Source organism: Mytilus trossulus, chromosome 1 (assembly GCF_036588685.1).
Source record: "Mytilus trossulus isolate FHL-02 chromosome 1, PNRI_Mtr1.1.1.hap1, whole genome shotgun sequence".
NCBI lineage: Eukaryota > Metazoa > Mollusca > Bivalvia > Mytilida > Mytilidae > Mytilus > Mytilus trossulus.
Genome location: NC_086373.1, coordinates 98,350,694 through 98,463,904, shown reverse-complemented (window position 1 = coordinate 98,463,904; position 113,211 = coordinate 98,350,694). Strand labels below are relative to the sequence as shown.

Sequence of the window (113,211 nt, the reverse complement as noted above, 5' to 3'; positions counted from 1 at the left end):
ATCAATCAATAAACTCATGTTGAAAGTCTGCAACATGAAGGTTTTAAGTATTACATAGACTTCAAATTATCAATGTTCTATGAAAAAGTAGATGGACCATGCTCGACAGACATGTACACCTAACAGTTATTCCATACACCGAAAAAATCTTGATAAACTGACAAAATTTTGAAAACTTATCAATGACTAATGAATTTTGAAATTGAGGTCCAGGTCATATGAACCCTACAAAACTAACATGTACACCTAATAATTGTTTCATACACTAAATACAATTGACCAACTGCTTGGAAATAGACCAAACCACAAAAACAAATATTGTCATATGAACCATGAAAAAGAGGTCAATGTCAGATGAATGATGTAAGACAGCATCAAGGCAGTGGTGGATCTGTAACTTTTCATAAAGGGGGTCCACTCAAGTCATTCTTCAGAGATTTCCTATTTAATCAACCAAATTTTTCCAATGAAAAGGGGGGGAGAGGGAGATACTGGATCTGCCTATGCAAGGTCTTATACTTTTTGAAATATTAAGCTTTATATAAATAGTGTTTGCTGTAGCTGCTGCACTGTTATCCCCTTGTCTCATATTCTGCAACTTTGGACACAAGGAGGACAAACAGCATGTTTAACATAAAATCTGGAGCTTTTCTTGCTGTTGTTCAACAATAAAAAATTAGTTCAAGGACAATGAACATATGCCTAACAAAAATTTCTGAACCAAATGTGTATCTTTTGAAATATGAAGTGAGTATTTAAAAACCTAATGCCATGGTTACTGCCACATAAATATTCTATGTCTAGCATTCTGATACATTTGTCAAAGGCAAGAATAAATTGTTAAAAACTTCTATCAACTTACAAACTAAACAAGAATGTGTCCATAGTACATGGATGCCCCACTCGCACTATCATTTTACATGTTCACTGGACCGTGAAATTGGGGTCAATACTTTAATTTGACATTAAAATTAGAAAGATCATATCATAGTTAACATGTGTACTAAGTTTCAAGTTGATTGGACTTCAACTTCATCAAAAACTACCTTGACCAAAAACTTTAACCTGAGCTTCACACTATCTTTTTCTTTGTTCAGTGGATCATGAAATTGGGGTCAATACTTTAATTTGACATTAAAGTTAGAAAGATCATATCATAGGGAACATGTGTACTAAGTTTCAAATTGATTGGACTTCAGCTACCTCAACCAAAAACTTTAACCTGAAGCGGGACAAACGAACGGACGAACGGAGGCACAGACCAGAAAACATAATGCCCCTCTACTATCGTAGGTGGGGCATAAAAAGAAATGTGAAGTAGTGCACAATTGAAAAATTGTCTCAAAAATAAAACTGATAAAATATGGGAATATAAACACACAGCATGGATACAATCTTAGAGTAATTGGAGTTGTCAACTTTTTATGCCCCACCTACGATAGTAGAGGTGCATTATGTTTTCTGGTCTGTGCCTCCGTTCGTCCGTCTGTCCCGCTTCAGGTTAAAGTTTTTGGTCAAGGTAGTTTTTGTTCATGTTCCCTATGATATGATCTTTTTAATTTTAATGCCAAATTAGAGGGTTTACCCCAATTTCACGGTCCAGTTAACATAGAAAATTATAGTGCGAGTGGGGCATTCGTGTACTGGGGACACATTCTTGTTTTAAAATTAATTGTCTGTTGTATCAATATGGAGGACATGAAATTCAAACAAAACACAATTGAATAATGGAAGAACTTTTATTATGAAAAGTGTACATGTATTGCATATTCTAGATTAGAATGTTATTGCATAGTAGTATTCAAGAAATATTGTAACAATTTGTTTGATTAAATCATGATTACTTGACATTGACATAACTTTACAGGTAAAAGTTTAAATTAAAAAATGCTTTATCTGGTATATTCATTTAAAAGGTTTCTTGTTTGCAAAAAATAACTATAAAACATTAAGCTAAAACTTTTTCACTCTCCATGTCTATAAAAAACTGTATGATGTTTGTGTGAGTGTTTTAGATAAGGAAACACTATTGAATTATTTCAATGTGAAATATCAATTGGAAAGAAATGTAGGGGACAATAATCAACTTTTTTTTATCAGTAATACTGTGATATACCTTATCTTATATACTACCATGTACATTTTTAGGTCATGAATGGTTATATCCATGCAAATATGATGCCTTTGTGATCTTCTTATTATTGCGAAAAATGCAACAAGGTTATAATTGCAATAATTTAAACTTACATTTTTTTTTTTTTTTTTATATATAAATTAAACAGGATTTTTCTCAATATTGCAAAAGTTAAAATTGCATTCAAGTCTAAAATGAAAAAATCGAAATAATAAATGCACACAGTAATTTCTGAATTTTCAGTAGTATTGATAAGGTTGTGACAAAAGACTACACTGAAATGTGTTATCTACAATACTTGTTTGAATTCCTTCATAGATTTCTCATTTCATTTAAAAGATAAGTTAATAGATCAACAATTTTGGGAACTTCAAATCTTATTTAACATATATGCCAGTGTCTCATAAGTCTTTTTATGCTGGGTGTTGATCTCTTTTTTATGTGATTGTACTTGTGTAATTATTTTACTTTTGTGCAAGATCAATATGTGTCACTTTAATAAAATAAATTTATCTTATCTTATCTAATGCTTTTTTTAAGTTAATCTTTTCTGTGGTCATTTTTTTTTTTACGATTTGAAAAATATGATGTTAATTAGTATCAATACATGTTACTTTACACTCTTAAAAGGAAGATAATTAATATTAAAATTCACCTAGACAAGTTAGCTAGACAATATTTAACTGATGTGATGTTGGCAATGTGGTTATGCGTTAAATTAACTACTGTGCTTGTAAAAACAAGTGGGTCTCTTTCATGTTAAAACTAAAGATTTACAATAAAGATAGATTAATAACACTAAAATTAAAATGATAATTAAAAATCTTTTTGTAAAAAAAAGTCCAAATTCAGTTATGATTACAATATATTATACAATTCAAACATTTCAAAGAAATCCAAAATTGACAGAGAATTACATTTTTTTCTGCCATATGTATTTTTTCGGTAAATGATATCAATTTAATCTGAAATGTTTTATAAAGTAATAAAGTCTATTTACAGGGAAAGGTTTGTTTGTAAAATTGTGGAAATCATGCCTTTATTTTGTTTTGTACCATAATGATTTTTACTGTTAATTACAAAAAGTAGTCAACAATAAATGAAGCAAAATTAATTTAGTAAATTTTGTATGTGACCTATAATTTTGATCATATGCAAGATAATAAAATTGTGGACGGAAAGGTGAATATCACATTGCTGCTTATAATACAATTAAGTTATCTATAACTTTTCAATATAAATATATATTAGTATAAATAATATAAAAATAAAATGTGGGCCAGCCACTAAAATATTCAATAACAAGAAAAATAACATGTCATTTAAGCCTCTGAATCTGGTCCAGGATGTTTCTTCTTCTTTTTTCTGTTTTTCTTCTTTCCTTTTTCTGGTGTCCCTTGGTTCATGTCAAGGACTTCTCCAGCAGATTTTACAATATCTAGTTGACTCCCTTTCTCATCTTAAAAGTACAAAATATAAATAGTAAAACATTAACATAACTTCATTGCAACCAGAGTCACATGACTACTGTAGTTTTGTTTATTGTTTTTGAAATTTACAAACAAAAAAACATCTTTAGAAAGGTAAAGAACAGTTGACACACTGAAAAGTTGTGAAACTTATGATCATTACAAAATTATAATTCAATAGACGATTAGATCATGAATATTACTATATTGGTCAAACAGCCAATTGCACTCATAACCATGGAAAATGCACAGAAAATGGTTAGTTTATAAAATACATGTAAAATCTCAGATTATATAATTTGCACAAAGAAAACTTTGGGATTTTATTTCTTGTGGACATATTTTGATATGAACTTTCCAAGGAGTTTTGGGTTTTTCTAAAGTAATATATTAAAAGAAATAATGACATACCATTCTCTTCATCAACAACTGTAAATGTTGGATTATCTTTCCCTGGCTTATCATCATTTTGGTCAATAGATCCAGGAAGTGAAACTTTTTCGTCTTCAAAACCAGCATTATTAGCACCTCTGCCAGATGTACCTGATCCTGGTCTCAACTGTGATGAACTTGGACGGGAAACAGGCTGCTGTAGGGAACCAGCTGATCCTGGCCTTGAATAAGGTGGCACAGGAGTCACTTGCCTTTGACTTGCAGCAGATGATGGCCTGACAGATGTTGCGGAATGCTGTCGGCTGGAAGAAGACGGTGGTCTAACTGAAGAAGAAGACTGACTTCTAGGTGTACCTGCACTCTTTTGTCTTGCCTTCTCTGTTACAATTCTGCAATATATAATATTTACAAATTTTTAAATGCATTTAATATTCTTTACAAAGCACAAAAATATAGGCATTCTCTCAAAAACTAACCAAACCTTCAAACAGACTTATTCAGAAGATACTGTTGTCAGGTCATTAAGAATGGCATCTTTTGTGGATTGTTGCCAACGACAGAATGTTGGATATAAGGCTTTATTTCGTAATTAGATTATATGTCTTTAAGACACAGGTACTAAACCTTACAATAAGTATCTTAGAAGCTATATTTAGGAACTAGATGCAATCTTAAGCTGTCAAAACAGTTTATGATATTTTTCAAGAACTTTTAGTTGGGTGCACTTTTACTACATTGAAGAATTGTAATGATCAAGTATCTTAAGTATATCCCTCTGAAAACATAAAATACAAACCAAAAATTATGAAATATAAGGTTTTTTTAATTTGTTGGTTTACTGATTTTCCCTATGAAAAATTCAGTTCTGTCGGTCAGTGAAAAAAATAAAAAAAATATCTTTCAAGACAGAAAAATATGCAAAATAAATATATATTTCACCTTTCTAACAATATGTTTGTTATGCTATTTTGTCTAATTTCTTAGATTTTAGTTCGTTGAAATTTTATTGCTCAGCTGTCATAAACATTGCATGACATTTTAATTATTTCCCGTAAAAAAGGGAGGGTGCACAGACAACGACGAAATTAAATTGTCATTTCACAAACAAGAAAAAAAGATTCCCATACCTCTTAATCAATTCCAGAAAACTTGGCGAATTATGATCTTCAAGCACGAAAACTGATTTTTAGAAAAAAAATGTAAAAACATAGTAAGAAAATAAGTTTCAACACACGAGTCAAAAATGTAATAGACTCGTCTACTGGAAAAACGAGAATAACGGGTTAATCTGGTGTCATGCATTCCTGTTTTTTATCCAAATGGACAGTATTTTTTTATTATCTATGAAACAAGAAAATTCCAAATGATTATTTTTTTTTCAGTTCTTTAACTTGATGTCTTCCACCTGTCCACATTTGAATAAGTCTATTTCTATTTGATGATGCATCGTACGGACTGATGACAAATACCGGAAACAAACTTATTGTGTAATTGGTTTTAAACACAGGTTTCGTTTCAAAAATTATTTGCGCAAATGACATTTCAAGGTCAGTTATAGTTGTTTTGTCTATTTTTTCACTACAGAAAGTGTTAATTTTGTTAGTGATTAATGCATTTCATTTCATAAAAAAAAGGAATATTTAAATTATTCTTCAGGGATAATGCATTTGTTAGGGGTGGCGGGAATAAAAAAGCATGAAAGGTCAATTTTATTTTTATCTGGAAATCAGCAAAATGGGGTCGGCATATCTGTAAACCAACAAATTAAAAAATCCTGGCCTAACCATGTTGAAAATTAAAGTCATGGGTTGTGAGCTACCTGTTTTAAGTGTAGTATCATCCAAATTTTTATAGACAAAAACTTGATAAAGTACAAATTTTAGTGAAAAAAAACCCCAGTAAAATAAACCTTTTATTGTACACTATCCTTTCAGTAGATGTATGTTCAAGATATATAGAGTTTAACCACATACCTTGCATTGTTCAGATTAATCTCCTCAATTTCATGCATCTGACCAAGCATATCCATGAAATCATCTTCTTCCTGAAAATAAGTTTTGTTATTTTAATATATTCTATACATTTCATTTTAAAGGGAAACAAGTGAAATGTGAGTAATTACTCACTAATAAAACCCACTTAAAATATATCCATTCAACAGGAAGTTGAAAAGCAATGGATGTCAAAACCAATCACATGGTATACCATGCTTACATGTTGATACTAAATTGCAAGGTATTCTGGTTTGTAGAGGCTGTGTAAAATGTGAGAAAAATATATATCATGGTTATTATATGCAAGAATATATCAGTATAGCAAAAATATGAAGTTGTTGAGCATTAAATGTGAATTGCAACACATATATTAGAACATTCACATGAAGCCTGATAAAAAATTTCAAGAAGCTTTTACTTGTAGTTACTAAATAACCTCTAGTTCTAAGACATGTACCTGGCACCAGTCTGATGTTAGAAACCTGATGTTCATTGGTTGTCCTTGTGTATCTCATTTCTCATTTTTCACCTAGATTAGACCATTGGTTTTCCTTTTTGAATGGTTTTACACTAGTCATTTTTGGGGCCTTTTATAATTGCTGTATGGTGTGAGCTATGGCTCCATGTTGAAGGCCTTACTTCAGCCTATAATGGATTACTTTTACAAATTGTGACTTGAATGGAGAGTTGTCTCATTGGCTTTCATACCACATCTTTTTATATTTAAGTCAACCTTATCTAAGTTTGAAATGCCTACAGATCTTCATAATAACTAAATTACCTCAAATTCTGAGACTGACAAGTTAACACTATCAGAATCAGACATATCCACAGGATCAGGATATAGATCTTCATAATAACCATCTTCTTCTGTAATAAATATACATTTCAATATTTATACAAACTTAAAGGTAATGTGTTTAAATGTAGTTTTAATGTTAAAAAAAAGTAATAGTCTGGAGAACATGCTCTATTGATCAGTTGTAATTGTCTAGCTTACAGTAACTGTGAGTTCTCTTTGTTCTGTGCTTGATGTTTATTGTTTTTATGTTAGTTGTGTTTGTGTCTCAAACCCATCACGGGAGTTGATCAAGTTGCTATTCATTTTAATCATTCACATTGTACTGGTGCACCACTGTCCCAAGGTTAAGGGATGGTTGAGCGCTCACTAACATGATTAACCCTGTCATAATCTTTATGTGCTTGTCCCAAGTCTGAAATCTATTTCTCAGGGAATGCTGTTGGTTCATGTTTGTTATTTGTTTTTATCTAAAATAAACTGTTATCACAGAGATATGTCTCGCCTTTTTGTAATTTTGGCAATGAATTGTGCCAATTAATGCTAATACAATTGCAAACCAAATATCAATGACCTATAAATCCCCATAAATTGACCTAATCACAAACTAATACATGTAATGTAAGCAAACCAATCAAAGTCAATAGACCATGACTGAGGCGGCGGAGCCAAATAATCTCCATGGCAATGAGATGTGACAATGCTAATACATCTGCATACCAATTACCATTGATGTACCACAAGTGGATCTCCATAAACTGACCTAATCACAAAGTAATACATGTAAAGTAAGCAAACCATTCAAAGACAATAGACCATGACTGAGGGGGCGGAGCCAAAAAATCTCCATGGCAATGAGCTGTGGCAATGGTAATACATCTGCATACCAATTATCATTGACGTACCACAAGTAGATCTTCATAAACTGACCTAATCACAAAACCATTCAAAGTCAATAGACCATGACTGAGGGGGCGGAGCCAAATAATCTCCATGGCAATGAGATGTGGCAATGGTAATACATCTGCATACCAATTATCATTGACATACCACTTGTGGATCCCCATAAAACTGAGCTAACCACAAACTAATACATTGTTGATGCTGTCGCCGACGCCGGAAACAGCATACCTATGTCTCGCTTTTTGACTTCGTCAAGACGAGACAAAAATTGTTTTTTATAAATTAGGCTGTTTGTTTTCTCATTTAAATTATTTCACATTTTTATGTCAAGGCCTTTTATAGCCGATTATACAGTATAGGCTTTTCTCATTTTTTAAAGGAGGGGCTTCTATGGACAAAGGTCTAAGTAGTCAAACTACTGTAGCATAAGCCTGTCAACACTGAGGTTGGGCGTTCAAACATGGCATGAGGCAGATGCTATGAATTCAATCTTAACTGACTAAGATTGTGAATTTTCCAACTGAAGGTCAGTGGTTATCTTCAGGCACTACTGCATTCTTCATCAATATTAAACAATAATAACACAGACATATGACTTTTTTGTTATTTTGATAGTATAGTACTTGGTATAATCAGATGTAGCCTTGTACCATGTATAGGGCAGATATATCTTGTCATTGGTGAAAAAAATACATCAGAAATGTGTTCATAGAGATGTGGACAAACAGATAGACAAACGGAGAAATTAGTGTTAGCCCTCCTTCAACCTTAATGATGAATATTTTTTATAAGTCATACCTTGAAATTCTAACATAGATGGTTCATTCCAGATCCTCTGTAACTCTGGTTTGGTAAGTACTTTCTGTTTAGCAACTCTTTCACTTCTACCATTCAGGAATATCCCTACAAATTGTCATTTGGGAACAATGTGGAACATTCAAGTTAAATATTGAAGTTGTTTGTTATAATAATATTCCTAGAGAAAATCATTTATGTGAATGTTGTAAAATGTGTGTTATTGAAGATGAATACCATTTTGTTCTTGTTTGTCCATCTTATAGATCTGTATGAATACAATTTTTACCAAAGTACTATTATTATTGGCCTAATAATCTCAAACTATTAAATTTACTACAAGCTTCTAGTAAGTCTCTTACGATCAAATTATGTAATTATGTAAAAGCTGCATGGAATATTTGATCTTATATAGTCTCATAACTTAATTTATATGTCATTGTATTATACTATTGTTCTCTGCTGTCTATATATATATATATATATACATAAGTACAGATCAGCTAAATTATCTATAGTAAAGGATCCTACAAATTAATGTATGCCTTATATATCATGTACTGTAGTACGCCGCTAGATTAAAACTGACGTGGAAAGGTAACATATGGCCACCGAAAGCTCTTTTTTTGAGAGCCCAGGTGGTCGTGTGGTCTAGCGGGACGGCTGCAGTGCAGGCGATTTGGTGTCACGATATCACAGTAGCATGGGTTCGAATCCCGGCGAGGGAAGAACCAAAAATTTGCGAAAGCAAATTTACAGATCTAACATTGTTGGGTTGATGTTTAGACGAGTTGTATATATATATATATATATTCATGTTTTATAATAATTATGTTGATCATTTAAATTTTGCCATCTAGCATGTCTATGCTTTTGCAAATAAAGATTCATTCATTCATTCATTCAATACACTTATCTTTTTAATGCATAAAAAATAAGAACATGTAAAGGAAAAAATATTATACAATGGATTAAATGATTAAAAAAAAAAATTCTAAATCAACTAATACATGTTATACTAGTACATTTAAACTGGGCCAAAAAAATATCCTTCCTTCTTCTGTTCAATATTATCATTTCAATCACCTTTCTTGGGCATGAAGATTAATAGACAAAAGATAATTATCAAATATCAATCAACAGAAAAAAAAATTACCTTGTAAAACAACTCCAAATAACCGTAATTTCTGTGTTCTTCAAAAGGATTTTTGAAGGACAAAAATATTAACAATTTAACATATCAACTTTGAACAACCTTACCCATGCAATACATTTTCAATAGCATTCTTCTTTTCATTGGATTTATCAAGATAAAATCATAATCTCTCTGTGCTAATCTCTTAGCAAATGCTGGCATCACTGTCAGGAATTGTTTGGCTGTATGTCGAATGGAATCTTTAACACTTTCTGAAAAGAAAAAGATCATTTTCTGTATGAAAAAATATTCTTCATTGAATTTCCTTTAGTGAAGTAGTCTTTAATGGTAACACATAGGAAGTTGAAAAAAATATACTTTTGATTGAGAATTGTAATTTTCAGAATCATTTTTCACTGAGGAATGTCTATCATTTGGATGGGTTTTATCTGTTATCAAAAAAATGTACACAATTTCTTGCAGTATTCTTTAACATGTTTAAAGAAAATGTGAAATGTTTAAAAACATCAATATTTTTTCTATGAATGAGTGAATGAAAAGATGAACCTCCATGAAGAAATCTTGATTCAGATATAGAATTATGAGAATATTTCAAAGAGATATGGATACATATTTTACTTTGCACTACACTAAATGTGCTAAGTGAAATTATTGGAATTCCTTTCTCACAAAGTTGCAGTTCACAATGAGACAAGTTTCCCAAAGTTCTGACTCCAAACTAAACAATTTATGTAAGAAGCAAGTCTGATTTAAAACCATGATGGCTCTTTCAAAGTTCAGATCAACATCAGTTAAGGATATGTCAAGATTTCATATAATGTCAGATGAACCTCCATTAAGAAAATGTCTCTGGTTAATAATACATGTACCTACCTGCAAACAAAGATTTCTGACACATGTTGGAATGGACTTCAATGATCTCATCTAGTAGATCTAACATGGTTCCATGTAGAGCATCGCCTAAGTATTCTGCCTCTCTGACATAAGCATTCAATATCTGTATCTGTTTAGAGAGAGTGTGGACGGGAGCAAACATTACAGGATAATCATACATCTTCTCTGGAGATAAAACAATTCATTCTTCAGTAATAAAACAACAATTCATTCTTCAGTAATAAAACAACAATTCATTCTTCAGTAATTAATATGACATATAATTGTAGACATGGGGTAAATGTCAAGAAGACATGTACTGTAACCCAAAGAAAAAAATAATACAAGGAAAAAATGCAGTCTGCAAAAACAAGTTCCTATGCAATGTGTCAATCTCTAAATTGCCCCATGCCTTTTTATTTTTAATTTTGAAAATATTCTTGAACAATTCACTATATTATTTGTTTACCATAAATCTACTTTCTTTGTTGATAAATAACGTTGTCAGTTCACATATATGTATGTAAATCAAGTTTATAAAAAAAAAATATTTTGAAGATGGAAGGAAGGTGCTCATTTGTTTGACACAGGTGCAAACTACTATAAAACTGTGACATTAATAATCCAGCAGCTTGTATTGGATTATAGTGGTATCTTTCACTATAATTTCTAATGAGTTAAAATTTTACAAATTGAAAAAAATGCTAATTTCAATACTTGAAAGTAAGGTAGGATGATACATTGTATTATGAGATTTGTGTACATGTATATTAACATGAAAATTTATCAAAGCTTTTGGAACGTCATTCCGACCAATTATTTAAAACACAAGAATATGTGTCCAAATAGGATACTATGCCCAGCTTGCCCTATCATAGTAATGTTATAAGTGAACTGTGAAAATTTTCTCGAAACTCTACTAAGGTATATTTAAAATGAGTTATTCTAATGTTGTGTTTCCTATACTGTTGTTTCTTTGGGTGTTTTTTTATTTTGCCATATACATGTATTGTAGCATTGTGAGAAAGTTTTCGACTTATGAGTTCAAGTGTCCCTACGACAGTTTGGTATCTCACCCCACTTTATTCAACATTGTAATGAACAGTGTTCTACATTTCAGGTCGATATGACCCCAATCTCATGGTACATGTATGTGTACACATACACTTACAAGTGTACATTAAACAAAACTTTTAACCAAATTTTAAATAGACAGATGGAAGACTAGAAATGTAATGCAATACTTCTTTCAAATATTTGCATTAAAAAGATTACCGGTAATACCAACAGAGTTCAGTTGAGATGTTTTTTAACACATAAGATGTGTACTTACTCAGTAGTATTTTTGCATGTAAGAACATTTTCAGAAACTTCCTTGATTCATGGCTCAGTTGTCCATCAGTGGATGTTGAAAATGTTGGCCATATTGGTATATGTTTACAGTGACAGCGGTATAGACACTGGTTAACAATCAGGTACATAGTAACACACAGCCAAGTAAGAAGCCATACCAGGATAGTAACCATTATCAACCATCGGCTGTACTGGGGAAGAAGCCATGGATTGTCCAAAGTATAGGCATTATACGATGTTTCTAATGTTCCAATAATTCCTGCTGCTCCAAGACTTAAGAAAGTCATTATCAACAATATATTAAAACATATTAACCTGAATGGGCGTACAATAACAAATAACAGGGCATATAAAAACAACAGGATCGTGACAGCTGTTGCTTGCCCCTTTACGTTGTGAAATCCAGCTATAAACACTAAAACCAGTGACAACTTAACAAGCTGAATTATTGCTCTGTAGTAAATACCCCAGTAACGAAATGAAGAGAAAAAGTAAATATCACTGTGCAGCCAAACTTTGTTCAAACCAATCTTATATTCTGTCTCCTTTAAAAGTAAGTATGCCTCGTGGTGTTTAGAACATGATCCCATTGCTTCAGTTCTTGATCTGTATATTATGTAAATTGGAACAACCAAAAATAAAACAATGTAAAAAAATATACCAAACACAAGGTAACCCCAGTGACTTCCTTGGAAACAACCAATGTCATTCATAACATCCACATTCTTATCTTCATTACAATGGAATATATGTCCAACGCTGACACCAATAGGTAAAGTAAGAAGCTGGACAAATATCAAGTATATCCTTCTCATCCAGGCTGTCTTGCTTAGAAACTGACGATCTTTCCTAACCCATAATACAAGGTAGACAGCAACAAATATACCAATCAAGAAAAGTATACAACCCCCTCCAGCCAGGGCAAATGTAGAAAAACTCATTGGTACAGTGGCACTAGGAGTGTAGTAACTCTGTGTACTGACATAAGCATCTTTGTAGACCTTGATGAACTCCCACACATCAAGGTTGAATATGAAGAAGAAGTATGACTTTGCTATCCAGCTCCCCGACCAAGTCCACCTTAATGCCATGCTTTGTAGTAAGGCAAAAATCTGCAGAAAATCAAATGTCAGTAAAAGAAGATCCTGCCAAAGTAAGGAAACCTGTCTTCTCTTTCTCTCTTCTATTTCCAAAATTTCCTCTTCAAAATCATCCATAATGTCATCTTCATCTGGGAAATGGATCGACCTAGATGCATTTTTATCTTCTGGATGAAAGGTTAAATTTGTCTTGAACAACAAAGGTTCAAACTCTTTCTTCCTAACAATCTTTTTAGAAGTCATTTTCTTTTCTGTATCTTTCTAAAAATATAAATAAACGATATCAGACTAGAGGGCATAAAGTGATAGCAAGTATTTTAACTATAAATAACCAATATATATACCAGATTGGAGAGTAGCAATGCCCTTTACCTTTAAGCATAAAACGGTTATTTTCGGCTTCGGTTAAATGTCAAATAGCTTAAAATTTTACTGAAACTCATAAAAATCCTTGTTTTTGTCAGAGGTCTCAAATAATTATCGTTAAACCTGATTTTTTTTATGAAAAAAATAACCTGATACGTAAAAATCAGTTGATTTTTGTATACCGGTAGTTTAACAGAAAGTGTACATTTTTATTGTCATGCACTACAATTAACCTCATTTGTCAAGATTTTTTAGTTGTTTGTCATTAAGGTAACCTACTGTAGAAAGGGGATAAGACCTTTATCGGGTCAGGTGTTTCTAAGCTCAGAATTTCGGGATTTACCTTTTTCAGGAATAAATGATTGGAAAACAATTGACATCCCTGAAAAATATGTATCTCCAGTGGGAAAAATTATTCTTCAGGCAGAAGACATGAAGGTATGTACAGGTGTTGATGTAAATGGTATAGAAGCAGAATTTCAGTTTAATGGGTTACAAAGATATAAATCTCCTCCAGATTATTGGAAAAACCTTGGAAATTCCAAATCAACATCAACAGACCAAAAAAATGTTGGAAAACACATAATAATGGAAAAACTAAGTCATCTTCCAGCAAATTCATGTATAGCATTTACTGATGGGTCCTGTCTTGTTAGTCCTGGCCCTGTAGGAGCAGGTGCTGTCATATTTCCATCAAATAAACAACCACAAATTGAAATTAGTAAAGCTGTATCCAAGAAAGGATCAATACTACTCGGAGATCTGATCGCCATTAAACTTGTTGTTGCAGGGTTCTCGCTAAGGATTTTTGAAGGCGAGTCCAGGGACTTGTCATTTTTGGCCATGGTGAGTCCAACAGCAAGAAGAATATATTTTGTTGCAATATAATGTAATATCTTAGTTTCCATGGCCTAACAGAGCAATGAAATGACATTAAATTTAGATTACTTTTTAAACTTTTGCTATAAAATGATGATATTTGTGTTTAACTGTGTTCAGTTTATACAAAATATTTCAATATTGATGTATCTGTGGACTCACCAGTTTTGAAAATGGTGAGTCCAGACAGATTTTTATAAGTCCAGGACTCATGGACTCGCCTTAGCGAGAACCCTGTTGTTGACCACTTTTTAATATCAGAAAACAGACAAAACACAGACTCAATTACACTTTTTTCAGATAGTCAGACCTCAATTGGAATTTTAACTTTAAACTAGAACTCAGAAAATTACATCAAAGTCATAAGAGAAATTAAGAAAAACATGAAAGTATTAAAGATGAATGGAATTCCATTAAATTTTCATGTCCATGTTTATAAGACAATATGGTATCAAAGAACAGCTGCATGAGTAATACACTATTTTACTTTTTCCGTTAGTATGTACGATTTTATTTCTCGTGCTTCGTTTTTTCCGATTTTTATTTTCCGTGCAACCTTTTTGCATTTTTATTTCACGTGTTTCCGTGTTCAGGGCCCCCCTTTACCACCCTCATCTAAACTGCAAGCAAATGAAGTAATCAAATCATGGTTGGCGTTATAAAAAGTAAAAACACAAAAAATACTGAACTCCAAGGAAAATTGAAAAGGGAAAGTCCGAAATCACAGAAGCAATGTAAATGTAATGGTGAATTGTGAATGTAAAGTTGAATCAGCCTGTATGCTAATTATATTTTATACTCAGACAAAAATATTATTTGTTTGGATGTCTTTACAAAACATTTAGGATACAGTTGCAAGTTATCCTTGCCCAACCAATTATACATTTAATTGAAATCTATATAAACATACCTATGTCATTAAGTAATCAGATACGTTTAAACTAAAGTACTTTTATTTCTCGTATTTCTCGTTACATTTTTGTTTTTTGTTTACCAAGCACCTGCATCCACCATTTTGGCGTCATAGAGTCGTTAATTTCCGTATACGTTCGGAAAGGAAATAATTTATTTACGGAAGCACACGAGTGAACAGCGCAAATTCATCCATGGGACTTCAAACCAAAATGGCGTGGCAGCCAGAGGATAATGGTCTCCAACAGATATTGCAGCTGCTGAAAGAATCTCAGTCACCAGATAATGCCACTCAGAGAAACGTTCAACAAGTATCCTTTAGAATTTATTGAAAACATATTCCCAGAAGTTGTAAAAATTGGAAACAATGTCTATATGGAAGCACGTGTATCGCGTTTACATTTATTTGCCAACCTTTTATCAACTAATTATCTCCATATTTCAATACTTAAATTCATCTTCGATTTAAAAATGTAAAGATCATAAACAACATGATTTATTTTGTCCCTTTCTGGATAATTAAAAAAATAAAATGTGTGTCATACTGACTACTGTACAAATTATGTCTCTTTGCCTTTGGGGCAGAACATTTAACATTTAAACAGAATTAAAACAAAAAGATATAATGTAGAATGTAAATCAAAAAGTTACAAAGAAAACAAATTGTCAACAGGACAAGCATTTGCCTGACAATTGGACCCACGAGTAGTAAAATTCCTTTGTCACTTTCCAGCTCTACTTTTGAAAATAAAAGAGTTCTTTATGTTCTATGAGAGTTTGAAATATAAAGATTTAACATCAAGTGAAATGAAACAAGTGACGTGAAAAATAATGTTTATGCAAATTAATTATACATATCCTAAACTTAGTCTTTTGTGTAAGATTTTATAATTTTTTATGCATCCATATCATATAATTTAAAAAAAAAATCTCTTGCTCTGTTTAATATGAAGTGTTTATATTGCAACTAATTAATTGTCATGTTTTGAAGCCATATTTTACCAATAGACAACTTTCAAGTTCAATGCATTTCCATCAAAAACTCTGGTATTAGTGAACATCATTCATGCGTTTAGGGGCATTGTCACTTCCGTTCCAATGTTTAGCGTGTGACCGGGAAGACTATAATGTTATATTGCACAAATTAGTCTGCAAATTAAATTCTAATAATTGAAAATCAGCATTGCTGTCATTAGGGAATTGTAGTTAAGTACTTACAAAAACAACATAATTTCTAGTTTATCCTGCACAATGACGATACTAAGATGCTTGATGAACGTTAATAGTGCAGGGAAACAGGCTATCCACGCAGGCTACTGACCTTACTACCAAACATCAGTGGAAAATGTTTTGTACCCATGGCCATATGTTTATAACAAGGGGTCTGAGCAAGACCACAATTTGGCATAAAGCAAGAATGCCTCCGAATTGAAAAATTTGAATGATGACAGTATAACATACATGAAGAGATTATTCCAAAGATGGCAGTACATGCATTAATATGGCACCGCAATGATACTGTTGTATAAGTTTATGGTTTAGTGGTTAAGACTGATCACTACAGTGCTGAAGGTCCTGAGTCGAATCTCACTCTGGGTGCTAAAATATCAGTACATCAGAAGGGTGATTTTCATCCTTTCACGCACATCTCTGGTACCCAGACTTCAGCTTCCTCTACCATAATAACAGTAGATTCTGCCCAGCGTCATAACACTCCCTGGTGTTGGGATGGGGATTAATTTTGTAATTATTTAACATTGTAAAGAAGTTAATGACACATGAAGAGCTGAAGTAGAAAATTTGTCAATCATTTCAACTCTTTCCATGTATGAAAGCCATGGGCTTTCTAATGGAAACAAATTAATTAAACGAAGAAGTTCTTAATTAAACTATATCTTTTTCAATTTTTATACATTCTCACTTGTACAGATGCAACATCATCATTATTGACATTAATGTCTTGAAAACACCAATTGTTCCATGACCTCAGTAAATTATCAGTTTTGGAGAAGGACAGCTTCAAGTCGTCAACCCCTATGTGGTTGACCAGAGTGACATCCCCTCATGTAATTCATTTTGTTTGTATAGTGTGGAAAACCCCCCTACAAATCTTACTGAGATTGAAGAGAAAAAGATGCACAAATGAATAGATTGACTTTAAACTTTTTTTTACACATTTCCCTTCTCAGGCTACTGTTTCTCGCAAAATTATCGTATCTTGAACTCTCCTTTTACACTATTTACGTTTCTTTTACAATCCGGGAAAATCAGTATGACCAGATACTCTAAATATATCCAACCTACTTTATATCTTATAGTGACGTCATTGTTGGAATGTCACATTACACAGAAGCAGGGATATCCTTCACTGTTTCTTTAAATCATTCTCAGAGTTCGTGTACTAATTTAAAATTGGTATTTGTTAAATTTAAACAAAATTATGTTTGCTGTATCAAAAGATACCCCACCACCACCACCAAAAAAAAAATAGAATCAAGGGCCGTCTTTCCCCTCAGAGCTATTCAGCTCTTTGATTTATTTCACTGGTTCACTGGTACATCTTAGTAGTTAATACAACCATTGAAAGTCAAACTTTAAAATCTAGCAATACATTATCTAGCTAAAGATAAATAATATCTAGAAAATCAGATCCTTAACAGCAACCAAGAAATTAGAAGAGCTGAATAAGTATCCTGATTTTAACAATTACCTTATTTTTGTGTTAACAAAGTTAAAAACTGAAGGTATGTATTAGTTGACTTGTCACAAGCAATATACTTGTATTTGTAGTGGAAAATTCATATTACAAAATAAAATTTTCACTTGAAACGTTGCCTCAAATAGTCTAAATTTAATTTTCTCAAGGGGACATTATCAAACATGCTAAAAATAGTATTGATTGAATATATGGTACGTACAAAAGAAATTATCCAAAAGGCAGAGTTTGTCTTATTATTGTAGCAAAGACCTCCCTAGTTGTACTTATGAGCATGAATACACTTGACTATCAATTATTAAAAATTGAAGAGGCTCACACATTATATAGTTTTTTTGACTTCTGTAAATTTTAACAAAAGAATTCTTAAAAATCATATTTGCAAGTAAGCATTTTTTTTCTTTTTCTTTTCTTGATGATCATGTATGATATCTATGAACTCTTGACTAAGAATATCATAAGTTTGGGCCATTAATAAAAAAAAAGTTAAACATTTCAAAAAGTTGTTCTTGAATTCCAATGACGTAAAAGGATGTGTGGCTTATTTATAAATTAAATAAACAGCTTTTTTACAGAAGGTTTTTAAAGACAGATATTTATGCCTGACAGTGACATGCTTAGTTGTAGCATCTTGTTTAATTATATGAGAACTTCTTTTATAGATGATCCCACCAGGTCTCTCAGTGGATTAATTCTAAAGAATAATGTCCGAGCTCATTTTGAAAAGTTTCCCTCAGAAGTCACAACATTTATAAAACAAGAATGTTTAAACAATATTGGGGATCCCTCTCCTCTCATCAGAGCTACCATTGGTATCTTGGTAACTACGATTGTAGCAAAGGGAGAGCTGAGGAACTGGCAGGAACTTCTACCGTCCTTATGTAACAGTCTAGACTCCGATGATTACAATGTTTGTGAGGTGAGTACAAACATTACTATTATTTTTTGTCCAGTAAAATAACCCAAAGGAAAGGGTTCAGCGAAGGCTTGTATTTTGGTATGTGGCCAGTTTGTTTATTTTAGGGGAGAAAAAGGGGGATGGGTGGGTCACTAAAGTCTTGATTCTTCACGCAATGCTTGCTAGAAATTTATAAGGGGTCCACATTTATCAGAACTTGTTCTGTAAATAATTTAGATAGCACCTTTAACAAATAATAAAATGTCTTGATTCATTAAGCTTTTGGTCCCTTATCTGAGCTGTAGTATAATCCCTGGTAATATAGTTCTAAACAACCATAAGAATGCAGAAATATTTTTTTTAGAATCTGTTGTGTTTTCTGTTTATCATTATGTAACAAGTTTTGCTTCCACATAACTGTTTATATAAGTTAAGTATAGACTAGGCATACGAAAAATGACATACATTTGTACAGGTGTAAGATTCACTTATTACTTGTTCCTATCATTTACAAATGTTATATTTTCACCAACAGTTTTGAATAGGAGTTGTGTGTGTAAAGTTATTTATTGTTGATATATTTGTTTTGGTAAAGAACATAATGTAATTGATAGATTTCCAATACAAGGCACAAAGATAAATTAGATTTCCAATTAGATGTGTGAGATAGAAATTGATTTGTACAACTGAAAACGTTTTCAGTTATTGTATGTAGATGCTATTAAGCAAAATGTTTAAACTATTTATCGAAATAGTTTGAATAATAGGTATTTTATTGAACTGGTTTAATACAAACATGCTTCAATGATGATTTAACAGCAGTTTTGTCTGCGTCAGACCATATTATTATGTCTTACAAATAACTGAGTCTTTGTGTCATCTGGCTTAAAGCTTCATTGATTACAGATTTGATCCCCCTATTATAATCCTACATTGATGACTTTTGATCCCCCTATTATAATCCTACATTGATGACTTGCAGAAATTTGATGCCCATTGGAATATTCAGATTATTGTATTTCCATATCAACTTTAGTTGTATCATGTATTGAAACAGATTGATTATTTATGTCCCTGTCAAATATCTTATAGATATTCTGTGTCAAAAAACATGTCTTTGTGGGAACATCCTTTTGTCTAGTTTGTATAGTGTGACTGTGTTGTCCCAAGTTTTCGCTACTTCACATCAGCATACAGTTGTGAGAAATGCAGATCTTAATTCTTTTAGCTAATGTTAATTACCTTGTGCTCTAGTAAGACTAGCACAAAATGTACTCATGTCAATCATGAGCTCTAGTAAGACTTGCACCAAATGTTCCAATGTCATTCTGTATACAACACATTTAGTACTTCCATGTTTGCTGTTGTGGAGTTGCTCATTGTTGAAGGCCACATACTGACCTATAGGTGTCAATTCCTGAGTCATTTGATGTCTTTAGGAGAGTTGTCTCATTGGGAATCATACCACATCTTCTTATTTTTATACATGTATTGAAACATTAACAATTAATTACTCAATCATGAAGAATGATTTTTGATTTAACAAGAAATAAGTTGTTTCTTTTATGGTTTATCATGCATGTACATTCATAACTAAAATATGTTCATGATTGTGTGATGCTTAATTGACTGATGCAGGAATGTTTGCAATAATAGAAAATGTAATTATACAATTGTTTCAAGAGTTTCAGTATGTGGATAATAAAGAATGACTTATGACAATGCAATTAAAACCAGTTTATATCTCTCAATGCCTTGTAATTATGTTAGCTGGTATGTGTTACACATGCTAGACTTCTTCTTTTCGGAATATAAGGGGTAACATTGGAAATACAAAATGTAAAAATTTTGTTGTGCTGTCCATTATAACCTTGGCTATTTGTATATTTTTAATGCATATCTCATCTTAAACTGATGTCCTGTAAATGGGGTTAAATGTTGTAAGATATCCTAGTTTAAAAGTTGATGAAAAGTCCTTAATATTTGAAAAAGCTTGCATGCCATAATTTTAATAATTGTTTAAATGCAAGGAGAGGACTGGTAACTTTCATGTCATGGTGTAGGGAAAATCATGGAAACAATTGTGGTTGTTAAAGGTTGATTAATCAATCAACAGTTGCCTAAGCATGTGACAGGAATGACTTCCAATTTTGCAGTATACATGTTCAAACAAGGAAGACAGTCCTGGACATTCTTCTGTTGAAATATACATATTGCATGATTGGAGCAACGAGTGCAGAGATATAATTTGGTTAATTAATTGAATATATAGTTGGCAGTACATGTTGTTATACTTGATGATATCTGTAAGTTGTTGATGATCTTAAAACATGCTAATAAAAACAGCATGTCATAAATCTATCTTCAGTACCAAATAGCTTACATTTTGAAGATCAGTGAAATTTGATTATTCAGAGGAGTCATCAAACAACATGTACACAAACAATTTGACATTCCTATTTAGTTCCTGATGGTCATGATAAAACTGAAGAAAAGTAAATTATAACCTTATTTTCATACATTCAAACCACATCTCCTTGTATCATGTATATCTAGATATTATATTATTTAAACACTGCTTAAAAAGAAGATTAAAAGAAGTCTTGTTTAAATTAACTATAGATATTTACAAAGTAGTTATTTACTAGCTACAGTTATTCCATTGATGAAGCTGAGGTTTTAAAGAGTTTGTACAAGTTAATAGATATATCATATGATTGATTTTAAACCCAAGTGTCGGAATTACATTGACATTTTTCCATAGGGTGATGTATTATACAAATAGATTTATGTATATGCAGAATTTAGCCTTTATATTTGGTTAGGTTAGGAATCAATACAGTTTCTAGAGGGAATATTGATCTAAACTAAAAGCTGGAGGCTTGATTGATTTTGTGGTTTGTTCATGAAACTTCTTAATTGTATAAACTTGCCAGAAAAGTAGATATTTATGTAACACTTGGTTTCTTCATAAAAATGTCTATTTGTTAATTATTTACATGTCCTTGAAAGGGTTAGGAGAAAGGTGCAAGATTATAAATCAATGACTTTCTAAATACAACAGACAAGCTCAGTTCGGTAATGATAAAAAAATTATTATTAAAACTGGTACATACCAAGATAGAAATTACTATTATGAAAATAAGACAACAAATGATGCTGCTGTTTCTTAGCCCTCTAAATTACAAATGGTATAAGTATATGTCATTTAAACAGCAACCTAACAATGTGAAATAAACTAAAAACTATTATATAGAAAGTGTCAGAAAGTTGTCTGATTTTTATTTACTCAGCAAAATAAATAAGCTCATGAAATTTGATGCTGCAACTTCAGTTAGTTTTTGTTTTCAAATTAAATTCAGCTCTATACATTGCTAGTGGAGACGACTTCAAATTCCAATTTTGATTATTTTTTTTTATCACAAGAATTAATATCTGAATGACATTTAAAACTATATATGCTTTCAAAACAGGGTTGTCAAAGTATTACCCGGGTGGGAAAACCAGGGTTTTCCCGGGCTGGGCAATACTTCCAGAAATAGGTATTTGTGGGCAATACTGGGCATTATGATTTTCTATGCTTATTTTAACACTAAATAGTAAAGACTGGCCATGGGTACAGTTTCAGCTAAATATATACTTTTTATACAGATAACCATTGGCAGTCATTTCTAGAAGATTGAAATATCAAATTCATTCTCTTCTCTATTAATTCTATATGTAGGCAGAACAGAAGATTTGTACATTTAAGATACCTTTTTAATTACCAAACATTATTTTAATAATCTAAACTTTGAAACATGCATTTTATTGCAGTGTTTAAGTGACTTGTTAATTTTATTTGTTACATTCATATTGCTAAATAAACACCCTAAGGGGTCATGACAATAAAACTTATAGAATTATAAGGGCTGATTATTGTTACATAAACAAATCTGTGTTCTAATCTGAATAATTACTAATTAATTAGTGACATTATTTAAATGTAATTTTTCTTACAATTAAGTAATTGTTAATTCTTAAATTAGGAGTTATATTTATTTGAAAGAAAAAAATGTTATGCTTTATATTTACGGTTTGCCAATCTAGACAAATGCTAGACAAACAAAATAGGGTATACATATCTTATTTAATGTATTATTTTCGTGTTTATCACTGAATCCTCTTTAAAATTCAGACAAGTATTTTATATTACCCAGTATTACCCACTAAAACCCAGTAAAACCCGGGTTTTCCCAGTATTTCCCACTGAGCTGGGCAATACTCATAAAACCCGGGTTTTTGCCAACCCTTTTTCAAAAGAATTTCACCTATACTTTCAAAAGAATTTTTGTATTAGGGCTTAGTGTGTTCTTCCTAATCTTTAAATTAATTCTTTGGTTGATTTTATAATCTTAGGCATTTTCAATTTCTTTCTAGGACATGCATGTATAAATGAAAGGAACTTAAGTTGGGGAATTTTTTTTTGGAATCTGACACCCTGTCAGTTTGTCTTGTCATCATTCTGTTAAGTTCAACTTATCCTAAACCATCAGATGCATTTTAATGAATCTTCACTGAAGTCATTTCTGGGTCAACATCCTGATGGAGGAGATATATGCAGATTTATGAATTAATCAAATTTTGATGACTTAAGTCAACACAACTTCATAAATATCAGTGGCAGATCCAGAACTTTTCTTAAGGGTGGGGAGATCCCGTCATACTTCAGTGATTCCCTATTTAGTTAACCAAATTTTTCCCATGAAAGTGCCCCCCCCCAAAAAAAAAAAATGGCAGATTTATTTGATTCAGATATTTTCACCTTTTAAGCTTAACCTCTCTAAACCACTTGTTTGTTCCACTTGAATTCTAAGGAAAACATTATCATAAAAATAAAATTGAGAATGGAAATGGGGAATGTGTCAAAGAGACAACAACCCGACCATAGAAAAAACAACAGCAGAAGGTCACCAACAGGTATTAAATGTAGCAAGAAATTCCCGCACCCGGAGGTGTCCTTCAGCTGGCCCCATGTTTGTTTTCAGAAGACCTAATTAATAGTGGCAGAGTTGACCAGATTTTGAAGTAATACTAAGTTTGGTGAAAGTTCAAATGGAAAACTTGCAATACTGTGGATTTATATATTGTTGTGGGTACCAATTTTCATGGATTCAAAAATACTCACACAGGGTGGATATTAATTTATGTGGTTTTGTTGAAGTCTGCACACTAGCCTGTAGAAAATTTATAATTTGTTTAACGTTTGATTTCGTGGTTCATCTGTACCCACGAAATCAACGAATGATAATGAATCCACAATATTACATTTCTTTATTTATTTTCAGGGAGCATTTGGTGCACTTCAGAAGATTTGTGAAGACAATGCAGAAGATTTGGATAATGATAGTACTAGACCATTGAATATACTCATTCCTAAGTTTCTACAGTTCTTTAAGCATAATAGTCCTAAGATCAGGTAATTGGTGAACATTTCAAATTGGTCATTTATTATACCCCCGCTTTAAAAAAGGGGGGGGGTATACTGTTTTACCTCTGTAGTCCGTCAGTCCGTCCCATGAAACTTTCGTCACATTTTTCTCAGGAACTAAAAATCCACCGTTTCTGTAATTTGGTATCAACATTTATATTTTTCAGCCATACCGTGTGATGCGTTTTCAGATTCATCACTTGACAACTTCCTGTTTACCGAACACTTGTATGATTTTACACATGATAGCCAAGTTGAAAATTTTCGTCACATTTTTCTCAGGAACTACAATACAAGGATTTCTGAAATTTGGTTTCAGGATTTTTTATAAGTCAGCTATACCGTGTGATGCGTTTTCAGATTCATCACTTGACAACTTCCTGTTAACCGAACACTTGTATGATTTTACACATGATAGCCAAGTTGAAAATTTTCGTCACATTTTTCTCAGGAACTACAATACAAGGATTTCTGAAATTTGGTTTCAGGATTTATATAAGTCAGCTATACCGTGTGATGCGTTTTTCAGATTCATCACTTGACAACTTCCTGTTTACCGAACACTTGCATATTTTTACACTATTAATATTATCCACTTGCGGCGGGGGTATCATCAGTGAGCAGTAGCTCGCAGTTTCACTTGTTATTAAAACATTTCATTTACATTTTATGATTTTTGCAAAGATATAATATGTATTCTATGATTTCTTATTCTACACCATCTGAATACCATGTAAACAGTTATAAACTTATAATACTGTTGTAATATTGTCGGTATATGGTTAAACCAAAATCCATTGCAAATGTAAATTTCTAATTTCAGGTCCCATGCAATTGCCTGTGTAAATCAGTTCATTATCAGTAGAACCCAGGCCCTAATGGTTCATATAGACAGCTTTATAGAGGTAAGTCTCTTCATACTTAATACGGGTACCTTTATGTTGCTTCTGTATTTGTTACAAAATTTAATGACATCCTTCAATTTTACAGACACACCACTATTCTTTTAAGTTTTACACATTTTCTAGGAGCAGATGAAGCCTCTGTCAAGCATTCATGTTATTTTCACGTTTTTGAAGTTACTTTTGTAGAATTTTCTTACAAATTAAAACTATTACTTATTACTGTTAGTCTTGTTACTGTTTTAGTGTATATTTTTCAGAACCTGTTTTTCCTGGCAGCAGATGAAGACACAGATGTGAGGAAGAATGTGTGTAGAGCATTAGTCATGTTAGTGGAAGTCCGTATGGATCGACTCATACCACAAATCAACAATATTGTCGAGGTACTTATGGCTCTAATAGATATATCTATGGTTTTGGGGTTAAACTGACATAGAAAGTATTAACTGTTACTAGTTATCTGCCCAGATGAAGCTTATAAATTCATTCCATGCATAGGTTAAATACAGAATGTCCTTGTCATGTGGAAGACAAAATTTGAAATTATTATTAAGTTTGATTATACAATTTCAATAGTTCAAAATATAAATTTTACGAAAGACACAAAATAAATATTTATTCCAAATAATCAATTCCTAAGCTCAATGAACATGTATGTTTGTATTTTGAATGAACACTCTACAGAAGCCTTTGTAAAAAACACACTCACAAACACATCCTTATGTTTTTCTAGAAACATATACATGTATGAAAGTTTGTATTTACAATTACAAACAAGGAGAGATAATCCTTAGTTTAATCAATACTGTTATGGAATGCTGGTATATTTCAGGCTTAATTTTCTATTTCAGTATATGATGTGTAGAACCCAAGATGATGACGATAGTGTAGCCTTAGAAGCCTGTGAATTCTGGTTGTCTTTGGCAGAACAACCTATATGTAAAGAAGTGTTAGGAACACATATAGATAGACTTATACCTGTCCTCGTTAAAGGAATGAAATACTCAGAAATAGATATTATACTCCTAAAGGTAAATTGTCACAGCCAAATATGTATTAGTTGAAGGCTATTCCATTAGAATGAAATATTTGGAGAGAAGGTTATCATACATCTTCCCTGTTCAGGATTTTTGTGCAAAAATGAAATAAGTTTCCTTGTACCTATACGTACTTGGCAGGGTTTATTTCATTCTTGACCTATTGAATTAATGTAAAGAAACCTTTGGAAATAATGAGATTTAAGTGGATGAATTACTTCATTTGTGTTGAAGTGTTTTGTAAAATAAAATTGATTCAAATCTAATGATATCAAATTTAATACTTATTCTAGTTACTTTTTACCAGTAAATCCTGTATTTTTTTGTTAGGCTAACATTGTTCTTCTTTACAGGGTGATGTAGAAGAAGATGACATGGTTCCAGACAAAGAATCTGATATCAAACCAAGATTTCACAAGTCAAAATCACACACACAGAAACACACAGATGGGGATGCTGTATGTATTATCCTAGAAAAATCTACACAAACTTTTGTTATAAACAGATTTAAAAATTCTTTCAAATCGGTACAGTTCATTGACACAAAATGTATAAAAGAGCAGACTTTTAATAAAGCTGTATGCATTACTTAAAGGTAGTGAGATATATGGCAATGAATTATCTTTACCTTTCTTCCATCAGTCATACTGAACAGCTTATTATCACTTTGAATTTGGTACTATTGAGGCTGGCAATATATAATGATTTGATGTTTTTTAGGTTATTTGTCCTTCCGTCCAGCTTATGGATCTATTACTACAACTGAACAATTTTATAGAACTTTGCAAACTTTCTCAGAATCTGACTCGCATGAACTTTTATATGAATGAGATTTGAGATTAACTTGCATGAGATATGGTCTTTTTCATCTCATTTATACATGGTAATGAATTTTTTAATGCCCCCCGCCCCTCCCCTACCACGAAATTAGTATATTGATGCTTTGTTTTGTGTATTTTAAGATTTAACATCTTTTGATCAGTTAAGGTTCCACTAAAGTCAAAATATAGGACACTTCATAAACATCTAAACTTTGCCTGTATTTTTCAACCTATAATGAATAAAGTTATAAACTATGAAAACATATGTTCATTAAAACATACTTTACATATACACACTGTGTAAATTGTAAATAAACTTGAAATTGTTATGTTGTGGCCAAACCGGTTCTTGGGGTGAACACTAAATTTTCCAAAAAATCTGCAGGCCTGCAAGACGACTTAATTTGCTTAAAATTGGTATGGACGTATACTATTACATGTAATGCAGGGCAAGCCATTGTTGATTTTTTATAAAATGTATTAATTTTCGAGTTTCAGTCAATTTCATGTATCTAAGTCAACGAATATCGGAGGTACAATACAGAAATTGGACAAATATGCCATTAAAACATATGTATGTGACAAATCAGCATAAGCTTGCCCTGCATTACATGTTACAGTATTCATCCATACCAATTTTAAGCAAATTAAGTCGTCTTGCAAGCCTGCAGATTTTTTGGAAAATTTAGTGTTCACCCCAAGAACCGGTTTGGCCACAACATAACAATTTCAAGTTTATTTACAATTTACACAGTGTGTATATATAAAGTATGTTTTAATGAACATATGTTTTCATAGTTTATGACTTTATTCATTATAGGTTGAAAAATACAGGCAAAGTTTAGATGTTTATGAAGTGTCCTATATTTTGACTTTAGTGGAACCTTAATCTCAAGATAATATTTAATCTTGATGTTTCCTCTAATTTCATATTTAAAATCTAACAAATTAAATGCAAACTCCTTCACATTGGATCCCAAGTTTAGGATCAAGCTTACAGTTGAGTTAATCCATGTCCTGAATAATTGTATTGTGGTTTAATAATATATTATTTTTTTATATGATAGGATGGTGAATTATCAGATGATGGATATGATGATGATGACAGTTTATCTGACTGGAACCTAAGTAAGTACCAATATTTACACCTAGGGTAGCATAATACAAACATTTTTACCCCCAAAATCAGTCAAGTTTAAATTGACGAAATTACTTTTAAATAGCAACACTGTTCCACCTCGAAATGGTGCCTCAAATTTCCCCCTAGTGTATTTCAGTCTCATAAACCTTCAATTCAGTTTTCATCTTTAATTCTGACATAAGAAATCACTGAACTTAAATGGGTTTAAAATTTGTTCTTTTGATGTTATTGGAAATTGAGTTACTCCTTTAAAAAGATAACTGCTCAGAGAACAACATTTGCTTACATAAGATGCTAATAAGTGTTACTGATATGGTCAAACTCAACCCACCTGGATAACATCAACTATTAATGATCTCAGAAGTGTAATTGAATTTGCTTTTTAAATTTTAATTTCATCAATTCAGTACATACATAAAGCAATGTAATTTTTTTTACGTTTTCCCCATATTAAAGGTAAGTTGTGCATGTGTACATTAAATGACAAGTTGGTCAGTCTAGAGTATTCATATTGGAGATTTATTGTCTGGAATCAATGAAAATATGGCATTTTACACAACTTGTGGTTTTTATTCTTGTTTTTTCTATAATTAAGTTTTTACAATTATATTTGTTTAATACTTATACATTTATATTTTAATTCCATCTAAATGGTTTTCTTGGATTTTTTCTGCTGTCAGCTCTTATGTATTTTTTTTTTTTAATTCATTATCTTCATTTTTCTGTGAACCCCTAATCCAAACTTTTTTCATAACTTATTTTTAAAAATAGCTGGACAATGGTCATAAAGCGATCAAAAGATTCTATTGATTAACCACATAGTACTGTCCACATGTTCTTATCTTGTATCAGTCATACTTGTGCATTTTGTATACAAAACTTATTATTATCAAAACTCATTTGCGATGCAAGATATGGAAATTTTTTCCTGTGGTTTTGGAATATTTAGATTTGACAAAAAAAAACTGAATATTTTTTTATCAATTTTGTAGTTTTTGTATTGTGCTTCCTATAATAAATTGTTAATTACTGTAAATTCAGATATTATTCCGATGTTTTTATTAATGCGAATAATGTCTCCAATAATAAAATATAACTCATTCATAGATTCAGTAGTGACTTTCCTACACATTTTTTTTTCAAACTGGCTTTTTTACCGGTAATCAGTGATTCGCAATAATAAATTCTCACATTAATTTCTGAATTTACAGCATCTGACTGGAACTTAAGTAAGTAGTTATATTTTTACTTAGACATAAAGTTAATTAAAAGAAGACATTATTGGCAATTGGGAGATGAGGTTAAAAATATTTCTGTGAAAAGAAAACCTACTTTTAAAGTATAAGAAAAAATTAAATGTAAAATTCAATGAATAATTAGATCTATATGTGAAAAGTTGAATTCTGTTGATGACCTAATTTTGGTCTACAGACCAATCTAGGTTAAATGATAATTTTCCCAGAAATGTTTTGCTCTACAAGATTATTATTATCCCACTTTGAAGGGGTATGTATACTGTTTAACCCCTGTATGTCCATCAGTCCAATAAAATATTTGCCATATTTTTGCCAAGAACTACAAATCTGAGCTTCCTGAACTTTTGGGTCAGGCTTTATGTGAGCATGTTGAATGGTGTGATGTATATTTAGATTCACCCTTCCTTGACTTGCTGTTAACTCAATATTTATATTTCCTAACACGAAATGGCTATGTATGATATTTTTTTCATCAAATTCTTCAAGAGAATATCAATATATAAACGCCAGTGTTCTAGCTAGCATGAAATGGAGGGGCGCCCGTCCCTGAAATTTTGCGCCCCTCTGTGCCCTTTTGAAAAAAAAGTTAAAAAAAACAATCTTATTTCCTCATATCATCGCCATTTTGTCAAGTTCTTTATACACACACTTCATAAAGACAACAGATTAAAATAATCTATGTACGCCATCAAATTTTTCATAAGGCTTTATACAATTATGCTGTAAACCTGTGTGGTATGTTTTCATAATCTTAGTTCACCATCATCCTGTTAATTTAATCCTTATTTGTTCTGACACATAACGGCCATGTATAAAATTTGTGTCATTTTTTCATGGATGAACTTCCTGAAATCTTTATGAAGCTTTATGTGAACATGCAAAAGCGTTTTTATATTCATAGCTCTTAAACTCTCTGTTTGCCAAATTCTGGAAGCTGGTGTGTCATAAGGGATTATAAATAGCCCATAGTTTCTTGTATACAATTAATTTAGGAAAGTTTTTATTTTTTACTTATTTAGCCAAATAGATGTATTTATGTATCCATCATTACACCTTGAAGACAGGTTTATAGTGAAACAACTATATATCATATTGCCCCTAATATTTTAGGGTTGCATGTAGAGACTGCTTTTTTGCGCTCTTGTTTATATATACTTGGTTTTCAGGAAAAGGATGGATCATTGTTATCTTTGAAATAGAAATGAAACAATTAGAAAAGTAAAATTAGATAGTTTAGATGTGTGTTTATGGTAGCAAATAATCTGTTTACAGGGAAGTGTTCTGCTGCTGCTCTGGACGTGCTAGCTAATGTCTTCCGTGATGACATTTTACCAGTGTTATTACCTATATTGAAAGAGACATTATTTCACAATTCATGGGAGATCAAGGAATCAGGAATATTAGTATTGGGAGCTATTGCAGAAGGTTGTATGACAGGAATGATTCCACACCTACCAGAGTTAATACCATACCTGATCAGCTGTCTAGGTGATAAGAAAGCTCTAGTTAGATCAATAACCTGTTGGACGTTAAGTAGATACGCTCACTGGGTTGTAGGACAACCACATGAACAGTATCTCAAACCATTAATGGAAGAGGTAGGTTTTATTCTAGAATTTAGTATACTCGTCTGGATGAAAAATCCTTGATTATCTTTTAATGATTTTAAAAAAGGCAACTAGAGCAGGGGAATGTATCCTTCTGGAAAAGAACTTAAAATATTTCTGTTTGAGTACAGTATTGAAATCATGTGAATGAAATAGAACTAAAGACAATATAGATTGAAGAAATAAATAAACAAATTAAATAAAGTGGTAGTAAACTGGTTTTCCTGTCTGTGTTTCATGAAATTTTTATCTCATTTATACTCACTAAAATTAGAAATCAATTTTCATGTGATTGTATAATGTGATGTGTTCTAAGATATTTGACTCATTTACTTTCTGTTTGCTGAATAGTTATAGCAGGTGTGTCATAAGTGAGTTAACTTTACTGCAAGTAAATGATAATGCACATATTAACCGAAAGGAACCTTGCTTAACTTGCAAATTTATCGTGAAAGGCTAGGTGTATCTATTCAATCTTGTTTAAACATTCAAAATAAATCATACATAAAAATATTTGTTTCCAGTTATTGAAGAGAGTTTTGGATGCTAACAAGAGAGTACAGGAAGCAGCTTGTTCAGCATTTGCTACCCTAGAGGAAGAGGCATGTACAGAACTGGTTCCCTATTTAGGCTTTATACTGGAAACTTTGGTGTTTGCATTCAACAAATATCAGGTAAATATCTTAGTTAAATATATGATTAATTTGACTGTTTCATGCTTAATGCCTGAAAGATGTAACTGTTTTCTTTTTAGTAATAATACGACCCTTGCTTAACATACAAATCTGGAGTTTTACATTGATAAGACATGATCTATTCTTAGATTGAGATTTCTTTAGCCTTAGGTATATTTATGAGTTTTGAATAATGAACTTTTGAGTGAGTACAAAAACAATCTAAACCATACTGGAGCTTGCACACTTATTGAATGCCATTGCTGTTGCTTAGTGTTATAATACAAACCGATAAAAGTTCTATAAAGTACAAATACAAACTTAAGTATGTTATTGATAAGATATTGAAATTACCTGCTTAACTGAAATATTTAAGAGAGAATATAAACATAAAATGATCTTGACTATTTTTTATGATGATAATGTCAAAGTGACAAAAATGACTGATGGATGAATCATTTTCGTATTCGTACTGTCTGAAAAAACTGTCAAGATCTTTACATTTAAAACCTTTCTTATATTTTCTTGTGTTTTCCTATATTAAAGCAACATAAAATTTTAAAAAGTTGACAGATGATTATTCATTTTCAGTAAGAAAAAAAATCAAAACTATCAAAAGAGGTTTTAAAAAATGTTAGCTTTGAAATGCTAAACACTTCTTTATTAACTGTGACACTTACATTGATTTCCCTTTGTTTTACAGCACAAGAACTTACTGATATTATATGATGCTATCGGAACTCTGGCAGACTCTGTAGGGCATCACCTTAACAAACAGGTAATTATTATACATTCAATAGGCTTAGTTTAAGGCAGTTGTTATTTTAAGTACAATATGATGTACAATGATGTAGCTCATGTTTCAAACCTTTTCATGCAATGCAGAGTTGTTCCTATCATCTGGCTTGCATTTGTTTTCACCAAAACTAACCATTTGAGTAATGAATAAATACTGTGCACATTGGAATTGGAGTTCATATTATTGAAATGTTAAGAGAATAAAATCAAATTTAATTTCATTGATGAACTTTTTTATGCATCACAAATATTAAACTTCATGAAGTACAAAACCAGTAATACATGGGATAAAACATGCATATAGCATAATGCACAATTTATGATGCTTTGCAATCTAGTTTCTTAATTTAAAAGATGAGTCTTCATAAAGAAAGTATAAAGCCATTAAGATATCAATAATACCAGAATGCATATTTACAAGTTATATTCTTATAACTTTCAGGAGTATGTCAATATGTTAATGCCACCACTCATAGAGAAATGGAATGTTCTCAAGGATGAAGACAAAGATTTGTTTCCTTTGTTAGAGGTATGTAATTTTACAAATGACTTTTATTAGTAATTGATATATTAAAAGCACCTAAATGTGAATATAAAACGAATTTTCACAGCTCAACAAATTCATAAGATGGCTTGAATTTTTTTTTAATTGAGTAATTTGGGTTACATGTGCTTATTAGCCCTTTAGGGCAAATTGAAAGAAGATAGGTCTGCCCATGGACCATTTAGTAGTCTGTTAGCTTACCTTACCCTATTTTTTCCTTTATGCTTCTAAATTAGAAAATTTGAGATGTGAAAACAAAAGATCTTGGCTAATTTTTATGATGATAATGTCAATGTGACGTACATGGACTGGTGGATGAATCATGTTAGTATTCGTACTGTCTGAAAAAGCTGGCAAGATCTTTTATATTTAAGGTATACCTTAGGCCAAATAAAAATATAAGTGTCGTTCCAGTTACCTGACTGTCCCTAGTTAAAACCTCCCAACCCCTGGAACTGAAAAATAAATTTTCAAACAAACAAATTTTGAGGACTGAATTTAAATAATTATATTCCAAAAAATTGACTAAAAAAAGGAACACGACTTTATTTTACAACCAAACTCATGTAAAATGTTGAACTTCCAGTTTGGGTGTATATGATTCTAGAATCAATTTTGGTTAAAAACACAATTTTTTTCAAGATTTTGTCAATCCCAAATAATTTTTTTTTTATTTTTTATTATTTTTTAAAAATTGCTGACCTACTGACCTTAATATTTAAAAGCAGCACACATATATTTTTATTTGGCCGTACATTTTCTTCATATTATTCCTCTGACACATCATAAAGTTGTACAAAATCATTCAAAATATTAGATACCTATTTGCAGGAAAGGTTTTCTTTGTACTCGTATTACATTTATTCCAATGAACAAATATTATTATATAATATCATTTCTGTTTTAGTGTTTGTCTAGTGTAGCTACAGCTCTTCAGTCTGGTTTCCTGCCTTACTGTGAACCAGTCTACAGAAGATGTGTGTCACTTGTAGAACAGACATTGAACCAAAATTTTGTAAGACATCCATTTTTACTCCTTCTTTATTTTTATACGAGTATACAGATAATAGTTTGAATATAGATCAAAACAAATTACACTATGCTTGCACAATTATTGAATGCCATTGCTGTCACTCAGTTTAATAGTAAAAATAATAACTAAGTTCTATATAGTAAGTAGTTTGAGAAACTTGATTCCTTTGATGTTGAGTTGCATTATTAGTTAGATATTGAAATAACCTGCACAATGCATACAGAAATTTTGTAATTGGAAAAAAAATTATCTTGGCTAATTTTTATGATGATAATGTCAATGTGACGTACATGGACTGGTGGATGAATCATGTTAGTATTCGTACTGTCTGAAGAAGCTGTCAAGATCTTTTACATTTAATGCTTTACCTTAAATTATAATCTTCATATTATTTCTCACATATTTTAAAAGTTTTTAAAAAATCTCACTATTTTTTTCTGATATTAAAGAGAAGGACAAAATAAAATTGTTCAAACCAATTATAAGCAGTAAAATTCTGTTGATAGTTAATGTGTATATAGATTGGAGGATTTTGTTTGTAGCGACACAGTTATGGTGTCTTGCAGGCTAACCAAACCCAACCAGACTCTGTAGATCCTCCAGATAAAGATTTCATGATAGTGGCGTTGGACCTGTTAAGTGGACTGGCTGAGGGACTAGAACACCATATAGATTCCTTAGTAGCTAATAGTAACATCTTGAAGTTACTGTACCAATGCATGCAAGTGAGTGAAATAAGATTGTTGACAAGATTTAAAAAAATGTTTAATAGTCAATAGCTACTTTGAAATTTCCAAAAAGATTGAATTTTAAAAGTAACAAATCTGACTTGGGCATGGATTCCTAAATTTCTTGCTTGGTCTATAGATATAACTTTATTTCCTCTATTATAGAGATTTGGTGTACACAAAAATTTGTAATTTGTCTTGATTAGAACGTGTTTAACCATACATATACATTTAAGTAAAAACATAGCAACTTAGATATGAAATCACTAAATCTTTTCTGTAGACTGAAATAAGACTAGTTGTCTTTCCTAGAAACAATATACTTTGTGTTTTGTAGAACATATTTCCATTTGGGAACGTGAAATGTTTGGTAATTACTGATGGATGTTCATATGCCAATCTTTTAATTTCTACTTTGGCTTTTGATGATGACGTTTCATACCTTATGATTGTAATAAATGATTGTATTGGTATTCGTACTGTCTGAAAAAAGTTACTTAAAATTATAAAAGAGATTCCATTAGAAATAAACTTTCGTCCTTAGAAAAGAAAATTCTTAATTTACAGGATCCTATGCCAGAAGTGCGACAGAGCTCATTTGCCTTGCTTGGAGATTTGACAAAGGCTTGCTTTCAACATGTTAAACCTTGTATTGGTGAGTCAACATAGATCATTACGATTATCTTTTAAAATAACATATAAATGATTCCTGGAGTCATCTCCAGAATTATTTTTTTTAATGTTCCAAAGGAAAATTAACACCCAAAGAATGATGCATACAATTAATGCAAAACATTTCTGTAAATTAAGCTTCTCATATTCAATTTTCATGTTTGTATATATTAGTCAAATAAACAGTCTATTTGTAATAAGTACGAAGGATTTTTTTATTAAATGCTTGTTATTTTATTTCAGGGGAATTCATGCCAATCCTGGCACAAAATTTAAATCCTGAGTTTATATCTGTGTGTAACAATGCTACATGGTCGATTGGAGAGATATCAGTTAAAATGGGTATGTTAGTCAAACATATATCTTATTGTACGATATATATTATTAAAAAAATTCAAGTTTGAGGTTATGATGAAATAAGGCTGAGGGTTTGTATACTTTCTAACATCTGATAGAGTGCTGAATTATGCAACAGTATCCATTTTAAAACGGAGAAATCATCAAAAAATGTTAACAGTCACATGACAAAACTATGTCTGAGAGCTGATAAACAAAACAACGTCAGCAAATCAGAAGATGTGTTGCATACAAAATTAAATTATAAAGAAATACCAATTCAAAACACGAAGTTTTTGCTAAAAAAGCAGTTTGTAATGGTAGGATTTTTTTTTACAGGTCTATCAACAAATAATAATAATAATAATAATTTAATTACTGGAACAGGAAACGAGATGCAGCCATACATTACCTTGGTGATAGGTCCACTTGTAGATATTATAAACAGACCAAACACGCCAAAGACTTTGTTGGAAAACACAGGTACGTATCATGAAAATGGTCACTTTTTACACAAGGTTTGAAATAAAATAAAAATAGTCTTATGTAAATTTTTACCAGACAAATATTTTTGGGATTTACATTGCTGAAAGATAAAAATATTAAAGATTGGTAAAATTTCTTCACTTAAGGTCCTCATGCATGCATTCTCATAATCATTTTTGTAATTTTTTCCTGTGTTCATAATTTTTATTAAAATAAAACTGCTTAAAACACAGTGCACAGTTAATGTGAATCATAAAAGATGGGAATTTTTCCCCATATATATTGTCTAATTTTATTTACGTAATAAATTATTTTGTTTGAGCTTTTGTAGTTGTTGTTGAAGGAACCTGTATTCAATTGGGCAAGACAATTTTTTTTGGAAGACGTATTTAATACATTGTATTGTTTCAAATTTAAGAAAAGGTTCCTTTCAATTTATAACTGCATGGTTCACAGATACATTTCAGAAATTAATTTTCAATTTAAAAAGAGTTTAGAAATGGAATCAAATAAGTTTTCTTTCTTTTTATGCACCTAGAAATGTTACATTTGTTGTTTATTAACATTATTTCTGGAATGTGTCTGAATGTTCAATGATGTTGAATTAACTTTTGGCTTTATAGCTGTTGGTAAATGGTATATGATATTTAGACATCAACAAAATTCTTCAGAAGTTGTCTCCCCTTTGATCAATGTATTATTATTATAGCATATATAAATATAACTAAAAGTGTAATTTTGAAGATAACTTTTTTTTCTATTTCTCAAAATATTCGTCTATATTTGTTTTTATTTGAAAAGTCCTACTGGATTGGTTTTCCCTAATTTTCTTGTAAGATTTTATTCCCTTACTGAAACATCTGAAGGGTTTTTATATGTACATTATTTGTGTCATTTTAATTAGAAGTACAGTATTCAAAAATTTATATGTACACTTTTTCTATGTATTGTTATTTATTTTTGTAGAATATTTACACCATTTCTGACTTAGAGATGACATTATAAATACATACACAGCTAGACATAACCCTTTATAATAACTGCACTTAGTATGAAATTAATATTTGTAGAAATTATACAGATGACAGACTGCCAAATTTTGTTGATATTTTAAAGTTATTAAATCCAAATTAAAATTTACATATTCAAAGGCTGTTTCTAATGTTAGTTTTGAATAGATAATTTTCAATTTCTGTCCCTAATTTATGAATGTATGACATGATGTTTATACAGCTGAATTAACTATGCAAGTTCTGAATTTTTGAATATCAATTTTTTTTAATGACTAGTTTTCTGGACCATCATGAATTCTGCACTCAAAATGAAACAAATATCTTCAACAAGTACAGAAAAAACTAAATCATCATACAGTTGACATTGTATCACAAAGATGACCTAGGTGACAGAAAATATGACCTTGACATATTTTATAATATATTTTATTTGCTTGTATCGTTTTGTTGATTTGTTGTCTTCTCTGTTTTTCTTCCCTATTCATTGCCCTCGTATTGTTATGACGACGACAACTCTTAGCGATAACAATTGGTCGCCTTGGTTTAGTCTGCCCACCAGAGGTTGCTCCTATGTTACAGCAGTTTATTCGGCAGTGGTGTGTAACTTTTTATTTATTTCTCTTTTGCAATCAGTTTCAGTCCTGTCTGTTTTCTGCACAAATTTGGGGAAATAATATTTTGAAATTTGGATTTTAATAAATATATATATATCTTCATATAGGATTTGATCTAGCAGAAAATGGACAGAAAACATGAAGTTGATTTCAAAGCATTCTATTCTTATTATGTTAAGTCATATTTGCAATATTTATTTACAATATTCATACTTTTAGATAAATGTTATATTCTCCAAAGTAGATTGAATTTATGTGTTTTAAAGTTTTACCCCTGTTTCGGCATGTGATGTAAAATCTGCTTGAGCTTAATTTACAGAAGTTTTATTATTAGATTTTATTGCTATTTTATTAATTAATATACACTACAGTTATAAACATTTACTCTCTTTCACTGTAAACTTCAAATGGATAAAATGGGAATGTCAAGTGTAGAATATGGGGGGCAGGGGAGGGGCAAAGATTTCATGAGGGAGGGGATATTATAAAAAAAAATAATAATAATTTTACCGCAAAATTTGAAGTTCTTTTTCATTGTCCCATTTGCTTCTGCTTAGCTCACAATATGTATGTACAGTCAACAGAAATTAATTGTCATATGGACAAATTCACTTTACTAAAACTGATTAAGCCTTATAAATGTGGTATGTAATTTGTGATTGTCTAGTATTTTATGTATTTGGTGAGGAAGCATGGAAGTGTTATGGCATATCACTTGTACATTTCTGCACTACTGTAGTGTTGTCAAATTAACCATTTATTTATCAAAACATGTTTAATTTTATTTATTAGATTTCTCATATTCATTATTATTATTACTTAATTATCTTTCAATTTAATATTTTAACTCTTGCACACAGAACACACTTCATTTATTTTTTGACTGGATTTTAGGTGTAGTTCTTTAAGAAACATTCGTGATAATGAGGAGAAGGATTCAGCTTTCCGAGGAGTATGTCAGATGATCAATGTGAATCCAGGTGGAGTTATTCAAGACTTTATATTTTTCTGTGATGCAGTTGCTTCTTGGTCACAACCAAAAGCTGATTTGAAAGAAATGTTTTATAAGGTATGGTTACAACTAAAAGTGTAAACTTTATTTTATTATGAAATTAATAACATCTTATACAATATAAATTCACATAGTGGAAAATGTAACTTAGAAACCAGGAACCAGTTCTTATATGAATGTTAGTTACAATTATTCATTTAATTTACACATTTTGAAACAAAAATTTAGTTGCATAAGAAAGTGCACATTTCTAAATGATAAATCAGGAAAAAGGGTATATTTCAATCAGAAAGCAACTTTTTTATGATACATATACAGGTCCATAGGATTCAGAAATGATTATTAAATCATGTATTAGATGATCATTATTTGACCTGATCAAAACTATACCATGATCTGAATCCAACTACACATATTGTTTTACTATGTTATACTAGACAAGTGTATGTGCAACTTTAAATTGCCCTGATATGACAAGCGTATGTCAGTGTTTCTTCATAGAAATGATCAAAAGAAATTCACAGTAGGTTTCCTTTTATGCTCTGTGTTCCTTTTAGTCCTTAAAATGTGTACAGTTTACTATTGATAACACAACTTCGAATATTAAACACACCAGAAATAAAAATTGATGAAAATATTTGTACGAAAAAGGTAATAGGATTTTTTTGTTGGTAGATTTTACATGGTTTTAAGAATCAAGTTGGAGAAGAAAACTGGACAAAGTTTTCTGATCAGTTTCCCCAGCCTCTCCGTGAGAGGCTAGCCGTTCAATATGGAGTGTGACTCAAGACTTCCAAAAGTAAGTAGGATCAAAACTGATTAAATGAACCAGTACACTTATACAAAAATGGATAGGTTCGTTCACTTTAAAAAGAAATTCAAATGCATTAAAACTATTTGTTGTTATTGTGAACCTAATTAAAGTTTTCCACAGTGCCATCTCTATCTTGACCAGGTATTTAAACTTTTGCAAGTTCACCTGTCCTATTGAATAAATACAATAGCTATTGTACTCTGTTATAGTGTTTTCACTGGGACTTTTCATTTGGTTTGCAATGATTGGATTTAGAAATGATTATTAAATCATGTATTAGATGATCGTTATTTGACGTGATCAGAACTATACCATGATCTGAATCCAGTTATAGATTTTTCTCAGCTTTGGCATTTTACATTTTGAAATGTTTGATTTAACTATGGAACTATAAAGGAGTGCAATGTGTGATATTCTTGTGCATACATAGGACCACCATTGTTATTTTTTGGTTTTCCCCTTCATGATTATATCAGATGTCATATGATAACCCCAGTAAAAATAGTGCTCTGTAATAGAGGAGGAAGCTGTAGGTAGTTAACACTTAACTAAAAGTGTTAGGAGCATATTAGTAAGTCAACTCCTGTAAGTTTTAAGCTATAATTGTTTTATGCTGAAGGGTTGATAGTGTCTTGATATTGATAAATGTGAACTATTCACACAAAATGTTGGGTAGTTGAACTAGGTCATGGTTATCTTCTATAGATTTCTAGTTTTCTGTAATAAAACATCTACAAAGTATGCATATTGTGACGATTTTGATTTTGTGAATTATTCACCAATTCAACTATTAGGCTACATGTAGAAACCCAAATAATAAAGGAATAATAAAACATGATAACTGTATTGGGATTTAGAAATGATTATTAAATCATGTATTAGATGATCGTTATTTGACGTGATCAGAACTATACCATGATCTGAATCCAATTATAGACTTCCTCAACTTTTAACATTTTACATTCTAAAATGTCTGATTTATTTATGTAACAAATAAAAAAAAAAGATCAAATTGTGTGGTATACTTGTGCATACATAGTATGTCCATTGTTATTTTTTGGTTTTCCCCTTCATGATTATATCGGATGTCATTAGGTATCCCAAGTAAAAATAGTACAAAGTCTGTAATAGAGGAGGAAGCAGTTGGCAGTGTACACTTAACTAAAAGCTTTAGAATTTTATTGGAATAGGATTCAGAAATGATTATTAATTCTGTAATAGATGATCTTTATTTGACGTGATCAGAACTATACCATGAACTGAATCCAATTATAGATTTTCAGTAACTTTGCTCTTCAACTTAGAACTTGTTTGGCTTTATAAATATTTGGATCTGAGTGTCACTGATGAGTCTTATTTAGACGAAACACGTGTCTGGCTAATTAAATTATAACACTGGTACCTATTGTGCATTTGCACATTCTAAACTTCTTGATTGATCTATTTGACTCGGACTGAAAAAGGAGCTAAATGTGTTTTATATTCAAGCCAATGCATGGTTATTTTATTGGTTTTTTCCCCTCTGAAATAATGTAAGAAGTTATTTTAATGTCATTGAAATAAATAGTAGGGGGAGGATGTATCCAGTTAACACTAAAATGTCTGCTTTAGGACTAGACTAATTTCTTTGCTGATCCCCTTCAGTTTTTAAACTAGGTTGATATTTTTGCAGAATGCAAGTCAGTGCACAACTTGAAGGGGTGGACATCAGGATTTTTATTGAAGTAAATTATTCACAAAATCAGTCAGATAATTAAGCAGTGTATTATCATGAATCAGATTCATAAATTATTTGATAATGTAAGCAGCATATGAATGCTTTATTTACACTAGAAAAGGTAAAACTAAAACATTTAAATTGTATTGGTTTATAGGATTTAGAAATGATTATTAAATCATGTATTAGATGATCGTTGATGTGATCAGAACTATACCATGATCTGAATCCAATAAAGAAATATCCATTTGTATCTTTATTTTTACCTACAACAAAAACTGGATGATTCTTTTCTTTTTGACTGATTCTTCAGCACCACCAATTCTAACTGTTATAATTTTTAGCTCACCTGGCCTAAAAGGCCATGTGAGCTTTTCTCATCACTTGGCGTCCGTCGTCGATGTCGTCGTCGTTAACAATTTTTCAAACATCTTCTCCTCTGAAACTACTGAATGGATTTGAATGAAAATTAGCATGATTGTTCCTTAGTATATCCTGCACAAAGTATGCGCTTCGATTTTTGATCCGTCAAAAAACTTGGCCGCCGTTACTTAAAATAGAACATAGGGGTCAAATGCAGTTTTTGGCTTATATCTCAAAAACGAAAGCATTTAGAGCAAATCTGACATGGGGTAAAAATGTTCATTAGATCAAGATCTATCAGCCCTGAAATTTTCAGATGAATCCAACAAACCATTGTTGGGTTGCTGCCACTTAATTGGTAATTTTAAGGAAATTTTGCAGTTTTTGGTCATTATCTTGAATATTATTATAGATAAAGATAAACTGTAAACAGCAAAAATGATCAGCAAAGTAAGATCTACAAATAAGTTAACATGACCAAAATTGTCAATTGACCCCTTAAGGAGTTATTGTCCTTAAATGACAATTTTTCACAATTTGTTCATCATATTTGCTAACTTCAAAAAATCTTCTCCTCTGAAACTACTGAATGGATTTGGATGAAACTTAGCATGATTGTTCCTTAGATTATCCTGCACAAAGTGTGTGCTTCGATTTTTGATCCGTCAAAAAACATGGCCGCCGTTACTTAAAATAGAACATAGTGGTGAAATGCAGTTTTTGGCTTATATCTCAAAAACGAAAGCATTTAGAGCGAATCTGACATGGGGTAAAAATGTTCACTAGGTCATTATCTATCACCCCTAGAATTTTCAGATGAATCAAACAACCCATTGTTGGGTTGCTGCCACTTAATTGGTAATTTAAAGGAAATTTTGCAGTTTTTGGTCATTATCTTGAATATTATTATAGAAAACTGATACAATTAAACTGTTAATAGCAAAAATGTTAAGCAAAGTAAGATCTACAAATAAGTCAATATGACCAAAATTGTCAATTAACCTCTTAAGGAGTTATTGCCCTTTAAAGACTTTTTTCACAATTTGTTCATCATGTTGACTTACTTTAAAAAATCTTCCCCTTTGAAACTGCTGTATCAATTTCAGCCAAACTTAGGCTTTAAATGAGTTTCAGAGTTTCAGAGTATCTAGTATAAATTTTATATTTCATTTCCTTGTATGTCAAGAAACATAGCTCCTATGGCTAAAATAGAACATAGGAGAAAATGATTTTGTTTTTGCTTTTGAAGAAAATAGGACGATTCAAAGAACATTTAAATAAATTGAAAAGCCAAAATAATCATTGATGAGAGATTAAACCAAAAAAATTCAGGTGAGCGATTCAGGCTCTTGAGAGCCTCTTGTTAATAGACCTTCTTCAAAATAACCTTGTTATGTATGATTGATATTTGAGATGTAGCTCCATTAGCAAATATTTAGCATTCATCACAATATTTTTGGGTAAATAATTATTATTTAATAATAATGTTATTATTCTGATGTGATTAAAAACATAATACTAGATCATCTTTTGAAGATGAAATGATTTAGTAGCATCAGTAAGTCTTTGTGATTTGATTTTGTCTTGTGGATGAACATCAACAAAACCTTCAGTATTTCCTAAGTATCCCTTCATTTCAGTTGCAAGTTGAATAGTGTGGATTCATTTATTTTTGTGGACACAAGTTTTAGTGGATTCTGGAAAACTTCCTATTTAATTTCATGTTTTTTTTTGTAAAAAAATCATGATTATTCTGATATGATTAAAAACATAATACTAGATCATCTATTGAAGATGAAATGATTTAGTTGTATTCGTATAATGATCAGAATTCAAAACTCAAGTTATTTTATAACACCCATGAAAATTATTACACCTCCTAGACCAATGTACTAAAAAATAATTCAAATTTTCAAATACAAAAAATAACAAATAGCTGTAAAAATGTTGGTAGCTTTGTACAAACACTTTCATGAAAAAAAAGACCCAAAAATATATCAATTATGATGCATTGTTATTTCTTAGAATAACATCACTAATTTTATGTTTTCTTTTCATTTCAGGTCATGGGGTTAAGGGTAAGTGCTGCCAGGGAATATCCCACAGCACCATGGGTCAACACACATGGGGTTGGCATCGCGAAGGGGAGGGCCAACGCGTAGGGGGGCCTCTGCAATACACAGCATTGTAACACGTAGGAAATTTCCTTCTAATAATGCTGTGGCTGCAGCTCCAAATTTTACACATCTCGCGTAATGGGTGGGTCGCGTCACTGGGAGGGCTCGCGTTACATATATATCATTAATACCACGGACATCCTACAGGATTGTTAAGATAAATTGCATGCTTTCTCAGACTTTGTATTGTATAACATCACTTTGCAGTGTATGTATGTCAAACTTCTGTTTTGTTAGCAACACCTGTTTATAGTTGTTACTCAATTTGAATACTATTCAGTGTTTTCACACATTCATAAGTGTTTTCCAGAAATGTTGGGCGACGTATCAGCCAAAAGTAAAATGATAACATTGAGATAAGAAGAAACCTTTTTAAATGGAAACACATTTGAAAATGGATGGTTTGTTAATGGATAACACATTATACAAACATAGCGTTGAGAAATAAATCTTTAAGTTTGATTTATGAAATAACACTTGTGCAATGTTCCTGGACACATGATGGTTCAAGACATTTATTGTATTTTGTAATTTACTTAGGAATGTTAGCTTCTTAGTGTAGCAGGGTTTAACTCCGGTTTAATAAGAGTAGTATATATTATAAAACATCAATATTAGTAGTAATTCACATTATAAAAATTATTCAATATCATTACTTTTCTAGAATTTTTGACATTCTTATTTGATTTTATGACTACACTTTAAAGTAGATATAGGAAGTATATAGGATTTTGGAATAAAATACTTGATTATATGGATAATACTTGTTTCTTTTATGACCATAGTTGGACGTTTCATATGGTAGCATAATGTTAATAAAATACTTGATATATTTATCTTTTGGTAGCTCTTCATTGAATAAAATGTTGGTTTGTACTGAGTTTAGATATATCTGATGAGTCTTTTGTAGACAAAAAGTACATCTGGCGTTTATATAAAATTTAGTCCTGGTATCTATGATGAGTTTATTATCATACAACAATCCAGCCTTAATTATTGTGACATATTTTTTTTGAAAAATCTTTGAGCCTGAAAGTTTATTGATTACAGGTTATTAAATTCAGATTATGAAGAAAAGGTTCGACAGATTAGAAACACTATCAATTATTTTATGTTAATTTTTCAGTATTTTTTTCAAACAAATATTTAGCTTAGAAAGTTAACCCTGATATAGCACTAAGAAGCTATTCATATTACATAGAGGTCAGATAGTTTCTTGATTAAATAATTTTTGGGAGAGCATTACCAGTGAATCAACACGACTTGAGCTGTGACAAATTACTGTGATGTTTGTCACATTGACCTACTTATAGGTGAAAGGTCAAGATCATGACCTAATAAGGGTTTGTAGGAGAAGACTAGCACTTGAGCATTTCATCTAATAATTGCATATAAGTATGACTGCTTATTTTTTTTTCAATACTTCAGTGTCATCCTAGAAGAAAGTTAAACGGAAGCAATTATTTTGTGGAATGTTTGGGTACTCAGTCCTTGTTTTATTTTTTTTTATTTGTCTGTGATCTATACATATATTTGTTATTTAATTTTTTGCAGTGAGTTTTATTTTTTTAAATATTTTTTTCCCCGTTGTTTTTAATTTTTACTATTGTATATTTTGTACGTTGTGTTAAGTGACGTGTTATTGATGGTATTTCTGCACAGGAAGTGTTCATAATTCTGGGATTTTTTTTAACTGGTTAATTGTAAGGTGTCAAATTTTAACACTGGGTCTCAACACAATACGGTCTGTAGATCATTAGTGCTGTTGTAAATACATCTTTTATTGTGCATGCTTTAAAATAAAATTATGTAAATGTACTTATTTGTTATTGATTCTAGTGCCATCTTTGTTCTTACGTAATAGGGTAGTTCACCCTGAATAGTTAGATTGAAAAACTTTTTTCATTAATTAAAGATTAAAAATCTAGTCTTGAAACATTTACAACAAAATGATGTCCAAAAGGCGGCTTGCCAATGATCATAAAACTGCTGAATAAACAGTTTTTGTTATATTTAAGTGTTGAAAGAACATTACAAGGTATTGGAGATATCTCACCAACACTAAAACGGGAAATTGCAGGAAATTGTGGCTTTAATATTGGGAAAAGGACACCTTTAAAATTCTGTTGTCTGCACAATACACCTTATGACTATATAAGACATCACAAAGGTTCCTGTAAAATTTTAACGTCACAGCAGACAGCAATAGAAAAGTGATAGTTGTATGATATCAATACTTCAACTGGTACAGATTCTTGAGTCAAGGGGCACTGATTTCCAGATAATGATAAGGTCCTTTGCTTGAACTTCATTGTTCTGCTGGTTTAGCATCTAAGAGAAGAATGTATATATAAAAAACAACAACAAAAAAACACCCATAAATTTTGTGATTGTCTGACTTTGTAACATTGTATACTTGATGATATATTAAAATAAAGATAACAGCACAGTCAAACCATATTTAATGGAAAAGGAGTACGATGATTTAACTTGTGACACAAAATCCTTACATGAACTTTGAGAAATAATACACAAAGAACACGGGTTTCAACACTGAAGTAAGCCCACACTTCACTGTAAGATCAAGACCACCTCATCATTGGTTTGAGGGAGAATTCTGTGATAGATTAAAATCACTTTAAATGTGTACATTATAGGACACTGATGCTGGATAATATCAATAGATTACAGAAACAAAATGTGTGGGCCAGAGCTACCACCTATGCTACACCTCATTTCTCTTCCCAAAGTCTATCTCAACAGGGTTTTCTTCCCCTGCAGATTTTGCCAAGCCTGCTCCCTTGGCTGAGGTTTATATATATATACAAAATGTACTGACGTAAATTTCTAACTATCTCCTGAAATTAATACAAAAACAATCAAAATCATAGACAGCCATTTGGTAGCTGTCGATACTGATATTTAATCTTTCATAACAATCTTGTGGAAAAAATACAGAATCAACATTATATAGAAAACCATTTGGTAAAATTAGATTTTACTTGATAAATTGGCAGAAAATGTATTAACTTTGTGGCCCTTTATAGCTTGTTGTTTGGTGTGAGCCAAGGCTCCGTGTTGAAGGCCGTACTTTAACCTATAATGGTTTACTTTTATAGATTGTTATTTGGATGGAGAGTTGTCTCATTGGCACTCACACCACATCTTCCTATATCTAATAGGGGTAAAAGTTTGAGTAGACTTCATAATACCTACAGTAAACAGACTGAAAGAGTATAATGAAGAAGTGTACATAAAACAAGTTTTCACTAGAACAGACCTGTCACAACCAGAAATAAAGAAAGCAATGTAAGAAAACTTTTACTCTAACATTCATCTTAGTCTCATTTAAGTCTTCCCACACCATACAAGCACACACCTCAAAAAAAAATGTTTTGGGTCACTGTTTGAGAGATTTTTTTTGCTAGATATTCACCACCTTCATCTTTGCTTTGAAGAACATACAAGCTGGAGTAAAAATCAACCAACAACAAACAGACTAAAGAAACTTAACAAATGTGAAGTTGCCTCACAACTTATTCTTAAAAAGTATTTAGATACTCTGGATTTTTTTTTTGATTTTTTTATTGTTAAAAAATTGCAACCATAGAAGTTTTGTAAGAAAGTGAGTTTTGACATTATTCAGTGAGATGCACCACTTGCTTATTAAAATCATCTGGCAGTTTTGTCCATTGGGCATCATAGGCACAACATTAGCTGTACAAAAGTTGGTGGATTTACAGTAAGCTGCAACCTTTTATTTGGTGAGGAAAGGTATCACATGACTACCGAAAGGTAAATTAAAAAAAAAATGTTGCTGGTTAGAGTTTGTGGTGCTGTTGAGTCGGTGAGTTATGAACATAAATTTGTTGAGCTAAATAGAGGAACAAGACAGCCCTTCTATCCAACGAAAAACAGTATTTTCCAGTTAACATCTTATTAATATGGCTTGTAAAATATTGTTACCCCAAGAATATGCACATTCAAATTGTAATTACACCAAAACAGATTTTGTGCCAAAAACTAATACTTTGAAATAGAGAATAAAAGTGTTAATGCATACAAATATCTTTTAATGTGTGAAAATAGCAAACATTTTTTTTTACAATGGTTGAATTCAAGTTAGTAAAAATGGTATAAATATATTCAAGACAAATTTGACCCATTTAGCTCATCTGCCTAAAAGGCCATGTGAGTCACCCCTTGGCACAACTGGGTAAAACATCATCTCTAAAACCCCGGAGCCAAATATTGATAAGTCCTTTTATATGTACCAACATTATAGATTACGTATTTGGATTTGATTCATTATCATACATGGTCACTGTTGGTTTTTTTGTCGAGCCTTCGACTTAAGTCGAAAAAGCGAGACTAAGCGATCCTACATTCCGTCGTCGTCGGCGGCGTCAACAAATATTCACTCTGCTTTAAGTTTTTGAAATTTTAATAACTTTCATAAACTATACTGGATTTCTACCAAATTTGGACAGAAGCTTGTTTATGATCATAAGATAGTATCCAGAAGTAAATTTTGTAAAAATAAAATTCCATTATTTCCATATTTTACTATAAATGGACTTAGTTTTTTTCTGCGGGGAAACAAAACATTCACTCTGTGGTTAAAGTTTTTAGAATTTTAATAACTTTCTCCAACTATCCGGGGTTTGTACCAAACTTGGACAGAAGCTTGTTTATGATCATAAGATAGTAGCCAGAAGTAAATTTTGTAAAAATAAAATTCCATTTTGTCCGTATTTTACTATAAATGGACTTAGTTTTTTTCTGCGGGGAAACAAAACATTCACTCTGTGGTTAAAGTTTTTAAAATTTTAATAACTTTCTCCAACTATCCTGGGTTTGTACCAAACTTGGACAGAAGCTTGTTTATGATCATAAGATAGTAGCCAGAAGTAAATTTTGTAAAAATGAAATTCCATTTTGTCCGTATTTTACTATAAATGGACTTAGTTTTTTCTGCGGGGAAACATTACATTCACTCTGTGGTTAAAGTTTTTAGAATTTTAATACTTGAACTTTCGTAAACTATCCTGGGTTTGTACCAAACTTGGACAGAAGCTTGTTTATGGTCATACGATAGTATCCAGAAGTAAATTTTGTAAATAAATAAATCCATTTTTTCCATATTTTACTTTTAAATGGAATTAGTTTTTCTGCGGGGAACCATTACATTCACTCTAGTTCAAGTTTTAAAAATTTTAATAACTTTCTTAAACTTTCCTGGGTTTGTACCAAACTTGGACAGAAGCTTATTTATGATCATAAGATTGTATCCAGAAGTAAAGTTTGTAAAAAGATTACTCCGTTTTTTCTGTAATTTACTTTTAAATGGACTTAGATTTTCTTACAATCATAAAATAGTAACAAGAGGAATATTTTTATTGGTTTTTTTTCCTCATTATTGTTGAGCCTGCGATTTAAAGCAAAAATAGGCGAGACACTGGGTTCCGCGGAACCCTTACAAATTTTTTAAATAGAAAATGGGATAAAATGCTGTTTTTTTAGGGCATATAACTTAAAAAATAAACAGTTATAAAACACCTGGCAGATTAAAGCGATTAGCAGGTCAAGGTATATATAATCATTCAATACACCACATATATGTGTAAGACACGGACATAATTGTGTAACTTAAATTAAATCTTGATCACCAATCCATGAAATGAGGTAGAGGTCCGATTCAATCTATCTGACGGACAGGTACCTTATTAAGACCGTTACAAGTAAATGCAGCCAGTTATCCAATCACTCATTATCACCGTGTATCATCAGTACACCGGATATAGGTACTAACCAAGCGGGCATGATCGATTGTGACCTTACATGGTAACAAAAATCTTTGTTGTGCTTTATCAATATTCAATGTACATTCCTCAATATTTGAAATACCTGCTCCCAAATAATTTTCGCATCGATGTTTTCCTATTCATAAAACAACTTTGATATTCTTATTAGAACAATTAACGTGTACATGCGCAAATAGTTGTGAATGTCAACACCAACTTTCAATTTCGATACAGTTGTTGAGACATTTACATGTTTTATCCGAAAGAAACCTAATACAGGGTAAAAGTAATAGTTACCAATCATAAACCTAGCTACCTGTGATTACTCATTCCTTGAAATGTTTTGGGTAACAAACGAGTATTAAAATACAGTGTTTGTGTACGGTGTACAACAACTTAACTATGCACCGTACATGTATAAGGTTTATGTGGTCAGCTAAACACCGTACACAACGCTTCTTTAGGGATAAAATATCGAAGAATAATATATGTATGAAAAATTTCAATAAAATTGAATGGAAATGGGGAATGTGTCGAAGAGACAACAACCCGACCATAGAAAAACCAACAGCAGAAGGTCAACAACAGGTCTTCAATGAAGCGAGAAATTCCCGCACCCGGAGGCGTCCTTCAGCTGGCCCTTAAACAAATATGTGCTCACCGTGTATCATCGTACAGCGGATATAGGTACTAACCAAGCGGGCGTGAGCGATTTTGATCTTAAATGGTAACGAAAATCTTTGTTTTGTTCACAAAATACCAATGCGTACATCAATCTAAACATAATTGTTGTTACAAGAAATGGTTTTGTTTTGGTTGGTGATTAGAGATGTATCATTATTTCCCCAAAATAATAACGATTACTAAAAACATGTGCAAATACTTGTCAAAGAAGTTGACGCTATTCTCATCCGATATAATGGCTATATTCATTGCAACTCTTTTTCTGATAGAAGTCCAATGTGTGTGTGTTATAAGTATAGCTGTTTTCAGGGACGTATATAAGTCCTTGCTGTATTAAATAATTTGCATTGAAATCTCTCCAACATATGTTATTTTTCGATATTTTATCCCGAAAAGAAATGTTGTGTACGGTGCTTAGCTGACCAAATAAATCATTATGTACGGTGCATAGTTAAGCTGCTGTACACTGTACACAAAAACATTATTTTCATGCTCGTTTATTACCCCAAAAATGTCAAGGAACGAGTTATCACAGATAGGTTTGTGATTGGTAACTACTACTTTTGCCCTGTAATAGCTTTCTTTCTGATAAAACATGTAAATGTTTCGACAACTGCATCGATAGTTGGTGTTGACATTCACAACTATGATTTACACATGTACAAGTTAATTGTTCTTATTAAAATATCAAAGTTGTTTTATAAATAGGAAAAAATCGATGCAAAATTATTTGGGAGCAGGAATTAGAAATGTTGAGAAATGTTGAGAAATGTACATTGATTATTGATAAAGCAAAACAAAGATTTTCGTTACCGTGTAAGGTCAAAATTGACCATGCCCGCTTGGTTAGTAACTATATCTGGTGTACTGATGATACACGGTGATACTAGTCCAGTGATAATTTCCAAATTGTTCTCAAGAAACTGAAATTAAAATAATACAAGACTAACAAAGGCCAGAGGCTCTTGACTTGGGACAGGCGCAAAAATGCGGCGGGGTTAAACATGTGACAATTATTGCAACAGCTATACTTATTACACACACACACATCGACCTTCTAGCAGACAAAGAGTTGCAATGAATATAGAATTATATCGGAAGAGACGAGGGCCAACTTCTTTTACAAGTATTTGCACATGATTTTAGTAATCCCTTTTGTTTTGGAAAATATTGAGACATCTCTAGTGATCAACCTACGACAAAATCATTTCTTTAAACAGCAATTATGTTTAGATTGAAGTACAGACACATTGATATTATGTGAACAAATGAAAGATTTTTCGTTACCGTGTAAGATCAAAATCGCTCCATTTTTTTAGCAGTCGTTGAACGATGAATATTAAGTCGGGGACATTTGACATAGGACAGACGGAAACGTGAGAACATAAGGTATCTACATACAATGTAACAAACATCCAGGTCTTCTATCTTCTGAAATATAAAACTCTCTCTCTACAAATAGTTTACAACTATCATTATGCCTATGAGGATATAGATGGGGATTTACTGAATAGAGGACAATGAGGAAAAATATAAAGAATAGAGAAAATGGACCCCCAAAAAATAAAGAATAGTGAATAACGAGGTGCTTAAACATATAGAGAAGAGAATACTGAGAAACAAGTATAAAGTATAAGAATAGAAAACAAATTGAAGTCCAAAAACTATATATAAAGATTTAAAGAATACAGAAATAACATCAAAGTATAATGCTAATGAAAGAAATAATTATGAATAAGTTTGAAATTTACTGTTCATAATAAGATGTATTTGGAAAAAAATAAATGTTATTTTTATAGATATGTTTTTTAAAGACAAATATATAGGATAACCTCGAGGATAACGAATGTGACATCTTTAGAAATATTTTCAGGAACTGTTTCGAAAATATATATTCATTAAAACTATGAACCTTTTATGTGTCATTAATAATTGTTATTTTCGCAAAGGAAATATGTTTTCTTGCCAGAAATCGGAATTAATGATCATTAATGTTCAAATTATGCGCCATATAAAAAGGGGGCGTGGTCCGAGGGCGGTCTTTCGTTTCAGCTTGGAGGAATTTCCATATTCACCGTTGCATACAGTGACATACATGTAGATCTCACAAGACGACATGTAGACTTAACTATAAACAAATGAAATGTCATCAGTAATTCACGATAAACAAAGTCCAGTTTCTGAACTGAGACAATGGGGCACCCGGAAGATGAAGATGAAGATCGTAATCATTTTACAAAAGCGTCAATAAGAAAAAAGACGTGTCTAAAGTTTGTTAGTGATGGGATCATAGGTGGTTTGGAAAATGCATTTTACAAGTAAGCCTAATTTAAAGTTTTATTTAAAGAAGATATAAGTTAAACAGTTACACAACAATATAACCACATAAACATAATAATTGATAACGTAATAAAAATATATTATGTCATGTACAAAACAACATAATTTCAAAGATAACTTGTCACAAGAACAGATGTCTTGAGTATAAAGATAGTGAATAAAAATCAAAACAGGTTAATGCTGTAAAAATATCTCAAGTGCATTACTGACTACTTTCATCAAAACTGAAATCCAAACATTTGATTCATGATTGATTAAACTTTGGTGTTTTTAAACACCAATTTCAGCCTTATTGGTAATGCTATTTTATGTTTATGCTTTAAAGCGTTACTGCATCATAATTATTTGGACTGCACTTTTGGCTATATTGAGACTGCAATAAAGTTTAAAGCACCTGGCTGGTGCAGGGTTTTAACTCTCAACCACTTAGCTGACTGGCTGGTGCAGGGTTTTAACTCTCAACCACTTAGCTGACTGGACCCCCAAAACATTTAAAACCCAGCAGGTTTCATTGGGGTCTAAGTGTGACGCTTGATTGCCAATATTTTTGTAAGTTAGACACGTGAAAGTCAAATTATTGAGCTGTGAAAACAGGAAATGAAGTCTACCAAAAAATTAGGATTGCTCACGTACATAGTGTAAGCGGGATGTGGGAATTTGACAAAACAGTAAGCGGTATATCTGGGATCAGAACCCAAATGATACCCCTATGAATGCTTAGAAACATTCAAATGTTAAATAAAAGAATTTGAAAGATACTGTAGTGCCTTTTATTTTGGAAGTCTAAGTACAATAGCTAATCAATACATTAGCTTCCTTTTCACATGTTGTTACAAACCTCTGTTAAAAGAAAACACCAAATTTTGATATTTTTTTTCTCACCAACTTCAATAGGCTCTTGCTAGAGGTATATCACATAAAGCAGAGGTTAAGATACCAGAGGGATATTCAAACTCATAACATGAATATAAACTGACAATGCCATTGGCGAAAAAGCAAAAAAAGACCAACATACAATAGTTCATAAAACACAACATAGAATACTAATAAGACTGAGCAACATTAAAGCTATTTTTCTGATGCATGTATTTAAAAGGTTTGGTTGGCTTGCTTGCTTTGTTTGCATAAATATTTGTTCAAGCATTGTAATTAAGACTGACATCTGCAATCAATACATAGGCGGGGCTTCTGCCTGTATACTGTTATTGGATGCTTGGGCTGACATTTAAATAAACATAGCATGCAAGCCAACAAAACCTTTAAATTATGTGTATTAGAAAAATACAAAATGTAGCTCTAACCCTTCCAAAAACTGAATGAGTGAAGAGCTACATGCATGCTGTTGTCCCAGATTTTTTTTTTTACTACTAACATTGGCATATTTGATATATATATCATTTCTATAGGTGGTCAATTTTGAAAACTCATATCGACAAGGAATGTGCTGCTCAGTCTTTAGTTTTCTAAGTTGTGTTATAATTTAATTTTGGATGTAACATGTCTTCTGATTGCCTGACAGTGTTTTGTCTATCAGCTCAAAGACATTATTTGATCATGTGACCTTGACGTCATCGTATATTTTCATGATTACTCAAGTTTAAAATTAAATTGTAAGGAATGACTGTAATATTTTGTCTGTCTATATGAAATAATATAAAAAAAAATGTGGTGCACACGTTAAAGTAACCGGCATATTCAGTTTGCAACAGATTTAGATTTTATTTCTTCATAGACAGAAAAAGTATTAGTCATTCCTTAAATAATAATTATAATAAATACTTTATTTGAAGAAGGTAAAATCAATTATTTGTATTTTTGTTCAAGTTGTTTTTATACGATAGCAAAAATAAAAATAAATTGGTTGTACATTGGTATCACGTTATTGTCCAAGATGGATGAATTCCAGATAAAAACCTTAGTACATTGTGTAGTATAAGTAACTGGAAATCAATAAACTTTTAACATTTGGTCCCATCAGTTTAGGAATTAGGGGGCAAAAGGGTCCAAAATTAAATGTTTAATTTCATAAAAAAATGAATTATTGGGGTTCTTTGATATGTCGAAACTAACTGTGTATTTAGATTTTTAATTTTTGGTCCTGTTTTTAAAATGGTCTTCATTTAGGTCCAAAGGATCCAATTAAACTTAGTTTGATTTTAACAACAATTGAAGTCTTGGGTTTCTTTGATATGCTAAATCTGAACATGTACTTAGATTTTTGATTATGGGCCCAGTTTTCAAGTTAGTTCAAATCGGGGTCCAAAATTAAACTTTATTTGATTCATAAAAAAATGAATATAATGGGGTTCTTTTATATATATGCTGAATCTAACCATGTATTTAGATTTTGGATATTGGACCATAAAAGGTAAATGTCCAATTTAAAATTTCTAATTTCTTAGACCACATTCGTTCTGTGTCAGAAACCTATGCTGTGTCAACTATTTAATCACAATTCAAATTCAGAGCTGTTTCAAGCTTGAATGCAGTGCCCATTCTTGCCCCAAATTTTCAGGGTTCAACCTCTGCGGTCGTAAATGTATCAAGCTGCACCCTGGAGCATTTTATTAATTTTTTTTCCATGGTGTTGTCAGTCTGTCATTGATTCATGAGTTTGAATATACCATGGTTTTCTTCTGCATCTTTTAAAAAAAATTAGGGGTTAAATAAATGTATTCAGTTTCAAGCAAAGTCAGCTAATTTTTTAAATAAATAATGATGATTAATCTAGTGCATTGATAAGCCAATTAATGGTTGATTTTTCCTTTAGATTTTGACACAATGTCAAGTTTGATCTGCACAATCAAAATGTTCAAAGAAAAACATACCATTACTTTCTTTCAGAGATATTTCGGTTTGGCATTTTTCATGAAAAAGCACAAAATGTAATTTTTCACACTTTTGCAAAAAATTAACACAATTAGTTTTTGGCAAAGTCTTCTTTTATAATTTATTACGTTGCCTTTCAGATCATTTTACTTATCCAATAAACTTTATAAGTTATAATTTATCTGCTAAAATCACTAAACTTACTAAATTTGAAGATCTATCAAATGAATGCATATTTATGCATGTTATATTAGAAATATAATCAAGGAACGACTTCATATCAAGAATAAATCAGCAAATATGCATTTAATTCCAGAGTTTACTTATTGCCTAAAATTATGTTCAGCAATAGGAGGAATAATCATCGTCAGATTTTAAGAAATAAGCTTAATGCCTGAAAATTTCAGGCTTAATGCCTGAAAATTTCAGGCAATAACTTAATGCCTAGGCGTTAGCTTAATGCCTAGGATTTAAGCGGTTTTTACTCCTGGTTTGCCCACTTTTAATTCTACCAATTATCTATTAGTAAAGAAAACAAAAAAGACAAAAGGTTTAATGAGCATAAAATTGTATAGTCTGTTCCAACTTAGGTAGATAGATTGTAAGTGTTTTCTATATATTCAGGTTGTTTTTTTGTTTAGAAAAAATATTTAAAGAATCATATATTTTTTCTCAATAATTTAATATAAATTCATTCAATTCATTAAACATACATACATGCACACAACAAATAACAAACAATAGATATTCAGTTACAAAAATGTCTTTATAGTTCTGAATGATTTTCATGATATAAAGACATCAAAACAAGATCTCTTTTATTGCAACATAATTTAATAAATTAATCAATTTTATAAATGCATTGCATAAGGAAATATTTAAAATGAGGAGAAATACAATCTTTTATATATACATCAAAAGTCACAAAACATTATATTTACAAAGTCACAATTTACAATAGTTCATTCACTTCATTGTTCAGTTCTAATGGAGAAGATGGGATGCTGCGTCAGAGTAATATACCACGTTGATGAGTCTTTGTTGGTATCTGTCATTCAGTAGTTTGAGTCTGATGTCTATTACTTTGTATCGTCGTCTTTTTGGTGGGCGGGCTCCTGCTGCATACTGGATTATGTTGCATTCTGTTAGTGCCTGTGTCATCCTTCAGTAGCTCAATGATCTTGTAGATGATGTGGTGGGCATGTTTGAGTCTCTTTTTAAGTTTGTTGTGCCATCCTTCCAGGTGATTTATGGTGCTGGGTTCTTCTGTGTAATAGTGATTCCATAGAAAGCAGTAGCTATCAATCCAGAACTATGTCATGTATTCTGTAAATCAAGTTGTAGTGGGTATGTTTTCAGCTTCTCCAATGTTTTCTTAAGTGTTTAGCCAATCATCCTCAACAAGGTGGGGGTGGAACAAGAGGTAGTACTGCGGCCCCTGGTATCAGTTGAGTTATGTCTTCATTTTCTTTATAATTGGACTGCATGTAGTCCATATTTCTGTGTCTATTGCCAAATACACTGGGTGAAGTGGAAGAAGCAGCCTTTCACATTTACCCCTGGCCACACTGTTCGTGCTGAGTTGTTGGTTGCTGTCTCATAGTCAATACATTGTCGTCATGGTTGAAGTTCATACTGGTGTTGTTAGCAATCATGATTATGAACTGAAAGATATTTAATTGTTTTTTTTTTGTTTTTTTTATAAAAGAAAATGCTATCTTGGTTGCAGATTAAAGTTCAAATTGTGTCATATTTATAGCTTGGCTACTGAACAGTTGCATTTATATTCTAATTGTTAAAATTAATTTGATATTTTTTATATTAAATTTCATAACAGTGTATTTTATTAAGATTTAAAAAAAAAAAAGTTGATTAACGTCAAAGATATTCAAATGAGATTTATTCTAATAAATCTTTAATTTCATTCTTTTATTTTTTTACCTTGTTCAGAATGCACCAATAATTAAAACTATTTGTTGATAAATTGAAATAAAAAATCATTTTCAGTGCACATTTTTCCTATTCATTTTATAAATAAAAATACATTTTCTTGCTAAAGATATTTAAAATATAGAACAGTTTTGCACATTTTCCTTAATTTAATAGCAGAATATAATATTCTTTTAAAAATTTACAGGTAAAATAAAAGGTAAAAATCATGACTATCATTCAGAAATAAACTATAATTGTTAAAACAACAATTCCCTCTCTGTTTACATATACATGTAATTAAAAGTGGGCAAACCAGGATCGGCACGGGACGTTTGCGCTTTTTCATAGGACATTTGCGCTTTTTTTTGTGGACACTTGCGCTTCAAAACATAGGACATTTGCGCTTTTTAAAAATGGACATTTGCGCTTTTTACATAGGACATTTGCGCTTTTTTTTTTTATATCTATGACTTCCCTCCTCATTCTTTATGGTTAAAAGTTTAAAAATCTATTATAGCACATTCATTTCATAGCACATTTTTGATATGTGTATAAAAATTTATGTACAGCTACAAGTAAACATTCTTAAGAAATAAAATCAAGTACTGTCATCAAAATTACAGGTCAGTTTCAGCTTGATATTTGAAGCCCAATGAGTGAACACATTTTGCTCTTGTTATCTGTCCAGATTGGAACTTAGCCCACTTCTCAAATAAATGATCGAGTTTCTCCTTCTCAATTCTTGATTGGGGAGCCTGTTTATCAGTGTACTGAATCTTAATGTAATTTATTGACTGTTGTTCAATAATGCTCTTCAAAAATGTAAAAAATGACAGGATTAGTCATGTAAAACTATACATTGTAGTGAGCATGGAATGATTCAGAACCATTTGTTGTACGCTTACTGACTGTTAGATGGCTGTTCAGCCCATAATATTGGTCGAAATCTTGATTCAACTGTAACATGATTTTCTGTCAGGTAGTCTGCAAATTTGGAACATCTCGGTTCTTTAGGTGCTTCAGCCATTTTACCACTTCAGTTGTACATTCCTTGTATTCGCATTGTTGATGATTATGATTATTTTTCTGACTCAAAATATATGACGTCTCATTGTCCGTTTGAATTCTTGCATTACAATTTTTAACGGTACATCTCCATGAAAGGTCTCCAATTTTTAGGTTCAGTTAAATTTATACGTAATGATTACTTCTCATTATGATTACAGGTAGTGGACTATAGGTAAAAAGCGCAAATGTCCGGTCAATTTAATACAGGTGAATCAAAATTAAAAGCGCAAATGTCCATAGTATTTGAAGCGCAAATGTCCTATCGTTTTACAGGTAAAAAAGCGCAAACGTCCTGTGCCCACCAGGATGACACCATTTAAGCTTAATGCCTAATTTCACTTATTACAGCTAACATATACATATAGAAACTTCAATCTTTTCTTTTTTCTTTCAATTTTGATCATTCTTGAAGTTATAGGATAAGAAAAAAAATCGGGGTTCATGTGCTCTTTTAAAAAAAAAAGAAAACATGTTTTTTTTAAATGCTGGAGATCTCTATTTTCCTTTACTTGGTGCTAAATAACATTGTAGTGTATTGTTTAGTAGCTTTTCACCCTGTTTACCAACAAATGCGATATGTAGTACAAGTTTATTGATGACAGAAAAGTAAACATGTCCATTTTCATCAGTTTTCTGCCCCAAAAATAGATTTGCCTTGCTTTCATCATGTTCATGCAAAATTTATTACATGTTGGTTTTCCTTTGAAAATACTTTTAAAATCATGTACATGTAAGGCGTCAAAGCAAAAAAATAAGATAGGCTTTCAAAACATCATAATTGTTTGGACTACTGATAATTGAAAATATGGAAACCAAATATTTATTCTCTATGGTCTTTCTTATTTTCCATGTGTTCCATTATTCTGTGTTGAATGTATATCAAAAGGTATTAATCTGTAAACTTTGGCACCAAAACTCAAAAGTTAATTTTTAGGTTAAATATGTGATCATGTATCATAGGATGACATATTGTTATGTTGTATGGTTTCGTAACAAACATAAAAAATGTCTTTCTGTGCAGTGCACTTAGTTTAATAGGCATGCATTGGTCCAATGATTTTCTCAACATAATAATTACCAGAAGCTTGTTTCATATGACTTTGATAATTATTGACGTTTTGCATTTGTTATACCCAATTTTGTAATTTACATAATTTTTTATCTGTTCTTTTCAATAAAACCACAAGCATTGATCTCTGATGTAAACAGTTTAAATTATTCAATGTTTACATTGATCCAACCAACGTCATTATAATCTATTAAACTAATCATAACAAATAACACTAACATCATGTGTAAACAAACACGAGAAATATCCAACTCTTTCAATTATAAAATGTAACATTAAGTTACGGTTTATGTAAAAATATTTTTCTTGGAATTTTTATTGTTGATATGATAACTCTCTACCATTAAACTACATGTACAACAAGCTGACGTTTGAAAATACATTGGTGTTCTAGAGTTTCTAGAATGTACAACAAAGGTAGAATCTTTTTGTAAAATATTGATTGCCCTGAAAAGGACAGTTACTCTATAAGAGCTATCATCAGCTGCTCAGGCACTCTATTCATGTCCAATGCATTATTTTCTATCTCGTTGTGCTTCCAGTGTAACGTGAACGCTGCTATTTTGTTTATTTACGTCTGTAACATCATTTTCATGGGAGATAACTCAAGTACAAATCAATGATCTCTAAAGGTTATTCGCCGGTGAATAATAGGGTTATTCAACGCTGGTGGAAATTTTTAGGGTTATTCGTCCGTCCTTGCAATTGAAAGAAAAACAACTGAATTATTCCATGTCACATGATAACGTTTCACCCAATAGAATTGTTTAAAATATATGTAAGGTATAATTACATACAAACACAAATGAAGTGAAAAGAAAGCTCTAGAATTTACTTTTATATGGGTTTGTATAATACTATGACGTTGTTGTTGTCTCCATCTCGTCGTCGTTTGAAGACACAATTAATTTCTGGACAATAACTTCAGTTTAATTGTATGGATCTCTATGAAATTTAACCATATGATTCAATACCACAAAAGGAAGGTTGGTTTTGGGGTGATGATCCCAACCCCAGGAATTAAGGGCCAAAAACAAGCATTTTTCTAGTTTAAGGACAATAACTTTTATAGGTTCAAAACCACAAGCAGAAGGTTTGAAATCATTTTGGGGTAATTGCACAAACTATTAACCACAAGTTTCCATACCACAAAGGGTTGGTAAGAATTGGCTTTGGGGGAGATGGCTCAAACTGTCTAGGAATTAGGGACAAAAAAGGGGGAAAACAAGGGTGTCCTGGTTAAAGGACATTTACTTAAGTTCTTACTTGTTTCTAAGTTTTGTTACAAGTCCTGCAAACTAAAAAATCCTCTTGGAAGGGACAATGGTAGTACTGCTGAAACATGATTTGCTATTATAGGTAAACCTGAGATACATTTAGAGACTATATAAGTCTCTGCATACACATATAGTAGATATTATTTTTATAAGTAATGGAAGGATGTTTTAAAGGGAACTATAGTGTTGGGAAATGTAAGGAGACATACATGTATCTCAAGATTAATAAAAGGCAACCAAGTATCTTATAACTAAACTTGTAGTCAAGTACTCATTGCCATCCCAAGTAAAAAGTCCAAAATCAAGAGACTATCCATACTTAAATTGTATGATAATAATGAATTTAGGGTTTAATACAATTATTATAAGACACCATTTATATAAAGGACTATGGTCAAGTTCAGGCATCTGTTAACAAATAGATACAAATAAATAAATAAATGAGACTGTTTATAACTGACAGTGTTTATTAGACTTTTGTTGCATTTACCTGGTATGAAGATATAATATATAAAAACAAACCAAGGGATGTTAAAATTTGCTAGTTTATATATTTTCTAGACTTGGTAAAACAGTAGCAACTTATCCAATCCTTACCATTATAATATGCATTGCCATATGTGGGCTGTTTGGGATAGGCATGAAGGATTTCAACCAGACAACAGAAGATGCCGAGCTCTGGGTACCAGCCACATCCAGGATACAGGCAGAGAGGAAATGGGTGCTGGATAACTTCCCCCCAATAACACGATATGCATCATTAATATTAGTGGAAAATAATGTGTTATCAGAAAGATCCTTTAAAGCTGTGAGTGATATCTTAATGCATGCAAGAATCCATTCATTTTATTGGACTATTACATTGAAAATTGTAACAGATAGACTGAAATTGTAAGCAGCAACAATAAGCAGCGATACTAGATTTAAAAAAAACCTTCTACAACATATTTTCTGATTATTCTTTTATAGATACAGCTATCATTTATATTGCTTAATCATTATTTGAATAATTTGAAAATACTATAATTTGCATTTGATGCAAGTTGAACATAATAAAAACATTTTCATTTCTTTTTAAATAATATAAAACAAGTAAATATTATAAAGTTGTGTTTTTTTTTAATCAGATGTATGATTTATACCAGCAAGCCCTGAATATTGAGGTGAATGGGAAGAAATTTGAAGACATGTGTTATCGGTATGTACATTTGTATATCATATTCAAAGCAGGAAGGCAGCAAAATTTGTCATTCCTTTAATTTTTCACAGAGTTTACAACCAGATGAGGAATTATTTTTCCATTGAAAAATTGTCTTAACAGTAACTACTAGATTTTTCCTAGTTTTTGTAGAACATTATGTGTTAGAAGCAAGATATAACAGTCCTTCAATCTGTCTGAAGTGTCGAGGTATCAACATTTAGGTTCATTATGGGGTTAATTAATTTTTATCCAGCAGTAATCTTTCATGGAACTTGTACAATGTACAAAAATTGGATCATATCTTCAAATGTTCAAAAGACTATGTAGAGGTAGAGCCCAAAAATTTGATTTTATCATTTTTGTCTTGTCTGCAATTTTAGTCACAGTCTAATGTAAGACATAGAGATTACTATCAGGCCGCTGTGTAAACTAATTGTATAAATCTTTATATAAATTCAGAAGGTACAAGACAGATACGAAGTTTTTGGTTGTCATATCATTATATGTCCACTTGAGTGTCCTTGACCTCATTTTCATCGTTCAATGACTGCTTGAAAAAAATTACAGTTTTTGAGTAATTTGATATCTACATGTATATTTGGTATATGGTTCCTTTCAAAGTCAATATGTCCGTCAGACAGTATTGATCTCACCTTGACCTTATTTCACAGGATAATTGATCAAGGTTAAAGGTATGCTATTAGCTGAGCACTTCTAAGATGAGTAAGTCAAATACATGTGTTTATGAAATGATAGTAAGGGGTACATATCAATCTGTCAGGTTTCATCTGACCTTGACCTCATTTTCTTGGTCATTGATCAATATAAGTTTTTGTGTATTGGTCTGTTTTTCAAGAACTATAAGTAATAGGTCAAATATATTTGGTGTATGGATGATTGTAAGATGTTAAGTCTGCCTGGCAGGTCTCATCTGACCTTGACTTTATTTCATGGTAAAATAGTTGGTCAATGTAACTTATTTTTGTTTTGGTCTGTTTTTTTAAATGCGAATAGTAATAGATCAACTATATTTGGTGTATTGAAAAGTTGTAAGGTGTTCATGTCTGTCTTAGAGGATTATCTAACCTTGACCTTAGTCATTGATATTTAAAAATATGTGTAGTAAAACCTGTCTTCTCAAGACTTTCAACATACAATAAATGGTCAGTAAAGCAGGTGAGACATTTCAGCATGTGCTGAGCTCTATTGTTTTGTTTTGAACTGGTACATATACAAGATTTTATTTTTAAGTTAACTTTTAGATGCAGTTAAGGTCAGAGTTTTCACATACGTCATTAACTTTATCAAACCGTCATGCAATTTATTAAAATTTTGTAGTTCTAAGCTTTCTATAATTTAGATATTAGATCAGAAACATGTTTTTGTTTTTGTTTTATATACTTTAAAAACAACAAAACATGGTTTAACCCTTCATAGAACTTTATGAAACTTGGACAGAAATTTCTTAAAGATGAAAAATTTACTAACAAATGTAAGCTTTTGGCAGTCAACATTTCTTTTCAAACTGGGAGCAGCAGCTTGCAGGCAAGCCACATGTGTCCTGGACTTCTCCTAAATAGGAAATTTATTCTAATCAACGCATAAAGTTTAGTTTTATTTTTTCCCTGAATAACTGAATCTTTCCTTTATTCTGCAGACAAGGACATTCTAATCATCTCAACATGTTTACTTTTACTTTTTCCCTGAATAACTGAGTCTTTCCTTTATTCTGCAGACAAGGACATTCTAATCATCTCAACATGTTTAGTTTTACTGTTTCCCTGAATAACTGAGTCTTTCCTTTATTCTGCAGACAAGGACATTCTAATCATCTCAACATGTTTAGTTTTACTTTTTCCCTGAATAACTGAGTCTTTCCTTTATTCTGCAGACAAGGACATTCTAATCATCTCAACATGTTTAGTTTTACTTTTTCCCTGAATAACTGAGTCTTTCCTTTATTCTGCAGACAAGGACATTCTAATCATCTCAACATGTTTAGTTTTACTTTTTCCCTGAATAACTGAGTCTTTCCTTTATTCTGCAGACAAGGACATTCTAATCATCTCAACATGTTTAGTTTTACTTTTTCCCTGAATAACTGAGTCTTTCCTTTATTCTGCAGACAAGGACATTCTAATCATCTCAACATGTTTACTTTTACTTTTTCCCTGAATAACTGAGTCTTTCCTTTATTCTGCAGACAAGGACATTCTAATCATCTCAACATGTTCAGTTTTACTTTTTCCCTGAATAACTGAGTCTTTCCTTTATTCTGCAGACAAGGACATTCTAATCATCTCAACATGTTTAGTTTTACTTTTTCCCTGAATAACTGAGTCTTTCCTTTATTCTGCAGACAAGGACATTCTATTATCTCATCATGTTTAGTTTATCATTATTATCAATATTACTTCCATGGTTTTATCAACTTTCATTTTATATTTCAAGCATGGTTTATGTTGATAAATATTTACAATTACTTTACTACAAAATTCTTGAAGATAACAACAAGACAAACATGACATGTTTTTCAGCTGGAATTTTTAGTACATAGTATTTTTTTTTTATGAATCAATAGTGATATATTGCAGTCATCAGTTTAATGTTTTGTGATATATTACATAATAATCATTCATGCTGACAACATAGCATTTTACATTCCACCTTAAGATGTTTATGTAATGCCTAGATAATACTTCTATCCAAATTAGGTATAGCTCATTACACTTGGGAGTTCATCCTTAATTTTTGGTAATGTCACTTAGTCTTCTGTTACTTTAGTGCAGATGATTATTTGTTTTATGATTATTTTTCTTTAATATCCTTGCAATCTTGAAGTCTGTTTTCTACCTGTCTCACTTCTTAGCTCACCTGGCCAATGTGAGCTTTTCCCATCACTTAGCATTGTCTTCCGTCATTGTTCTTTAACTTTAGTAAACATCTTCTCCTCTGAAGCTACTGGACCAAATTTATCCAAAGTTAGCCACAATCATCATTGGTGTATGTAGTTTTAAAAATGTTCCCAATAACTACCCGTCAACCAAAATGGCCTACTTAGATAGAAATTGATCATAGGGGTAAAATTCAAATTTTTGCTAATTTAACTTGAAAATTGCTCAAGATAGATAAAATCTGACTGGAGGTCAAAATGTTGATGTCTCGCTACTACTAAAATGTCAGACAACTTCTCACTGGACATGAAAATGACAAAGTTTACCAATCCATGGTTGCCTATTATCTTGATATCTATTATAGATACACAGAAACTTAAAATAGCAAAAATGATTAGCAAGACAAGATATACAAATAAATTAAACATGGGAGAAATCATTAGTCAACTCGTTATTGGAGATATTGCCCTTAAATGACAATTTTTGTTTCACCTGCAGCCTAGTATGGATAGGTATAAACTGTAAACAGTAGAAATGTTCATCACAACAATTTAGATCTACCAAAAAAAACACAAAATAAGATTTAGAAATAAAAAACATGATCATCTGTTGCAATAGGATTAAAAATATATATTAAAATGGCATATTTTTTACTGAATTTTGATTTAAAAATAAACAAAATCAATTCATATACTGAGAACTGTTATTAATAGCTGTTGGATATATTATTTGCACTTATTCTGTCAACAAGACAGGGAAATAATGAATTATATAAATGTATGTCAAGGAAGTTTCTGCTCCAAATTGAAAATATTTGTTATGATCTAGATCGAGACTTGTCTGAAATCTAGTCCTGTCACTATATTTGATTATCCAAAAATATATAAAGGTTTATGCATCTAAATTGCCATCTATTACTAGTATAGAATAATTAGCCTAGTTTGTTTTTTACCACAAATATATTATATACAGTCCTTGTGTATATATATACAGATCAAGGTACAGTCAAAAATAAAAATAAATATAAATTTAACTGAAACAGGAACAATTAAAATAGAAATCCTTTACTCTGACTTTGTCTATTTATTTTTGGCAAACTGTTCCATTCCACTTATCAAAAAATGATGAAATTGACTTTTTCTTGATGATACCTTGCCAAACAGTTATTGACCTTTGACCTGTACCTCATGATCCATTGACCTGGTCAAGTTTTCAGGACCAGGGTTATTCCTAAGTAATTTTGGTGAATGATATTTGTTTTGTAGATCTATTTTTTGTGAGGAGTTTATCTTTGCCTGATGTTCAACATTTGACTACATTTTCATTCTTAATGGGTCAGGTTAAGTTTTCAGTCTTACATGTTTTTCGAAGTATCTATAGTATACATGATAGATCAGCTATGTTTGCTATATAGGTTGGTTGTGAGAAGTCAGTGTCAATCTGATGTGTATCTCATGGTCTTAGTTTCATTTTCATGAGTTGGTGGTCCAATTTAGGTTTTAGGATTAGATCACTTCTTCCATAGCTCTACCTTATACTATAGTTCAATGATTGATTGATTGGTGCTTGCATTGTGCTGCATCAATGTCAAGGTGATAGGTCATTGGTACTTGTAATTATAATAAGTTTTTTAGTCCCCTACAGATAAAGCCAAAGAGACTATAGGTTTTCACTCTGTCGGTCTGTCCATCCATCATTCTGGCAAATCATTTTTTCACACTTTTTTCTTCATCTTTGTTTTTATAGTGGAGTGACAAATCAGGAAAAGTCGCTTAGTTAAGGAGTTTAATGCACCGAAATACCTCACGGCTGAAAATGCACATGAGGATAGAGTTAACATTATACTTTCATTTTAGCCCTGTCGTAGAGTTTTCCCGCGGTGCAGTTTTTTGTTAAATTGCGATAAAGTGTGACTTTCCGATTTTTTTCTTTTTCATTTTCAAAAACGGGAACGTTTATAACTAATTCCCGAATGAAGATATCATCACAAAATTTGTAATCAGATGAAAGAATAATGGATCAGCTTTAATTTGATATCAAACTTTCTTATCATATGAACATAAAAATTAAGTGAATTGGACGATTTTCAAATGTTTATGTCATATTTTACAATGTTACCGTCTGACAAAGTTTATAACATTTCTTATATATATCATCAGTGGTACATTTTCACAAAAAACAGTATAATAATCAATATGCAAGACGTTGTAATGCCTAAAATTTCGAAAAAGCATGCAAATTAAGTTTTTCGGGCCGTTTTATAATACTTATCATTTAGCAGTTTTACTATTTGATTTTCATCTCATTAAGTCTTGTTGCTTTCCCTTTTCCTATTTTCCCCTGACTTATGATTTGCTGTTTTCCCCAGAAAAAAAAACTGTGTTTTTTCTTTATTTTCGTTTAGAGTAAGATTAAATTATATCATTGTCAATGTCTAGTATTTGACTGTGTATACAGATTTCATGTGTTAGTGTTTTTGGTTGATTTTGTTGAATAAACTAATTTTAAACCACACTGGTACACCACCGAAAATAACCCGGAAAATAATGGACACGAGTCCTGCTAAGTTTGCTCACTCAGTTCCAAAAAGGAGTAGGCTTAAGAGTAATTGGGAATTATGCGTTATTTGTCAAATATCTACTAATGAAAATTTGTCAAATGCAACAGAAAAAGGGAAGACTACTCTTTTAGACGCAATAGATGTCAGACTGGGTATTGTTTATCGCCGCCTTTATGATGAATTTGAGTCAACGAAAGTGATTCCATTAGAACAAATAAAATATCTTAGATCGTGTTATAAAGCCTATAGAAGTAAAAAAAAACTTGGAAACATTTCAAATAGGGAAAGGAGTATGCTCAACATCGAGTGCAAACCATTCTGTGTTTGAACCAACTTGTGTTAAAACACGCTCAACGGTATTACAATTAGACTGGTCTAAATGTTTATTCTGTAAACAAAAGTCCTACAAGCGAGATAAGCAATTACGGCGAGTCGAGTCTGTTGAGCGTGCTGATTATATATTAAATGCAGCTTATATAGATAGTTTTCAGACAATGCTTTGAGAATATCAAAAGAAAAAATAGGGTCACCGTACGTTTTTTCCGGCTAAAATACAAAATAGGAAATTTCCATGTAGAATCCTTCAGAAAATGAACTGTTTTAGAGTTAACTCCTCTTAAAATGCCATTTTTTTTTATAAACAACCAAAAATAATTAACATTTGCAAAAATAATAATATTTATAAGTTATATTCTTATAAATTGGTTCTTTCAAATTAAAATTCAGATTAAATATCTGCTTTCCTGCATCAACTTTTGCTAACTTGATAGAAAATCTGGACGTTTGTTTCCCGTTTTTTACAATCCAAGATGGAGGAAGACACCCATTCCACCTTAAATTAGAAAGCATTTTCATTGTCGAATTTACAAGACACAGAGTGTTCCTTTCTTCCACAAGAAATTAGAAGTAGATATACAACTTATAAACTGCAACTCAAACTGAAAATCACTACGGTGATCGCATTGTAACAGTTGTTCAGTGTCAAAGAGGACAGAGTAAATCAAATACGATTTTCAGTAGCTCTATCAGTGTTTCTGAGGCTATTCGCGCTGCCAGTAGTTTAAAGGCGGAATTAAAATTTTCTGAGATGAAAACCAGTTTTGTTAATGATTCCATGCATCAAGAAGATCAGACCCTACATAATGCGGCAAAAATTTTGAGAAGCAGTTTACAATCCTTCAAAATTTCGGCTGAATTTTATCCATCTCCTTCGGAAGTTTCTATCCCTACGGCTTTACAATTCATACCTTCCTCTTTGATAAACTTTCTTGCCAGATTGATAGATGATAACTATTTTCATATGGAGAATGATTTCAATTTACTCTAAGGTGATACAGTACGGAAATGTTTTTAGCTTTAGCCTAGCCTATATCTCTGCATAAAAAACAGTTCACCCCTTTTAGTTTATCATTGGCTCTTCAGTTGCATCATGAATATGATTCTAAAAATCTTATTGAAACTTTACATTCACATGGCTTTTTTTGCGTCTATCACTGAGGTTATACAATTTCTGACTAAGTTCAGCACAACCATGAAATTATAAGTTCCCAAAATGAAACATACATCCCAAATGGCATATGTCCTGGAATTTCAGATGGAGACTTCATTCAAGAAGGGTCTGACAACGTTGATATCAATGCAGAAACAATTGATGGTAAAAACACATTCCATTCTATGGCTCGAGCAGTTTTTCAGGTTGTGAATAATCCGACTTTTCAGACAGACTTAGCTAACGTCAAAACAAAACGCGACCAAGAAAGATCTCTCGCTCTGTATGAAATCACTTCTAGTCTCATGTCATGTTTGCCTTTCTGCAAGCCTAAAGAAAGATTCGGCCACCTAGATGCCCAATATTTCATGTGTTAGATGCTAGAAGCCTTTTCGCTGTTGAACATTTTTGAGAAAATAAAAGACTTTATCGAATATTTTAGAAGTATAACATGTACTTTTTTGTGTAAGTTTTTCGTATCCACTTCAAATCATTGGACGTGCATAAATGTGACAAATGTTATTGAAATATACACAAATATCTTCATTTGTATCAAAATTTTTGTAAATCGTGTTTGTGTGATATATATAGTGCTTTAAAACGGTAAAAGTCAAAAATCTACTCTTATTTTGTTGTTGTTTGCGTTGTTTAAAAAAGGGGGGTGTACATCGTCATGCAATTCCAAAATGATATTCCTCTTGCACTGGTTGACCCATTGTCATCAATAAAACTTCAAATACTATCGTGTACATGCTGACATTTATGCATCAAGACTATTTTTATAATTTCAACATTAATTTTTTATTTAAAAATGGAATAATGAATTTGATCATTTTTTTCATTGAATCATGGACCGGGTGTAAACTTAATAGTACTATCTTTTCCTTTATTCTTTATGTAATCTTAACAAAACTTTCCCAAAAATATGTTTATATATTGTAATATATTATTGCAAAGCTGAATATTAAATATAAATATTTTTATCGATAATTTTTGTAAATAAAGATAATCGTTATCATTTTCTTCCATGTTGGCTGCGGGGGTAAACATCACTAATCTGTGTCAATCTTGCATAACTATTAGAAGCTGAACTTGTGCAGCACCCATAGAGCTTGCTTCCATTGAAATTTTTTCTCAGTTATCATGAGCGACTACCGAGAAATTGTCCAAAATGTCCAAAAATTCGATTTTTTTAAAATCCCCCCTTTTTACCTTTAATCGCAATTATCAAAAATCTGCACCACTTTGGCATTCTACGACATGCCTTAAAAGAAGGGTATTATATTTATCTTCAAAATAAGACCAAAATTAGCCGTGAGGTATTTCGGTGCATTAAATTTTTTAATTTACCTTAATTGTCACCGTACTATTATTAGTTCTCAATCTCAGAAATAATGTATCCCAATGTTGACATATCCTGATTCAAATTAACCTCAGCTGATGTTGAATACTGAATTGTGATGTCAAGCACATACACCTTGTGTTTTGGTGGAATTAGAATCCACGTTAGTCACATGTTAATGTGATGGCATTGAATAAATGTGAGATTTACTGTGTCATTGACTTTTAGTAACAGTATTGACCAATCAGAATGCTAGAAAAATATGAAATTGACATTGTATGTAAATATATTTCAATACATTTGATTCTCAGGTTTTACTTGTTATAAAAAAATTCACTAGAAGTTCAATGTTTATCTTTACAGTGTTGCAGGTCACTGCTATGTGAATAATATTTTAGAGCTTTGGTCATACAACGAAACTGTGATAAAGACTTTGACCTTGGAGGATAAGTACAAGGTCGTCAATCAAAATGTAACTTATAGGTAAGTTTTCTTCAGTTGGTTTCATTGTTTTATAACCACACTTTCAATGTCAATTGTAATTTCAAGAGATAAGTTCCAAAATGAATAGCAAAAATAGGTAAACACGTGAGATATCAATATGGAAAAATTTGTAAGTTACTGTTTTATTCCTAAATAAGTTATATAAGTCTGTGTTAAATTAATATCAGGTATTAATACGCAACTACTTATTTTCATTACAGAATTTGAAGGTTCTATAAATTTCAAACTTTCTAGAAAAAAGTAATATATTAATTTACATATAAATTGATATAAGCAATGGATGTACAAGAGACAGGAGTCCCAAGATATACTTATGTTATGTTACTTATATATACATGTACTATAAAATTACCAGATATAAGAGGATAATTCTAATTGATCATATTTGCTAATTAGATCAATGGTTTCAATGAAAGAAGTTTATCATTAGGTTTTTTTTATGTACTTTTTTTTTAACTGCTTGTTGTTATTTAACCACACATTCTTTTAAAGATTTGCTTGTTAGTTTTCTTTTGTTTTGTTTTATTAAGATCAAACTTTGTTTTCTTTTCAAGCCTTCATTCCACTGTCTAATTTGAACTTAAATATTCAAGGCAAATTACTTGCTGTATGTTTTCATTACAGTCCTTTATATCATAAAGAAACAGACATAACTACACTGATAGGTAAAATTCGACGTAACAGAGGGGGTACCATCACTGGAGCAGAAAGTGCTGTCATGTTATTCCTGCTGCAAGATAATCTAGAAGTAAGTATTCATTAGATATAAATCAATGAACAAAGTACAGAGAGGGTACCATCACTGGAGCAGAAAGTCCTGTCATGTTATTCCTGCTGCAAGATAATCTAGAAGTAAGTATTCATTAGATATAAATCAATAAACAAAGTATAGAGGGGGTACCATCACTGGAGCAGAAAAAACTGTCATGTTTTTCCTGCTGCAAGATAATCTGGAAGTAAGTATTCATTAGATATAAATCAATAAACAAAGTACAGAGGGGGTACCATCACTAGAGCAGAAAGTCCTGTCATGTTATTCCTGCTGCAAGATAATCTAGAAGTAAGTATTCATTAGATATAAATCAATGAACAAAGTACAGAGAGGGTACCATCATTGAAGCAGAAAGTCCTGTCATTTTTTCCTGCTGCAAGATAATCTGGAAGTAAGTATTCATTAGATATAAATCAATGAACAAAGTACAGAGGGGGTACCATCACTAGAGCAGAAAGTCCTGTCATGTTATTCCTGCTGCAAGATAATCTAAAAGTAAGTATTCATTAGATATAAATCAATGAACAAAGTACAGAGAGGGTACCATTACTGGAGCAGAAAGTCCTGTCATGTTATTCCTGCTGCAAGATAATCTAGAAGTAAGTATTTATTAGATATAAATCAATGAACAAAGTACAGAGAGGGTACCATCACTGGAGCAGAAAGTCCTGTCATGTTATTCCTGCTGCAAGATAATCTAGAAGTAAGTATTCATTAGATATAAGTCAATGAACAAAGTACAGAGAGGGTACCATCACTGGAGCAGAAAGTCCTGGCATGTTATTCCTGCTGCAAGATAATCTAAAAGTAAGTATTCATTAGATATAAATCAATGAATAAAGTACAGAGGGGGTACCATCACTGGAGCAGAAAGTCCTGTCATGTTATTCCTGCTGCAAGATAATCTAGAAGTAAGTATTCATTAGATATCAATCAATGAACAAAGTATAGAGGGGGTACCATCACTAGAGCAGAAAGTCCTGTCATGTTATTCCTGCTGCAAGATAATCTAAAAGTAAGTATTCATTAGATATAAGTCAATGAATAAAGTACAGAGGGGGTACCATCACTGGAGCAGAAAGTCCTGTCATGTTATTCCTGCTGCAAGATAATCTAGAAGTAAGTACTCATTAGATATAAATCAATGAACAAAGTATAGAGGGGGTACCATTACTGGAGCAGAAAGTCCTGTCATGTTATTCCTGCTGCAAGATAATCTAGAAGTAAGTATTCATTAGATATAAGTCAATGAATAAAGTACAGAGGGGGTACCATCACTGGAGCAGAAAGTCCTGTCATGTTATTCTTGCTGCAAGATAATCTGGAAGTAAGTATTTCTTTGATATTAATTGCTGAACAAAGTAATTAATTATTTTTAAAAGAAGCTACTTCAGTTGTCCATTAAAGATCCTATATTGTAACATCAAGACAAATTACACAGTATGTAGTGCCAACATTTTTTTTTATCTTGATACCATATAAAGATAAGGAGATGTGGTATGATTGCCGATGAGACAACTATCCACCAAAGTTCAAATGAAGTGGATGTAAGCAATTATAGGCAACCTTTTATCTTCAACAATGAGAAAGACCAAAACAATACAATCTGCAGCTGCCATGCCCTTTTATTAAGCCATTTCCTGTTTACAACATTAAAAAATTATATTTGTTGACTGCCTATTTACCCCTTAATTTACTTCTGTTTCCTCAGTTTTAGGTTAAATATAATTAAATCTGTGTATTTCAAGCACCTGCTTTGAATTAAATTAAATAGAATAACTTTCTTTGATTTCTTTTTGAAATTCTTCTCTTCAATCAATGAATAAAAAAAATAAAAGTGGAGATATATTAGAATATATTCAATTCATTATTTTAGTTGTCTTAGTGCATATCAAAAAATATATATTGAAAATTATTGTAGATGATTATTTCTACTCCCTTAAATTAATTTGTATTCATCAAGTTACAAGGGGACAAATATTAAGTGCAGATGCATGTTCTAAATTTAAAAATAACCTTTTCCATTGATGCTACTACTGACATGCTAGTTTAATAAATCTTTTAAGACAAGTTTTCTCTAGATTAAGCTCTTGGAAATTAATGTACATTTTTTTTTAATCTTAAAAGAAGAACTTACATAATTTTAATATATATTTTTTTTTCAGTGGAAGACAGAAGCAATGGAATGGGAATCTGAGATGATTAAGATTGCTAATGAGGGTCACGACCACATCAAACAAATTTATATCTATACAACGAGAAGGTAAGTGTTAACACACTGAACAAATGTTTCTTATTCTTGTTTGATTTTAGTCTGAGTTAACATGGTGTATCAAAAAACTGAAGCTAGAGATTCTTCAACCCCCAAAATTTTAGCCTTACAATTTTTTTTTTCACTATTGCCCCTCCTCAACTATCCACCTATCTCACTTTTGGTTTCAAGAAATTGTATCATTATTTGACTTAATCTTTTTATGTTTCACCGAAGGTTATCTTGTTTAATATAATCAGGTTGATAATACATGAATAGATATAATTCAGTACAAAAAGGTAATGATTGTCACTTTGACCTTTTAATAATATTCTGAACTAAATAAGTTTAAAGTTTTAAATTTCTATTATCACTGTCCTTTTATGAGAAAAGACTCCATACTATTTTATACATTGTATTTTTTTAAAGTCTTTCTAAATAGGTAGTATATATTGCCCAAGGTTATATTATTCAATATTAACAGGTTTATATAAAATATAGTACAGAAAGGTCACTATTGTCACCTTGACATTTTAATAATATTCAGAACTTGATATAAGTATCAAATTATTTATAACTTACTCTATTATGACTATTCTTTTATGAAAAAAAGCCACATACTATTTTATAAAAAGTATTTTAATTTGATATAGTGGTTAGTTCAAATATGTGAAGGAGAGAACGGTTTATGTGAACGATGAGTCCTATAATAAATCTTTAAAGTCAAGTTTAGTAATTGGGGCTTATCAGTGACACAGATTATAAGAATTTGCATATAACAATGTTGAACTTCAAAATAATACGGGAAAACTGATTTGTTAAACTGATTAAAAAAAGTAAAGTTGCTTAATAAGATTGAGTCTTGATTAATTAGATACAACCTTCCCTTCCATTATTTCTTGCTCAAAGAAGCTGCGTAACATCCAATTATTCCTCTCCTAAAAGAGGGGAGGTATATCCCTTTATTCCTCTCATAATAGAGGTGAGGTATATCTCTTTATTCCTCTCTTAAAAGAGGTAAGGTATATCCCTTTATTCCTCTCTTAATAGAGGCGAGGTATATCCCTTTATTCCTCTCCTAATAGAGATGAGGTATGTTCCTTTATTCCTCTCCTAAAAGAGGTGAGGTATATCCCTTTATTCCTCTCCTAAGAGAGGTGAGGTATATCCCTTTATTCCTCTCCTAAAAGAGAAGAGGTATATCCCTCTATTCCTCTCCTAAAAGAGGTGAAGTATATCCCTTTATTCCTCTCCTAATAGAGTTGAGGTATATTCCTCTATTCCTCTCCTAAAGAGGTGTAGTATATCCCTTTATTCCTCTCCTAATAGAGGTGAGGTATATTCCTTTATTCCTCTCCTAAAAGAGGTCAGTTATATCCCTTTATTCCTCTCCTAATAGATGTTAGGTATATCCCTTTATTCCTCTCCTTAAAGAGGTGAGGTATATCCCTTTATTCCTCTCCTAAAAGAGGCGAGGTATATCCCTTTATTCCTCTCTTAATAGAGTTGAGGTCAGGTATATCCCTTTATTTCTCTCCTAAAAGAGGTGAGGTATATCCCTTTATTTCTCTCCTAAAAGAGGTCAGGTATATCCCTTTATTTCTCTCCCAATAGAGGTCAGGTACATCCCTTTATTTCTCTCCTAATAGAGGTCAGGCATATCCCTTTATTCCTCTCCTAAAAGAGGTCAGGTATATCCCTTTATTCCTCTCCTAAAAGAGGTGAGGTATATCCCTTTATTTCTCTCCTAAAAGAGGTCAGGTATATCCCTTTATTTCTCTCCTAATAGAGGTCAGGTACATCCCTTTATTTCTCTCCTAATAGAGGTCAGGTATATCCCTTTATTCCTCTCCTTAAAGAGGTCAGGTATGTTCCTTTATTCCTCTCCTAAAAGAGGTGAGGTATATCCCTTTATTCCTCTCCTTATAGAGGTCAGGTATATCCCTTTATTCCTCTCCTAAAAGAGGTCAGGTACATCCCTTTATTTCTCTCCTAATAGAGGTCAGGTACATCCCTTTATTTCTCACCTAATAGAGGTCAGGTATATCCCTTTATTCCTCTCCTAAAAGAGGTCAGGTATGTTCCTTTATTCCTCTCCTAATAGAGGCGAGGTATATCCATTTATTCCTCTCCTTATAGAGGTCAGGTATATCCCTTTATTCCTCTCCTAAAAGAGATGAGGTATATCCCTTTATTTCTCTTCTAAAAGAGATGAGGTATATCCCTTTTTTTCTCTTCTAAAAGAGGTGAGGTATATCCCTTTATTCCTCCCCTAAAAGAGGTGAGGTATATATTCACATTCAGACAAAAAGTTAGCATGTTTCAGTTTTGTGGCAGTTATAGTGCTGTTACCAGAGACAAAGATTATGTGTATTACAAAATAATGTATTTCCTTTATTTCAGTTTTGATGATGAAGGTTATGGTGCTGTTAACAGTGATACCAAGCTACTTTCTGCAGGGTTTTCTATTGTGTTTATTTATGTAATATTGACGCTAGGGAGATTCAATCTTCTTGAACAAAAGGTTTGTATTTACATATAAGTAATGTCATGAACTATAAGTAACAATTATCCTTATTCCTCTTCCTCTCACGTTTTATTCTGATTTGATCTAAGCACTGTTTTATAAGAACTGAGGTTTTATATTTATATTAATGTGGTACTAAAGAGGTAAATTATTAGCACTACTGTGTAGGAAAAATCATGTTTTTAAGAAATTAGTAGTTTTTTTTCACATGATTTTCTCTTAATTTTAGTGATAACACAGCGTTATTCGGTTTCAGAACTATTCCAAGGTCTACATGACCATCAGGGTTAGTTCATCTTAACTTAATTTCATTAATGGATCTATGATCAAGGATAATTTTTCATGGTCAAGTCTGTATCTCATATCTAATGAACCTGATGTCAACAATAATTGGTGTATGGAATGTTTATTAGGTCTTGCTATCAGACCTGAATACTTTCATTTTCATGACCTATTGATGATGTTAAGTTGATTTGATAACCTGTGCTTAAAACTTTCACCTTAAATATATCCTTTCAACATAAAATGTAATGGTTATCAGACATTTCAGCATTCATAATTTTTTTGAATTTGATGATTTTTTTGGTAAGACAAGATACTGTATCAATCAAATATTGTAATTATAGATTATCGTTGATCATCTCAACTAGATTGCTTTTCTCTCTTGAGCTGGTACCCCAAAAGCAAGAAAAAAAACCTAGTTGAGATGACCAATGTTAATCTGTTTATTGCTATTTTACCTATGACGAAGTTGTCAATTTCATTAGCAACCCCATCTGTCCTCTTAGTTTCTAGCAGTAATTTTCCATCTCAAGCAAGTAGCATGATAAGAAAAATTATCACAAAAAAGATAAAGGAAAAAAAGTCGTTGAAATTAGCCATTAAATGTAAACTGATTCACTCATTAGTTATACACTGATGAGAACTATTATTGTCTTGTTGATCAGCAATGTAAAATTAACAAGAGTAACATGATTTGTGTTACTTATTGAGCCAGAAGAAGTTCTCTATACTTTTACCTATATTTGTTTACTTTTTACTAATTGTGACCTATATTGAGAGTTGTCCTATTGGCACTCATACCTCATCTTATTTCTATACACATTGATTAATGTGTGTTATGAAGCATCTCGTATGAAATAGTCAATACAATGTCAATAAATGAAGATCAGTTTGATCAACTATTAAAACTTAAAGAAAATGTACTAGCAGATCAAAAGCCTGAAATGTTTGATTGCGCATGGTACATATAGATTATATGCAGATTTTTTTGGATAGCCTAAGGACCATTGAAACATGTTGATCTGTAATGATATAAATAGACAGTAATTGTTTCTAAAAGATATTGGAAATAAATTGACAGCAAGGAAATGTATCACCATTTAAAAGTACATTTAAAAGGACATACTATTTTAAGTGAAAAGTACTTATAAGAGTACAAAATAAAGTACGCTTTTCTTATGACTTGAGTTAAGTACATAGTTGTCATTAAGTATTTAACTTACTAATAATTAACCGTGTGAGGATGATGTCACATGTCACAGGACTAAAACTGTCATTAAATCTAAAAAGTACTAATAACATCAAGTGACCTGTCTATTGAAGAAAAGGGAAATGTAGAAATGTGTGGGGTATATTACAATGAGGTTTTAGTAAATTGAACATACAAAAATGCTATCAAATTTAATTTTTGCAATACCTATTCTGTTGCAATTTTCTAAATAATAAAAAGATAGCAAACATTTCTGAATTTACAGTAAGTAAAAGACACAATGAAATTGTTGCATTATAAATCCAATAGGTATTATTGACTTGACCATCTGCTTTGTGTTTTCTTAATTCCATGTGTAACATGCTGAATCTCTGTGATAAGCTGCATGAACATATAATGTCTTGTGTCAAATATGTGATGTCCTTGGTAGATTTTCTCATATAATAAACAACACTATCTGCATGACCTATACATCATAATTATGTCATTCAAAATGAAACATGTAGTTGATCATTTACAATAATAGCTTGGGCTGCGGGGGAGGTAGGGTTCTACTCTAATAGTAAAGTAGCAAACCTTATATATTACAAATGTTTCTTTGTAAAACCTTAAAGACACATTTCGACTATATAAGCTGAATGATTGGAAGATGATTGGTGGTTACCGGAAATGCTACCTAAGTCTATTATGGGGGTCTCATTGGGGGGTTCCGATCCAGGATCCCGCTTACTGTTTTGTCAGATTCCCATATCCCGCTTACACTATCTAAGTAAACAATTCTCATTTTTTTGTCATTTCCCGGAATACCTCATTTCCTGTTTTCATGACACAATAATTTGACTTTCACGTGTCAAGCTTACAAAAAATCGGCAATACCGCGTCACGCTTAGACCCCAATGAGACCCACTATTATGCAGCCATCATTTACATTTGTTATTTATCTGTAAATTTACATTATTATTGGATATGGTTTTTCAAGCATAGTTTCTTTAGGTAAATTTCATATTTGTGCTGAACATTAAAAAAATAGGACAGCAAAAAAGTTTTTTTCATTCTGTTGTGAAATACATACATGAAGACTTATTATTTTCTTATTCAAACAAAAAATACAGACCAATATTGATAATGTTAGACCCTTTTGCAAACCCATAAGTTTGTTAAAAGAACCCTAAAAATGTACACATATTATAACTAGCATGGATATTGTAATGTTAAATTCTATCAGACTTTGTCAGTATGGCAAGTAGTTTATTTTCTGTTTCTTTTTCATACTATATTTGAGTTAAAACTCTTGTTCTAGTTGTACTTGTCTTTAGCTGGACTTTTAGTAGTTGGACTATCTATTATGTTTGCATATGGACTTGCCATGGCCTGTGGTGTAATTTATGGACCAGTTCATGCTTTGATGCCATTTCTTTTACTGGGTGAGTACATGTAGAGACTATTGTTTATATGTCTAAAATATATGTCTACTAAAACAGATATGTCTACTAACATACTGAGATGCCTACCATTGCTATTTTTCTCCTTTGCAAAATGTGTTTCAGATTTAAGTTTTGACTCTTAAGTCCAGAAGTCTATCTTTTGACTTATAAGTTATATCATTTAAAAATTTAAACTGTTGTTGCCTTGTTAAAAACTAATATATATTTTAAAACTGTATAACAAAATTACTGTCAGAATGCCAAGTCAAATTCAGGAAGGGGAGGTAATCAAAACTTACAGGACCAAACACTATCAAGCAGCTGAACAATAAAAAAACTACTACCAACCATATTTCGACCTGGTAAAGGTATTTTACAAATAGAAAATGGTGGGTTAAATCTGGTTTTATAACTAGCAAAACTTTCCACTTGTATGACAGTAAATATTTGAACTAAAGTTAGAGATAGATTAATTTAACAGCACATATTGAAAAAAATGGAATGTTATAAAATATTTGCAGGCATTGGTGTGGATGATATGTTTGTTATTGTGGAGGCCTGGAAAAACCTAACTTATTTTGAACAAAAGCTTCCATTGGTTCAAAGAATGGCCTTGACCTTGAAACGAGCTGGTGTATCTGTAACAGTAACATCAGTAACAGATGTTGTGGCCTTTGCTGTAGGAGCTTCTACAGTATGTACATTTCTTTGTGAAATTCTAAGTTTAATGTGTGTATTACTATTTGTAATTAATGCAACTGACAATAATGCATTAGATAAAAATACAGAGTTGTGGTATAATTGTTTATGTGACAACTTATCACCAAAGGATACGGATGTTCATAACAAAAAATCACAATTTGACCTTCAACTTTTAACAAATTTCAAACTTTGTAGTGAAATACAAAAGGCCCCAATATGAAAAAATGTGAAACAATCCAAAAGACAAATCAATGGCCTAATTTACTTCCTAAGGGTTCCTGGCCTTTGACATGCACATACTTAGATTGAGTTAAAAATGATTGTTTGTTCTCAACCCTCCCCTTCCTGTGGGAAAACAATACAATGATAGATCAAATTTTTAAAATTAATAGAAAAGAGCTTTATTCGTCATATCAAAATATATAAACTTATAAATGACCATGGAAGATTTCCATTTGATCCATTGATCATGTGATCTAATATGTATAGGACCTGGTAATTGTGTAAAAAAAGCTTAGTACAAAAACAGAACAGCAAAAGACATTTGAGATGAAGATTAGTCCTGTGCTATTATTTATAGGTTATACCAGGACTAAGTGGATTTTGTATCTATGCAGCATTAGGAATCTTTGCCTTATTCCTCTTGCAATCAACATTCTTTGTGGCATGCTTGACTTTAGACCAGATGAGAGTAGAAGCCAGAAGGAACGCCATTATATGTTGTTATGTACATAAAGATTACCAGATCAACGAATGTAGTAAACGAGATTATGGTCAGCTGTTCTTCAAACATTATTATGGTCCATTTTTGATGAAATTACCTGTTAAAGTAAGTAACTATTGTTTGCTGTTCAACAAATTAGTCTTGACAAGTATCTGCATTTTTTAATGAATTGTTTTATAAAAATAAGTAACTTTTTGGGGTTATTCTTCAGTCATTTATCTGGACATGTTTAATCATTATTATGGTCCTTTTACTAGAAATTACCTGTGATTAATTTTATATTTGTTCATGGGTCAAGTGCTACTTTTTTTATAATATTGTACCGTTTTGATGACTTTCATCCCAAATGTTAACTCTCAATATCTTATCAAATAAATTGTTAATATATTCTTAAACAACATTATATTAGGATACCTCCAATCTCAAATGCTTGTCACTAGGCTAAGTTCAATTTCAAATGACATCATATATCATTTGCATACATTAATATGAAACACCTGTCATTAGCATATATTTGCCATAAATGACAATAGAAGACATAAAATATAAGCATATTGCAATAGAAAACTTTCGAGCTCCATGCATTTCTGTCAAAAACTCTGATTTTAGTGAATACCATTCCTGCATTTAGGGGCATTTTCACTTCTGTTCCAATGTTGAGCCAATAGTTGGAAAACTGTAATGTTATGTTGAACTAATTATTTGGCAAATTAAATTTCATAATTGACAAGCAGCACTGCTGTCATTAGGAAATTGTGGTTAAGTACTTACAATATAAACATTATTTCTAGTTCATCCTGCATGATGAAGATCACTAAGACGCTTGATGAACATTAATAGTGCAGGGATACAGGCAATCTCCTCTATCTGGTAAAGGTCGCATAAAGGCGTCCATAATTGACAAGTTTTTCCCAGTGATGGATGAACTCGAAAGTAATCTATTGATATATGATGGCATTAACACACAATACACAGTCATTGGATATTCCTATTGACAACTGTCATCTTTTCTATCATTTTGTAATAAAGCTTTAAATTACCAGGGTTTAAAATAATGTTGCTTTACTTTCAGATTATTGTTATGCTCATCACAGCTTTAATTGTTTGTATAAACCTCTATGGTTTTATAAATTTACGACAAGATTTTGATTTGACAATGTATATACCAGCTGATTCTTATGCACACAAATATTCCAAAGCTAAAGAGGCATACTTTCCATTTGCTGGCATCAATTCAGCAGTATATTGTCGTAAGTATCTGAAAGAAGTTTGTCAGCATTAAACATTTAAAGTGCATGCAAGAATAACTCTCACCTTGATATTGTTTTTCATATCTCAGTGTTAGGGATTTTTGTCATATAAAAAAGCAGGCTTTGTCCTTTGCCAGTTTTACGCATGAAGAAATTTGCTCTGCAGTTTACATTATAATGGAACAAAATTGGTAACATAAAGTTACATCATATTATATGTTGTTTGTACACATATTTTTTTGTCAAATTATATTTAGGATTGCCATTAGCAAAACTTGTTTAATTACAAGTGTAGATGGTTATCCTCTTGCAGCTCACATGAACTTGAAAAGATCACATAAAACAAACTCCCTAAACAGCTTATCCAAAAAGAATGAAAAGATGCTGCATGTTAAACCTCTTTCTCTGTCACGTTCCAATAATAGCTTAATAAAGGGAAATGAAGAGGAGTTGGTAGGGACCTGTAATTTTAGAATAAAAAAATTACATTATTTTTTTTGGGTTAGTCTGAAGCTAAACTGAATGAAACTGAAGACTTGTTAGCTGCAAAGGATAACCTGGACCCAGAAATAAGACAACTTGTAGCCTAATTCTAAAGATCACAATGTTTTTAATACAAAATAGAAATTGCACTTCTTTAAATTGAAAAATCTGTATTTCTAGAAAATGTACCAAAATTTGACTTGCAAAAATGGCCGTCAGTGACTTCATTTAGTGTCTTTATCACACTACTGAAATATATAAACACAAAGTCCAAGATCAATAAATACAAGGAATACAGAAATAAAAAAAAATCAGGTTATGTCAGTCTAAAAATCTGTTTCCATTCTCTATTGATTGTAAAGAATATGTTATGATTATTGTAGGTTGTATAAATCCTAATGTAGGTTTTATAGGTATGTGATGATAAGAAATATTTGTACTATTTGCTTTGGACAGATTTGATACACTGTAGCATGTAGAGAATGTTTCACTAAATCTTTTATTTTCTACCAAGAGATGGGAGAGGATTATCACTTTACCACAACAACCTTTTACCTTTTAGACTTTTTGGTATGATTTTTCTTTGCTGCTGAATTGATGTTATTTTGAGACCAGCTGTTTTTCACCCTTTTAAACTTTATTTTGGCCTTCTCTGAAACCACCACGTTTTCTTGATAATTTATTCTATTAAGGCAAAACATCATTGCTATTCTCTGCTTGGTTTGAGACAAGGCATTTACAGTACTGACTCTAGTATTTCTAAATATATATATCTTGACTGGTACCTTTCATTACCTTTTATAGAATTTTCTTACAAAACACGAGATATTTAGAACTATGTCTGGATGAATTTGGAAATTAGTATGGTGTTCATTATCACTGAACTAGCATATATTTGTTTAGGGGCTAACTGAAGGATGCCTCTGGGTGCGGGAATTTCTCGCTACATTGAAGACCTGTTGGTGAGACTCTGCTGTTGTTTTTTCTATGGTCGGGTTGTTGTCTCTTTGACATATTCCCCATTTCCATTTTCAATTTTACATATTGAATTTTCCCTGACTTTCTGTACAGGGTGTTTGGTAGACTAGAAGAAGGATCTGAAGTTTTAATGTTTTAAGCCATACATACTGCTATGTAGAAGTTGTGGCTTAATAAATAAGTTATGTATCTTGTTTTGTTTTGAGCAAGTCAAGTATTTACCTAAGCTCATATATCTTCTATCTGTTAATCAATATTTAAGTTTGAATACTTTTCTTGAACCTATTTGACATTTTGATGAAGATTTTTTAACATCGATTGGGTATTTTGCTTTAAAAGACCTGCTTTTTACTAACTAAACCTGAGTATGGCTGTTATGTGTTACTACCATTATAAACTGAAATATTTTCACGCTGCTATGTACTAATCAAATGTCTGAGTTATTTTGAATTGGTTTTCTCTTTATAACTGCTTAAACTTCTAGAAGATGGAGCTTAAGTGAAGTTGTTTAATCTTGTAAGCATCAATCGTTATTATTGTGTTCTAGTGCAGACAAGACATCTGAACAGGGAAGCATTTCTTTTATTAGTTCAAAAAGACTAGTATTTATAACAACCTAAATCTTGCAAAAAAAAGTTGTCTGTAGGCAATTTTGAGGGAATTATTAAACATGTTTTGTTTATTTATTATTATTTTGAAATAAACTCTTAATGTTTAAACCCGCCTGTCCCAAGTCAGGAGCCTCTGGCCTTTGTTAGTCTTGTATTATTTTAATTTTAGTTTCTTATGTACAATTTGGAAATTAGTATGGCCTTCATTATCAATGAACTAGTATATTTTTGTTTAGGGGCCATCTGAAGGACGCCTCCGGGTGCGGGAATTTCTCGCTACATTGAAGACCTGTTGGTGACCTTCTACTGTTGTGTTTTCTATGGTCGGGTTGTTGTTGTCTCTTTGACACATTCCCCATTTCCATTCTCAATTTTATCTTAATGAAATTAGTGGAACCTAATTTCCCATACTGGACTGGTTTGTTTATGAACTTGTAACTTTTGGAAATATGATCATTTAGCCATTGATGATTTATTTATTAGGCCACCCACACATGTCTGTGGTGAAGTCATTATCAACCTCAAACTAAAATATTTGATAATTTGGTGTTGGAAATCTTAATACCAATGACTTATGTCTTTATGGTCCTTATTTTTTTTTATTTAGAGCTAAAGAGAAATATAAGATGCTAAAAGTATAAATGAGTTTTTCACACATATTTTCGCAAGTGGAGATAACTTAACTGAATACTATTGTATTTTAGGAAAGGGAGATAACTTAACTGAAAATAACTGTAGTTTGGTAAACGGAGATAACATAACTGAATTTTACTGTACATTGACCTATAATGGTTTACTTTTTTAAAATTGATATTTGGATGGAGAGTTGTCTCATTGGCACTCACATCACATCTTCCTATATCTAATAACTTAACTGAAAATAACCGTAGTTTGGCAAAGGGAGATAACATAACTGAATTTTACTGTAGTTTGGGAAAGGGAGATAACTTAACTGAATACTGTAATTTGGCAAATGGAGATAACTTAACTGAAAATCACTGTAGTTTGGCAAAGGGAGATAACATAACTGAATTTTACTGTACTTTGGCAAAGGGAGATAACTTAACTGAAAATCACTGTAGTTTGGGAAAAGGAGATAACTTAACTGAATACTGTAATTTGGCAAATGGAGTTAACTTAACTGAATTTTACTGAAAAGCTTTCAAACTTATCATTGTATGAAATATCTATAAAAACATCCATAACTGTTATCCCATTTTTTATTTCCACTGATTTTTACAAATTGAGAAAACGAAAAAGTTATGGTCTGTCAGTAGACACAAGCTTAAATAGTAAACAATTCTCAAAATGTGTTCACAGATTCAATACACATTGCATGAAACATTTATAACTTTTGAACTTTTAAAATATAGCTCTCCAAAATGATTTTTTTTTTAATGCATATAGCTAAGCATTAACCATTTTACAATTCTATTATAAGAAGAAAAATCTATATACATGAATTTAAGGGACGACATCAAAAGTTCAATGTAGGATAAAACACTTAATTCATATAGTTTCTTCACTGAACCCCCTACCCCCCTCTTTACTTAATTTGGGAAAAATTGATTGACCAATAAGGATATATATAAAAATCAATTTTATTTAACCAAAACTAGCAGCTATTTTGACCCCCACTCCCAAACTATTTGAATTAAGTTTTATATTCTTCATTGATTTTTTTATGTTTTCCCTAAGTAAAAGTATCTATCTACTTTAAAAGTTAATATTCCATATTTTAGGTGGTCTAAATTATAAAAAGGATATGAAGTTATTTGAAGAAATGATAAAGAAACTTAAGAATAGTACTCATGTTCAAAATGGTACAGTGGTCAACTGGTATGAACCATTCCACTACTGGTTTGTCACAACGAATAAAGTGGATATCAGATACCTCATAGGTGCAGGTTAGTATGAACCATTCCACTACTGGCTTGTCACAAGGAATAAAGTGGATATCAGATACCTCATAGGTGCAGGTTAGTATGAACCATTCCACTACTGGCTTGTCACAACGAAAAGAGTGGATATCAGATACCTAATAGGTGCAGGTTAGTATGAACCATTCCACTACTGGCTTGTCACAACGAATAAAGTGGATATCAGATACCTTATAGGTGCAGGTTAGTATGAACCATTCCACTATTGGCCTGTCACAACAAATAAAGTGGATATCAGATACCTTATATATGCAGGTAAGTATGAACCATTCCACTACTGGCTTGTCACAAGGAATAAAGTGGATATCAGATACCTCATAGGTGCAGGTTAGTATGAACCTTTCCACTACTGGCTTGTCACAACGAATAAAGTGGATATCAGATACCTCATAGGTGTAGGTTAGTATGAAGCATTCCACTATTGGCTTGTCACAAGGAATAAAGTGGATATCAGATACCTCATAGGTGCAGGTTAGTATGAACCATTCCACTATTGGCTTGTCACAACGAATAAAGTGGATATCAGATACCTCATAGGTGCAGGTTAGTATGAACCATTCCACTATTGGCTTGTCACAACGAATAAAGTGGATATCAGATACCTCATAGGTGCAGGTTAGTATGAACCATTCCACTACTGGCTTGTCACAACAAATAAAGTGGATATTAGATACCTCATAGGTGCAGGTTAGTATGAACCATTCCACTACTGGCTTGTCTCAACGAAAAGAGTGGATATCAGATACCTCATAGGTGCAGGTTAGTATGAACCATTCCACCACTGGTTTGTCACAATGAATAAAGTGGATATCAGATACCTCATAGGTGCAGGTTAGTATGAACCATTCCACTATTGGCCTGTCACAACAAATAAAGTGGATATCAGATACCTTATAGGTGCAGGTTAGTATGAACCATTCCACTACTGGCTTGTCACAAGGAATAAAGTGGATATCAGATACCTCATAGGTGCAGGTTAGTATGAACCATTCCACTACTGGCTTGTCACAACAAATAAAGTGGATATCAGATACCTCATAGGTGCAGGTTAGTATGAACCATTCCACTACTGGCTTGTCACAAGGAATAAAGTGGATATCAGATACCTCATAGGTGCAGGTTAGTATGAACCATTCCACTACTGGCTTGTCACAACGAATAAAGTGGATATCAGATACCTTATAGGAGCAGGTTAGTATGAACCATTCCACTATTGGCCTGTCACAAAAAAAATAAAGTGGATATCAGATACCTTATAGGTGCAGGTTAGTATGAACCATTCCACTATTGGCCTGTCACAACAAATAAAGTGGATATCAGATACCTCATAGGTGCAGGTTAGTATGAACCAATCAACTATTGGCTTGTCACAAGGAATAAAGTGGATATCAGATACCTCATAGGTGCAGGTTAGTATGAACCATTCCACTATTGGCCTGTCACAACAAATAAAGTGGATATCAGATACCTTATAGGTGCAGGTTAGTATCAAACATTCACCTCCAGGGCGGGGGGGGGGGGGGGGGGGGGGGGGAGGAGAATGGATATCTGATATCTCATAAGTGTAGGTCAGTATCCAACATTTAACTCCAGGTGGTGGGGAAAATGGATATCAGATATCTCATAGGTTCAGGTCAGTGTTAAACATTCATGTACAGGGGAGAATGGATATCTGATATCTCATAAGTGTAGGTCAGTATCCAACATTCAACTCCAGGTGGTGGGGAAAATGGATATCAGATATCTCATATGTTCAGGTCAGTGTTTAACATTCATGTACAGGGGAGAATGGATATCTCATATCTCATAAGTGTAGGTCAGTATCAAAACATTTAACTACAGGGGAAATTGATATCTGATATCTCATAGTTGCAGGTCAGTATTAAGGACTTTTATCAAACATAACAAAGCTTTGAGTTTTAAACCATGTTCTTAGTAGGTATCTCAGAGAAAGTTTGTTTTGAAATTCCATGGTATCCTGTTCTGTGTTGTGCTGCATATTATAAAGATAGGTTGATATCAGCTTTATAGACTTGTTAATGAGATCCTTTCATTTAAACAACCTTATAGATTGGAACAAAGGAGAGCATGCTGGATGATCAACCTGAGCTATAAAGTTTGGTGTTAGGCAACTAGATTGAAAAGTTAAGTGTACACTGTCCTAACACTAAAGTTAGTGAATTTGAATCAAACTTTAGACACATAATCAATTTGGTATACTGTATGTAGTTACTATAGGTCAAAGCACCAGTAATGACTATTGTGACCATAAGTTTATGAAGTTGTCCTTCAGTTCAAATAAGAGATGTGAACTCTTGTCTTAGTGACTAGCATTGATAATAGAATAATGGCAACTTTGTAACATCTGTTCTGACTAGCATTGATAATGAAATAAAGACAACTTTGTAACATGAGAAGGAAGTATAAAACTGGAATGGTTTTTATCATTAATATTTATAGTATTGATTTAGTAATGGATCATGTTCTAAAATCCATTAAGGACCTTTTATCATAGCTACTTTTATCCTTCTTTATCAACAACAATCAATTTGTAAAGGAAGTTAAGTTATTTATATAATATTCTCAGTATTCCATTAGTCCATTAAGAACTTTATTTGAAATTTTTACATGAAGCAATGTATTTCTGTTTAATGAGGTTGAAAATTATAGTATTTGTAAGGATTTAATTTTTCAAGTTTATAGATTATTTTGATTAATATTTCAGATGGATATCCCTATTCTAACTATGCATTTGCTCAGCTGTTATATACGTTCATCACAGAGACAAGGATTGGACAAGCTTTCAGTCCATATGTCAAGTTCACCAATACAACTCCTCCCCTCTTACAGGTAATTGACATACAAAAAAGGTAGAAAATACTGAGAGAAACAATGAAAATTCTTAAATTAAAGTTAAACAGAAAGCTATGAAACCTTAGAATATAAATTCATTGATACATTTTTTCTAAACAGTTATACTGCGTTAGACCCTCATAGGTAGTCAAGGTTGTAAAAATAACCTCATCAATTGAAACAATATTATCTTCTATTAACACTCAAAAATAGTTATATTGCAATCAATTTAAACACTTGAGAGAGAATTATTTGTGAAAGTTATGCTGAATTAAACTTTTATCTGCAACATCTTGCAAGAAATTTAAAAATGCAGGATTTACATTTCTTTATTGATTACAATGAAATTTTTATTAAAATATTTACATGCATGATGAAAATAAATGCAAATCAATATTTTTGGGACATACATGTTAAATATGTTGTGCCTGTTTATGAATTTGTATGAAATGAATGGTTTATAATGATAATTTTAATACATAAAGGATACTCTCAAATTAAGAGTGATGTATGTATGTACATTATACTTAGAATGAAATAAAAATAAAAATGCTGAATAGGCTTTATTTACCTATCACTGAAATTTGAATTTTTATTTCAAATATGCTTTCATATCTGTTGAAAATAAAAAAGAAAGCTTACTTTTTTCATGCATAAATAGATATTTCCCAAATACAATGTATCTGTCAAAACTATTCTGTTTTTATACCCCCGCTTTAAAAAAGGGGGGGTATACTGTTTTACCTCTGTCTGTCCTTCCTCCAGTCTGTCAGTCAGTCGTCCGTCCCATGAATATTTTTCGTCGCATTTTTCTCAGGAACTACAATACAAGGATTTCTGAAATTTGGTTTCAGGGTTTATCTAAGTCAGCTATACCGTGTGATGCGTTTTCAGATTGATCACTTGACAACTTCCTGTTTACCGAACACTTGTATGATTTTACACATGATAGCCAAGTTGAAAATTTCCGTCATATTTTTCTCATGAACTACAAGACAAGGATTTCTGAAATTTGGTTTCAGGATTTATATAAGTCAGCTATACCGTGTGATGCGTTTTTAGATTGATCACTTGACATCTTCCTGTTTACCGAACACTTGCATATTTTTACACTATTAATATTATTCACTTGCGGGGGTATCATCAGTGAGCAGTAGCTCGCAGTTTCACTTGTTTCTCCTGCATTTTTGATAAAAAAATTAATGATGTCATCTTTTGAAATTAAATTTTGGTGAAAATGAAGGATATGTGAAAGAACTTGTAGTTTATACCTGTATAGAAATTTTGTATATTCCCAATCACAAAATTATAATACTTTTTAGGACTAATATGTTTCTTTCAAGTATATCTTTGGTATCTTCATTCTGTTACTTTAATTGAATGTTTCACATACTTATTTCAATAGACCATTTATACTAATGCATTTTTTTCAGGGTACATACATTCCATTTATACATACTTACCAGGGAGATAGTAAGAAAGAGATTAAAGCCATGGAAAGTTTACGTGATATTACAGACATGATGGGGTTCACCTCAGGGAAATGTTTTCCATATGCTGTTCAGTATCTTACCTATGAAACAAATAAGGTATGTTTGTAACTCATCGAATGTATACATCCTTAGGTTTCCATTAGAATACACCTTATCCCTATTTCTCTACTCGGCCCGCTGACCCGGCCGCTTGACCTTTTGACGCATACAACAATCACTTTTCCATTGTGGCGTCAGATGTTTTGTTTTATGATGTCAAAATTTTACGGGAATCTGTGTGATATCCAGTAATGGCGGACAAATAGCGATATAGTCCATCAGCTAGTTCTCAAAAGCGCTCTAGTTAAGGAGTTTGTGTTACACCCCAGGGTACCGCGATTTTTTTGGATAGAAATCAACTTCATTATCTTATTGATAAAATACAAGGTGTTAGACTAAAAAAAAAGTGTCCAAAAGAGGATTAAAAACGTCCCTTCCAATGGTCCCCTCATTTTGCAATCATGACTAAGTCATTTTTAATTAACTTTTTTAATATCAAGCGATTAAAAAAAAATAAAGTATAGGTTTAAACAACTAAAACAGATACAAAACTTATCATATAAAATGTAACTCGGAAGATTTTTTGTTTAAAAAAAATGTTTTTTACATTACAAACAATCCGATTTTTTGGGTTCAAATTAAGGCATATTTTCTCCTTTTATAAAGAATTTTGTTATACAATTACCCGTTTTAGTTAATTAAACTTGAGAATTAATCATTATGCAATGTTTAAATCATTTGCAGTATTTATATATCGTCTTTATTATGAATTATTTAATAAAATATATGTACTTGCAAATACTCGTAAAATACCGGAAATAATCAAATTACCGTCTTTGATTCAGTATACAACATGAACAATGTATTCACACATAAGCATTATCAATTTGCAACTGAAAATAAACATTTAATTGTCGATTGATGATGTTTTTGTGAGACAAATTATTTAAAAAGTGAACGTGTAACGAAATAATGATGAACAAATTACAAATTAAGGTGATTTTTTGCGTTCAGAAAAGGTGCACTCTATCGAACCCAATAAAGGTGTGCTTGATAACATTTTGTGTTTTAGCTATGAAGTGATTGACTTAAGATTGTTAAGTCATTCAATCGACAAACATCGCTTTGAACGAACGTCAAATAGTCAGTTGTGCGGTTTGGCAATACTTTTTACTTTCTTAGGTTTCTTAGAGATACAAACAAAAATGGCTTTGTTGGTTTCAGTTTAAATAAAGATTCTGATAAACGTTAGTTGCTAAATGCACATGAAAGAGTTTCATTATTATCAAAATGTCGAGACTTTGTAGGAATTGTTAATCCTGAAACATCCGCCCAAAAAGATCTCAGAAAAACTCGAATGAAGCGAGTCAGTTTCTGATGTTTTGAAATTGTTTCGTCACTGCAAAGCTGGCCAATTTCATTATAACATCTGAGCAGTTAAATGGCTTGTTCTCGGGTTCTGTTGCATCTTCGGAATTAATGAGTGACCTTCTTAACGCGTATGAAAAGGGAAAATTTGCTTCAGAAATTTTCATTACGGAACAGCTTATTCAAAAGTCAACCGATATCTTCCAAAAAGAAAATCATTGCTTACATTTTTAAAAAAGGAAATAAAAGGCAAGCAGTTAATGGCTGATAAGAACAACAAAACATTGAGAGCAGATGAAAAAAAAATGTTGCCTGCTTCTCATAGCCCAGACAAGATAGTTACTTATGCGATAGGTTATCCAGTTTAAATTAGGTCCTTTTCCAATGTCTCTTGCAAACTTTGATGGTACACATGTAATGAAAAATGAAAACCTGTCCTGAGTGGTCTTTTAAAAAAGGCTCATTCCTAAGGAAATCATGTGGATATTTGATGACATGGCAGTTATTCAAACCATTTCTAGGATACCAAGCACTTTTTTCGATTTGGCAAAAATTGTTACTTTAAAAACCATCCTTTTAGTTTCGAAAAGTGGTCACGCATTGATTTTGTCACTGAATAGTATCGCACAATATTCATAACGAAATTAGAACGGCAGGTCCTTGGAGGGACAAATCATTACGATAAGTTCTAAACCATCACAATCGTGTTCATGGGAATGGAAGAAATGTTTGTTAGTTGGGGGAAACAAAGTTGCTTTTGTTGAATTCTTTTGTTTTGAAAAGAGTAAACAATTTTATAGATTTACACTTGAATGTATGGAATTATTTGTATCACATTGAAGTATGTGCCACAAAACATATGTTGAAAATGAAATAGCGTAGAATGGTTTTAGTTTATAATTGAACAGGAAGAAGCCGATAAAAAAATGTTTCTTAATAAAATGGAAAAAACATGCAGCTGACAAAGGTTACGACTCCATTGTTAAAAAAAACCTTCTGACACTGTTGTGGAAGTATTGGCTTACTATTTTCACAGTTGCATATCAATTCTAACATTGTAAGTCTGACAAATACATCCCCCAAATGCAGATTATTAAATGTGCAATCAATGTGTGCAAATTTGGTGAGAATTTTTGTCGAAAACTACCAGGATTTCACGCCAATACAGGTTGTGGTTCAGTAAATGTTTTGTCTGGTAAAGAAAAAAAGCAAAGCATTCGGCTTTTTGACACGTTATGTGGAGTTTTCAGAAGGTCTATTCCATCTTGGTGAAACCTTGGAAGAGATTGGCGAGGAGTTGTCAAAGCACTCGAGAGGTTTTCGTCTTCTATATATGGTTACGAAATTAAAAATATCGATAAATAAAGATCAGAACGTTTTGAAATGCAAAAGATGCAATGTTAAAGCACATTATACAAGCCAACTTTCAGACGAAGATTTGGAAATCTGCTCTTAAACACAACAATGGTATGTTGCCAAACAACTATGGTTGGATTGTTTAGAGAGCTGTGATCAGTATCAATTTTCTAGACCAACCACCAGCGTTAGATGCTTTGGTAATTCTGATGTGTAGTTCATGTAAAGCTGGTTGTGCCAAAAAATATATTCATGTGTTCAACAAGGTTTATCCTGAACAGATAGCTGTATGTTAATGCTCGAAAGCTTGTGGATATAAGCATAATCAAATCGATGATATTGCTAACGATGACGACACAGATGATGGAAAAGATGATAATGATAATTCGGTAGATGCCGGTGACCAAACTGATGATGATTTTATGGATTAACCTTCTGTGTGACCTTAAAATGTGGTGATGCGGTTGTTAAATTAAAAAAAAAAAAATAGAAATCTAGAAACCCTGACAGTTTTGTGTGTTTTAATATTTGAGTTATTTCATGAATGCGATGTATAAATTTGTGACAGAATCGTGCTTGTGTTTGTCGTTGATTCTATGTTTTTATTACTTACCTTTAATTTTTTTTTCAACAGCCTTTATATACTGTATGCTGTATGTTTCAATGTGAAAAAATATACCATTTTATCAAGAAAATTAGTACGTATGCTTCTTTCTATTCAAAATCATGACTTTTGGAAATTGACCCTCCCCCTTTTTTCTTGGTCCTCTACGATATAAAAATTAGCCTGCGTTTTAATATGATATGATGTGTTCCATTTAATAAAAAGTATAGTACTGAATAATTAGTTATTTTTACATTTTTCTGTAATAATGTGCAAAACAAAATTTTTGATATACCCTGAAATAAGCCCCCTTTTAACCCCTTTTGGACACTTTTTCAAAAGTCTAACACCTCTTAAAAAATTCTTCAGATATTACTCTTTAAATTTATACAAAAAAATTGCGGTACCCTAGGGTGTAACACAGAACTGAATTTTTGCCCTACCAGCTGATGGACTAATAAGGTGTATACAAAATAGCACATATTTGTTTAATAAGTTTTAGTCAAATTTTTCTCAAGAACTACAAATAAGGGTTTCCAGAACTTTGTTTTCAGGCCTCATACCAGCATGCTATACGCTCTATGTGGTTTCAGAACTTTGTTTTCAGGCCTCATACCAGCATGCTATACCCTCTATGTGGTTTCAGAATCATCACTCATCAGTTGTCTGCTTACCAAATATATTTATTTTAAACATAATGGCCATGTTTAAATTTTTTCACAAATTTTTATAAAGAACTACAAATAAGAACTTTAAGATATTTGTTATCAAGCTTTATGTCAGCATGCTATCCTGAGAGACATGGTTTCTGGTTCATTGCTGGTAACATCCTGTAAAATGAATACTTGTGTACACTTAATAACCATGTATAAAATTTTCATCACATTTTTCTAGGAAACTACAATTAGAGCTTTCTAAAACATTTTGAAAGGTTTCATTTTAACATAAATTTTATTTACAATTTCAGATTCTTCAAGTGGAGTTATACAGAAACTTAGCCTTGGCTGGTGTTTGTGTGTTTATTGTGACGTTACTGTTAATTGCCAATTTATGGACAAGTTTGATAGTGTTTACATGTGTTATATTTACATTGGTAAGTTAAATGTACATACAAGTTATGATACAAGAATTCAAAATGCTTAAATACTATTTTGAAAATCAAAATAAACATTTACTAGAAGTAATTTTTTGGACTCCACAAATATAAGACATCATAAAGTACACAGTTGACAGAATTTGGTGTCAATGTCATATAACAAAGGTTTGTATATTTTGCAGAACCATATGTTGAACTTCTTGTTCATGTTGACATTACTGGAACAATATTTTATTTTCGAGTCACTTTCTTACACTAGTTTTCTTTTCAGATTGACGTTGCAGGAACATTATATTTTTGGGACGTGACTATTGACACTGCCAGTAGTATCTTGTTGACTCTCTCTGTGGGATTGGCAGTTGACTATTCTGCACACATAGGGCATACATACATGACAATACTGGGAGACAAAAATGGTATGACATTACTTTCATGAATAACAATCATAAATTTCTTGGTAATATTGTGAAAACTACAATGGAAATATTTACCATTTAGGTATATGATGATCATATACTTGGTCAAGTCACTCAGTTGAGTTGCTCTTAATATAGTGATTACAGTAAGGGGATTGAAAAAATCAGATTTAATCCCATTTAGCTCATAAGACAACTTTTCTCTATGGTTGCAGAATAGAGATTGATTGGTTGATGTTTGATTTATGCCACAAAAGTACACATTAATGGAAATATTGACAAATGTCAATAGGCACTTTTGTCTAAATTTTTGTGTATGACTTGGGAGATTAAAACTGAATAGCATATCAAGTTTATCTATTTTAAAAGTTTCAGGAAGTTAATCTAGCATTGAGTTCTTGTGAAATGCTGCTCTAAATAACATGTGCCTGTATTTAAGAGTCTCGTCCTGAATATGCATTAAATATTTGCCACTGGACGTTAAGCAACCAACAATCAATTTAAGAGTCTCTGAAAATAGAATTTGAAAAAAGTTAATACCAGATTAAAGGTTATTTATAGGTATATTTGGAAAATTATAACTTTGTATAGATATTTATTTATCCATTTGTAGAACGTCCAATTAAAGCTTTAGCTGCCATAGGACCAGCTGTGTTTAGTGGTGGATTCAGTACATTTTTAGCTTTTTTACTGCTATCTAGGAGTAATAGTTATGGATTTGCTTTATTTTTTAGAGTAAGTAAAAATAGATTAGAAATGCATGCTTTACTAGCTGTACATAGTCAGGAATCAAGAATTTTTCAGATATAAGCTTTTGTCTCGTTAGTTTAGTTTACACATATTTATTTATAGTGGATTGGGAAACAAGTTTTGCAACTTATATTAATCCCTTTCCACTTTGCGAGTGTGAGTGCTTTTGTCTTGTTGTTCAATATTATATACAGCACTAACAGCAGATGTTTGGTTTATATCATTAATACAACAACCAAACAACATAATAAAATCCTAAAAGACTTCTAAGTGCAATCATGTTGTCTTAAATAATTAAGACCAATGTGTCAGTTCCATATGTCAACCTCTTATTTCACATTTTGATCTTAAAACTTTTCCATTCTCAATGAAAATTACAGCTTCTAATAAAATTACAGTTGTCTCCCTTAGATAGCTAGATAGCTATAAAACAGGTTTAATCCACCAAATGCCTGTATCAAGTCACCAATACGGCAGTTGTAATCCTTTATGAAAAATGTTTGAGCTTTTGATTTTGCCATTTAATAACAGACTTTCTGTTTTGGATTTTCCTAGGGGGTCGGTATTTTTGTAATGGAATTTTTAGATAGCTGGCTGTGTAATCCATAATGAATATAACTCTTTTTTGAAATTCAGAACAACATAAGAGTTTACTCAGATTCAGTTTGAGAACCAGAAAATGTCCTTACTAACCAGTTAATTTTATCCAAAGTTATACATCCCTACCTTTAACACATGACTCAACTAACCACCAACTACTAAAAGGTGATTTTAATGAGCATAGCAATTTAAAAAACCTACTATAACATTAGGAAATTTTATGGTAAAATTTATCATACTTCACAACAGAATGCCAGATTTTGATTGGTTTATATGATGGAGACATTTTAATATATCCCTTGGCTGATATTCTATCCCCCTTTGCAGAGACGATTGATCATGTTTGAGCTATATTAAAAGCGGATGGTTGTTATAGTATATTACCTTAAAATCAAAAACTGAATGATTACTAAATATCAAATTTAACAAATTAAGTAACACTTAGGATTAAAGTGTGATAGAGCAGTTGTTATCTCTTGGAAAAATATGTTTCACCCTTGGCTTCCCCCTCAGTCAACAATTTTTTCTCTAAGTTATAATTTGAACTATCACCCTGTTGATGGAAGTTTCAAACGACCTTGACTGGCAAAACAGCCCTCACATGGTTGGTCTATCACCCTGTCAGCTATGTGTTATTTAAATACTTTCTGTGATACCTTTTGGTGAGACTGATTTTGTAGGGGTTTCCCAAAGCAAAACATGGCATTCACTATTTATGTTTCTATGCAAAGATTTTCATAGTCTATGTCTCCTGGCTTCTTGGTTTCCTCCAATAGATAAAACTATCCACCACAAAATAACCAACAGTGCTGGAAGTGGTGTTAAACACAAACCAATTAATCAATCAATCAATTTCATAGTCTACATTTGAATTGAACGAATCATGACAGAGATACCTTGTGATTTCATTAAGTCATAACAGTTTTGGTTTGAAGAGTTCCTAAAATGTTAGCCTCTATATTAACTCGGAGGATGTTATCCTGATTTATAATTCAATGAACACGTAAGTAAAAATTCAATAATCTCCTGTGTGGATCTAATTACAGGGTTTCTCATCATCATTGAAATGGCACTTATCTACAGGAATCTGTCCATCTCTTTGTTTTTAATTTACCTGTTATCTATTGTAGGTATTTTTTACTGTTGTTGTGTTTGGATTATTCCATGGTTTAGCATATTTACCGGTTATATTAAGTTGGATAGGACCAGAGCCCTACCACAATGAAGAAGATAATCAGAAATATTTACAAAATGGTCTTTCAAATGGTATAAGTGCTGATGAAAAGGTAGGTTAAAGTTCTTTTCCTAACTTTTTACATCAGATCAGTTTTTCCATTTCTTACAAGAGAGTATGAAGCTATAATGAAATAGTCATAGATTTTCATTTCCTGCGACACTGTCTTTAGTATATGTAAGGATATTTTTATCAATTATAATTAAAATTTACACTAATGTAATTTAAAACATGCTATTTCCAAACTAAGATTAAAGTAAAGTTTTAAGTTACAATGCACTCAAACTATCTTGTATCGTGAATGGACTATAACGGGGAAACCCCCTGTAAAAGGAAATACAAAACCAAATGATATGATCTCAAATTAAAGTACATCAGATTAGAAGTTAGTTTTTATTTGCATGGAAGGAAATCATAAGACGGATTTTACTTTTTTGACTACATTACAAATAAGTATATTAAAAAACGACAAGAATAGTCTTCAGACAACTTTGCCAGAGAAAGATGCAGCCATAGCTTTAGCACAAATAGTCAATAACTTTAATTTTTTCTTTATGCATATTGCATAATTATGTAAATATATTGCACTTTCTGCTTTTGATATTTACTGGTTTACAGTCTACAGTTATCATGATTTTCCTTTCTAATATAGACTTTAGAATTGACTGTATGGCTTGCAAATTTCATACACTTTCCAAATTTATTTCTTTATTTTGATTCATACAAAAGTTAGTACAGGGATTATGAAATAAAATAATTTGATATTAATCTTATCACCTGTGGGTTACAGAACATTTTGGATTATGGGTTTCATCCTACATTTTCTTTAATACTTGGGTTTCAAAAATTCATAAAATTATCATCAATTGACAACATCTTCAATATAAATGGACTTTTGAGCCTATAAAATACTTATATAAAGAGATTTGTTTTACCTAGCTTGATATATTTTAGGCTTTTGAAATATACTCATTTAAGAAAAATATTGTGGTCTTTTTGATATTTTATGTTGAAGTTAAAATTCTAGGCCATACTTTGCCAAAGTGAATCTTGTCATTTGGGTAATGTAGTAATTTTAATGTATAGTAGTAAGTTGGTCGAAAACAGATATCAATTAGTATGTCTGAAGCTATCAAACTGAATTATAGACTACTTATACATTATATTTCCAGTATAGTACTTGAGTTAGTGCTGGTTAACTTAACTATTTTTTTTTCCCCATAATTTTTTCTATAAATAATTGAGCATTTTGACATTGAACATTTGTAGTGTTCAAGCATTTTTTGTATATGTCTTCACCTACTTCTTGTTCTTCAATATTTTGATAGACAGATATGCCTAACATGAAATTTGCAACTACTTATTTCATACAGTTTACTTTAATCATGTTTTTTTCTTATTTTTAGGAAGAGTATGAGATGTAAGTAGACATTAGTATACATTTAAATTATAGCTATTATTTGTTCATACCAGAAAAAGATTTTTTATTAACTGTTGAAATATTTTTTAATTTTAGTCCATTTTAGTAGCAAGTATGTACAAATAAAATTAAATAGAGGTTTTAAAAGTTTATAAGAATGAAAAATATCTTTTTATGTGCCAGCATTTCACAAATACAAACTTTAAAAACTTAGCCTGACTTATCCTTTTAAGGGATAGGAATAATTGAATTATAAAGCAAGGTATTTTCATCTTTGGTTCTTAAAATGAACAACTCTTTAACATGTGCTGTTGAGTTTGATAACATTAGTTATTTACTGACAGGGATGCTGATTCTGGCTGTATCAGACAGGACACCAGTTCAGAGAATAGTCCATTGAGGTCTGCCCAATCAGAATCTGGTAACAGTTCAGAAGTTACAGATGGTAGAGCATGTGCAATAACTTCTAGTCCAATAGTGAAATCAAAAAGAACAAATGGTGTGGATAAAAATACAGGATTTTTACCAGAAAGTGAACGGTAGGATTAATTGATATGTTTTTTGAATCACTTTTGTAGTGTTTTGCAATCCAATACAAATTGCATTACCCAGTGATCCAATATGATGTCACTTCTGCAGTATTGAGCATTTCAAAACATGAAAGACTGGAATATATATATAATATGACCAAATTCCAGTATGATGTCACTCCTGCAGTATTGAGCATTTCAAAACATGAAAGACTGGAATATATATATAATATGACCAAATTCCAGTATGATGTCACTTCTGCAGTATTGAGCATTTCAAAACATAAAAGACTGGTATATATATATAATATGACCAAATTCCAGTATGTTGTCACTTCTGCAGTGTCTAGCATTCCAAACAATGAGAGGCTGGTATACTGCATTGACAAATTATTTTGGTCATTCATCCAAGATGAAATTGTCTACTTAATTTTATTTGACTTTTGATTTGTCTTTTTAACTTTTGAAAATTCATTGTATTTTTGAAAAGTTTTGACAATGCAATAGTGAGTTGAACTGTATTAGCCATTTTACAATCTTGCATAGTTGACACTTCTTATGTCCAAAGTTTCATTTAATTAAACCCACTATACATGTCATCATATTTTATATGCAAAGAAATTATTGCATAAATGATGTATGATGCAAGAAAATAACAGGCCAATTTGTTTCATCCTTGTATCTCAAATGGAGTAAAAGTCAGTTATGTCTAGACATAATGGGGACTTTTAAAAAATATCGCCCCTTAACAATGTGCTCTCAGTTAACATTGAAATCCTAATGACCCTCCCCCTTGTTTACAAGATAGTTATATTCAAAACATCGCAAACATTCATATATGATTGAAAAAGAAAAATGGCAAAACTTCATGACCAGAAACTAGTACTTTAAAAACTATGATTGAATGATGAAATCTCTGAGTTGTAAATTGTGACTTGATTTGAAATATTCAATACATGATTTTACAAGGAACTGACATACTTACTATTATGTGCTAAAACAAAGCTTTTAATCATGATATTTCCTGATACAGGAAATGGGAGGAAAAAAAGAGAAACCAACATAATTTCTCTTGACCTGAAATTAATCTTTTGAGCTTAAAACAAAGGCTTTTTATCATGAAATTTCCTGGAAACAGGTCAACGGGAAGGAAGAAAGTATGATAAGGTCACACTTATGGCCTTTGAATTTGAAAATACCAAAGTACACATAACGTCCTTCAGATGTTCATAAAACATGTGTCTGTACAACATTTGTATTTATATTTTTAAGTTTTGTCTTGCATATATCAGCTTAAGGGCTTCAAACCTCTAAAATTAAGTTTAAAACAGCACAAACTGCTGAAAAAGCCTCGTTTTTAGATCTGGTTATTGAAAATTAGATATTAGCAACATCATTTTGGTATTTTGATACAAAATATTTTTTACAATGGTGTTTTATTTTTGTTAAATTCCGTTTTGTTTGATGCTGGTTATCATATTTGTTTTGCATATACATAAATTAGGTTGATAGGTTTCATATTTTAAATGTTTTACATATCTTATTTCGTGGCCTTTCATAGCCATGAGAGTATGGACTTGCTCTTCTTGATGGCTGTAAGGTGATCTTTACTTACTAACTTTTATGCCAATGAGACAATAATCCATCAGATTAAAAAAAAAAAGATTCCAATATATAGTTAATGTAAGCAACAGTTCTAAGACCCTTCAGTGATGCTTTTAACAATAAGGTAAACTTACGCTGTAATGTCTGCTACATGTTAAAATGTGAACCAATAAATACAAAATAGATAGAGAAAATCTGACAGAAATGTCCAGAATGTTGAGATCTAACTTCTTTGAGTGTGCACCTAAATTAGGAGATGACTCTTTGAGAAATTATTGTCCTTAATTGACAATTTTTCCCTAATTTTTCTAGTTTATGGCAAAAACTATTAGTGACCTGCCATGGCTCTAGACTCATGGAGGCACAAGGTCAATCTGAAAAAAAACGTTATTTACTTTCAGCATAATGTTAAATTTTGTATGAGGACATACATGTTTATTTCTTTATTCAAATTTACTTTATGTATGCTTTTAGCATTAAATATAAAATATAATTGAAAGTGTTTATCAAAAACATGTAAATAGTATCAGGTAATCTGGTCACTGCATATTTTTCTTTTTGATATTTATTTTAAAAGTGTGTTATTTTAGTAATTCTCTCTTTTTCCTGAAAATTGAACATCATAATTTGGTATTTACATTTATAAATACTGATAATGCCATAATATTGAATTATATCCAATTTTGTTTGTATATTCCATTATGATCAAGGATTAGATGCTAAATATTCAAGTGACATTTTTATTATACAATAATAAGTAAATCTGTTAAATAGCAATATATTGAAACTCATTATTTCATTATGCTTTCTCTTCTCTGATGATTATTCAGAATTGAAAAGGCCATTTTATCTTGTTTAGATTTGTAAAAAATGTATCTAATTGAAATAACATTTGTTATTAAAAAGTTCTACATGTATCTATGCATACGATACTTGTAGTAAAACTTCATATTATCGACTATAACCATCAATTTCATCATGATGACTAAAACTGACTAAACATTTCAGTGCATTCACTTCTGTTATTGTTTTTTTTTCTCTGCAACTTATCAAATATTTTAAAGTCCTTATTATGATGGTTTTCATACACAGTTATAATATAATTATTTTTTGAGTAATTTGGTCTCTTGTAAAGAGTGTTTATTTTTTCTACATTGGCTAGAGGTAAAGGGGGAGGGTTGAGATCTCAAAAAAACATATTCAACCCCAGTGCATGTTTGCCCCTGTCTCAAGTCAGAAGCCTCTGGCCTTTGTTAGTCTTGTATGATTTTTAATTTTAGTTTCTAGACACTCTAGCACAGAAAGTTCACTTGTTATGTCACTTTATCATTGTATACATGTTTAATTTTACCTTTTCACTTATAATGGCCATTTCACCTTAGTTATTGTTAAAATATAACTGAGCAACAGCTTTACCCAAAATTGTATTTCAAACATATTGAAGGTGAGCATTGAATCTCTTATTTTGAGTTCATGATGATATGAACCCACTGTTTTTAGAGGGCAAATGGGGAAAAAATATTGCATCTAATATAAATGCAGCCCCTTATCAGACTGAAAATCAGAAAATAAATGTTTTAATTTTTTCATAACTCCTTGTGACCAGAATCAAAGCATAATTAAATAATGATAATTTTCTATTTTAGTTTAATTGAGAGGAATAAAGATGAAATGACTACAGATGCTGTTGTACAAAATAAATATACTGTAAATGATGAAGAAGGAAGATGATACTCAGACGACTTTTTTTTATATATGTTGAACTTTAGACAAATAAAGTGGTTATTATACACCACTTGTTTCAATTGCAGTTAGGAAGAATGTGGTGAATGAGTGTTGTTAATGGGTTATGTATGTAGACACTTTGGTTTCAGTAGGAAATCCTTTTTCTGGCTGTCATAATGTTCATTTAAAAACAAGCCTTCAAATATGTTATTGGACCTTGTTTGGTAGAGAGGTCTAAGTATTTCATTTACACCAATACCTTGCTTGTCAACATTGAGGTTATGATATTGATGCCTGCTTTTAGCATGTGTGTTATACACCTTTCATTATTGACTGGGAATGCCAGAACTCATGCCAAGGGTTTGTGATGCTCTCTGCATACCCATCTTTCTTCACAAGTAAAAGCTGAAAGCCAATCTAAAGCCAAAGAAAACGACATGAAACCCCAACAATCAATCAATTTATCAAATTGGTTTCAAAGTTTTACTTGTATCAAATCATTGACCAGTTTTAACTATTATTTTTTAAAAATAAAAATAAAAAGCTTTTCATGCTTTGAAAGAAAAACCAATTACATTAATTGCTTTTACTTTACTGCAAGAGAACATTCAAAAATAATCAGTTGACCAAAATTATTTCTGCAAATGAAGTACAAATCCAAAAAGTATTTCCCATGGTTTATTAACTTTGTCAAATTTACATATGAAGTGTATTTCTAATGTACAGGTAAACTTTTAACTATGTAGGTAACATGAGATATTTTGGTGCATGATGCACTATATATTCTTACTTTTCTTGAAATAAGTTTTCTTACATCACTGCTGATTATATCAATTTTAAAGAGAATATGGAGAAGTATATACATTTTTAAATACACTATGTGCTCTCTGATTTTCAATATAGTACCTTATCAATTCTATATACCAAAAGTCATCAAAGATATCAGACTGAAAAAGAGGGCCTAAATAAAGAATTGAAAAAATAGAATTTCAACCTAGAATAGTAAAATAGTAGTATAGAACTGAAACAACAAGGTATTGTCCAGTAAAATTGTTAGTATTGGCTTATTAATCATAAAGTTAAATTGAAAACAGTTTTGGAAATATCCTCATTAATTCTCATGCCTATTTGTAGTTTTAGAATAAATCTATAGATATATTTACATGTATTTATTTTTGATTTAAAAAGGTAAACATTAATGTGCTGCAGATCAATAGTTATTTGTAACCTGGTAAGAGTGCACATGTGTATTTTATTCATCAAAAAGTTTTCACTATATTATGCAAGGTATAAACAGATGACATGTAATTTAAGTGTTGGAATGAAATGCCAGTTATGAAACAATAATTGTAATGTTGATAAATGAAACAGATTTTAATTTATTCCGCTATGAAGACATATCAATTGTTTAAGAATGTGCAGTTTTGTTAGTGTTTGAACTGTTGTGACCGGTGATTACGTTTTATGTAATCTTATTATTTTATTTTAGTGCTTTAGTTTGTGAAACATTTGATTTTGTATGTTTGATTGAATTTAGTAAAATATTCTGACTTCAGATGCAACCTCGTATATATTAATGTCTTCCATGTCATAAAAGTTACTGAAGGCATGACATATGTATACTAGCTTGGTGATATCTGGGATTTTGGTTAATATAAAACAGTGATAAGATATTTTGTAATCATGCACTTTGCATTGATTGCTGTTTTTAAAAGGGACTTAAGTGAGCCCAGGGTTTAGTTTCTCTTTCTTTTAGGTTAGAGCAATGAATATATACAAGGTAGAATTATGGTGAGGGGAAAGATACTAGTGTAAGCATGATTATGTATGGTCAGGGTCACAAATTACAAAAGAAATTATTGTATGGTTTTATTGTTTATTTATTGTCTATTTATGTTAACTACTGTTACTAATTTTTATTTTATTTATTTATTAGAAACCTGCTCTGTTATGTTAGTTGTCATGCTTATTAGATAACTGTTGATTTACTGATTTACAAATTTGTAATTTATAAGTTATACTCATATTTATTAATAATACTGCTAGAAAGGGTCATATATTTTATAATAACAATTTTTACTAACAAGGCTTTAGGGTGACTTATTCTTTTTACACTGTGGAGATGGGTTGATGTTTCATTTGCATCAGCCACAACTCTTCTCTTTCCCCATTAGAATAGTTATAACATGCTTATACAGTTTTTGCAAGATAATCTTATTTTCATATTTATTTAATTATTACTTGTTTCTTCTGACAGAAGATATAGTTACACTTTTCTAAGTAACACTTGCACTATAATACATGAAATGAAGCAGGGTATGTTTTGTGAGTAGTGAAGAGATTTCATTCATTTTTAATGATATGTATACCAAAAAATGGTCATCCAAATACCAGTGATTTTTTTGTGGATAGCCTTATTTCATTTGTGAAATTATGACAGGAAGTTAGTCATGCAGTCAATAAATGCCCAATATTGGGAAACAAAAATCATTGTGTATTCTTTATAATTTTTGTATATATTGATATCTAGTTAGCTATTTTATCACATTAAAGACAATCATAGACCATTAGGCCAATTAGTTGATTAGAAAATGGGGGTTACATCAAGATCAGATTACCAATTAAACTTTTTGCAAATTATGTTTGGAAGTATAGAAGTGACATCATTTAAACCTAGTGTATATTAAGACATTATTACACATTTATCTGTATACATTACAGTTATTTAAAATCAATGAAAATAGTAGTAGAAATAAGAATAATGCAATATTTTAAAAAAAAGCTATCTTAAAAAATAAATTGTTAATCAAGTTAAATAACTCAATCTAAAGATGCCAGTTTAATTTATTAAACTTCTGAAGATTTTTCCTGTTTGACCGTTGGTGATATTTTGCAGATGGGAATACATTTGTTCTTGATTAGTGAACTGCAGTTCAGAAATTTTCCATGATGAACGCAGTGTTCCATTCTTGCATGCTTGTTTTATTAGAAATGCACTATGAAAGTATATTTTAGGTATTCTTAAAAAAAGTTTGCAATCTTATGGATCTATCTGCAATCATAAATTTTTTTCTTATTAAATATTTAGGGAATAATGCTTGATGCTAACCGAGACAATGTAGCATCAAAATCCTTTATTAAGTTCATTGTATTAAGGGTCTCCAGAGATGTAGAAATACGTTTTATGAAACAACAGCCAACAACAGTAACCTTAAAGTCGTAAATAAAGAAATCATTTAGAACAATTTTTGAAAATATTTCCTAAGATATAACTTTATTTCCAGTACCTATTCCCATACTGTTTTGTATTTATTATATTTTATTTAAAGTGTGTGTCAGTATTAGAATCAGAAAGATATGCAAATATGTGAAGGGAAATATGCCATTCTTTTTTTATACATGTTGGTTAATAAATGGTACGGAATACAGTTGTTTGTTGTTTTCCTTTAATAATCTTATTGCATGCTTTAGATTATATGCTAAAATGATAACAAATGCAGTAAGGCGAGTACATTTGTAGGAAACAATTAATACAATCACAGATCTGACGACTATACTGGTATCAGAAGATATTAAACTGGTGAGTTGAGAATCTGAAACACTGTACCTGTCAACCAATTTGTTATTGTGACTGTAAAAAATTTGTAGTGTTGATTTCAGTTATTTATCCTCATTCTGTTTAAGAAAGTTTTTAAAGGGCAAACCCATGCCAATAATGCTCATTAAGACAATAACAATCAAAAGCAAGGAGTAAACAAAGACTCACAAAACCAAGGGACATTTACATCAACAGTTATGAATAATAAATAAGAAACAACACGAACTCCACTAAAAACCGAGAATGAAATCAGGTGCTCCAGAAGGATAAGCATTTCCTGCATCGAAAGTTGACTATAGGAAAATTAAAATCATCGCGTTTGTCATACATTTTGGTATTCAACCTACCATCAGTAGTCATGTCGAGAAAAAGGTCTAAATATGAAGCAGATTGATCTGTGTCGATAGTATCTTTAATTTCAAGTTCACTTGGATATATTAACTGAAGTGATCACTGAATCTATTATTATTAAGAGTCAGTACATCATCAATATACCGAAAGGTGAAACTAAAAGACTGGACTAATTTCTTCTCTCCTTTCTGTACAAGCCCTTGGATAATTCTGCTTCGTAGGAATACAAAAACAAATCTGCAAGTATAATTGTGACTATAAAAGAGTAACGTTTTAACTGAAACATGTCAACTCAATAAGATGTTGCAAAGGATGTGTTATTGCTAAGAAAAAGATGTTGACATTAGAAAAGTTGAAATTATGGCTATTACCAAAAAAATTAGTTTAAAAGTCGTCTATCTATATCAATGTCGATCAAACAATCTAGTATTTTGATGTTTCATCATCGATGTATTTGGTATGGGAATTTAATAGTGTGGTTCTCCACAAAGTAAGTTTTTTCATGACCTAAAAACTAAGAACTGTATATATATATATGTACAGCATATAAGTAAGACTACTCATTTAAAGAGTGTATTCATACCTCTAACAAATGATGGTGAAATGGCGGGAAAATTTATGATTAATCTGAGTGCATATATTTCGTATACAAAAAAGTACCTAAATATGTAGTGTACATACTTTGTGGTTTTACGACGTATTATTTTCCTTGAACACTTAACATTATTTTAAGAAGGAACATACTGAATTATATATTTAGGTCAGGCTTTTAACACAAGTTACATTATATACACTGACAAATAATCTGCTCCTTCCGATTCTACTTATACATTATAGCACTTTAAAATGTAAAGTGGAAAAACGTATCTTGAATGAGATTAACCAAAAAAATAATAATTTGATTTTTAGTGTTTGCTTCATACCATGACCAAATGGCATCAATTTATATACCTGGTCATTCACTTTTGGTCGGCCAGAATTTCGTTAAAAATTGAAATACAAATCTTGAAAACGATTTTCAAGTTTTATCCAAAATTTACTGAGTTTGTTTATTATTTAAAGTTTTTCCAGTTGTATTTTGTGATTTGCTCATCGAGCATATTCTTCCAGATAGGGAGCCGGATTCAAAATTGAATGTGATCATTCCGCGATGTTATATTAAGAATACTATCATGTATCTCGATAATCTTAAGCTGGTAAATTCTTAAGTAGCTATATGAGTGTGTTTTATACGTACTTTTATACCAAATCATAAATTAATGAAATACGGATTTATTGTGTTATTTAAATTTGCTGTTACAAAATATTGGAAACTATTATAAATAAAGGAATGTATCTCCCTCATGCAAAACTCTAATTCCTTTCACGGACTTGACTATACTTTTTGGACCTTTTGGATTATAGCTCTTCATCTTTTATATAAGCTTTGGATTTCAAATATTTTGGCCTCGAGCATCACTGAAGAGACATGTATTGTCGAAAGCGCATCTGGTGCAAGAAAATTGGTACCGTTAATTTTATTTCTACCACTTGGTCGATGCCTCTGCTGGTGGACTATTAGTCCCCGAGGGTATCACCAGCCAAGTAGCCAGTATTTTGGTACTGGCATGAAATACGGATTTATTGTGTTATTTAAATTTGCTGTTACAAAATATTGGAAATTATTATAAATAAAGGAATGTAGCTCCCTCATGCAAAGCTCTGATTCCTTTTCACGGATTTGACTATACTATTTAGACCTTTTGGTTTATAACTCTTCATCTTTTATACAAGCTTTGGATTTCAAATAGTTTGGCCACGAGCATCACTGAAGAGACATGTATTGTCGAAATGCGCATCTGGTGCAAGAAAATTGGTACCGTTAATTTTATTAATGCAGTGATATAGAAGTCAATCAAATCTTATCTTATGTAAATGTAACAGTTGAACCACATAACTTTATGCTCCAAGTTTTCTACAGGCTAATATTTATTAAAGACAAGCTGATCCTACCAAATAACCTGGTCCAAACGACTCTGTTAGATTTTAGTTGTTAACCTGATTTGTTTATTCCTTCCCCACTCGCCAGACGACATTAACATAAAACATACTGTTTCTGAACATCGTCCAACCCATGCAAAGATAGGAAAGTTTTTTAACGTCATTTCTTATAACTAAGCATTATCAATAAAACTTCATGTGAAATGTCCAAGTCCCAAAATATTGTCAGCCGAAATCTATCAATTTTCAAAACAATGATGGATTCAGGCAATGGACTAAACGCGATAATGCAAACTTACACACCGATCCAGTAGTCAGCACTTTTGTGTTGACTTAAAGAGAATTCTTGATATGGTCGTAATTATAAACTAACTGTTGACAAAACATTGATTTTTTTACATACTAAGGCTTCTCTGTCTCAAGAATAGATTACCGTAGCTTTATTTGAATAAACCTTCAGGAATTTTTAGTCCTCAATGCTCTTAACTTGACCTTTTTAACCTTTTTATTGATTCGAGTGCCACTAATGAGGCTTTTGTGGCCGCTTCTGACGCATATACAAAATTTTAACCCTGGTATCAATGATGAGTTTATAACCTACTTTTTTCGAATGAAGTCGTTGACAAATTAAAAGTAAAAAAAGTGATGGGTATATAAAACATGTGCTTCATCTATCTTTGAAAACCCAAATGGTGCAAAGCACCCGTCTTACCTCCATAACAAATGTGTGATTGTCCCCGATAAAGCCCAAAACAACATCGTTTTTGTGTGAAAATCACTTTCCTGCTGGCCACGTTTTTACCGGTGACCTCAACATTGTTAATAACACTTCTCTACCAAATGTGTTATCGAAAGGTCCGAAATATCGTGAGTCTATTTCCATCAATTGGAAATACAACTTTAAAATTTGATGATTCATACGAGGATTATGCCAGGCAGTGGGCTAAGCGTATAAAGGTAGACGTAGACACTCTTTCTGAATGGATTAAGGCAGTGAGGTCATTGATACAAATCAGAATGAAGAAACTGAATGGGTCTACCAATGCCCATGCTACGTCAATCTTTAAAGTCCCCAAATGTTGCAAACACCAATCCTACCTCCATGACAAATATGTTGATGTCCCAGCAGATAAAGCCCAAAACTACATCGTTTTTGTGAGTAAAACTCATTACATTAAATTCTTGATAAACGAATCAGGTATTGAAAATTCACTTGGAAACCCAACATATACCCTCACGACACTTACCAAAGAGGAAATCCTGGATAATCGTAGGTCTGTTCTATATTCCTTTGGAATTTCAACGAAAGATGAGGAACCGGATCTTCCATCACTGTCTTGGATACCTAAACTACATAAGTGTCCTTATAAAAAACGATATATTACAGGATCTTTCAAGTGCTCCATAAAACCTCTTTCTAAATTATTAACGGGATTCAAAGTTATTGTAAAAACTGCCTATTCTAGAGGTGGCGTGAATCAGATGTGGATACATAAAAATTCCAAAGATCTTTTCGAGTACATACAATTTTACTCTCTTTCATCTTGTAACAGTATTAAAGCATTTGACTTTTTACTCTTTACACAAGTATTCCACATTCTAAACTAAAAAGTAAAATCACAAAAATACTGAACTCAGAGGAAAATCAATACGGAAAGTCCATAATCACATGGCAAAATCAAATAACAAAACGCATCAAAAGACAAATTGAAAGAGTTGGTATTGCTTTGCTTCACAAAAAAAAATGGCCAACGTAGATACAAGTATCTTGTCTTAGGAAGGGATAAATCAAACTTTGTAAAGGATCACTCTGATTCAAACAAAAATTCTCTGAAACTGATATTATCCAGATGCTTGATTTCTTGTCAACATATTTGTTACGTTCGGAGGACGTGTTTTTCAATAGACTGTCGGCATTTCAATGGGAACAAACTATGCCCCTCTACTCCGACTTGTTATACGACCGTAAAATTTGAAAAAAATTTTCGTCGTATATTGCTATCATGTTGGCGTCGTCGTCTGCGTCGTCGTCGTCGTCGTCGTCCGAATACTTTTAGTTTTCGCACTCTAACTTTAGTAAAAGTGAATAGAAATCTATGAAATTATAACACAAGGTTTATGACCAAAAAAAGGAAGGCTGGGATTGATTTTGGGAGTTTTGGTCACAATATTTTAGGAATAAGGGGCCAAAAAGGGCCCAAATAAGCATTTTCTTGGTTTTGGCACTATAACTTTAGTTTAAGTAAATAGAAATCTATGAAATTTTGACACAAGGTTTATGACCACAAAAGGAAGGTTGGGATTGATTTTGGGTGTTTTTTGTTTTAACTGTTTAGGAATAAGGGGCCAAAAAAGGGCCCAAATAAGCATTATTCATGGTTTTTGCACAATAACTTTAGTATAAGTGAATAGAAATCAATGACATTTAAACACAAGCTTTATGAACACATAAGGAAGGTTGGGATTGATTTTGGGAGTTTTGGTCCCAACAGTTTGGGAATAATGGACCCAAAGGGTCCAAAACTAAACTTTGTTTGATTTCATCAAAAATTGAATAATTGGGGTTCTTTGATATGCCGAATCTAACTGTGTATGTAGATTTTTAATTTTTGGTCCTGTTTTCAAATTGGTCTACATTAAGGTCCAAAGGGTCCAAAATTAAACTTAGTTTGATTTTAACAAAAATTGAATCTTTGGGGTTCTTTGATATGCTGAATCTAAAAATGTACTTAGATTTTTGATTATGGGCAAAGTTTTCAAGTTGGTCCAAATCGGGGTCCAAAATTAAACTATGTTTGAGTTCATCAAAAATTGAATGATTGGGGTTCTTTGATATGCCAAATCTAACTGTGTTAGTAGATTCTTAATTTTTGGTCCCGTTTTCAAATTGGTTTTCATTAAGGTCCAAAGGGTCCAAAATTAAACTAAGTTTGATTTTAACAAAAATTAAATTCTTGGGCTTCTTTGATATGCTGAATCTAAACATGTACTTAGATTTTTGATTATGGGCAAAGTTTTCAAGTTGGTCCAAATCAGGATTCAAAATTATTAAGTATTGTGCAATAGCAAGAAATTTTCAATTGCACAGTATTCAGCAGTAGCAATAAATCTTCAATTGTACAGTATTGTGCAATAGCAATAAATTTTCAATTGCACAGTATTGTTCAATAGCAAGAAATCTTCAATTGACAGTATTGCGCAATAGCAAAAATATCTAATTTCACAATATTGTGCAATAGCAATCAATTTTCATTTGGAGTTATCTTTCTTTGTCCAGAATAGATATTTGTGCAATAGCAAGATATTTTCAATTGACAGTATTGCGCAATAGCAAGAAATATCTAATTTCACAATATTGTGCAATAGAAATCAATTTTCAATTGGAGTTATCTTTCTTTGTCCAGAATAGATATTTGTGCAATAGCAAGATATTTTCAATATTCTTTGTAAATTTGAGTTATCTTTCTTTGTCCAGAATAGTAGTTGAATCAACTTAAATCATTTTTTTATACAATAATCAATGTATTTTCACCATTACTACCAATTGATAAATTAAAACAATCTTTACCATTCAGTGATAACAAGCACTTTTTTTTTACATTTTAATTTTTTTTGATGTATTTAAATGAGCAGTTATTGTTGCAAACTCCATTGGAAATTTGAATTGGGATCAGTTTTGGAATAAGGGAAAGTTTTTCTCATTTCAGATTTCATAAATAAAAATAAAATTTCTTCAAATATTTTTTTGAGAGGATTATTATTCAACAGCATAGTGAATTGCTCAAAGGCAATTTTTTTTAAAGATCATTAGACCACATTCATTCTGTGACAGAAACCTATGCTGTGTGAACTATTTAATCACAATTCAAATTTAGAGCTGAATCCAGCTTGAATGTTGTGTCCATACATTCCTCAACCGTTCAGGGTTCAACCTATGCGGTCGTATAAAGCTGCGCCCTGCGGAGCATCTGGTTTCTTTATTATTATGAGGCTGACTTCATGCAGGAAATTCTTAGGAAGAAAGATAAGAAGTTAGCAATACCCTTTAACTCTACTTTCCGCTATATAGATGATGTTCTTTCACTAAAAAA

The 113,211-nt window shown here is 31.4% G+C and overlaps 3 protein-coding genes across 6 annotated transcripts; 2 read left to right on the top strand and 1 right to left on the bottom strand.

Annotated features, from left to right (window-relative positions):
* Positions 1-1,720: 1,720 nt before the first annotated feature.
* Positions 1,721-15,274, bottom strand: LOC134692735 (uncharacterized). Its single transcript, XM_063553245.1, has 9 exons — positions 15,125-15,274; positions 11,850-13,230; positions 10,517-10,702; positions 9,748-9,894; positions 8,491-8,595; positions 6,772-6,860; positions 5,970-6,040; positions 4,015-4,385; positions 1,721-3,593 (listed from the first exon to the last, which is right to left on the bottom strand). The coding sequence occupies exons 2-9, from the start codon at positions 13,210-13,212 to the stop codon at positions 3,457-3,459; spliced, it is 2,469 nt and encodes an 822-aa protein (XP_063409315.1). The 5' UTR covers positions 13,213-13,230; positions 15,125-15,274; the 3' UTR covers positions 1,721-3,456.
* On the top strand, positions 15,253-45,773 carry LOC134692717 (transportin-1-like). 4 transcript variants are annotated; one of them, XM_063553234.1, is made up of 22 exons: positions 15,253-15,437; positions 17,795-17,870; positions 18,505-18,761; positions 24,068-24,198; positions 25,034-25,115; positions 25,373-25,495; positions 25,964-26,143; positions 26,503-26,607; positions 28,038-28,098; positions 30,640-30,965; positions 31,499-31,648; positions 32,352-32,426; positions 32,889-32,975; positions 33,898-34,005; positions 34,590-34,748; positions 35,319-35,406; positions 35,667-35,765; positions 36,147-36,242; positions 37,779-37,854; positions 38,767-38,941; positions 39,560-39,683; positions 43,842-45,773. In XM_063553234.1, exons 1-21 carry the CDS (start codon positions 15,321-15,323, stop codon positions 39,665-39,667), a joined length of 2,679 nt encoding a protein of 892 aa, XP_063409304.1. In that variant the 5' UTR covers positions 15,253-15,320; the 3' UTR covers positions 39,668-39,683; positions 43,842-45,773. The 4 variants fall into 4 exon arrangements, with proteins under 4 accessions (XP_063409304.1, XP_063409291.1, XP_063409296.1 ...); XM_063553221.1 differs by having other exon boundaries at positions 36,099-36,242; XM_063553226.1 differs by having other exon boundaries at positions 34,566-34,748.
* A 6,744-nt stretch (positions 45,774-52,517) lies between these two features.
* On the top strand, positions 52,518-104,748 carry LOC134692707 (NPC1-like intracellular cholesterol transporter 1). Its single transcript, XM_063553204.1, has 21 exons — positions 52,518-52,761; positions 61,520-61,766; positions 62,086-62,156; positions 70,808-70,927; positions 71,573-71,696; positions 73,886-73,983; positions 76,375-76,495; positions 79,291-79,414; positions 79,936-80,108; positions 80,697-80,945; positions 81,913-82,090; positions 85,905-86,069; positions 88,828-88,952; positions 90,389-90,544; positions 94,783-94,908; positions 95,183-95,327; positions 95,941-96,062; positions 97,808-97,963; positions 99,318-99,331; positions 99,676-99,870; positions 103,113-104,748. The coding sequence occupies exons 1-21, from the start codon at positions 52,637-52,639 to the stop codon at positions 103,195-103,197; spliced, it is 2,919 nt and encodes a 972-aa protein (XP_063409274.1). The 5' UTR covers positions 52,518-52,636; the 3' UTR covers positions 103,198-104,748.
* The last annotated feature ends 8,463 nt before the right edge of the window (positions 104,749-113,211 follow it).

Excerpts from the sequence above, each read along its gene's own strand:
- LOC134692735 (XM_063553245.1), bottom strand. The coding sequence starts at position 13,212 with ATGACTTCTAAAAAGATTGTTAGGAAGAAAGAGTTTGAACCTTTGTTG. Across the intron at positions 8,596-9,747 it reads ATTGAAAATGTATTGCATGG|GGATATTCCTGAATGGTAGA; the intron begins GTAAGGTTGTTC and ends GACAATTTGTAG. Across the intron at positions 6,861-8,490 it reads ATCTATGTTAGAATTTCAAG|AAGAAGATGGTTATTATGAA; the intron begins GTATGACTTATA and ends TATTTATTACAG.
- LOC134692717 (XM_063553213.1), top strand. The coding sequence starts at position 15,321 with ATGGGACTTCAAACCAAAATGGCGTGGCAGCCAGAGGATAATGGTCTC. Across the intron at positions 18,762-24,067 it reads ATGATTACAATGTTTGTGAG|GGAGCATTTGGTGCACTTCA; the intron begins GTGAGTACAAAC and ends ATTTATTTTCAG. Across the intron at positions 38,942-39,559 it reads TGAAAGAAATGTTTTATAAG|ATTTTACATGGTTTTAAGAA; the intron begins GTATGGTTACAA and ends TTTTGTTGGTAG.
- LOC134692707 (XM_063553204.1), top strand. The coding sequence starts at position 52,637 with ATGGGGCACCCGGAAGATGAAGATGAAGATCGTAATCATTTTACAAAA. Across the intron at positions 70,928-71,572 it reads AATCAAAATGTAACTTATAG|TCCTTTATATCATAAAGAAA; the intron begins GTAAGTTTTCTT and ends TTTTCATTACAG. Across the intron at positions 96,063-97,807 it reads GATTTGCTTTATTTTTTAGA|GTATTTTTTACTGTTGTTGT; the intron begins GTAAGTAAAAAT and ends TATCTATTGTAG.